Source organism: Ricinus communis, chromosome 2 (genome assembly GCF_019578655.1).
Source record: "Ricinus communis isolate WT05 ecotype wild-type chromosome 2, ASM1957865v1, whole genome shotgun sequence".
Classification (NCBI taxonomy): domain Eukaryota; kingdom Viridiplantae; phylum Streptophyta; class Magnoliopsida; order Malpighiales; family Euphorbiaceae; genus Ricinus; species Ricinus communis.
The window spans coordinates 8,379,061-8,486,592 of NC_063257.1; the positions used below are offsets into that span (position 1 = coordinate 8,379,061).

General features: G+C 30.7%; 10 protein-coding genes and 2 long non-coding RNA genes across 23 annotated transcripts; 7 read left to right on the top strand and 5 right to left on the bottom strand.

The window, feature by feature from the left end:
* Nucleotides 1–3,344: 3,344 nt before the first annotated feature.
* LOC107262352 (G-type lectin S-receptor-like serine/threonine-protein kinase LECRK1) lies at nt 3,345–6,229 on the top strand. The gene has a single exon (XM_015727714.3). The coding sequence runs from the start codon at nt 3,682–3,684 to the stop codon at nt 6,100–6,102; it is 2,421 nt and encodes an 806-aa protein (XP_015583200.2). The 5' UTR covers nt 3,345–3,681; the 3' UTR covers nt 6,103–6,229.
* Nucleotides 6,230–6,818: 589 nt separating this feature from the next.
* LOC8276618 (RNA-binding protein 2) lies at nt 6,819–9,601 on the top strand. Of its 6 annotated transcripts, none has more exons than XR_007214879.1 (7): nt 6,823–7,138; nt 7,831–7,967; nt 8,070–8,361; nt 8,503–8,564; nt 8,657–8,738; nt 8,991–9,153; nt 9,270–9,601. XR_007214879.1 is itself a non-coding variant. In XM_048371224.1 (6 exons), the coding sequence occupies exons 1-6, from the start codon at nt 7,048–7,050 to the stop codon at nt 9,095–9,097; spliced, it is 771 nt and encodes a 256-aa protein (XP_048227181.1). In that variant the 5' UTR covers nt 6,820–7,047; the 3' UTR covers nt 9,098–9,601. The 6 variants fall into 6 exon arrangements, 4 of the variants coding, with proteins under 4 accessions (XP_015583204.1, XP_048227181.1, XP_015583206.1 ...); XR_001536239.3 differs by having other exon boundaries at nt 6,826–7,138; nt 9,019–9,153; XM_048371224.1 differs by having other exon boundaries at nt 6,820–7,138; nt 8,991–9,601.
* A 5,850-nt stretch (nt 9,602–15,451) lies between these two features.
* On the top strand, nt 15,452–16,776 carry LOC107262355 (extensin). The gene is made up of 2 exons (XM_015727721.3): nt 15,452–16,401; nt 16,516–16,776. The coding sequence occupies exon 1, from the start codon at nt 15,485–15,487 to the stop codon at nt 16,376–16,378; it is 894 nt and encodes a 297-aa protein (XP_015583207.1). The 5' UTR covers nt 15,452–15,484; the 3' UTR covers nt 16,379–16,401; nt 16,516–16,776.
* Nucleotides 16,777–30,128: 13,352 nt separating this feature from the next.
* On the bottom strand, nt 30,129–44,826 carry LOC8258099 (serine/threonine-protein kinase STY8). Of its 6 annotated transcripts, none has more exons than XM_048370735.1 (17): nt 44,167–44,819; nt 43,688–43,802; nt 41,602–41,711; nt 41,281–41,400; nt 40,398–40,470; nt 39,470–39,538; nt 39,111–39,224; nt 38,462–38,512; nt 37,194–37,333; nt 36,990–37,097; nt 36,030–36,103; nt 33,630–33,805; nt 32,821–32,916; nt 32,071–32,151; nt 31,908–31,958; nt 30,572–30,712; nt 30,129–30,480 (listed from the first exon to the last, which is right to left on the bottom strand). In XM_048370735.1, the coding sequence occupies exons 1-17, from the start codon at nt 44,352–44,354 to the stop codon at nt 30,451–30,453; spliced, it is 1,737 nt and encodes a 578-aa protein (XP_048226692.1). In that variant the 5' UTR covers nt 44,355–44,819; the 3' UTR covers nt 30,129–30,450. The 6 variants fall into 6 exon arrangements, 5 of the variants coding, with proteins under 5 accessions (XP_048226692.1, XP_048226690.1, XP_048226691.1 ...); XR_007214717.1 differs by lacking the exon at nt 30,129–30,480 and adding an exon at nt 32,631–32,691 and having other exon boundaries at nt 30,595–30,712; nt 44,167–44,826; XM_048370733.1 differs by having other exon boundaries at nt 30,129–30,712; nt 44,167–44,821.
* A 5,282-nt stretch (nt 44,827–50,108) lies between these two features.
* Nucleotides 50,109–53,032, bottom strand: LOC8266718 (SKP1-interacting partner 15). The gene is made up of 2 exons (XM_048371108.1): nt 51,732–53,032; nt 50,109–50,592 (listed from the first exon to the last, which is right to left on the bottom strand). The coding sequence occupies exon 1, from the start codon at nt 52,872–52,874 to the stop codon at nt 51,735–51,737; it is 1,140 nt and encodes a 379-aa protein (XP_048227065.1). The 5' UTR covers nt 52,875–53,032; the 3' UTR covers nt 50,109–50,592; nt 51,732–51,734.
* Nucleotides 53,033–62,513: 9,481 nt separating this feature from the next.
* LOC8266719 (serine decarboxylase) lies at nt 62,514–65,610 on the top strand. Its single transcript, XM_002532971.4, has 6 exons — nt 62,514–62,670; nt 62,781–63,086; nt 63,721–63,952; nt 64,035–64,228; nt 64,316–64,452; nt 64,944–65,610. Exons 2-6 carry the CDS (start codon nt 62,801–62,803, stop codon nt 65,508–65,510), a joined length of 1,416 nt encoding a protein of 471 aa, XP_002533017.2. The 5' UTR covers nt 62,514–62,670; nt 62,781–62,800; the 3' UTR covers nt 65,511–65,610.
* Nucleotides 65,611–66,744: 1,134 nt separating this feature from the next.
* On the bottom strand, nt 66,745–69,194 carry LOC8266721 (abscisic acid 8'-hydroxylase 3). The gene is made up of 9 exons (XM_002532973.4): nt 68,986–69,194; nt 68,557–68,875; nt 68,311–68,463; nt 67,952–68,218; nt 67,782–67,868; nt 67,615–67,693; nt 67,421–67,527; nt 67,214–67,332; nt 66,745–66,980 (listed from the first exon to the last, which is right to left on the bottom strand). Exons 1-9 carry the CDS (start codon nt 69,192–69,194, stop codon nt 66,890–66,892), a joined length of 1,431 nt encoding a protein of 476 aa, XP_002533019.2. The 3' UTR covers nt 66,745–66,889.
* Nucleotides 66,895–69,500, top strand: LOC125369148. Its single transcript, XR_007214725.1, has 3 exons — nt 66,895–67,036; nt 67,231–68,075; nt 69,010–69,500. It is a non-coding gene; the product is annotated as an uncharacterized LOC125369148 (long non-coding RNA).
* Nucleotides 69,501–70,780: 1,280 nt separating this feature from the next.
* On the bottom strand, nt 70,781–75,065 carry LOC8266722 (transcription factor VIP1). The gene is made up of 4 exons (XM_048370758.1): nt 74,401–75,065; nt 74,086–74,218; nt 71,727–71,811; nt 70,781–71,340 (listed from the first exon to the last, which is right to left on the bottom strand). The coding sequence occupies exons 1-4, from the start codon at nt 74,985–74,987 to the stop codon at nt 71,072–71,074; spliced, it is 1,074 nt and encodes a 357-aa protein (XP_048226715.1). The 5' UTR covers nt 74,988–75,065; the 3' UTR covers nt 70,781–71,071.
* An 11,940-nt stretch (nt 75,066–87,005) lies between these two features.
* Nucleotides 87,006–87,620, bottom strand: LOC125369229. The gene is made up of 2 exons (XR_007214876.1): nt 87,370–87,620; nt 87,006–87,254 (listed from the first exon to the last, which is right to left on the bottom strand). It is a non-coding gene; the product is annotated as an uncharacterized LOC125369229 (long non-coding RNA).
* Nucleotides 87,621–87,968: 348 nt separating this feature from the next.
* On the top strand, nt 87,969–89,866 carry LOC8287992 (vacuolar iron transporter homolog 1). Its single transcript, XM_015728578.3, has one exon. It carries the CDS (start codon nt 88,742–88,744, stop codon nt 89,411–89,413), a length of 672 nt encoding a protein of 223 aa, XP_015584064.1. The 5' UTR covers nt 87,969–88,741; the 3' UTR covers nt 89,414–89,866.
* Nucleotides 89,867–98,621: 8,755 nt separating this feature from the next.
* LOC8262323 (cytochrome b-c1 complex subunit 6-1, mitochondrial) lies at nt 98,622–101,885 on the top strand. Of its 2 annotated transcripts, none has more exons than XM_015727397.3 (5): nt 98,622–98,771; nt 99,151–99,197; nt 100,475–100,559; nt 101,528–101,617; nt 101,704–101,885. In XM_015727397.3, coding segments are annotated over exons 2-5 (210 nt in total). In that variant the 5' UTR covers nt 98,622–98,771; nt 99,151–99,195; the 3' UTR covers nt 101,737–101,885. The 2 variants fall into 2 exon arrangements, with proteins under 2 accessions (XP_015582883.1, XP_015582882.2); XM_015727396.3 differs by lacking the exon at nt 98,622–98,771 and adding an exon at nt 98,789–98,898.
* Nucleotides 101,886–107,532: the final 5,647 nt, after the last annotated feature.

Below are 107,532 nucleotides of genomic sequence, written 5' to 3' on the forward strand. Positions count from 1 at the left end.
GATTCAAAGAAATGACGGCAATTCAAAGTCAGATATCTCTAATATGAGTTGGCGATCAAAACGTATATGGATAGAACTTATAGCGGAGTCTCGCAAAACAAGTAATTTCTATTGGGCCTTTACTTCTGGTTCAGGTGAACGAATAATCATTGAGTCCTCTTTTCTGACAACGCATATAAAAAGACCCGCCAACAATCGAGTCAAGCAATTAGTGAACCTATGAGAGATACTTATAATTAGTTTCTTTCTCTTCTATCTCCCATTTATCTTATCTAGTTTCTTTAGTTATTCATTAGAACAATTATAATATGGAAGTCGATCCAGGGCAAGTGTTCGGATCTATTATGATAGTGGATAGAATCACTATACTATCATGGTCAATTATATTGAATCCTTTATCCTATTTAAAAAATTACCTTACCTTGGGCTTGGCCAGATAGCGGGAATCGAACCCGCATCTTCTCCTTGGCAAAGAGAAATTTTACCATTCGACTATATCCGCATCCGCATTTTTTTTTTCGTTCTTGATACACAATATCTAGATCATATTTGCAAACAGTTATGCTCGATATTTCATGACGATTATTATTATAATTATTTATATTAATTTATATTATTTCTTATACTATATATATTATATATTAATTTATTATACTATAATTTATTAATATATATTAATTTCATTTAATATTTAATATTATGCATTAATCTTTTTATTAATTTATTCTTTTTACAATTTGTAAAAGAAATTCAATTTTATTTACAAATTGTAAAACTTTATTTTAAATTTTATTATTTTAATTTTATTATAATATTTAATTGAATAGAATATTATAATATTGAATTATATTAAAATAAAATAATAAATAAATAAAAATATTCAATTATATTATAATTATATATATAATTATATATTATAATTATAAAATAAAATATTCAATTATATAATTATTTTTTTAGAATTATTTAATATAGAATATAATTCTAATTTTAATTATTTAATATAATTTTTAATTTAATATTTAATAAATAATAAAAGTTAAATAAAATATTTATTGTTTATATATATTTATTATACATATATATATTTATTATATGTATATTTATTATTTAAATTATTTAAATAAATTGAATGGCGGCCATAATTATAACGGTCCTAAAATAGCAAAATTCCTTGTCGGTAAAGTGAAGGCTTGCAAAAAGAAGAAGAAGGATAAAAGGCATACAACAATTTCAAATGCTATATCCAAGGGCACTTGCTATTTTTAGCATCTAGTATATATAATAGGCTTCTATTTTTATTTTATTTTTATTTTAGATTTTATATTTTTAAAGTATAAATCACGACATGGGTATATACCAATATAATTATTTTTTAAAAATTTGAATTGTGATAGAAGTATTATATTGATTGTTGAGTTTATATTAAATAGAAATTTAGGACAAATTTTTTCTTTTTTTTAATTATTTTAATTAGACAATTCTAAAAAATAGGAGAGAGGCAGTGATAATATATTTAACATTGATGTTGGTATAATTAAAAACAGAATAACAAATAGTTAATTGACTTTTCCTAATAGTTCAAAGAATTTATTTATTTATTTATATTTTTGACAAAAGGATATTATGAACTATTATAAATGGGCGACATAAATATAAAATATGATTTAAACGACGCCGAGATGCATAATTTATAGTAATACCAAATCTTTTTAGGAAGTAGGATGAGTACAATTATAGTTGCTAATAATTGCTAACCAATTTAATCATTGGTGATTATTTCATTAACAACTTATTTTTGTCTCCTTTTTTTTTTTTTAATGTCCAGTGGTATCAGTATTCTTCTTTCCCATCCACTAAGTTGCATAAAAGATCTATTGGCAAAAAAAGAAAAAGTTGCACAAAAGATTTTAGAAAAATAATATTTTATATCAAATAAGTCTGAGACACTAAAATTTTTTATATTTCTTTATGAAAATATTGTGTAAACTTCAAATATTATAGTATATTAATTCTTAATTTATGGCGGAAACTTTGATAGCCTTTTAAATATTTTAACAGTCAAATTTAAAATTGATATTAGGAAAAACAATTGAAAGAAAATTAAAATATAAAAACTAGTAAGTAATATGGAAAGTGCACTCTCTTTTTTTTTTTTATATGTTTAGGTTTTTTACTTTTACAAAGACTTTCAATTTCAAAAAATTTTGTGCAAACGACGAGTGAACTAAATATTTAAGTAAAGATATCGCATATATAACTATTCATGATATTAGTATCCACTCGGCTCGCAAAAATATTTTCGAGCTTGAATATATAATCTTTATTTTAAAGCTGCTCGAGCTTAAATTTAAAAAAAAATTAATATTTTTATTGATAAATTTGAAAATATTATTTCTTTAAGACTAATTTAAAAAAATTCATATATAAAATTTTAAATAGTATTAAAGACAAATCCGATTAAGCCCGGCCCAACTCTACCAGCCCACCTTTTGAACAGGTCTACTATCACAAGAGAGGTTAAGATAAGTTTCCAACTAATAGTACGCCGGAAGTGGTACAAGAAAATCCATAAAACAAGCAAGAAAAATAAGAGATGGACTATTTTAGGACCGAAATGCTTGAAAAATAAACCTTCGTACACGACTCTGGAAAATTATGTTCTCTGTGGCACATGCTTAGTTGAATTAAATCAAATTTATCATATGATTATTTCTTATCTTATTCTGATTTTTTAGTAATATTTGTGTGAATATATTTATAATTTTTTTTGGGTCATTCAATACTAGAATCTTGAATCGATGAAAATAAAAGGTTCAACAAAGTTTGTCTACATAAGGAGAAGAAAATCCATTGATGCAACACTCTAAAGAAAAATATTAAAATTTCTACCTTTATTTGTTCCAATTTTTATTCATATAATGTGATATATAATATTTTCACTAAAAAATCCCTTAATATTATCTTACTAAAGGCTGAATATTCGGGCCTGTTTTCCATGTTTTATAATATTATTGGCCAGCAAAACAAAGTAGAATAATTATTTATCTTTTTTTAATTGGCACTTTGGCACAGACCTTTTTGAATGGACTAGAATAAGCCTAATTATTATTTTTTTCACCAATTTTTGTAAAAATAATCACCTGAAATGGTAATTGCCTTAATTTGAAAGAAAAAAAAAAAAAATGCCCCACAAACGTTCTCTTCGTATTTTTCCTTCAACCACTTTGAGACTGCAAAACTGCAGAAAGCAAAACTTCGCAGAGAATTATGCTTTTCCTGCATAATGAATTCAAACTAAATCACCTGTAAGAAAAAGAATTGGAAATAATGATATAACAAAGAGGGTATATTACTTGTGTCCAACATATTTTAGAGTGAACATGGGAAGTATACAATAGCCATGACACAAATATCATATTCAATTGTGAAGTTAGCATCCTTCAAATATGAAAATAGAGTTTACCTTTGGCCACTATAACACATGCTATTCGATTTTGACAATCGTGATTCATGGCCTTTGCAAGACTTTCTTTCTAGTTCTACCCTTGTACTCAACTCAGCCAACTTTTGTTGACTTCTTCCTGTCCAACACTCGAGTTTCTGAAAATTTGATTCAAGTGGACATCAACCATATATTTTCTTTTTCATTTTTATTTCAATATCTTGAGAAATTGAAATATGAGGATGCCTTCTCTTTTGAGAAGGCAAGGATCAAGATTAACAGTTATTACCTGCCAAAATTTTGCAGCAATGTTTCTTTTTCTTCTTTTTCTAAGTTCCATTTTTTCTGGTGCAACAGCACAACAAAGAGTTTCCAATATCAGCCTTGGTTCTGCACTCACCCCCACTAGCACTTCATATTGGTCCTCAAATTCTGGCCATTTTGCTTTTGGTTTTTACCCAGAAGGGAATGGCTTCGCTGTTGGCATTTGGTTTGCGAACATCCAGCAGAGAACAGTCATATGGACGGCAAATCGCGATGACACTCCACTTCCAAGTGATGTGACCTTGACCTTGAGTACTGATGGCAGGCTCATCTTACAGTTTAATCAAGGCCAGGAGATACCCATTTCAGATGCTACTCTGTATGCTTCCTCCGCCTCCATGCTTGATTCCGGTAACTTTGTACTCTATGATTCAGAATCAAGGATCATTTGGCAGACTTTTGATGCTCCAACAGACGCTATAATATCAGGACAACGCCTTCTGGCAGGGAAACAACTGGTGGCTAGCATCTCCAACACAAATCATTCAAGTGGAAGATTTGAACTCATCATGCAAACAGATGGCAACCTGGTGTTGTATCCTGCACAAAATCCAAAAGCACCAAATTCTGCTTACTGGCATACAGAAACATTTACTGCTGGAAATAATGTGAGTTTGAACCTCAAAAGCAATGGGCAGTTATACCTGCTAAATTCTACTGGCTTTATTATAAAGACTCTAAAAGATGCGGGAACTATATCTGGTAACCCAATCTATCGTGCAACAATTGATGTAGATGGAATATTCAGGCTGTATTCACATAATCTGGATCAAAACAGTAATTGGTCGATTGAGTGGTCATCATCTGACAACTTGTGCAATCCAATTGGCTTGTGTGGCTTGAATTCATATTGTACTCTTGCAGGTGGGAGTCCTACATGTGTTTGTACTCCTGGTTTTGATTTTATTGATCACAGCCAGAAGAATTTGGGCTGCAAGAAGAATTCCTCTTCAGTTGATTGCACGAGCTTGGCAGAGAGTAATTTTACCATGCATGAACTGAGGGATATAACATGGGAAGACAACCCATATTCTATTCTCTCATCCAGCACAAGAGCTGCATGCAGAGAGGAATGTTTAGGAGACTGCAACTGTGAAGCTGCAATATATAATCAGAATCAAGAGTGCAGAAAACAAAAGCTTCCTCTGAGATTTGGGAGAACCCAAAAAGGTCAAATCTCAACTTTTATTAAAATAAGCATTGGAAATTCAAGGACAACAGGGGGGAGCATTGAAAGAAAAAATGGACAAGGAAAGGATGTCCTAATAATAGGCATTGTATTTTTAACTCTTTCAATTATTATGCTAGCAATTTTTGGCATTCTATTCTTCAGATATCGCATTTGGAATTACAAAAAGATTTCAAGTCATCCAAATGATGAACTGCTAGAAGATGTCACATTGCGATCATTCACATTTGATGAGCTCAAGAAAGCAACAAACAATTTCAAGAATGAAATTGGTAGAGGGGCTTCCGGGACAGTTTTTAAAGGGGTCTTATCAAATAGCAGTAGAGCAGTGGCCATCAAGAGGTTGGAGAAAATGGTGGCAGAAGGTGAGAGGGGATTTCAGAATGAGATGAAAATAATAGGGAGAACCCATCACAAAAACCTTGTTCGACTGTTTGGTTACTGCCAAGATGGGACTAATAAGCTTCTGGTGTATGAGTACATGAGCAGCGGCTCACTTGCAGATTTTCTCTTCAAAGGTGAAGAAAAGCCGGCTTGGGAGGAAAGAATACAAATCGCACTGAACGTAGCCCGAGGCATTTTCTATTTGCATGAGGAGTGTTCGACACCGATAATCCACTGCGACATCAAACCTGAAAACATATTGATGGATGAGAAAGAAGGAGCAAAAATTGCAGATTTTGGTTTGTCTAAGCTTCTAATGCCCAACCAATCAAAGACATATACAGGAGTCAGAGGAACAAGAGGATATGTTGCACCTGAATGGCACACGAACTTACCAATAACTGTCAAAGCAGATGTCTACAGCTACGGAATCATGTTGCTAGAGATTATATGCTGTCGAGAGAATGTGGACATGAGTGTTCCAGACGATGAGATAGTTCTTGCAAACTGGGTCTATGACTGCTTTGAGGCTAAGGAGCTAGATAAGCTAATGCAGGATGAAGTGGTTGAGGAGGGTAAATTTGAGAGGATGGTTAAGGTGGGACTCTGGTGCATCCAGGATGAGCCATCATTGCGGCCGTCAATGAAGAAGGTGCTCCTGATGTTGGAAGGGACAATAGACATACCAACCCCTCCTAGTCCTCCTGCCTTTTCCAGTAGCTATGACAAGAGGGCAACAACATCTTTGACAGTTGTATGATTGTGCAGTTACATGGTCATATTTCTTGTAGCATCTGCTTTCTGTATTTAAAAAGATGAATTTTATTGTTCTATCTAGAAACTGCTTGTGAAGCTTGATCCAGCACGAACAAGAACTTTACCACTTCTCTCTTAAACACTATCATCTCTCATAATTAAGTACTTGTCTTCTTTATTATTTCCTCAAATACTATCAGACGTAAAAATGCAGAAAACTCATAATGTGACTCAATCTAAGCATATCATATATTAAAAAAATGGAGCACAAAAACTGAACTTAGTGAAGAAAACCAATCTAAGTACCAGTAGTTACTCAAATGACCATAATTGATCAAACAATTGGCAAACTGTAATGCCCTTACTACCAAAGATCATGCCCTAATTACCATTGAAACTGCGCTTAATTATATATTCAGTTTCAAGCATTTAACCTTTTCTACGAGTTTCTCGGCAGCCAAACAAAGAGTAATGTATCGCAAAATTTAACATAGTAGACAATTGTAAATAAATAGATTAATGTTTTGATTGATTACCTCATTGATCATCGATCCTGTTTAGAGAAGCAAATTCCTTTGCAGTTAAAATGTCAAAATTCCAGTTCTCAGCCGTTGGATATAGTAAAACAGTAGAAGCGCGTTTTTCTTTGGGCGCCACAATTATTCTCACGTGACGTGGCCTGATTCTATTGGCTACACAGGAAGAAAAATACGAACCCGCCCACAGCGAATCATCGGATTATCCTCTGACAAAAACGTACCCGTACAAGGCTAAGGATTTTTGGTAAATGTGAGTCAGTTATCCAACAGAAATTCAAAGCTAAAGTTCTTTCTCGGATCGAAATCAGAGAGTTTGTTTTTTTTTTTTAATTTTAATTTACCACTAAAATCTGTAATTCTCTCATAAATTCCAATTATTTCCGAAATCAATTTGTTAGAGACGCCGTAGCATGACGGACGGCTACTGGAATCATCGCCACCAGCAGCAGCATCCTCTTCTTCAGTCTGGGGAAAGTCTAAAACGACATCGTCCGGAATACGGTACCGTTTCTTTTTCCTGCTTTTTTTTTTTTTCAAATTGTGGATCCTTCCTGTAAATTAATGAAAAAAGATGTTTTTCCTTTAGTTTACATAGTTAGTAAGATAAATTTCCACTCAAATTACTTAGAAAAGTTATTAGAATTGTAATTAAGCATTTTAGACGGGTTATTTATTGAGTTAATTAGAAGACTTGCTTTACATGGGTTTCCTTCACTATTTGTTTTTTGTTAATGCAAATCGTATTATCATTCACTTTCAGTCTGCTCCTTCTCCATTAGTGATACAAAATCCTAATCTTAATGCCAATGCTCTTATTGAAACCAGTCTTAAACCATTTCTTTAATTTCAAATTGTGCTTGCAATTTGTCATTTTTATACTGCAAATTTTCTAATTAGCCGAAACACGAAAACTTTGTTGCGGCATCTAGAATGTGTTTTTATTTTGTATGGGAAGACATGTTGCAGTAGTTAGATATTTAATTCACTTTTGCGTAAGCCTAAGCTGTGGGTTTCTTGAATTGAATGCCTTTAGATATTTAATTTTAGAAATAAAGATTTATGCTGTTTTCTTGATATGATCTTCCTTTGCTAATTCAATATACAGCTGTTTTATACATTTTTTAAGAATGAGAGTTAGCTTTTGCTGTTAAGGGTGAAATTTATACTTATGATTAACGTTTTCAAACGTTCAGATATCGCATCTTCAGGGCTGCCTTCAAGCCATGAGATTCATAACTATTATCCAAGAGATGATGATCGGGAACGCTATCAGGCTGTGAAGGACTCTAAGACAATTGGATCAGCATATGATCGGTATCTGCAAAATGCGGTAGCCCATTAAAACCTTGTGCTTTCTCCTGTTTTTATTATTTCTTTTTTCATACATCACGTCCATTGCTTGCTGAAATAATCATTTTAATTGCTTTTGAAGCAAATTGCTCCTCTCTCTTCTGGAGAAGCTAGCGGATTAAGTGTTGGGTTTGGGAGGGCCAGTGGTGGTGGGATGACTGGACTTCCAATACTTGATTCTGGTATGGCGCGTCGAGCTCGGCCCAGTGGTCAAGATCTTGCATCAAATGGTAGAGACATTGGTTTTGTTAGTCAGCCCCCAGCGAATAAAATAGCTAGGCCTGTTCGTGAAACTGTACCTCTGCCTCAAGATGCTTCAAGCACTCTGTATGTTGAGGGCCTCCCTCCTGGCAGCAAAAGGAGGGAAGTAGCTCGTATCCTCTTGATGATGTATTAATGTATTAAAGTTATATCATTTTTTGACCAAAACGTAATCTCTAACCCCACTCCTCTTATTTTTTCCTTTTTTCCTTTTCTTTTACATTTCTTTTGTTATTCCTTTACTGGATGTATAGATATTTTTCGCCCTTTTGTAGGATACAAGGAAGTGAGACTTGTGAGCAAAGAATCCAAGAATGTAAGTGTTTACGGAAAAATTATATTTTACCAGTGCATGGTTTCTTATATGTTGGCTTGTTGGAAGTGATTCTCTTTTTATGGACTTTGCAGCGTACCAGAGATCCTATCATCCTTTGTTTTGTTGATTTTGATGATGCAGCCTGTGCAGCTACTGCTATGAGCGCCTTGCAAGGTCATTTAATCCTCTTTTTGTCAATGTCTAAAGAAAAAGGAATGCACCAAAGACACATTGCAGCAATGTCAGCTTGTATTTCAATATACACTCATATATGTATTTGCATGTGCATGTGTAAAATGCATCATTTTGATATTTTGTTTGGTCATGTGCCAATTCGTAGCAATGATCCTTTTATTGTCTATTTTTTTCTAAACTTCCTGCATAACTGCCTTACTGCATCTTTATGATGATATTGACAATATGAAGGCAGTAGCTTGTTATTTTTCTCGTACAGAAGGTTATTTCTTAAATCATCTTATAGTAATGAAACTAAGAAAGCCACCTATATTTATCTACCACTATGGAGGAAGTAAATAAGAGATTTTGTGCTGCAAACTGCAAACTGAGACTGAAAATACAGAGCCGAAAGGTATATTTCTTGGTGAAACCCTTGAAAATTTATGAGCAGAATTCTTTGCATGTTCTTCCCAGCGTTATGCTTTTCTGAAATGCGTGTTGATGCTAACTTATGGATTGATCCTGCAGGTTATAAAATGGACGAACATGATTGTGAATCTAGTTGCTTGAGGCTACAGTTTTCTCGGTACCCTGGTCCAAGATCTGGTGGTTCTGGAAGTCGTGGAAAGAGGTGAACTAGTGTCTAGGACTCTTATCATAAATGCATATCTTCTACTTATTTACCCTGCCTTTGCAAGTTTGCAATATACAACAATATATTTGAGCAAAATTGTAATTTAGATTGCTCGGTCCTGCTTACACTAATTGTTAGTACTTTAGATGAAATGTAGTGAAAGGATAAGGTGTTGTATAACTTCTGAAGATTAATTATATAAACTAACAAAAGAAATGTTTGATTACTTGACACAATCCTGTAGTTCCCAATTTTCATGGAAGAAAAGTGTGTCGTATGATCATTATAAGATGACTAGCTCTTCCTGATTTTCTAGCATTTGCAATCTGATAGTTCGGATGTGCGAAATATCACCTTTTGCTTTCCAACTATGCATTATGTTCTACTCAAATGCAAATCCATTTAAGATCTTTTTCTTCTTTCATGTTCTTTACTGGCTTGTTCTAAAGATGAAACATGCAATGAAAGATTATCCGAGTGTTCATTCAGGACACATTGTTAAATTTCTCTTTATTCTGATAAACGAAAGCATAGATTTTCATACAAAGGTGCAGATTAAGGAAGGATTTTGTCTTCAGAGAAACCGGTATGCTTGTATATCACTCATTTGTATTTGTTTCCTTTTTATGGTTTCTTTCAATTTCTACTGAACGGGAAACAAAAGTTACCGTGAGACAGGCTTCGTTTCCTTTTTTTTTTATTTTTTTTTTAATCATCTTTTTTAGTTATAACTTGAGCAATTTGATGAATTTTGTTGGTTAAGTGCTTGTAACCTTGAAAACGAATTTTTGAAACTTCAAGGCTAACCAGAAACCATTAATTATATTTTAATTCCTCTAAAAGAGATAATAATATAAATAATCATTAAACTTTACTTTTAGTTTTATTCTAGTCATAAAATTTTAATTTATTTTGTTTTGGTCGTTCAATTTCAATTTTAGTTCAGATAAGTTTCTTCGCAGATAAAAGATCGACGCATAGTAAAAAGAATTAATTAAAAAATATAATTAAAAAAAAAATTTATTGAAAAAGTAATTAAATTGTAATCAAAATTATAATAAATAATTAAAAATAAAATAAAATAAATTTCTATAACTAAAATAAAACTAAATTCAAAATACTCTAAAATATCGGGTCCACATTATCAACTAAATAGCTTATATTTCACTTGATGAAACTAGTCCATATAATGAACAATATACTTCGTGTTTCAGTTGATGAACCTAGTCTACCACATAACTAGATACAATTAAATGATTGATTGGTTACTTAATTGGTTCGGAGGATAATAAGACTTAATTTTTTATTATATTTATACTTGTATTAAATTCTGGTGTCATTTTTAAAATAATCTTATTTTACCACTAAATTAAAAACACCATTAAACATTTTCATATAGAAATTACTTAAAGAGTACATAGCTCTCCCAGTAAAGATTAAAACTATAATATGCTAAACAAAAATATACATCTAACTCCTAACTGCACCTCCTAAAATAATAATATCATTTTGAACTGGTCAAGATCGCTGGTTCATTCATGTACTCTTTGGAAATGACCACACCTTCATTTTCAGGCTTCAACTACGCCTACCAGACTTTAATTCCTTGAAGCCCCCAGTACGGGCCTGCTGCTTCACTTCAAATAAAAATAAATAAATAAATATAATATAATATATGTTTGACTATAAATAATATATAATTTATAAATCGGCCTAATTTCTGTCCGATCTTAAAAAATTTAAGATGCATAGGATAAAAATTGAACCATGAATAGATTAAAACGATTAAAAATAACTAGTAACTATTGTATTAACATTTCGATCTTCTATTTTCACAGTACATATTAACATTATATAAATTTTTTTTAAAAAAGGGCATCTTTTAGACTTTGCATGGCATTTTCTAAAAGCATATACCTAACAAATTGAAATGCATTTAATGGGATTGATTGATCTAATTAACAAATAAAAATCGATTAATTAAGCAAATCAATTATCTTATGTTACATCAATAGATAGATTAATGAGGAAAAACTGAGAAGGAATGATATGGTTGCTGTCATGATACAGTGTTCTTTGAATGATAATGGAACATGTGAAATCAGTGTCTTTCCATCCCCCCAAATGGTAGACATATGTCACCTTTAGTAAATTAAATAAAGACAGCCCACTTACTAATTTTCTTTATTTGTCTTTTGGAGAATTGGATCTAAATCACACAAATTGTTTAAATTAAACATAAAAGTAATGAATGATTAGTTCAGTTTTTTTTTTCTTTCTAATTAGGTGTTAAAGATAGTTTGGGAATATTATAAATTTATTAGAATATCTCTCACTCTTATAAAATGATCAATTTCGAAATTTAATTAAAACGTTAAAAAATGAAGAATTCTGAAAAGTGAGAAGTTATTTAAAATTCGTGAATTTTTTTATTTATTAAATAATAAATTTAAGTTAAATTTATGAAATTTTTAAAAATTTCTCATTTAAAATCTCAAAATTGAAACAAGATCTAAATTCCATTGCAATTTCTCGAGGAGGATGAAAGAGACTGTATGTCATACATTAATGGATTCACTCAGACAATATGTTTGTACATAGTTGAAAGTGAATTATAATATAACAAAAAATAAGATTTTTTAAAAAATGTGAACATCTTGTAAATATTTAAATTTTATCTTAGCAATTCAAACTAACTAGAGACTTTTAGATACAATTAATTAAGTTTTTAATTGTATCTTTGATTACTATACTTTTTTTCTTCTTTCATCAAAAGTCATTTAATGTTTGGTTACTTAATTGACTATATGGGTTTGGCAGATAAAAAGAGTATACTTTAAACTTGAATTAATCAATTACAGCTGCAAATCTTAGTCATTAGTGAAAACAATTAAAAAATTTAATCAGAATTAGTTGCAGCAAGGAATTATGTATACTGTGGATGTCTGAGATTATTTTTCTGTTTTCACCTAAGAAGTTTTGAATGGAAATACAGATATATATTTTAATGATTAAATAAATTGGTTAACATCTAAGTGACGAGTCAATTTATCGCGAGACTTATTTATGCCATTATCCTTATTAGAAATCTAAATTCATTCTCAAAACTCAAAAATGGAAATAAGAGAAACCTATTATTGGATTGCAAATTAGAAAATGATATAAAAATAAAAATTTACAATAAATGTATTAAAAGTAGTACTTCAAACTTGCCGGGAGGAGCTACACTCGAGAGATTTAGTTAGGTATATCTCAACTTAATCAAGTCCAGTCCTCTTTTTTGTTTGTAAATTAAGAAAAAGAAAAGAGTTAAATCCTTATAGTATAAGTAAAGAAAAGCACGACCTAGTTTTACTGTTTTATAATTTAAAATATGTGACTTTTTAAAAAAAAATAAATAAAAGGAGAAATATGGTTGTAAATCATAACAGAAAAATGTGTTTCACCGTTAAAAAATATCGACTTGTAATGATTCAACCACCTACCTTCACTTCAATTAACCATTATTATCAATTTGCTCGTATTTGATAACATGAATTTAAAGCTTAATAACTCTTAATTCTATTATTTAACCGTTAAATAAAAGTTTAAAAAATTATTGACTTAATGAGATTGAATTAACGATAAATTTATATAATTTATTATTTAACAATATATATATAATAATTACCGTACAACTTGTGAGTAAATGATAGTGTTAAATAATAAATCATATAAATTCACACAAGGGAGGCTGCATTGGAGATAACAAACTTCATTTTCAGTAGAAATAATGAAGACATGATGATGAGAAGACGAATTCCTCAAGAAATTTGATTGGTTCGAAAATAACGAATTTTCGTGATTTGGGTAATTTGTATTGATTTGTTGTTCTTTTTTCTTAAGCATGAGATGAGGATGATGCGGAAAATTCCTTTTCCAAAGGAGATTGTCCGGTTCATGATTTAAAAGTCTCTATTTTAATTTGATTGTATTAATTGTTATAGTATTGTTTTTCAAAAATTGACAAATTACATGGACTAACATATCATTTTTTTCAAACAGAAAGAGATAATCTAATCACCAATTCATGGCTCCACCACAAACTCAATTGTTAAAAATGTCTTCCATTGATTACAGTGAGCCAACCACCCTGCCAAATATTTTTGGATTTTTGAATTTTCCACTATTGTTTCTTCTCCCCTTTCTTAATTTTTTAACAATAACCCTTTTATTCTATTTAATAATACATTGAAAAAAAATATTATATATTGAATTGATCGATAAATAAATAGTTACATCCGCCTTCATTATTTGATTAGGTCTTTTTTTGTTCTATTTCGAGTTCATTAATTAATGAATAAACTATTCCATAGCAACAAATATGAATATAACCCACGTAAAAAGGAATTACATAAATCACATAACACTAATAAACTTAATCGGATAGTAAGTACATATTATAATTTATCTAAGATTTTGAATTATTTTTTCATTCATAAAAAACTAAATAAATAAAATTAATAATATTATATATATATATATATAGATCTTACCTAATGCAAATCGAGGTAGATTGATGATGCTCATATGTGAGAATCCAGTCCTTTAGTAGGCTGTGGTCATAAGCAAAAGTTAAAAGAAACAGTCAAACACACAGCTTTTATGGTACATTTAAAGACTGCATATAATACAATATATATCTTAATATTATTGGTAATTATTGAGTCTTCACCAACTCCTGACTCCTTCATGTATTCATTACCAGCATTAGTCTGTGATTAGTTATCAACTTTGCTCTTGGATCGGTATTTTATGAGTCGGTGACTAAATTAATCCCACAATTATAACAGAAAAACGTGACTGATTGCTCCTCCTTTTAAAATGTATTAATTTTATGTCTATAATTTCATGCATCTTTGCTGTATTTTCTTTTCTTTTTTCTTTCTTTTTTTTGTCCTGTGCTAGTTTTGCATGATGTTGTTTTAACAGACCAATCCGAGTCAAGATAATGGAGCTAATTTAATGCGACAAAATGAAATTGAGTTCCTCCTATAAGCTAAGTTGAAACTTTGGTACAAGTGAAAATGAAATGATAATAACAAGTGAAAATGAAATGATAATAAACTGCTAAAACCCTTTTCTTTTTCTTAATAAGAAAATTATTGAATCCTATTCTCTTAATTAATTAATCAATGCTTCTATTTAACATCATATAAGTAATTAAATATTTCATGAGTCTAAAAAGTCTACTCTTTTATCATATATTATTGAATGAGTATCATACTATTGAATAATAAAAGATTTATATATATATATATATATATATATATATATATATATATTCTTTATTGGAAATTGGAGCTGTAACACATATTATCAATTAAAACATAAAATTTAAATGGATTCCAGATAGTAACATAAAAATAATATAATAATTAATATCCTAATATCTTAGCTAAACTACATTTGCATTCTAATTTCACTATTGTTGCCCACAGATTATCAAAAAGAAAGCCATGGAAAATATGAATATAGTAATTAAAGTACTTCCAGAAACAGTTCTTAAGGAGAAAAGAGAAAAAAAAGTAATGCCCAAAATGAGAGAGAAAACATAAGTCACAGCCGCCTGGTCCCGGATCTTGAAGAATCATTGGAAAGTTAGGCAATGTCATGTACACGTTTTCAAAGCCATACGTCAAGAAAATAAAAATATTAATGAATATGGGAGACTTTAGTTTTGAATTATTGCTTTACCTTGCCCTAAATTTGTCTACTGTTTAACTTAATTTAATTTAATTAATTTTTTACTTTATTAATTCTCTGCTTAGCTGGCATGCACCCTTAATCAAATCAAGCCAAAAATCTAACAGTACTATAATCATGACTGGTTCCAAGTAGATAAAAAAAAGAAAGTAAAAGAGACAGAATTCATGATGATAACTACCCGTTCAGACATTACCCCAATTAGTACATTCCAGGTTAATCACTACTTTTAGGTTCATTTACTATGATTGTTTTCTTTTTTCTTTTTTTTTTACTTATTAGGGTTAATTAGTCATTAGAGGGTAAAGACATTATCTATATAAAGGGTTGAGAGTGTTGCTTGAGAAGCATCACAAAAACAAACATGGGGTCTCCAATGGCCACCACTCTCATTGCCACTCTTTTAGTGGTTACACTCTCTCTAAGCTTCCCTTCTGAAACCTCAGCTGACTATCCTTACTACTCTCCTCCTCCTCCCAAGAAATCCCCACCACCTCCTCCACCACCATACAAATACAAATCACCACCTCCTCCTCCTCCAGTGTACTCTCCACCTCCACCACCTTATAAGTATAAGTCTCCACCGCCACCACCTCCAGTTTACAAGTACAAATCCCCTCCACCTCCTCCACCAGTTTATTCTCCACCACCTCACAAGAAGCCTTACAAGTACCAGTCTCCACCACCTCCTCCACCAGTTTATAAATACAAGTCTCCTCCACCCCCTCCACCAGTGTATTCTCCACCACCACCTAAGAAACCCTACAAGTACAAGTCTCCACCACCTCCTACTCCAGTTTACAAGTATAAGTCACCCCCACCTCCTCCTCCAGTGTATTCCCCACCACCACCTAAGAAGCCTTACAAGTACAAGTCTCCACCACCTCCTACTCCAGTTTACAAGTATAAGTCTCCTCCACCACCCAAGAAACCCTACAAGTACAAGTCCCCACCACCTCCTCCACCAGTTTACAAGTACAAATCTCCCCCACCACCAGTCTATTCTCCTCCACCACCCCCATACAAATACAAGTCTCCTCCACCACCCCCTCCAGTATACAAATATAAGTCTCCACCTCCACCACCACCAGTGCACAAGTATCCACCTCCATCACCACCAAAGAAGCCATATAAGTACAAGTCTCCACCACCACCTCCTCCAGTTTACAAGTACAAGTCTCCACCACCACCCCCGGTTCACAAGCCGCCACCACCCCACTACATCTATGCATCTCCTCCTCCCCCCCACCACTACTAGACTATGGATTCCATAGTTTGAAGGTATAATTCGTCACACTACATGATATCCATGCAATTTTTATTTCTACATATAATGACCCTCTTATATAAAATGGGCCGATCACCAAATGACGGAAATCCAATGTATGATTGCAGGAAAAGGAATGTCAGAATAAAGAAAGGGATAGTATAGCAGGAACCCTACAGTTGTAGATCGGAACGAAAGAGAGTTTCCGCGTTTGGTCATGTAGTAGTGTTGTCTTATTTATCTTTTTGTTGAGAGGACAAAATAAAGACGTGCATGTAGGATAAAGTGTTTAATCATTTTCATGTATTTGAAAGTTGTAATAATCATTGGTCCACCATGTTTGCTCATGTCAATAATAATAATTTTATATACATTTCAAATTTCTGCAATTCCATTGCTCGGTTCTTTATATCTTTACCGTAATTTTTATAGTTTTCTTAAACTATAAAACCCAATAGGGTATATATATATATATCATCGTGGGTTACACAAATAATCGAACCATAAAAATGATTAACTCATATGTTTAATAAGAAATAAAAGTATCTAAGTTGGAAATTTTCCCATACTATACCTAATTGCCATTCCTCTTTACTTTTAATAATTCAATCTAATTAATGAGATCTGAATCTAAGGTATAGGGTATTGCTGCATAAAAGCATATGGAAAATGTCTTTGCACTTAAGTAAAGATTAATATCTTTTAGTATAGGTTGCACAGAACCCTCGTTTTAGATACCGAGACTTTACAATGAGACTTTTCCTTTTTAGAAAACGTTTTAAGAATTTCTGAAGAGAGTTTTTTAATGATTTAATTTATTTATTTATTTTTTAAAACTCTTAAGAAACCTTTTAAAAACCAAATTCTTGAAAGATAAAATAAATAACTAAGAATATGAAAGCAAGGCTTGATTATAAATTTGAAAGTGCAACCCTATATCTTTTAACATACAACAGAAAGGGAATGTATATTTTTACGAGAATACCTATGCAGACGGAGATGGGTGCAAGCCACTTTTATTGAAGAGAATATATCTTTATGGATCTGTTTAAATTGTTAAAATGAAGTTTATGATGGTGCCCTTCCACAGGGACAAATATATATATATATATATATATATATATATATATATATATATACAGGCAAGAGTAATAAATTCGTTAATGATATATATCTAACTAGTGTTGACCCTATCCTTCACATCGCTTTCCTTGCTAATTACCATCTGCTTGCAAAGTTTTGGTCTGGCTACTTGCCATTTTAAAATTAATTTTTGCCAGAGAAATACCATTACTATAAACTAAATTTGTTACCTAACTTGCTGGAATTTGGCATATTACTACTAAATTTAATTAACTTATGGTTTTGCCTTTGAATGTATTATTTATTTTTTCTAGTACTTTTAAACTTTTGCGATTGATTTAAATAAATTATCACTTTTGTAACGGATGTAAAACGATCATAATTCTTTATTTTATAACCTACAATCTATTGGACTTTATATGAATTTAAAAAAGAAAATGAGAAAGAAAATATGGTGTTCTCTCTAATCACTTGTATTATATTTAGAATGATATATAAATGCATGAGATTAAGAAAAATGTTATGTAAAAAATAAATAATGCTACATGAAGGAAGTAATTAAAGGTCAGACGTCTTCAAATGGAGATCGTGTCAACAGTACCTTCCTGCAAAAGATCAAAAAGTGTTACCTATGCCTCAACTAACTAATGGTGGAAAAGTCGATGAATTTGATCTCTGAAATTTCTTGCCAAAAACATTTCTAGCATAACCAAGTTAATTAATTATATATCAATTTTTACTAAAATTGATTATTAAGTAATTCAGGGATTAGATTTTGAGGACTGCATACTATAAATTAATTAATATTTTTAAAATTCCTTAATTTGGATTATATAAAAAAATCTTTCATGATAAGTTAATGAAAGAAAAAAGAAATTTTCTCCTTGTATTAATTAATAACTTTCTTTACGATTATATATCTCATAATTTTCTTTTTCTTAGTGCCTTTTCTGGGAGCTAAATTTCTTATTAGGAAAAATATAAAAATTCATTGTGTAGTAATTAATTTTTCAATACAAGAGGTTTTATAGTCTTTTTCTATGACACTTTAGTACTATGCAAATTATATTGCTAGTGATTGAGGTTTAAATTTATTAAAATCGTTAATATTTTAGAAATCGAATTTCAAACAAAGTCCGATTACTGTAAAATCAGTTTTGTTGGATAGATAATAAAGTATAGAATCAAAAAAAAATTAAAAAAATTGTGAGACTGTTTTTCTCCCTCCAAATTTTATAAAATTTGACATTGGTAATTTTAAATGAATCTAAGTTGGTAAGAAATATAATAGTGGTGAAGTCGTAACTAATTAACACTAAATGTATAAACTACAACTATTGAATTAAGGATGTTAGTGAATTTAGATATAAATTGTTAACGTTTTAATTCTCAGGGTACTAAAGGGTGATAAAAAAACCACATGACCCTTGTATGTCAAAAAGTTAAACCATAGATACAGATTTTATACGCTTTCCTCCTTATTGTATTATTTTATTTTTGTATATATATTTAGAGTTAATCTAAGCTTATCGCGTAGAATCTTTTCAGGTGGCAAAAAACTAATTCAAGAGTTTTAACTCAACTGTATATTTAAGGTTCGAATTTAAAATTTTTATTAAGTTAATAAAAAAATTATTACCATCTAATATATAGGTTTTTAAATTATATTATTTTTACAAGTAAAAAAATGCGTCATTAACAGATCTAACACAATTGCATAATCAAAATTTAAATTTAAAATATTAATTAATAAAAAAAAAAACTATTAACTATTAGTACTTTGACCATAATAAACGCCAAAATTGGTTAAGGGCAAGTTGGCTATAATGTAGTGGTAGCAGAGGAATAGGGCAGAGGGTCAAAGGAAAAGGATGATGATAAGAGAGAAAGGGTACGTGAAGTTGGTGAGCATTTATTATTACTCAATCATTTGAAGACAATACCTCCTATTGAGATATATGTTCCCACTAAACTGAGAAATATTAGTATTTAAATAATTAAATATGTATTATTTATTTAATATTATAATATAAAAATATTCAAATATAAATAAAAATCCTAGTTATTATAATATTTAAGATACGTTGAATCTTGATTTATGGTTGTAAGTATGAACGTATGTATTATTTCATTGTAAAAGTGGCAACAATGTTAAGGTTTTGAAAAGTCTCCATCAAGAAAATTTCAGGCATTTCTCCCCTCACCTACTCTTCGAATATATATACATATATATAAAGAACGTCCAGCCTTTTTTTCTTTTTTTTTCTTTTCTGGGCATAATCTTATGCAATTTGCTAGCTGGAGACAAAAGGAAAAAAGAAAAATATTGGGGATAAAAGGAGGATAAAGTTATACTTTTATAAAGAATAAATATAAAACTATATTGTTCAAAAGTGAAGAAAAGAGAAAGAAAGCTAAGGACCTGTTTAATTGTGGCAAATTGAAGTTATTTTTCAGAAAATTCTTCTAAGAAAATAAAATAGTAGAGTTTCATATTTAGTTAATTTAGAAAACATTTTCTAAATCTCTATATTTATATTTGAATGTAGAAAACATTTAAAATATTTCTTATTTGGAAAATACAGAGTCACTTTTTGTTATATTTATCTAGACCGATATATATAAGTAGCTTTTATTTTAAATCTTAATATTTTTAAAATTTTTCAAATAAAAAATAAAAAATATAAAATATAAAAAAAACTTAAAAATATAAAAAAAAATTTAAAATTTAAAATGAAAAATATTCTTTAGAACTAAACAACTCCTAAATATCTTTTTTTCCCCATACAATACATAAAATATCTAATCAGATGCATAAGATATTATGGTTTCACCCTTTGATTTAATATATATATATATAAATAAAGATAACTATCCTGGTTATATAACTCATAACTCATTCCGCTCAATAACTTAAAAAAAATTGCATATTAATTAAATAAAAGTATAATTAATCAGAAACCCATGTGAAATGTGAATAATAGTATAGTTGACTTTAAGACATACAAATATCTTTTCATGCGGTCCGATTCGTATAATTGTCTTCAAATGTGGAGTGTCGGATGTTCTTGCTTGCATTAAACTCACTTTTTATTATCAAATCTTTTAAGAAAAAGATTAATTGAATTAAAAATCAAATTACATGAGCATCATTTGCCTCTAGGATCCAACCCCACATGTCTAATTTTTCATATAACAGTCCATTTCCATTTTAATTTTTGATGGCATTCTTTATTTCTTTTCGTAAAAAATAATTTATTTTTGCAGCAAAGAGAAAATATTTTTTGCTAAAATAAATTATTTTCTTTTATTGCATTACATTATAAAAATCACTTAAATTATTTTTCTTTTTAAATTTGGAGTTTACTGGAGAAGATCAACTCTCTTTATTATTAATAGAGTATTTAAACCTGGTTAGATTAGAAAAGAAAATGACTAAATGGTCAATGAAAATTATATAATATTTATTTATTTTTTTCTATTGCACTAATATGATAACTTATCTATTAGCAGTTTGGAGTGTGAAGTAGGAAGATAGCTCCAGAATTTAATCTTGATGTTCCAAATCTAGGTCAATGTGGTTAATTAATCTCATTCTATATTCATAGAGAGAGCATGGCACGTGCACTCTTATTATTATAAACGAGATATAAGAAATTTGAACACTATATTTTATTTAAATTAAAATGTATGTTTATGATCAGATTAAATTTTTTTAATTCACTGACAATGTATTATATATTTGTTTGTGAGTTATTTTTTGCATGTAATTATTGACGCATTAATCCACTAAAAAAGAGTTTGAGACATTAATTATTAAATATTATCACTATGACATTTAACAATATAATATATATTTTTCTATTTTTCATGTTGTTTTTTTCTTTCATGAATATTTGTATATAAAGAAAAGTGAATAAAGACAGATCAGTGGGTAGGATACATCTGATCTGATCAAATAATCTAACGTCAAATTAAGCTAAATTTTTGTAAGAAATGAGCTAATCTTTAATTTAATTCTCAAATAAATTGATGAGATTTGGTAAAACCATATGATTGGTGGACGCTACTCCATTTCTAAAGCTAATTATATCGGAAGCTGGTTAGAGTCTCTACCTTTTGCTATTTTTATTTTTAATTTTATTTATATGTTCTTACTTCATGGTCCCTTCATGTTATCTCTGAACTGGCTTCCATAACGACATGTTTGTATGTTTTCATTTTCTTTCATCTTATATAGCTCATGTAATTGGAAAAATTAACGCCCCATTGGTATTTTATTATTATTATTATTATTATTATTATCAAGAAAGGTAAACTATCAATAAAGTCTTTAAATTGAGCTTTGATGTACCTAAAATAATGGTTAAAAAGCATTAGACAAAATTGTCCGGCAACGCACTTCGATGGCTAAATCAGTAATGGTTTTAAATTGTAAAGTGTGTGATACTTATAGAATAATGAATGTATCTGACATTCTGTAAAAATAGCAGTGCATATGAAGAAGAAAAGCTGAATGAAATGATTTTCTATATATCTATTATAATAACATTACAACATGTATATATATCAGAGTACAGGTCTATATAGGGAATAAATTAGAGCTAATTTCTAGCATTATTCTCCTATGTGAAAGGAATTATAATTATAGCATATACTAACTAAGGTAAGTCAACTAATATACTCCTCCTCAAGTTGGAGAGTGAATATCATGAAGTCCCAACTTGCCGTACAATGTTACAAAGTGCTCTTTTCCCAAGGCTTTTGTGAAGATATCTGCTAGCTGGAAACGTGAGGGAACATAGGAAGGACTGATTGTCTTGGCTTGTAATTTCTCTCGAACTATATAGCAATCTATTTCAATATGCAATGTGTAGGAGATGTTTGTGTAACTTTTAAATCTTGCAATATAAAGCGTAACCAAGTTAGTTCCAAACATGTATTAGCCATAGCTCGATATTCGGCCTCTGCTGATGATCTAGAAACGTTTGTTTTTTCTTAGATTTCCATGAAATGAGAGAGCTGCCAAGAAAGATGCAATAACCTATAACTGACCTTCGTGTAGCATGACAACCTCCCCAATCTAATCACAAAAAGCTTTTAAGGTAAGATTATTATTAAAGGGTAGTAACAAGCCTTGACCCAGTGCACCCTTTGATGTATTTGAGTATTTGGAGAGCAGCATCCTAATGGGGTTTGCGAGGTTCATGCATGTATTGGCTCAAAGTTCGAACAGAGTAAACAATATTTGGTCTTGTAAAGGTGAGATATATCAATCGTCCAATCAATCTTCTGTATTTGGTAGGATCATTTAACAATTCTCCATCTGTAGAAGTGAGTTTCAAATTCTGCTCCATTGGAAATTTGTCTGGACGAGCACCTGTAAGGCCTGAATCTTGCAAAATATCCAGCGCATATTTCCTTTGTGAATACCCGATAAAGTAGATAATTCATTGGCTAAATTCTCATCCACATTGGTAGACATATAAGACTTAGCATAATTTCCCCATTGGCTTGAAACTTTGCAAAACTGATCCAGACATCCTATAATCACTTTCGTTTTATCAGTGTCAGCTTTGACAAACAAAACCATATCATTTACAAACATCAAATGTGAAATCAGAGGACCATTTCTAGAAAGGCAAATAGGCCTCCACTTGCTAAACCTTGCAACTCTGTAAATCAGTTGAGAAAGCCTTTTGATACATAATACAAATAAATAAGGGGATATGGCATCACCTTGTCAAGTACCCCTAGAAGGTTTAAAAGCATATAGCTTGTTTCCATTCCATTGAATACATAAACAGGAGGATTCGACACAAGACATAATATTTCGCACCCACTCCAAGCCTAGACCAATATCCTCGAGAGTATTTTTAAGGATAGGCTAAGAAATTCTATCATAGGCCTTTTCCAAGTCAATCCACACAACCATAAAACCAATCCCCAATTTGTTTTACGCATTGAATGAATAATCTCTTGATAAATCACTATATAATCCATAATTTGCCTTCTTGGGACGAAACTGCTTTAATTGGAAACACTTATATCTGAAAGCAATTTCTTTAGATGATTACATAAGAGTTTCCTTTTCTTGATCGTGAAAATTCAATCCCCATAAAGTATTTCAAGTCTCCAAGATCTTTAATGCGAAAATGTTTAAGGAGGAATCCTTTCAGACTTTCCATTTCCTGCAAATCATTTCCTGTCAAGAGAATATCGTCAATATAAATGAGGATGGCAGTGAATGAATTTCCTTTAGCCTTTGTAAAAAGAGAATAATCAGCCTTTGACTGTTGATAACCAGCCTTTTGAATGGCATTTGAAAAAGTGAAAAACCAATTTCTTGATGCTCGTTTGAGGCCATAGAGAGATTTGTTGAGTCGACATGCAGTATTCTCCCCCTATCGAGGAAGGCCTGGTGGGATATCCATGTATACAACTTCATGCAAATTGCCATGAAGGAAAGCATTTTGAACATCCAATTGATGGGTATACCACTGTCGAGCAGCAGCGACGGTAAAAAGGCAACGAAGTGTAGTGAGTTTGGCTGTAGGTGAAAACGTTTCTTGATAATCAACACCCTCAACTTAAGTGTAACCTTTTGCAATAAGACGAGCCTTGTAACGCTTAATTGTCCTATTATATTTGTACTTAATTTTGTACCCTTATTTATAACCAATGGATTTTTGTCCAACTGGCAAAGGAACGATACTCCGTGTGTTATTTTTTTGCAATGCTTCTAATTCCACATTCATGGCTTGTTGCCAGTTTGGGTCAAGAATGGCTTCATCATAGGAGTTGGGTTCGGAGTGTCCTGTAATGTTAGCTAGAAAAGTACGATGGGGAGGAGAAATACGAGAAAATGAAAGAAAATTAGAGATAGGATATCGAGTACCTTTTATAGGACTGGAGACCGAAGTGGATTGATGGGCTTGAGCAGACATTACATAGTCTTGATGCCACACAGGACGTTGTCTGAAACGGGTGGACTGTCGGATAGGATCTGATGTGTTTGAAGGAAGTGTATCAGGTTCGGGTTGAGGAGTTATAGTTGGTTGGTCAAGAGGATTATGTGTTGGTGGAGCAATATGTAATGGCTCAAGTTTTTGTGTGAGAGGAGATGGGTTAGTTGTAGCAGATGGTTCAATAGGAGTCGAGTCAGGTGTAATATCAAGAAAGTGATCAGGGGTGATATTAGTCGGGGTGGAAGAGAAAGGAAAAGTAGTTTCACAAAATTGAACATCTCGACTAACAAGGAATTTTTTTTATCCATATCATAAAGCTTATAGCCCTTTTGACCAGTAGGATAGCCAACAAAGACACTACACTTAGCACGAGAATCAAATTTAGCGATGGGGTGAACAATAGTTGCATAACAGAGGTAGCCAAATACTCTTAGGTGATTAAAAGAAGGTGGATGTTTATATAACAATTCAAAAGGAGATTTATTGGATAACAATGGTGATGGAATTCGGTTAATGAGGTAAACATCAGTTGAGATACACTCACCCTAAAAATCAAGTGGTAAATGAGATTGAAATAATAATGCACGAGCAACAGTAAGTATGTGGTGATGCTTTTGCTCAACAACTCTGTTTTGTTGGGGAGTATACACGCAAGTGCGTTGATATTCAATGCCATGTGAATGAAAAAAAAATTCAGGGATAGAAATTCTGAACCATTGTCCACTCTAATGGCCTTAACATGGGTATGAAATTGGATATGAACAAAATTAATGAAAGATGTTAAAAAGTGTTATGTTTCAGATTTATGTTGCATAAGAAATATCCAGCTGCATCTCGTAAAATCATTCACAATGATAAGAAAAAAATGTGCACCTGAATGTGTAGGAACTTTATATGGCCCCCAAATATCACAATGTATCAATTCAAAGGCATCATGGGTTGATATAGAGCTTAATGGAAATGGAAGTCTTGTTTGTTTAGCTAAGGGACAGACAGTACAATCATTATTATAAGAGAGATTTTGTAAAGGTAATAATGAAGAAACTAGTTTGAGACGGGATGGTGACGGATGTCCAAGCCACATGTGCCATAGACTTGAAGGGTGAGAAACTTGGTGAGATGCAGAAGTCTTTTGCAATGGAGACATGTAGTATAGACCATTGTGTTGTTTACCCAAGCCAATCATCCCCATCGTCTGCAAGTCCTGTAAAACGCAAAAGGAAGGGAACAAAATGGCACAACAGTTGAGAGCATTAGTAATTTTGCTAGCAGACATCAAGTTTAAGTTAAAAGATGGAACACACAGGATATTTTCTAATGTTATGTCTGAATTGAATGGGACAATTCCGATGGAAGTGATTGGAGCAAATGAACCAGTAGGAAAATTAACAACAGGTATGGAGAAAGATTTTGTTTGTGTGAGAAGTATAGGGTCATAAATGATATGATCAGTGGCTCCACTATCCAAAATCCAAGGTTTTGTAAATGCAGAATTAATTAAAGCACTAGAGAAAGGAGACAGACCTACAACATTTGCATAAGCGTTATTACCAGAACTTTGATTTGAAGAAATTATAGAAATGGCATATGCAAGTTGTTGGAGTTGTTCGGTGGAGAGGCCATAGAGGGATTTAGAAGAATCTTGCTTATTATCTGATTGAGATAACATTGTGGCATTCGCAGCAAAAGTGAAATTGTTGCACTGTCCACGCTGTTGTTGTTGTGATTGATTTTGTCGACTGTTTTGAGGCTTTGTGTTATTGAGGATCCAAGTTCCATTTTTATATTTGCAACGGTCCTCTGTATGGCCTTTTCTATCGCAAAATTTGTAATGTAATTTCAGGGTCCTGCAATTTTCAATTGTATGACCTTTTCTGTTACAGTGTTCACAGTATCTGGCTTTAGAGTTGTTCGAGAAGCTATTATATCGATTTTGAATAGCAGCAGCAATAGAGAAAGGTCCAGTTGGTTCTGAGGTCATTTGTCGTTGTGCTTCGTCTTGGACAACAAGAGAATAAGCTTGACACACATTAGGCAATGGGGACATCTTCTGAATATTTGAGCGAACGTTGTTATAAACGTCGTTCAAACCCATCAAGAATTGCATTAATCGGTCTTATTCTCTTTGATCATCATGTGCCTTTAGCTAATTGCAAGTAGGGAGTGCTTGATGAGTCTCTAGTTCATCCCAAAGGCCTTTGATTTTTGTGTAGTATGTCGAAACTGCCATAGTACCTTGTGAGAGAGAGGCCAAAGATTTTTTGATCTGATATATTATCGGTGCATTCTTCTGTGAAAATTGATCTTTAAAATCTTTCCAAACTTGTTGGGCTAACTTTGCGTGAATAACTCCTCTAGCTGGATTAGGTTCTACAGCGTGATTTAGCCATGATAAAATCAGACTATTGCATTGTTTCCAGATGGCATATTCTGCTGGTTTGTCAACTGCTAAGGTGATTGAATGGTTCCGTCAATAAAACCAATTTTGTTTTTGGCTGTTAGTGCATGGATTATTGATTTACTCCATGATGAGTAATTTGAACCATTTAATTTTTTTTGGGACAAGTATATGTCCAGGATGATCTGATGGGTGGACATAATATGGGTTTGATGGGTCTATGGTAGAAATCATGTTCTTGGTGTTTGGATTGGTTGGTGTTGCTCGAAAGTTGTTTGATGAAATGCCAATAAGAGATTGTGGATCATGGAATGCGATGATTTATGGGTATTGCCAGAATGAGAATGTTATAGAGGTATTGGATATTGTGGATGAGATGAGAAAGGATGGAGTAGCTGTGGATGCTTTTGCTGCTGCTAGTATTCTTCTTGTTTGTGCAAAATTGAATGATGTTTTAAGTGGGAAGTTGATCCAGAATTACTGCTCTGATACCATGTAAAAATAGCAGTGTATATGAAGAAGAAAAGCTGAATGAAATGGTTTTCTATATATCTATTATAACAATATTACAGCATGTATATATATATCAGAGTACATGTTTATATAGGGAATAAATTAGAGCTAATTTCTAGCATTATTCTCTTATGTTAAAGAAATTATAATTATAGCATATACTAACTAAGGTAAGTCAACTAATATTACAACAATATTCCTTAATACATTTTGTATCGCAATCCTTTATATAAAGACTAAAGGTTTCCTTATCCTATAAGGAGTACGACTTTGTGAATGTAAAGTCTCCCAATTCTAATAAAATTAGTCTTCTTGATCATACAACAGAATCCTAGATCCGGCTAAATTTCTAATTAGAGTCTAATTAAAACTTGGTCTTCAAGATTTTTTATTGTACTTGAATTTAGACTTAGTCAATCCTGTTTTATTGGTTATGACAACTCGATATGCAATATTTAGTCTATTATTGTTTGTTCGGTCTATTTTTTCATGCCCGGCCTATTCTTCATAGTCGGTCTACTCTTTTATGCTCGACCTACTCTTATCTGTTCGGTCTATTTTTTCATGTTCGGCCTACTCTTTCATATTCAGCCTACACTTATCTATCTGGTCGATTTATTATTTCATGTTCAACCTATACTCTAACAATGAACTTATCCCCTCTTAATCGACATATTCTCTAATAATCAGTCCATTCTCTCATCATGATCTTGGACTTTGACAGCATAAGTATAATTAAGAGGAGCCCATGCAGCAATCATTTTTCCAACACTCCGCGTCACTTGGTAATAAAGAATAATTGTTTATTTTTAACAAAATAAAGAATAATTGTTACTTATTAATTTTTAAATTAAATTGATAATCTAATGTTTTATCCTGTCGTCGAGTGGAAGTTTCATTATAATTAAATAAAAGTCAATTAATCAACTGCTGTGTCTTATCTTCTTTTATTTTATTTTATTTCTTTGAGAATTTTGTGAGGGAGAAAACACCATAAAGAGGACAATTAAGTAGTAAAATCCTTTACTTTTCTCTCTCATATTTGGATAAAAGAAAAAAATCAAGAAAAATAACTCATTTTCTTCGTTTACAATTATAACCTTAAACATTTACAATTCTACCCTTTATTTATTACAAGAGAATAATATTTTCCTTTCACTTCGCAATTGGAGAGAAAATAGAGAAAAGAAAAATTGTCATTATTTTCTATTTTTCTTTTATTTTCCTCTGATTTCTAAAAAAGAAAAGAAAAATCCAAACTTTCATTTCCTCTCTTATTTTTCTTCTCCCTTATTTACGTTCGTTCATGGTTAATGTTTTATTCAATGAAGATTTATGCAGTGTTTTTATGCATATGAGGGCCACAAAGAATCTTCCCTCACTAGGTTTTCTAGTAACCGTAGATGGGAAGGATTTGTTAGATCAAATTAACTATTATACAAGTCAATGCATTCATAATAATACCTAATCATTTTCTTTTTCTTCGTGTTGCTATAGAAGTAATCATTGTCGAAGCCAGTAAAGATAAAAGAAAAAAAAAAGTATTATATTAACAATATAATTAATTAAATGTTTCGTACAATCAATTAGCATAATCTGGTTACAAGATCTTATCTTCTTCTTTTATTACAATTCTAACTCTTGAAATTTCTTTATTTGATTTCCCATTTATTAATTTAAATAGTGTTGCCGACTCTAAAAATAATAATACATGTACTTGTTTATTTATAGAATCATTAAAGAAAAAAGGAAATCACAAATGAAAGATCAGTATAACCACAAGAATGAGCAAATTGTCAATGTTTGGTACTATAAAACGAATGTGGTTCAAAGAGGAGAAATGAGAATCGAAGAACTCTTATTGTATGGATGACTTACCAGATTCTGAAGATAATGAATTATTAACGCATTAGCTGACAAATTAGCATGATGCAACTTCAATTACTTCTGCAAGAAGAATGGCAAGATGTTAATATCATGATCAATGTCCCATGTCAATAAAAACTCCTCTCAATGTTTTTTACAGCTAGACTTGGAGCGTTTTTTTTTTTTTTTTAATCCAGAAATCTCTAAGAAATTATATCATGGATACACGTACATGTAAAAATTTATGAATTCAAGAATAAAAAATATAAAAGAAAAAGATATATCACGCGAGGTCTCTATGATAAACTCGGTCCCTAGTTTCCAAAAGTTTAATTCCAAAATAGATGGAGAAGAATCAAATTCGAGACCACTCTTCTCCAACTCGAGACCTTTGGCAATCCAACTTTCAATGTTAACAAACAAAGAAGATAGAATTTGTTGTTGAATATTCTTTATATCATGTAGTAAATGCAAATTTTTAGTTTTTTCTTTTGGAAAAAGAGAAAAGATTCTGTAACTTACCATACAAACAAAGAAGTTAGTTAGAATTTGTAGTTCAATATTATTTATATCATGTAGTAATGCAAATATCTTTTTTCTTATTTTGTTATGCCGCCTTCATTTGTTCAACAGGCCCGCGAATGAAGCTGCTGACTCCATTGCCATATCTGTCAGGAACTGGTCTTGCCCCCCTTGTACCCCTTTCTATGCGTTTCGATTACAATTGTTCCAAAAGGAAAATGCAGAAGCCGCCAAAGCATAATAGCCTAATTTCAATTATCTGATTTGATCGATATTAAAGTAGCAATATCCCCAACAAAGATAAGAGACTGAAATTATCAGGAAAGATAAGGAACCCTTCAAGGTGACAATAGACCATGCAAAAGACCAAAATCACACCAGAAGGACCAGATAAGAAATAGGCAAAACCCTAATTTTGAAGGCCTAAGTGCACAAAAACATGCGTCACAATTTAAAAGCTTTACAACTGCGTGGAATAAATCTGAATCCTCTATAAGAAGCCGATATTTGTGGAAGAATTTAAAAAAAAAAAAATTACAAAATCACGGACATTGTTCCTTTAGTATTGTAGTGTGTCATCCTTCGTAAAATCTTTTCCCTCGGTTGTACATAGAACTCTGTTAACTATTTTGATGAAACAACCAAAAAAAAAAAAAGAGAGAATCATCAAAATGTAACTGTTAGAATATTGCGTATATGCATACAGCATTGTTTCAGCTGCCATTTGATGCATCCTTAGTTTCCTGACAAATGAACGCCCGATTAGATGTATAGGAAGTATAGCTATTTCGAATTTTGCGGTGGAGGGTGGTTGAAGTGTTGAAAGAACTTTACCTGAACTTCCTGTAAAAGCATTTCAAGTTCAACTGTTATCTCAGAGAAGGATGGCCGGTCAGTAGGAGTGGTTTCCCAACATCTCTGCATCAAGTGTAATACCTTCGGGTGTGCATACTGAGGAAGATCTGGCCGCAGCCCCTGCAAAATAGATTAGAAAACATCGATTATGGACGCAACACATACGGAACAAACAAGTTGTTGACCCAAAACAGAACACTGTTTTCTTATTAAGCTTATCTTCATGAAAATATTTAAAGTTGCCTGTTTTAAATTCTAGATATATACCACTCAAAAGCAGGAGCATTACAGAGTTTCTCTAATTGTTAGCTTTGTTGGATTCCACAATGTTGTCTAGTTGGAGATAAAAGGATTTGGTGGTATTTCTTTTAATCAATTTTCTTGTTCATCCATCTTTATTTGTCTCCCTCTTAACTACTTTCACTCAGACCAATAAACTTAAGAAACTATTACTCGTCACCTGGCCCATAAAATTTGGAAAGCTAAAATACCACTCAAATTTCAAGGTAAGGTAAGGTTTTATAAAGTATTTGAAGATAGACTTTAAGAAGGTCGAGTTCTTGATTCTACTTTTGTCCAGAAATGATGGACGGTAAATAACGGTTTTAGGAGTTAAGATATATATCTCTTTGACTTAAAGTACTGGAAAAGGAGGGTTTAGTATTAAAGTTAAAAATTAATCCTGCCAAAAACTCTACTTCCCAAACCCACAATTTGATGGAATTTAAGATTTAAAGGGTTTTTATAAACTTTTAGACTTCTAGTTGCTACTTCCTTCCCAAACAAGGGTAGGGTTACCAAACCTTATAAAAACCTGAAAAACCTCGGAAAACACCATCCAAACAAAGTGTTGCTGGTAGGCAACCATCCTAACATGAAAGCTTTACCTCCTGATTGATGCATCTAGATGCAAGTGTAATTAGTCTCGATAGTTTTTACATAGTGAGGTGGCTTCTGCAATTTAGAACTTCCTTTTTGGTCCTTTTTAGGAGAATTGAGTATGTCCAGAACATAAAGACTTTTGTCAGTTAAAAAGTGCTTGGTGCTCAAATTATAATTTAAAAATTCAATTCAGAAAGCATAACTGACAAATTAATAACACGGACAATCATAGAAATATTCTGTGAAACTTTAATAACTAACAAAACTTATTATCCCACAAACATTTGCAATTGTCGCTAAAAAAGCATGTGCAAACATAATATATCTGACACAGATGGGAAAGCAATATTGTCATGCACTTCTACAAAAGAACATGCAATTCAAATTTCCCTATCAGGTTGAATACATTATGACATATAAACGAAGCGCAAACCTGTCTTACTCCCAGGGCAGCTTGTAGTGGAGTCATAGTATCATACGGTACCTGCAACACCAGTAAAAGTGCCAAGTGAAAATTTCTGTTCAAAACAGTAAGACCTATTCTAAACTTGAATCTTTTTTAAAGGCACAAAGATTGGCATCACTTTAGGTCATACCTTGGCTGTTACAAGTTCCCACAGTACAATAGCAAAACTGAATATATCTGCTTTTTGATCATATGGTTGATGGTTTATAACCTTAAAAGAGACAAATTGCATGTAAGAGACTTAAATCTGAAGTGAAAAAAGAAAGGTGCACCAAATAGCACATGAAGATTCAACATAATAGGGATAAACTTCCATAGCAGAACTCATATAACAGTTTTATATAAGATTTGGAAAATTGGGATTTTAAGATGACTAAAAAACAAAGCAGGCTATATTAACTAAGGAGCAGGCTAAGATTAACAAGCTAATATATTTGATATCCAATAAAATATATACAAGACGAACTTACTTCAAAAATAAAGACTAAACACTCTGAAAAATTTTGAATCATCCGACTATCCTAGTGATACTGGAAATAAGCAAAAGTTGGACAACTGTTCTATAAGTACAATACTCTGATTCACTTCTTAATAGACAAGTGGCAGTCAAGACTATGATTAATGAATGATGATTCAAAAATGTAGAGGTTTAATATTATCTTGTTTCTTGATATTGTTGGAAAGACTTACAGTTTAAGAAAGCACTCCATAAAATTAAATGCACAGAGCAATTGCGAGCAAGCAGCAAATACTGATGATTAAAATGGACAAAAAGATCCCAATTCCTCAGAGCTCAGAACACAATTAAGGTTATATTTCTCTTTAAAGTTAAGAAGCTAGAAAAGGCAAAATCACAAAAGCAAACATAAAAGATTCAAACCTCAGGTGCCATCCATCTGTATGTCCCAGTCTCTGCTGTCATTACACCCTCTTGATTCTGGAACCGAGCAACTCCAAAATCTGCCACCTTGACAACCTTCAGACAAAAACATATTCTTTGATTTAGTTGACAAGTATAAATAAACAAATGTAATAAACCTACACACATATGCAAACATATCTGTACACCAACTCTAATAAATTATAAGAAAACATGACAAGCAGATCAAAACATAATACTAGAGGGCCACATACAGACATCAACTACATTGTTTATGAGAACTCCAAAGAATTCTATTTGTGCAACATGAGCTTGATGTGGTGTTCATAACATCAATAGTGAGGAATATTTGAAATTTATTAAATTACTTATCCATATAACTAGTTAACAAAGAAATCGTATCAAGGACAATCTAAACCAGGAGATTAGCATATGGTGAACCGAAAGGAGTCGTATCCTTGAGCAATTTGCACAAATTAGGAATGGGAGCATATCTTTCTCCAATTCTAACTGAAACGTCACGAGGATCAACATACCATTTCTGCTCCTGCAGAGCAGGTAATGATTCAATTCCCATCATTGAGCTAAACCAATAGACACCCATTAAAGTTAACAAATTGTTCAAAGTAATGAACTTGATTCTTTTCCTATATTAAATATTCAAGACATAGCCCCATCTCACTCTATCCGCAACCTAACTTAGAGCCCAAGAGCTAAAGAAAGATTGATCTAGAAATACTTCATACTGATGTATTTAGGGCCCAACAAATATGCGATCTGGATTCAATCAATCAAAACGAGAATCTTACATTGTGAGTGTCCATTAACAAATTTGCTGTCTTCAGATCCCTATGAATTATATTGTTCTGATGCAAATACTCCATTCCTCTGCAAACATCTATTCCAAATTTCAACAACTGAGGAAGCTTCAATACATTATGGTTTTTATGCAAGTAGTCATAGAGACTTCCACCAGGCATATACTCTGCAAGCAAGAATACATAGGGAGACAGTATTAAATAGAAATAACTTATTTATATGAAAATCTGTTTGAAATAGAAAAAATCCAAATTTCAATTCAAAAGCCTATCCTGCTTCTCTGGAAGAGGAATTAGTCTTGAAACTGTATTTACTTCAGTATTAAAGTGAGACTACATACAGAAATTTTATGTTAATTTGGTAGCATTTGAATAAAGATGAATATTAGTTAATTAAAAGTACTGCAATGTAATCTGTGATACACAGGGTTCATCTACTTAGTCAGACTCATGAATGCATTTTAAGTCTTCGTCAAATAAAGAAAAGCAAAAGTACATTCCTTTGTAGTAACACCCTTCTAAAAATGGAGAACTAGCCTCCATTATCGTAATATAACCAAATAAAATCAAGTCCTCATAAAATCGAACGACAGTGTGAAATGTTCATGGTTTGTCTTATCCCCTATCCACAAATGCCAAAAAACAAAATGGAAAAGCACTATCCAAATTCCACTTAAATGCAGCCAATGACTAGTGCAGAGACACATATAGATCTAATGAGCACTCGCAGAAAAAAAAAATATTAAGAATAATGAAGGAAAAAAATATGAAAGTATACAAAGGTTTTTAATCCACTTCTAGGTTGTTAGAAGTTGTATTTATCCCACATTGCCTAGTTACTAGGCTGTTATGTTATATATATATGTGGATTGGGCACCCTCTTCCTTTGAGCTAGCTTTTGGAAATGAATTCTCCCCAAGTCCATTTGTCATGGTAGCAGAGCCAGTCTTTTATCTGCGATGAAAAGAAGTGGAAATGGATCCGTTGCTAAACAAAAAAATGATTCTCAATAACTGAGAAATCATCACCCTTTTCCAAGCCACTTGTTTGGTCAACCCTGCTTTATCTCTCCAATAAGCCAAAGGCAAGAAGGAAAACCTACATCTATCAAAGAAAGCAAAATCTCCAAGCAAAAACCTACTTCCACCAAAGAAAGAAAAGTTTGCAACGAAAAACCTATACACCAAAGAAAGCAAAAACCAATCAAATACCATTAACCTCTTGTGATTTTCAGTTGTCATTATACTTGTTTACAAAAAGACGCCATCGTGTTAGGGGGGTTCAGAGTGCCGCTTAGCTACATGAAAGTATACACTCTACAAACCTGGAAAGAAAGTGGAAACTTAAATAACCAAGAGCAAAGCAAGCAAAGATCCCGATAAGAGTTAGTACCAAAGACACCTCTAAACATACGCACCAAGCACAACAGGAACCTTCCAAACTTCTGAAGTTGCAGCATTTACTGTACCCAATTGCCAAAAAACTTTAAAGTTTAAAGTAAAAAATAGAAATGATTTTGAATATTATCCAAAAAATGCTCTATGATATGATTTCTCAAACGATAGGTTTTCCCCACTTCCCATTCAATTTTATTTATTTTGACAAGAACAAGCTGCATTCCATGGAGACACTTTCACCTTCATATCTTGCGAAAGATGTCCAAAGACACAGTTTATGAAGTTCATCCACAAGACTTATTTGCACATGCACTTAGAAATAACTAATAAACAATTTGGCATTTGCTTGTGTAGATAAGTAACTTTTAAGCTAAATGTATTCATGGAAACAGACCATGGACAAGACCACTTGACCAATGAGGCTTCTCATATTTTAGTCATAGTAGAGACATACTTTGCAAGAAAAGAAGAATATTTACCAAAAGCATCTTTTTCTTCTACTTCTACAAGATTATCTAAATCACCATTCCCTTTTTCACTTTACGATGCATACATGACTTCACAATACCATTTTTCTTTTGGAAGCAACGAGAGAGAAAAAGGGTTCACATGGCTACATTCCTAGGTCATGACAATCTATTTCATTCATAATGTTGGCACCAGCAGAAACAACTGCCTCTAGTCTATAGCATGGTCTCATGATCCATAGACAACATGTCATAGTTATGTAAATGTGCTTATTCAACCAATATAATCTCAAATGCCGACTTAAGTTCTGATTATCCATTACAAGTTGAGGAAAATAAAGAAATGATAGAAATAATGAAGTCTCTAAAAGAAACTCAATTACTGGATTTATCTGCATATGTTCTATCTATTTTTATTCTCCAAAACATGTGCATGTTTCAATGGCCATTGATCAAATAAAAAGAAAAGGGAGGTGCAGAAGAAAGAAACCAAAATCAAAGTTTTTCTTATGCAAGGAATTATCTACCTGTTACTATGCATAAATGTGGAGACTTCGTACATGCACCAATAAAACGAACAATATTTCTATGTTCGACCTGCCTGCATCAAGAAAACATAAAACCAAAGAAAAAGATAATCAAATGTGACAAGATCCAGGGCAAATAAGGCTGTTCCATAACTTGAACAGTGTGCCTCCAAGCACAAAGGGCAACCATATCATTATAAAAAGGCTCACCTCGTCTAGTTGCAAATATAAACACACAGATTGCCAAGTAGATTGAGAAATATTAGATAAAACTGACTACAGTTATAATAAGGGAAGAGGTATAGATGCACAAATATTCATGAAGTTCAAGATTAGGATTTTTATGCAGCCAAAGAATTCTAATGAAGAATTTAGCTCAAATAGTAAAGCATATCCAAATGATAATGTTCATTCTATTATGGATAACATGGTCAGTGAAATAACATGCCTAGGGGCATAATATGGGAATACACATCATATAGGAGTTTAGCAAGTACAGAAAAAAAGTATAATTAATTAGAGTTCATTGGTCTGCCCGTGGGCCCATGCATTGTCCAGAGGACAGAATACCGTCGAAACTGAAAAACTAGCTGACAGATTAGCATTGGGATGTACCAACCTCACTAAATAAAATTGTAAATGACATCAGTATTTCCAGTTTCATGGATAATTTTTATTCAATAATCCTAGCATATGTCAAGGGAAGTATGAGATATATGAGTTGAAGTTTGTGTTCAAGAACTGAATCCTTCGAGTAACAATTCATTTTAGTACAATTTAGTCATTTTCCTTCATATTTGAAGTAACCTTGAGTTGAAGAATTTAAAACTCTGGAACCAAGGGTATGCAACAAAATGATATTATCAAAATAGGAAAAGGAATGAACATTTTTAGTCAGCGTGCTCGGCAAAAACCAATTTCAAACTATAAATTGTTAAAACAGTTTAGAAAACTATTCACCTTAGGATTGCAACTTCTTGAGCAAACTCCTCTTCTTGAGTATCATTTAATTGCTCAGATCTAAGAACTTTAACAGCCACATCTTGACCAAAGTAAACTCCATGATACCTTCACACAAACAGAAGCTAACAATGAGACAACGAAAATAATATTAAAGAAGAAAAGATTAATGGAAAGTAGCAAGTCAGAAAAGGTCAAACTCACAAATCTCCACAAGAACCAGATGCAATTCTTTCTCCTATCTTTATTAATCGTCTATCTATTTCCCAATCTCCAGATCTCGCTGCTGCTGCTAAAGCTTTATTCATAGCTGAATGAGAATGTGAAGAACCAGACCATGACCCCTACACTTTCAGAGAGGATAGTCATAAAAGTTTTGCAGTTATAGCTTTTATTAATTTTTTTTTTTTTTCTTAAAGAAAAGGAGCCTAAACTATAGCCACTGAATCATTTTTGCCCATAAATCAGTTTTCAGTCAATTGACATTTAAAGCTAGCAAATTTGGTTAATCAAGTCGAGTAGTCAGCTCCCTTTTGATGGCTGATTACATGACAGTAGTCCTTCAGAGAAGAAGCATGCTTTTCAAATATCTGCATTTACTTTCCAATGCTGACTCAACACTATTTCTACCTGGTTGAACCATTGATGGATGGGAAAAAAAGATATAAAAAGACAAGTTCATACTTGCAGCTATAATTACTTATGACTTTAAAATAGTTCAAGCACATTTCATAAAGTTCCAACTTTGTAGGACACACCTGGAGGAAGGAATGCAACTCATACTGAAAGTTGCAACAAACAAATAACAATAATTTATTAAAATTTTCAAAAAGTAGGGGAAAAGAATATCATTTTCCAATTCTTTTTCCTTTCATTTTAGAATCATCTCTTTTTGTCTCTCATTTATCAAAAGACAGAAATACACACCAAGGTCCCCTCCATAACCTGCTATGGCTGGGCAAAACCCAAAACTGGGAAGAATTTGCATAACACCTATCAAAGATCCATACCCAATTCAGAAGAAAACACCACAACCAGCCAGAACCTAATGACAATGGGTTACAGATCCTTCCAGCAGATGAATTTCCCAATTAGCTTAACTTTTCTCTTTACAATGTGTCACACACTCATATTCAGTCATACTAGCTACCTGAATCCCTCTTTCCCTCAACCTTAGGTGTAAGGAAATTCTATCCCATGTTACATGCCAACTAAAAAGCAACTAGCACCAACAGGAACATGCCCATTCATTACCAAAGACTAACTAGAATTTCTCCCACAACATGTGCAGTTCTTCCAGATAATTACATTAACAATTGGAAAATGTAATTTTGAAACCAGTTCCTGAACATAAAGAAACAATCTCCCCCAACTCTGTTATAGAGCAAATCAAGTTCTTAAAAAGATAACATGATTTAAGCAAAGTAAAAATTTACATTCAAACAATTGCATTACAGTGGAACAGACTTTACCTCACTTCTAGCAATTGCTTTCCCCATAGCCTCAAGCAAACCATCTGTATCCTGGCCATAACATTGCAAAGTCAGCAACATTTGGACTCAGCACAGATCCCTGTCATAAGGAAATATAATCACAATGCTCCTTAATATAATGTAAGGCCTTTGTTAAGGAAATATAATCACAATGCTCCTTAATATAATGTAAGGCCTTTGTTAAGGAAATATAATCACAATGCTCCTTAATGTAATGTAAGGCCTTTCTCCTAGGAAAAAGCATAATTCTTTAAAATAAACCAATTTGATTAATAGAAACAACAAAAGAGAAAAGTGAATATTCACCAAATGGCAATAACTGAATGTATAACCCAAATTTATGTGATTGTTTCACTGAATATCAAGGACGAGATAAAACACAGGTACTGCATGTACTTTCAAACAATCAGAAAATCATCACCAAATTGTTAAATCATACAGGAAGCCTCATAGAACCACAGGAAAGAAAAGGGAAAATAGAACAGGCGATGAGAATAAACTAGTAAAACTGAATTATGATATGTGAGATAAAAATCTAGGAGAACGACTCCATAGACAATGCTGACATATAAAACTCAGTATTACAAACAGCTAGCCGAAATACAATTACTTTATAACAAGTAACAACTACCTGTATAGGCCATCCATCCACCACAAATACATCCAGAGAGTAGCCGTCAGTTGTTGAGAAAACATGTGCTTCACGGATGTTAAGTCCAATATCTGAAAGCAGAGCAGAAAGCTACAAGAAAACATCTTATTAGAAGAGATTCACAATTCTTGATCAAACTGTCAAACGATATCAATCCCAACTGCTCAAATTCATCAACATTGGCTAGTATATTTTATTTCATTACATCAAAACGTTTTACCAGATATGAGACAAATTTTGAAATTAGTGTCAAATAGTTGACATGTTTCCTTAAAACCATTTTCTACATTGTTTCACATCCTCCATTTATTTTTAAAAATGTAACTATATCTTACAAATATTGCAAGTTGCTTCAGATAATTTGCAGAGGGCTTAAGGTTGCACACTCCTTCCCTACTTTGTACCTAATAGCCACCAACCATGCATAGCCTCTAACACTTTAGCTAGTTTGAAGGTTAAAAAAAAAAATACATTAGAAACAAGGAACTTTTCAGAAATACCCTAAAATCAACAAAAAAAATCATTTTACTGTGCAAATTATTTTTTTTCAAAAATACTGTTTTTTTTTTGTTGCTTTTTGGTTGTTCTTTACTTGTTTTTTTTGTTGTTTTACCAAAACAAAACCTAAATCGTAATTTTAAAAAAAAAAATCAAAAAACCGTATTTTTCATATTTTAAGACAGTAAAAATTAAAAAAAAATTAACACCATAAATTTGGTAAATAATAAAAAAACATAGGTGTTTTTGTTATTTTTCCTAAAAACAACTTCAGTGCAATTAAAGATATCTACAAACTGCATCTAGCAGAGAAATTCCAAACAGAGAACAAGTGCGTCCTAATACAGGCAGTAAAGCCACTCAGAAAATAAAATAAAACAAAATTTAGAAACCTATAACATCCCATCACGTTCTCAGTAACCTGATGTGTAATCATACAAAAGAACTAGGGAAGGCATTGCTCTAAATTTTATTTCTTTTGGAAAACCAGAAATATCAGCACAATAGTTACTGACATAATTTGTTCTTGATTTGCAGAACAGAAGAAAGAAACACCTTCATAAGGAAAATAGATCCAATCTTAATTTTATTTTGTTGTTCATATTTTCGTAAGTGGAAATCAATCACGAAATCTCAAAAAAGTACAGAAATTAGTCACTGAAAAGTGCTTCAGTTCATGGAGCCTAACCATTGTAATAAAAATGCCTACATAAGAGAAAGAACAATTCAAAAATAGAGTACTGGAGCATAATTCTTCCCAAATACCTGACTGAGAAGCTTTGGTTTGTCAACTGTGGAAAATATAACTTCATGAATTGGAACAGGTACAAATTCTTGTCTGCATTAAATTTCCAAAACAACTTACTTTACATGCATAAATGACAAACAAAAGATCTAGAAGTGATAGAAGAGATCTTATTCATTTTAATATATGCAATTTCATAAAAATCTCAAACCAATCTATAAGCATTTTAAAAAATAGATGTCGTGTTCTACTTACAAATTCATGTATATTTTATATTACATCATTTAAAAACATCTCGCATAGAATGAGATCCTTTTGATAAACACCTATACTTCATGAGTCTCAAAAGAGTTTTCTAATTTCTTATTAACAAAATCTTTTAAAAAAAAATAAATTAGTCGGATAAGATAACATAGTTGGTTACTTTTTCCAAAAATTTCCAAGATTTTAAGAGAAAATCTTTTCAAAGGGATAGAAAGATGTTAATACAAGAATAAAAATAAGACAGTACTTCTGAACCATATAGTAAGGAACAAAAACAAAACATTCTGAACATTTTTACTTCAATGTCACTCCAATTAGAGATCATCTACCTCTTACTAGCACTTTCCTCTAATTATGAAAACAGAAAAGTAGCAAAGCATAGCTTATTGACAAGAACCTCCCAATGCCAACCTGGAGAAGGAACAAACTGAGGATTGCAATTTGCACCAGCCAAAAACATTCCCAACCATGCATGAACACATCATGAACTAACTACAAGGAAGCTAACCATATTCCCAAACAAAATTATAAAATTCTTCCACATGCATGGCTTACATATAAAAGATTAGATGATCTTTTTGTTCTTTCAGAATTTACAGAGTACCACAAGAAAATACTGATAAAGCTCTGTTAAGATACCTTCTGGAAACATTTTCCATATGATATGTTTCCTCCACCCCCTTGGAAGTCTTTCTAACATCCAAATTTAGATCCTCGAGCTTAGAGCAGGGCTCAAAGTCAATTGCGGAATCCCTGATTCTACTTACAAGCCATAAAAATATAAATAAATAAAGAGGAGAAGATGCACTAAAAAATCAACAATTTATAGAATACTAAAATGAAAGCATCAAGAGTGTGGTGCGGTGTTGCCAAAAATTTTCATCACTATGTCGTGCAAATGCACTCACTTAAAATAATAGATAGAACACAGAGAAGTAAGATCCTTGTTGAATAGAATACCTCTTATTTGATGGCACAGCTCCATTATCTGCATCAAAATCTGGCCTTCCAGGAGAAATAACGTTCAAAACTTGTTGGTCATCACCATCATCGGATCTAGCGCCGAGGTTCTACTCAGCAAGCAAAAAGGAAAAAGAAGTAAAAAGAGAAGGAAAGTATGAATGTTAGCTACATTGCTGAAACAGAATAGCAGGAAAAGATCACAAAAAATATTACTCCAGCTGGAAAGTCAGTTTATAGGAATCTTCAAATCTCAATACTAACAAAGGTTTTCAACTTTATAGCTGAGCAATAGAAATCCTTAGAGCAAATAGCACTACATCAAAAAGATCCTAAAGCCAAAACATAACAAAGTGATTTATACAGCCAAATCAAACACTTATACTCACCATCTAGAGCACCCATGGAGCTAGGGAAGAAAACTTAAAATAAACAAGATTGAAAAGTTCAAAAAGAAGCCAATAGAAAACAAGTTTAGTTTTCCAACTAGCCAAAAAAGATGAAGTTTGAATTCACAAATGCAGTGAGAGAAAATTAACTACAAGGTTGAAAAGTTGGGAATAGGAAATATACTTTTGGTGCACATAATAGCCCACATTAAGATCTCAGGTAACTTCTAAATAAGTTTCTGAATTGTGATTGAGAGATCAGGTGCTAGTTTTTAGTAAGCTTTCAAATTTAAATAACCTAGAGCTAAAAATGAAAAGGAGACCATCATTGTTAAATCATCTCTCTACACCTGAACCTAAGAGATTTAATAATCATCCCTAAAATCATTTTACATATCACTGATATGGATGTTCAGGTCATCTTAAGCGTGAAATTTGAAAACATAATAGTAGACATTATCAAGTTCATTAACATTCATAAATACTCCTGCAATATCATGCATCAATAATTATCCTTTTGATAGCGTTACCATACATAATTTGGTGATACTATCCTCCATCATAGCTGCCTGACAGTTCTAGTACAGATTAGCTCATCCATAATACAAAGAGTCTAACATGTTATTTCACACTGCATCTATGTTGCTATCACTTTAATCTGTAAGAAAATTAGTAAGCATTGGCTCACAATCCAGGGCCATCATGTTTAGGCTTAATTCACATAATCAATACTTTTAAGACCTGCTATGTTGCCAAAATCTGGCACTTCAAAAGTTATAGAGCACAAATAAGATACAAAATGGCTCTTTTTGCAATCACCATTGTTAAGGATGCTCTCCATCCATTTATATCTGTATATACAGGGCATATGCTACTTCAACTTGCTACTTATTCATCATTTTTTCAGAAGAGATATCATATAATGTCATAAACATATGCAAAAAGATTGTCATTCTCATGGCAAAGGATAAGCATAGTTGGCATATCCGCAAAGTTTTGCTGACTGAACCAAAATTTCAAGGAGAAATCTAACCATTCTCAAGAACAGTGTTCTGTCTAGAGAGCTCTCTTTCTCTTACCACCCCCCCTTCCCCCCCAGACAAAAGAAAGAAAAATAGAATTAAAGGAAGAAAATTTATGAATGTCTTGCATACATGAGTAATGCATATAACCCTCCAAGTCAAAGGAAATTCCAATATAAAGTAAGCTAATTCACACAACAGCCAAATACAAAATCATCTTAATAAAAAATTTGTAAACAGACACAGACGCCTCTTTTGGAGGGTAACATCCATCAACCATGATAAGCAACCATTTCCACAAAATCACTAAATCTTGAATGACTTCCATCATGCTACACAGCTCTCTAATTATGATCCAATGTCAGAAGATATAAATGTGAAATAAAGTTGTATTGCTACCCCAGAATCTGCCAAGTACCATCGATATCTACAGATAATTCATGTTCATGATGAGAATTTAAATCTTACTCTAAAATCCAAAAGAAAAAATAAATAAATCTAAGTCGTTCTTCACCTCAGAAAATAATAGTTGGTAATTGAGGGTTTAAATTACAGAAAAGCAACACCAATACACTATGGATCCAATTATTATTCATGCACAAACACTCAAAAGAAAAGGTGTTGACCTTTATTTAAGACCAGCTTTAGTCGTGAAAGAAATAGGTGGTACAGTACCTCTAGAAAACGAATATGATAAACGGGACGTTTCTCCGGGTCCTTAGCCAATGCAAGAAGTTTTTGGTGTAACAGAACATCCTCTACTCTATCCATGTTCACATCAAACCCATAACTGATATCAAACAAGTAAGCAGAAAACAATAAGTCCATCGGTCCACGCAAAATTAGATGCACAAAGCACAAAAACATGTATGAGCACAAACTTTAACCAAAAGTTTACCAAAAATTACCTAATATACCAAAAGTTTCTAAAAAAATACACAAGTTCAAGAAAGAAAAGAAAAAAAGAAAAACACCATGCACACTCTAGTTAATTTACATCTGTAGCCGTAACCGATTCAAACAGTATTCACTCACGAACTACAATATTTTCAATCGCACTGAACGTTCTCATAATATAAGCACAAATATCACCCAAAAACATGGACATATACATTTAGGTATAAATTAAAAAGAAATAAAATAAATAGAAAAACCTAGGAGGCAAGCGATTGAAATGAGAATCAAGCAGTTCACGAAACAAGTCAGGATTAGAAACAGCATCCTGGTGACCACTCTCTATCAACCGATTAAACACATCGTTTTTCACATCGTAGTTACTGAAACTCCCAAAGCAACTCCTCGGTGGAGACGAGCTCTCTCCTACTCCTTCTGTTAAATCCATTTCTTTGTTTCTTTCTTTATTTCTATCTTCTTCTTTCTTTCTTTTTCTTTTCCTTTCAAAAACTCACGCTGTTTCCATGAACAAAGAAATCGCAAGGAAATTTTGTACGGACAGAGAGAAAAATGATTTTAGTCAGTTGCAAGTAGAGAGAGAGGATCTTTGACTAGAGATATAGAATCTCTATCCACGGGTGAGTTTGGGAATTTTGAAGGTACGTGAAGGGCAATTTCGTCCTATCAAAGATTCTGTATCAGAGTACGGAGAGACTGTCTATGCAAATTCTAGAGAAAGAAATAGAAAGAGTTCTGAACAGAGAGACTAGCGCAGGTGTGTTTTCGTCCTTTCCTCTTTTTTTTCTGTTTCTAAATGGATAGGGTTGTTAAGTCCAGTGTGTCAGAACTAAATGACTGGACTACCCTTGGGAGCTTTACGAATTTACGGATATTAAAGAAAGGGAAAGTTCATAGAAAAGCTATTTCGTACCGAAAAGGGAAAAACGAGCTATAATTAGGTTGCTCACGCTATACGCGTTTCAAGAATTCAGATGTAGGAATGTGCTAAGCTGACAGGACTGGTATGATTACAGACTGACAGATTGGTGTTTGAGTCCACGTGGAAGAATTAAGCGATCTGTTGAGGATCGCGCGAGACAGAGTGGCAGCTCGTTCGGCGATTTTAGAATCTAATTATGAAAAAAGGGTAAATTAGGAAAGAGATAGTGCGTAAATAATGTTTATTTTATCCTTTTCGTTAGAATTGTAAGTTTTTTGGACAATTATAATTATCAGTTAAAAGGGTAAATGCCTTGAAATTGGTTTTGCAATCAAATAAATAAATCATCTTAAACTTGGATTTGGAAAACATAATTGATGATAAATTTTAGTGGATTCAGTCATAATTTATAAATTTATTAAATAAGAGTCATATATCATATCACTCATCCTAATTGATTTTAAATATTCTTTTTATAAAATAAAAGAATAAATCATATATAAAGATATTTAGACATTAACATTAAATAATTGACAAAAATAAATATGTATTAATTAATTAAAAATCTATTTCTATAAATCACATAATAAATTGAATTTATCAAAAAAAAATTCAAATTATTAAGTCATGCAATTGGTCATTTTAGTCGTTTCTTAAATTGTCATTTATGACAAAAGGTGCTTTTTTGGGGCATTATATCTATCACTATAAATTGAAGATGGTTTCTTTTCTTTCTTTCTTTTTTTTTGGGTTTTTATTCCAAAAAAGAAGGAACAAAGTAGAAGTAGCAATACGTCCTTTTGATTTTCGAAATAAATATAAAGCCTCCACATTCATTATTTTTTCTTTTTTTTTTCTAAGAAAAATAACTAAATCATAAAGCTATTTTAGCATTAAAAATTAATAGGTGATGTGATTCCATGGAACCCTGACCCTCTTTATATATTATATAAAATCAACAAATTATTACATTTATGGAAATTACCATATACCTAGTCTTCAATCCAATAAGTGACTACCAAGAAAAAAGAAACTCTAGTAAAATTTTGATATTCTTTTTGCAGCAACAATGATTCATTTGCTCTTCTATTTAGTTTTTTTTTTAATTATTTTTTTAAAATAATTAAAAAATTATCTTTATTGGTAGGTATTTTATCACCCTGGCATAATTTGGTAAAATGAAATCACACTTAAAAACGTGATTAATATTGGTGGAAGTGCAAGTGATATGCTTAAAAAACGTGATTAATATTTTATTCTTATAAATGGCTTTACTTTCACAATGGCCATTCCAATCAATTTATGTCTTTTTAAGAATTACCAGTGGAACATTATCTTTCTTTCAATGTTTACTTCTCCTTTAAGTGAGGAATTTTAAGCTTTCGGCTACTTGCTATTGGTGAAAATATCATATTTTTAAAAATCATTTAGCTTAATCACCACTGCTGATGGCTCTATTTGTCCACATAATTAATTAGAGTAAGGGAGTTGGGTAAAAAAGCAAAAATAAAAATAAAAAGTTGAAACTCAAGTCATTGTATTCTCCTTCTAAAGAGGGAAGAAAATAAAACATATTTTCTATTAGACAATATTAGTAAAAAAGTTTATTTTATTAATTAATTTAGAACGTGTAAAGTAAGATTTTATAGTGATAAAGTAATATAATTGACTTTTTATATTTAATATTTAATTAAATAATAATTTTTAGAAAATAATTTTATTTTTTCATAAGAGGGTCGACTGTACTTTAAATATTTTAGTGCAATTGTATAAGCAAAACTTCAATTCGAGACTTTAGTTAAGTTAAAAGAAATTTTTATCATCTTATATAAAAAAGTAATTTTTTTCAATTTTTTATATATAAATAAATAAATAATCTATGAGAATGAGAATATGAAATCAAATTAATTTAAAGAAAGAAATTATTATCTCCCATAAATCTAATTTTTTTCAAATGTTTCTAAACTTAGGCTGATTCTTGCCACCATAATCTCAAAAGTGGTTGTTTACTTTTAAGTGAGAAAATGTTAATGATGATTAAGAAATTTTGCTTATCTGGGTAATTATAATAATGACTCATTAACCACTACTTCAAAATATTGTATTCCACAAATCAATTAGGTGTGGCACATTAATGTAAAAGTATGATAGTTGAGAACAACAAGGACCTCTTGCCTCTCCTTTTAACTGGATAAACACTCTTAACTCTCTAACAGTCAAATGCCCTTTTTTCTTTCTTTAAAAAATAAAAGCAAAAAATATAACATTTTTGTGTGTGCTTTGAAATTGAAAAAATATTTATAGTTTATGGTACCAAGAAAGACTTATAAGAAATGTTACTTCAACTTAACTCTGCCATCATATATTAAGTACTTCAATTTCAAATATGTGTGTGGTCTTTCTATTTCATTCTAATTATATACCACTTTCATATATGACTTTTTATACATTCTTTTAGAAAAAATTGTAGATATTTTTTTAGTGGAATTTTAATAAATAGATTTTAATATAAAAATAATATAAATATAAAATATTAAAAAATACAATCACTAATTATATTGACAAAGCGGAAAATTGCAATTCTTCTTAAATATATATAAAAGAAAAATTATTTAATAGAGTGTTTGGTTCAGAGATTTGATGCAGCTGATACTGAACAACTATATTAAAGCATTTGGTAAATATTTAAAAAACAGCAACTGATAGTTGATTTAATCTCAATCAACTGTTGATTGTATTAGCTCTATTTTAGAATTTTTTCTTATCAGTCGATAACTGATTTGATTTTTTATCTATTTGAATATTATTATTTTTATTAAAATTTATTAATAATAATTCATTATAAATTGATCTCATATAATTATTTTTATAATAAATAATTATTATTTTATTTTTAATAGTTAAATAATTATAATATTTATAATTATAAATTTTTATTAGTAGAATTTTTAAATTTTTATTTTTAAAATAATTTTTATAAAACTTTTAATAATAAATACAATTGAGTTAAAAAAATTAACTATAATGTTTTTAATTATTATAAGTTATTTTAATTAATTTGTATCATCGAATATAATTATAAAATATATTTAACGATAAATTATACTTTCAATAGTCATTTAACAATATTCTACCAAACGGTTTAATTTATCAACCATCGGTTAACAGCTATCAGCACCAAATTTTAATGTAGCACTTCTTTTTTTTTTTTGGAAATTTGGAAATTCTTAAAATAGCACTTTATATTTCTATTCAAAGAGTGAATGGATTCATAATGTTTTGAATGTGATTCCACCTGTATTTTAGCTATCATATCACTTTTATTTTTTTAGTCAATGGCTTTTAATTCTATGAAATCAAGCCCTTCTGATGGTTACAATGATAAAACAAAAAATAAAATCAGATACCAAATTAAATTAAATAATTTAGCCAATTCAAGTACCAAAAAAAGAAAGGCAGAAACATATATGCAGAAAACCTAAATAGAAGAATTGTGTGATAAAATAGGCAAAGTGCGTTCATATCAAGCAGCACCACAATTAAAATTCGAGGTCACCCTACTTATAAAAGTAAACTGCTAATGTTTTTGTTTTAGGAATGAGTACGTAGGGACTGTTTATGCTGGGGGCACATTTCAATGGAAAGTAGGGATTGGATGCAAGAATAGAAAAAAAGAAGATTGGGTGTGTTTGGTGACAAAGTGGGTCCTATTATGATATTCGAAATCTGATGAAAGGAGACAGTGGTTTTTGTTAAGTTGTTTTCTGAATGAGACAGGAAGATAATATACAAAGGTGAAAAGGGGCATTGTAAACTGATGAAAAAAGCAAAAGAAAAGAAAAAGGAAAGAAGAAGTTGAAACTGGAAGCATAGAAGAGAAGAAAAAAGAAAGGGATCAATTATCAAGAGCCAGAAGGCTGGACCATTTTTATTAAAGGAAATTGCAGATAAGGTGGGCTCTGGTTTTCTAGATAGGGTGAAAAAAGGGGGCCATCAATAATTTAGACTTGGTTCAATCCAGTGTGAGATTTTTCACTCACTAAATGTTGATGAATAACTTGCCATTTTAATGTTGGAACATTTCTCATTAGCTTAGTGCATTACATCCTGCTGCAAGTAAAATTATACATGAAAGAGACGAGAAAGAAAATTACACAAAGGATGGACCATGATCTTTTTGAGGATTACTTCTCTTCAATCCGCTAAATATCTTCAATTCGTAATCAACAAAAGAAGGTTTACAACAAGATACAAAAATATGAAGCACACCAGAGAAAGATTTTAAAGAAATTAAATAAATATGTAAATATAGTGAAATTAAATAAATAAAAAATGCTATGGGTTGTGCCAATCTAGCTGGAATATCCTTGTGATTTAATCTCAATACTACAAGAAAAGAGAAAAATGCATTAAAGAAACAGAGAAATGATCGACTCTCTGACTCCTGCTGTATTTACATGTGCTAAAAGGTTAAGATTTAAGAATCTTGAACTCCCAGCCATGTTTAAGTTCACAAATAACATATATATATATATATATATATATATATATCATTGATTCATTAAAATAAACGAGCGATGTACATATTAACATGCATGTAATAGAATTAAACTCTTCATCTTCATCCAAATCGAAAGAGATAATAATAATTATGTCCAATTGGTAGTGAATGATAATTTTCTGCTAGTTAGATTGTGTTATTGGTCGTATTTGGGTTTCTTCTCAACCTTTCTTTGGTTTTGGTTTGTATTGCGGCAACCGTGACTTTGTACTTGTTTTTTCATTTTCCTTCTTTTGTAAAGTATTTCAGACAACTAGGTTCTTATTTAAGTCTGGATACAATAAGCTGCAGTATAATGGTGCACAAAAGCTTACAGCCGGCAGGAACAGAATTAGCAAACATGCATTTTGTTTCCTTGAAAGAGCCCTGACTATGCTTCAGATGCAAAACCTCCTTTTTTTTTCTTTGGAATATGCGGGTTACTAACCTTTTCTCATAAATGAAACTAATTTCATCAATCCATCTCTTATGGCAAAATATATTTGATTTTGACAGCTGATAATTTGTTTCCGGATTGAACTAGGTGCAGCGACTTTTTCACCACCGTATGGAGGCTCAAGGAAAATACCTTACAGAGAGCCCAGTGGAAAGCAGCGTTTGCGTACCATGGGACCTGAAGCTGCCAAAGTTTGACTGAGAACTAGTTCCCGAAGTGTCCACTCAATGCATGATTCCACATCTCAGACTCAAAGAACCCAAGCAAACACTAACAGCTCTATCCACAGATTGTTCGAGTCTGACATACTGCGAAGGATCTATAAAGGAATAAGAAATGCACAATACTAGGATGGATTTGAGACCCTATAATGGTAATGCTCTCTTGGAATCAAAAGACATTACAGAAGAACCCGCACTACATCAAACTGAACTCAAAGTGGGGTGAAGACCTAAAGATTAAAAAAATGTTTCTTTCCCCATTAGGAAACAATGCAGAAATTCTTATTTTATGCAGAAAGAAGCTCCACCGATTTTACGCTAGTAGCAGCTTAGTTTACAATCAAAGCTGGATTTGAACTAACTTGAACGGTTTCAGCTGGAACTGTGATCATTTGCTGGAAGGTAAAAGTTAATGAAACAAATTCAGAAGATGAGGCATCTAATTCTGAATCAGAGCACAAGAAAGGTCCACATGAGTGACAACCCACAGCTCACTTGTCCAGGCCAAGCAGCCAGGAAGCAGATAGCCTGCATTTAGAACCATGTAGTGTAAATAGATCCAGCATATGTACTTTTTCTATCATATATCCCATTAGGAGTCCATGGATTATGGGTCCAGAAAGAAAAAATAAATTCCAGTTAACTGCTGTAATCCTTATTCATATTCAAATTATTCTGTTCAATCTAAGTACATCCTCCTAGTTCATGGTTCATACTACATAAATGTTCAGCACAAAGGTCATCAAATTTTGTTCTTTCACATTACCATCTGGAAAAGCTGATAAACACCAATTCAAATATATTGAACATGGAGAACCATAATAATATCTTTATGGAAAAAAACTTCAAAACCAGGTCTCAAGGAATGTGAATACGAGAATAAAAACAGCCAAAACATAAAATGGGGGAAAGGAAAAGCTTCTTCTGACTAATGAAAACACCAGTTAGGTAGCAAGAAGAAGATATAATGCAAGAAGAAACTGACTAAATATATCCCAATCTCCAACACTCTAGAGCATTTCCCTCAGTTTAATGCTCAGGGTACCACTATTGTATTTACAGAAGTACCAAATGATCCTTGAACTAATCAAAAGCATATGAAAGAGGACCCAATATAAAACTCAGACTTCTCTAATAATCCCCAAATGGCCAAATAGTGTACTTGCAGCCACTTCAGAATCAATACGCATCACAATGCAGTTAGCCGTATAGCATCTTTAAACCAAAAAATAATTTTGTAGGAAATAAGAAAATAGAATTTTTGATGTACCAGCCACTTTCATATGCTATCAGCTTATAACAATTATGATTTACTTCAATTAATGGAAATATTACCCAAGTAGAAAATGCTCTTTTCCATTACTTCATTCTTGGTTGTCTCTTCAGCCATCACATCTTGTGCCACAAGAATTTCAATCTTATTCTCCAATTTATATGAAAAACTTGTATAATTATTTAGAATATCCAAATTCTGACAGACAAAACAAAGTGAAAGGCAAGGGAACTAAAGAATGCTACATGCAACTAAGTCGTAACACTGTCAAATACAACATTTTGCCTATCATTTCACTGATGACCCAAGTACAAGTATTGCACAAGACATAATAACTTGCTCAAATAAAAAACATTTTATACTGGAGTGACTCAAAATTGGATACAAAACGTACCAATCAGGGCAATGCAGTAAGTGTAGCCTCAAACACAAACCCTCTCCAGAGCCCATCACCACCACTACCAACACCGCAAGGCGCCCCATCAATCCACCTCCAACAACTCGTATCTCCACCACAATCAACCCAAAGCGCTAATTTCCCGAGTCTCTTGGCCGAAAAACAAACCCTATCACCACCGCCAAACACCTTCAACTTGCTCGATTCCTGAAAACACCTATACATTTCCACCGGCATTCTACCCGCCTCTTCCCATTCTAACCTCTCCAAATCCAACCTCAATATCAATATGGTCGAACACGATGGATTCAAGGAAAACGTCGATTTCAATCCTCCTATCATCAGCAACTTCCTCCCATTTCCACCAACTAAACGCGGCCGTTTTATTATATCAAATAAATCAGCCCATTCATGCTTCTCTAAACACATCCAATGATTATGATAGTTATTATTATTATTAAGACTCGACAGTTTACATGTAAATAGCTTCCATTGCGATCTCCATGGAGATCCAACGTCACATAATGCGAAAACCGAGTTCCAAACCAAAACCGGACTTCTAGGTTTTGATGGTAAATTCGATGAAAACGTGAGCCAAGATTTAGGGTTTCTATTTGACAAGTATAAAAATGCAAGCTCCGTAAGTACCATTACTCGACTCGCTGAGTCAACGAGTACAGCTCCGTGTTTCGACCAAGCAGAACCGAGCTGAGGTAGCACTTTGAATTCACTAGTCAACGGGTTACATACCACGAGAGACTTACCTGACTCGGACGAGTTAGATGAATCACGATCACGATCACGATCACACCAAAAATACACAAGCCCACCAACTGAAGCCACAGGATGTGGAGACCTGAAGGGTAAAAAAGTCAGACTAAATTTAAGCCATTGGTTTTGATCAGGATCGTACACGTGGAGGGATTTGTGATTATGATTGTGGTTGTGATGAGGTGGACGGAGAGCGAGGAAACGTAGAGGAGGTTTGACGGAGATTAGGTTAACAAAGGAGGGTGAAGTTAACATGTGATTGAAGAATTTGCAAACGGATTTGCAGATCATGATATCACGGAGCGGAAGTGATGAGAAGATCTGATGGAGCGTGTCCTGTGGTAATCTGCTGATTGGTGATGCGTCCATTTCTTCAATCGGTAGGCCGGCGATGGATGGACCAGATCAACTCAAGGAAGAGAAATGAGGAAAAAAGAAAAAAGAGGAGAGAGTTTTTCTAAGCTCAAGTTCATAGAGTTAGCGCGGGTTACTTAAGTTATGTCTTGTTTGTTTGGTTTAACCATTATAAGCTGTGACTGTACTACTGTTTGCTTGCTTTAACTTCAACCACTGTCAGTTGTGAATACACAGCTGTTAGCCGGTCTCAGTTTCGTCTTATTTTTTGACGTTATTATCAATGATAGAGCTTATTATTAATTATTATTATTATTATTTTAGTTGTAAATAATAATATAAATTAAATTATTTATAGACTAATAGGATTTTTGATATTTTATTACTTTTTAAAGTAAAATAATAATAGACTAAAATGTTATAATAACAATAATATTATTATTATTATTATTTATTAAATTAAATATTTTATATATTTTCTAAATATTTAATATGTTAAATTTTAATTAATAATTAATAATATAAAATTATATAAATTTGTTTACGCTACGAGATATTCTTTGAGCCAGAATTCAAATCTCTTATCATAGCTAGGACCTCAGAGCCTGGGAAAAGAGCCGATCAAAATGAGGTTTTGAAATATTTAAAAAATATATATTTCTAAAAAATCGTCGATTTAAAATCCAAATTGAGAATGTAGAGTCCATCGATAAAAGCCATTACCACCGGATTATTACTGTTAATAGTCACATATGAACTAAGTTATATGGGTTGATTGAAACGATAGAAATGGACGGACTTAAAATCTATAAAATCCAAGCCGAATGAAAATTTTAGTAATAAAAATATTTATATTTTTAATTTTTTATGAAAAATATTGTATAGAATTTTTTTCATTTTTATTGTGTAAATATATCAAAAATATGGTATTTTGATTTTTTTAATTATTTTTTCATAAAACAATCAAAAAATAGTCAAAGAAAAATTAAAAGACAAGCAAAATACAACTGAAAGTGACCACACTATATTTAAAAAAAATTAAAAAGATAATATGTTTTTAAAAAGAAATTATACGTTAAAAGTAATATTTTCAAAACGTTTTGATTAGATTAGATACCTATTAATTCTTTTTGTCATTTACATATATTAAAATATTCATTTTCTATATGTACAGTATCCATTAGATATAATATTTTATAATAATTAATTCTTTTGTATTGAAATATTCATTATCTATGACTTTAATATTTATTACGGTTAATGTTTATGTTCATTTCGTTTAATATATTGTTCATTAGTATTAATATTAATATTTATTTTATGTATATATAATATTTATCAATATTTTTAAATAAAAATATTGACTATTTATGAAAGTTTTTATTATTCTTGTAATGTATATTGAGAATATTTTATGATTGATATCATCATTTATATGTGTAATATTTACTAATTTTTCAACGGATATTCGCCATCGATGAAAATTATATTCACTAATTCAATTAAATAAACATATATAATATAGATATAACATAAATCATTTTTACACAATTGGTAAATAAAGAAATAAATCAGACTAAAGTTATACTACAAATATTTATATTGTGGTATATATATATATATTCAATAAAATTAAGTTAATAAATAATGAACATTTAACATTTTTAAAAAAATTAAATTAACAAATAATGAATATAAATTATTTTTTAAAAAAATTTGCATCAATATCTGACATGCATCAGTGCCTGACACACATGTAAAACTTAAAATATAAACTTTTATACAAGGAAAACAATGCTGGATGGGCCCATAGGTTCATAAAACTAAATAGACAAGAGTCCACCCTACAATTTGCTGAAGTTCCAATTATTATAACATGAATCAGAGTCCATAACACACATGTGGTGCATCTTCTTTTTAAGATATATAGTGTATTCTATTTTTAAAAATGCATAGACTTTTACTTTCGCTTCTTCATTATTTTTTAAATTATGTAGATTATATAATAAAATAAATTTATAAAATTAAGAGTATATTAAAAATTATGTATAAACTTAAATTTTACGTGTCAATAATAAGTACACGTGTTAAAATTAAAAATAATATGTATCAGAGTATAATAACACGTGTCAAAAAAAAATTATTAGACTATATACATATTAATCTTTATTTGTTCATCTACATATACTAAAATATTTATTTTCTATGTGCATAATATCCATTAGTTGTAATGTTCTATAATAATTAATATTTTATTGAAATATTCATTATCAGTAAATTTAATATTTATTATGGTTAATGTTAATGTTCATTTCGTTTGATTTATTATTCATCAATGTTATTTGTCTGAATATACAATGTTCATCAATATAAAAATATTTTTGATTATTTATGAAAGTTTTTATTTTTTTTATGGCGCATATTATAATTTTTTTATGATTGATATAAACATTCATCATTTATAGGTATAATATTAATTATTTTGTCAATAGATATTTATCATTAATAAAAATCATACCACTAATTCATTCAAATGAACATATATAATATTAATATAACATAAATCGTACTTACACATTTGGTAAACAAACAAAAAAAAAACATCAAGCTCAAGTTATACTACAAATATTTATATCATAGTACATATATTTTCAACAAAATTAAATTAACAAATAATGAACATTCAACACATGTTTAATGAAAATTAATAAACATAAGTTAATGAATATTTAATATAAAATCAATGAATATAAATTATTAAAAAAACTGCATCAGTGTCTAATGCGCGTTAGTGTCTGTTGCACGTGTCATGTAAATTATTTTTATAAATAAAACGGTACTAGATAAATTATTAGGTCCATAAAACTATATGGACCAGGGTCCATTTTACAATTTGCGTATTTTTTCATGTCGGCCTTATTAAGTGGGCCGGATCGCATTAAATACCGAACGGTTCAGATGCGGGGACGGGTAAGCAAATGGAAAACGAAACCCACCTTGTAGTTCAACTTCAGGTCCGGATTTATTTATGGCCCATTTTCTATCTATCCCCTTTGTTTTTCTTTCTTTTCAATTTTAATTTCGTAATATTCTATATTTTTTTATATTTTTATTTGTCTTTTATGGATTTGATGGGAGTTCGTCCCTTTATATACCTTATGTGGATCCATTTGCATTTTGGGCTCTTCTTTTCTCATTTATAAAGTCAATTTGAAATTGTTGTTTTGTAATTTTTTTTTTTCAACTTTACCATATCGATATTTTAAATTTTTTTTGTAAATTATTTTTATCAAAAAAATGCTTTAAAAACAAATGTCTATTTTACCTATTTGTCTCTAATATATGATTATGAACTTGGGCTGTGAGTTCTCCCTGTATTACTTAATTGCATCAATAAAAATAAAAAGGAATCATCAAGTTTGTGAATTTTTTTATTTTTTCTTTCAATTGAGTCCATGAAAAAGTCGTAGTAAACACTGTGGAGGAGACTTTTCTCCCCGTCCAATCTCTAGGTTGCTAGAGCCACCTCACTGCACCCACATAAGAACGGAAATGTGAGATTATCTTAACAGAGGATGTTAAAACTTAGACCTCAATACCTCATGAATGAGATTTCTCAAATCAGAAAGACTAACACTTGTAATAGGTACTTCACTTCAATGATAGATTTTATTTAATTATGTACAGTGAATTTAAATTTACTATTAGAAATAATACTTCTTTTTTCAAAAAAATAAATATTGAATACCTATGAAAATTTATATTTTAATTTAAATATAAATATAAAAAAAAATTATCATCAAATAGCAAAATAATAATTTCAATGACTATTTTGCGACTCGTTCTAAATATCAATTATTAATAACGACTCAGAATATTTATATCTAGTTTGATATATATTTAATTTGTTATTATATAATATTTTTATTTTTATAAGTGTATACAAATTATAAAGGATGACTTTTATTTTTAAAACGGAGAATTAAATATTCGAAAAATGATTTAATTGTTAATTAAATAAATAATTATTTTGTTAATTATTCTTTTTAGATGCATAAAAAAATTCCAAACAAAACGGAGCTTAATAATTCACTATAAAAACGTGGAAGACGGTGAGCATTGAAGGCAAAGGCATATTTACAAGAAGAAATTATTGGATGGGGCGACCGGTACTATAAAGGATAGTATTTAGTCATGCAAACGACAAATCACTCTAAATATTATTACGGCAGCCACGTGATCGCGTACCATCCACCAATAGTGCAAAATATCTCATTCTGCGTGGGACCTTTATCGAATCTCTCCAAATCTTTCTGACGTGGCGGTGGGCTCAAATTAGAATCTAAAGAATCCATAAAAAAATAAAAAGTAATTACGATTATCTGGCCAGGCCTATAAAACCCGAACCACGTTGTATAGCTTTGTTGCTAACAAAGGACGAAGTCGTTTTCAAAACTGCTTTCCCGTGTTTACTTTAATGGATTTTAATTTAATAAAATATATTATTATAATTTTATAACTTTTGAATACTTTTTGATATATGATTGTATTGAACATATCAATAAATATTATGTAAATATTTATATTATATTAAATAGTGTTCGAATGTTTATTGGATTGAAATTATATTAAAATATTTATAGATTATTAAATTAAAATTTAAATATTTATTTAATTAATTAAGAATTTATATATTAAAGTGATCAAATGAATAAAATTTAAGTGTTTAAATTATATTATGTCTGAAAAAATTAATATTACAACCGATGTATTAAAAAGTAGATAAAAAAATAGATTAATTATTATTTTGGTCAATTTAATATCTAAAATAAAAAATTAAGTCAAATTATAAATGACATGATACGAACCAAACTAATACAACGAATCATACTCCAATAAAGAGTTTTGATGATGCAAATCCTACTAGGTTAAGGAATCTTAATCCAATAAGGAGGCCTGACTCAACTAGAAACACTAATCATGCAATGATTCCTAATGATATTAGAAGTTCAAGCGACAAAAGAAATCATAATTTAGCTATAAATCATAATTTAACTAGAAGTCCTAGTTCGATTCAAACTACAAGGCAATTAGCTTATTCAAGATATTTGGGCTAAGAACATATCAAGGCTTGAAGACTTATACTTAAGTTAAAGGCTCATTAATCTAATTCAGTTTATTGAGCTTAAATGAATATATTTGGGCTTAAAAAGACCAAAGAAGTTGAATTAGAGTATATGAAGACTTTGAGCCTAACTTGACTTATGTTATGAGGCCCATCTATATGACTTATGTAAATTAGAATTTTATGGCTTATTATGAGTAGCCCCATATATATTTTAACCTAATTAGAACTTTGTTTAATTTATCTTTTTTAGTTATGAAGGTTATCTTTATCCTATATGAGATGCAAATTCTTATTAGTTAAGATTTAGGGTTTCCTAAGGCCTATAAGACTAGTACGAATTTTTTGATGTAAAATTAAATTGAAGCTGAAGTTTAATGATAATTGGTATTTTTACGTTAAAGCTTGTTTGTGTTGTCTTTGTATTCTTATTTGAATGCAAATCTTACTTATCAAGGAATTAACATATTTTCGTGGCGTACTTGGAATTGGGATTTAAGAGATTTAATTTTTCTTAGGTTATAATTCTTAATCATCTTTCTTAGTAATATGTTTTTTTTTAACCTTTCTTAGGGATTGAACCGAATTAGTTATTTGGTGTTCATGTTAATGTGTGGGATTCGCAATTCAAAAAAGGTTCTCAAGCTTATTCATGGAGATTCCATATCATGACCAGTTAGATCAATTCGATGAGTGAAATAAATTAATAATTTTATTATAGTTTAAAGATTAATATTAAATTGATAATCAAATTAACTAGACCTTCAATAGTACGATCATTCAATTTTTAAAATATGGGTCTTAACAAGTAATTACCTACATGACCATATGATAAGATTAATATTAATATTTGTAAATGAATTGATTCTTTTTTAGAGACAAAAAGGAGAAGGAAATTTTTTAAAAAATCAACAAAATATTTTATAATATTATGTATTTTTCTCTAGAATATTTTTTATTATTAAAATTTATGATGTAATTTTTTAAAATTATTTTTAGTTTTTTTATTCAAAAATAACTGAAATACATACATACATATATATATATATATCCAAAAATTTGATAAAAAAATAGATATCTCTTGTATTTTCTAAAAAATAATAGGATAAGTATTTATGGGCATGGCCATGTAAAATTCTCAATAAAATTAATGTTAATTTTTATAGAGTTCATATATCTTAGACTCAGGTATATCTAGCATTATGTATATGAGACCATTTACACATGTGGTCCACACGTTTTAAAAAAATTTGAGCTTAATTGAAAATTTTATCCACAATTAAAACAGAAAAATACACAATTTTTTACTTCAACCAAAATATACAATTGTCTTCTCCTACTAAAAAATTATTTTTTTATATTTTTATCTTACACACGCTTTCCTATTTTTAAAATTACAATCTTTATAGTTTTTTTGACTTTCGATTTTAATCTTTCAAGGTTTTAAATTTTCTGCAGATTTCATTATTTTGTAAACATATTCATATTCATTTGAAATGATATTTAAATATAATAACATAAATTGTTTGCAAAAATAATGGTAAAAATATTAAAGAACCTTCAATTTAAACCTTATGAAACTAAAGTTTATAACTGAAGCACTAATGTTTTATATAGATTTTGCTATTGGTGGATATATTATTTATTTTGTATAAAAAAATATTTCTTTAAAACATCTTATATATGTATCATAAATTTCTTAATTATAATGTATGATTAATAAATTTTTATTATATGTTGATAAACATATTGCTAGTAGATGATGAACCTGTGGACTATAACCTATGAATAACGAATCTATCAACTATAAAACTATGTTATATATTTGATGAACCTCAAGTGATACTTTTATGAACCTGTTGTTTGTAAATAATGAATCTATTTCTTATAACCCATGAATACTAATTTATTTTTATGTACGTGTGATATTTAAAAATTTTATATTCATATGTTAATGATATAAAATTCATTGAGCTACAAAATGAACCTATTCCATTCTAAAAATAAATTTGTTATTAAAGTTAAGAACAACATTATGAATTTGTAGTTCATATATAATGAACCTCAACGTGCTATAAAATGAACCTATTCTATTTCAAAAATAAAACTATTACCAAAATTATGAGTAAAATTATGAATCTATTGTTAATATATAATGAATCTCAATATGCTATAAAACAAACCTATTCAATTTTAAAAATAAAACTGTTATCAAATTTATGAATAAAATAATAAGCCTCTGATTCGTACATAATGAATCTCAATATTCTACACAATGTACCTATTATTTTCTAGCAATGAAACTGTTATCATAATTTTGGATGAACATAACGATGATCTTGGTTAGAAGATATGAAGAATGGAGAAAAAATAAATAATTTCAGCTCGTTAAAAATAAGTTTTTAAAATCTACAAATATACATAATTTATATACGAGAATAAAAAAATAACAACAATATTGGGCAGTAAAAAATAAATAAAAAAGAACGAAGAACAATAACTTGTAAAATTTGATTTAAAATTATAAATAATAAAAAATCGAGAATAGAAAAGATAAATCGAGTCAAACAATTGAAAATAACTCACTATTATATGTTAAATCCACGATAACAGGTATGATGCTATATTTGAACTAAAATTTTCTTATATGTGTGTTTTAAAAATTCAGCTCCTTATTTAAATAAAACGACTACATTTTGGACGCTAAATACATAATGCATGGTGTATTCGAATTTAAAATTAAATTTATTTATTTTATGGATAAACTAATTTTATTTTCTTAAAAAAAGATAAATTTCTAATGTGAATAAGCCATGTGAGATTCTCGAAGATATTAATATTAATTACTTATGAATAAACTATAGTTTCATTTTTAGAAGAGAAAAGATAAATATCTATGCGCATGGCCCATATAAGATTCTCACGAGGATTAATATTAATATTATGGATAAACTATATTTTGGCGACTCTTCACAAAATTTAAAAGAATAAAAAAAAACTAGGACCACAATTTACATAGACAAACTTTGATCTTATGCTTACGAGAATCTACTCTATTTATTTGATGAATCTATCATTAAAATAGAAAAAGAAAGGTTATGCTTTTGAAAATAGAAAGTTATCAGGAAATAGAAAAATATTAATAAAGAAATTTGGGATTGGGCGAACATTCTGATAAAAGAATTAACTTTTTCAAAATATATATATATATTTTTATGTCTATTTTATTTATTTCATTTTTATCACCAAATGCTAATTATAGATAAAATAATTATAAGATACAATATATTTTATGAATTAGAGAGTTACCTAATGTTGACTGTTTTTATTAGATGAGATATTTTTTGAGAAATGTTAGTTGACATTACCGCAATCTATCAATTAATATTTTAATCATTTAAAAATTCACAAAAATGATTTTCCTAAAGAAAATAAAATGCTTAATATATAGCTTAGTTGTAAAACTTTCAAACTTAGTGCACATTCCATTTGAATAATGGGGAGCTGGCGAATAAGTTCATAAACTCTCTATATTTATAAATTTAATAATAATATTAAAGTCATTCATGTAAAACTAATTTGTAAAAGTTGATGCACATGGGTCCAAACAAGCATAAAAAATAGCTAGTCCTAAAACGCCTAATTCTTTTTCTAATTTGTAGTGAGTAAAAGTGTCAATAACTAAGTAAGAAATAAAGACTTTCTTTTTAATTTTAAATCAGTTCTTGTTAGTTAAAATCTTTTGTCCAATGAATATAAATTATTTACAAGCTTATTAATGATACTATTGAATGGATGAATACAAAATTATGTATGAGGTTATACTTACTTTTGCATAGTAACATCTCTCAAAACAAGTGGATTTTATTATTGCCAAATAATCTAAATATTCACTGACAAGAATTGATTTACAAATTAACTGATCATACCAGTTTTATGGTAATGAGTTTGAACGAGCATACAAAACACGTGAAGCAAAAATATTTAGTACATATAAATAAGTGGACAATAACATTGGAGTTCCTTGAAAGCAGAAAAAAAACACATTGGAGTCCGAATTATGAAAATATTTCTTCCATGTAAAATAAACTTATACGCAACTTCCTTTTATGATTCTTCAACAATTATTCTTCCTTGAAAAAATAAATAAAAAACACTTGTTCAAACTTATTTTAATAATAATATCTATTTATAGTTGGACATGTACGTTTAAATCAATTACAAAGAGGTTCATATGTAGTTTTTATTAATTTTTAAAATTAATTATTTTTTATTTCATATAAATTAAAAATATATATTATTTTTATATTTTTTGATAGTTATGATTTTTTAAATTGATATAATAAATTTATGTTAATTTACGAAAATAATTCTTTTTGTAATATTTATTTAATTAATAATCTGAGAAGAAATTATAATTTCGGACAGTATTTTAATACAGGGAGTAATAGTTTATTAAAATAAAAATCTGGACAGAAAAAATAATTATAATATTTTCATTGTCGGTAATCATTATTAATCCTATTTTTGAAAGTGGACCAGGAAAAGCCTGATTCCGTCTATCATTCAGCGAAGGAGCAAAAATGAGCCAACTATAAATAGAAAACAGACACCAAAGTCCGTCCCCGCTTTTCTCGTCTCTCGATTCGTGCAATAGCCACCACCATCTTCACCTTCGTCGTTAAGGTACGTTTTCTCTCTCTCTCTCATATGATAATTCCAGATCTGAAGTTATATTGTTAAATTCCAGATTTACATTGCACTAATAATTTTAACTCATAATAATTGTTTTATAGTTTTCTTTGGAGTACATCAAATGGAAGCTCAAGCAGTACCTGTGCACGTTAACGGAAAAAAGACGGAGGAGATCTTAAGAGAGGATATTGATCTTGATCTGACGGCTATTGTTGCAGCTGAGCCTTTGCCGGAGGTTGTTGAAAATGAGAGAGAGATTGTGCTAGGTAAAAATGTGCATACGTCGTGTTTGGAAGTAACAGAGCCAGATGCTGATGATGAGTTAACCGGTGATAAGGATGCTTACATGGCTAGCGTTTTAGCTAGGTATAGAAAGACCTTGATCGAACGAACTAAATATCATTTAGGTAATTAATTTCTTTATTGGTATGTTTTATTTCGTTTTTTCAGTAAATTTATCATTATTGTTATTATTGTTACTTTTGTTTAGGTTAAATCAGTGTAATGTTTTGGATTTGAATATGTATACAATTATTAATTTGAAAAGGGCTGCACTTTTTTTCTAATATGGTTAACATTGTTTTGTTTTGCACTGAAGTGTAGTATAGAAGTACAGAAAAACGAACCAAAAAGGAGCAAGGGCAAAAATGTTGCATTTAGATTCGTTATACTAATCACAGAAATTGAAGAGAATCAATCTGGGGGCTTATTGGCCTTTTTCTTTTGGATTAAACGAATTCGATTTAGTTCCTGCAAAATCATGCCATTTTTATTATGCTTCGTTTCTTTTAAAATGTCTTTTCCTTTTTAGTTGAAAGAATTAAACTTTAAGCTGGCAAACCGGAATATTTACTGCATAGGATTTAAATGAATTGAATTCATGCGGTTTTATAATTTCCAAACACTCTCATCGAGCTTCTAAGAGGTTGTTAAAGTATACATTGTTATATTCTTGGCTTGATCTTCTAGCAAGATCCTATATGTTTTTCTGATGGTTAACTGTATAGCTATTGAGTTCTGATGTTCAAATGGTTTTAACAGGTTATCCATATAATTTGGATTTCGACTATGGTGCTTTGGGACAGCTGCAGCATTTTTCTATTAACAATCTTGGCGATCCATTTATTGAGAGTAACTATGGTGTCCATTCAAGACAATTTGAAGTTGGTGTTTTAGATTGGTTTGCCCGTCTATGGGAGATAGAGAGAAATGAGTACTGGGGTTATATTACCAACTGCGGTACAGAAGGAAATCTTCATGGGATTCTAGTAGGGTTAGTGATCTTCAGCATGTTGAGCTTTTCTTTCCTTTGTGTTTTTGATGACTTATTAAGTGCGAGAAATTGTAACATGCAGGAGGGAAGTGTTTCCGGATGGAGTTCTATATGCATCACGAGAATCACATTATTCTGTCTTCAAAGCCGCTCGTATGTATCGAATGGAATCTGTGAAGATTGACTGTCTGGTTTCTGGTGAAATTGATTGTGCTGATTTTAAAGTTAAACTCCTTGCTAACAAGGACAAACCAGCCATCATCAATGTTAATATAGGTATCTGTGTCATTTTTGTGCCCCGACGTACTCACTCTTTGTGTCTGCACATTGCTCATTTATTTTGATGTAATGTTCTTATTGCAGGCACAACTGTCAAAGGAGCCGTTGACGACCTTGATCTTGTAATACAAACCCTCGAAGAATGTGGATTTACACAAAATCGTTTCTACATTCACTGCGATGGAGCTTTGTTTGGACTTATGATGCCTTTTGTCAAGCGTGTAAGTGGTTTCATTTTAAAATATGTTATTAGAAAGATTAAAATATGTCAAGTGTCCCCTGTGTTGGTTGCTCTCAACATATTATAGCAGTTGTAGTTGTCATACTAAACTAGAGAAAGGAACCAGCACATAAATGTTCCTGCTGCACCATTAGATAAGCATTTTCACCAGGAAAATCTCAATTTCTCGTATTATGCTTGTTCTATTTTGCTTTTCCTGCTTTTCTGGCATTAATTTTACCTTCTTTTAGATTAAGTAGTGGAATATTAAGGTGGGTCTTGGAGCTAAGCTTTCTTATTTCTGGAAACATAAAATTGATGAGCATGTAATTGTAATGATATAGGATGCTAATAAATAATTTCATTTATGAGCGACATGTCATGGCCGGTGCGAAGGTTAAGCATGTTTTTTGCAGAGTCTCCTTTTTTATTTTCCCCCAGTCTATTAGTTTTTGTTAGTCTATTTGGCTCATTATTGTTGGTGATGAACAGGCACCAAAAGTTTCTTTCAAAAAGCCTATTGGAAGTGTGAGTGTATCTGGCCACAAGTTTGTTGGTTGTCCAATGCCATGTGGTGTTCAGATAACAAGGATGGAACACATTAATGTTCTATCTAAGAATGTCGAGTACCTTGCTTCAAGGGATGCCACAATCATGGGGAGCCGCAATGGCCATGCTCCTATCTTTCTTTGGTACACCCTCAACAGAAAGGGTTACAAGGGATTCCAGAAAGACGTACAGAAATGTCTTAGAAATGCTCATTACTTGAAGGGTAGATTACGTGATGCTGGGATTAGTGCTATGTTGAATGAGCTCAGCAGCACAGTTGTGTTTGAGCGGCCAAAAGATGAGGAGTTTGTTCGCAGGTGGCAACTAGCTTGCCAAGGGAATATTGCACATGTAGTGGTCATGCCCAGTGTCACCATAGAGAAGCTGGATAATTTCTTGGATGAATTAGTTAAGAAGCGATCAACTTGGTATCAGGATGGACAAGTTCAGTCACCTTGTATTGCAGCAGATGTAGGAAGTGAGAATTGTGCTTGTGCTTTGCATAATTGATGAATTGTCATTAGTGAGAAACATTCCACTCTGTTGTAGCTGTTGCTTTTGTTTTGTAACAGAGGACTTTGATTATTTTATAATCTAGATTTTTTTGTAAGGCCTTCTTCAATCTTTAGTAATGCCCATGTTTCTGTAATTTATCTTGTTGACTTGCGCTGCTATTTATCCTCGTGTTGGCAAAATTGTCATATGCCAAGGTGGGAAGTTCTCCTTGTTAGGTTCATGATTGTTAGATTCAGTTTACTCTCCCTCTTCCACTCGGCAGGATTCGGATCTGTGACCCTTTCATTGGAGAATCACAGCCGAATTTCTCATAAAGTTCTTCTTGCTTTGTTTTGGCAGTGAAGGCTGCAGTCTTACTACTGACTTCGACACCTAACTGTTAACAAATAAATCAACAAACGACATGGGATAAGCTTGAGATTCTTTAACCTGCTTTAGGTTGCCTGTGCTGCTGCAATATCTTAGGGCCCAACACTCTGACAGCAACCTGAGTTCCCATATGGACATTTTTTTCATTTCTTATTTGCCATGTCATTTATCGGAGGGAATATTTATCCTGTTGCTGTGGTTGAATACCACTATTTTTGCTTCCTTTGAATTATAACTTCTTAAATTATGCAGTTCCTTCCTCTGAAAGTGTGACTAAAACTGGAAATGAGTAAGTCTATTAACTTCTTATTCTAAACCTTCTGGATGAGGTTCTTAATTATCTCAATGTAGCCAGTAGTTGGGATCACCCACCCTGTGAGTTTACTGCATCTTGGGCCTTTCTTGGTCTTCTGTTTCATGATGGATATGTCAAGTAGTTGAAAAACCCCTACAGAGTACACTTCTGGGAGTAATTATAGGACAGACAGCTGGGGTGGTTATGCTTTCTATGGCATCTTCCTTCAGTAAAATAATGGGCACAGCTTAGCAATTTATTGAAAGACTGGTTTGTTTGAGTTCACATATGAAGCTTCTATTTTGGATGATTGCAATGCAGACCATAGCAAGAAGGCTTGCTGGTGCAGGAACTTGCACTCGCACAAAGAAATGAATAATGCTGGTAAGCAATAGAATAATCTCAATTTGATTTCAACATCTCTGCCTTAGTATCTTTCCAGTTTGGCTTAGTTATTATGATTGATTTTGGTAACAGCAATTTTCATCAGGTATCATATGTCTGTTTTGATATATGTCATTCTTTTTGGCTTGTTTTTGCAGCTCAAATTTCAACTGCCATATCTTAGCACACACGACTGATTGTAATATTACACCATAGATCCATACTTGGTTTGAAAATACAACTTTTGATGTGTGGTATTCAATTTCCTCGTCTGCTTTGAAATTATTTCTTCCTCTATCTGTGGTTGCTGGTAGCTGTGGGAGTTCTACAGTGGTTCAACTACAACTGGATACTTGTTCTTTGGCATCCGCACAAGTGTTGGCTGGACAGAGTCATCTTTCTCCAGAGGTCTCCACCTGTTATATAAGAACCAGAATGGCAGTGTCAGAGATTTATCTTCAAAAGGGGAAAGGTGGGTTTGTTGGACAGACTATCAAGCTGTCCTTGCATAAGTATTTTTTGTCTAAAGATAGTAAATATGTACATATTGATTCTTCCTTATAGTAAGTAATGAACTCATGATTAACATAATAAATGCTTCTTTTTCCCCTAATTTTTTAATCCATTCAATGTTATTCTTTCATCGTACTTGTATCTGGTGACCAGATGATGGATAAAGACACAGATTTCCAGTTTGGCCAGGTTGATCCCGGGGCACATACGAGGTCCACTGCCAAATCCAAGAAAGCTGAAAGGCCTTAGGGGTGCCTGAAATTGATTTGAAAATTTATTTACTCATTCTGCATGCGGAAGGAAGCCAAATGCACTGATGATAATAAATATGAGAGATTCTTACACCGAATCTGGTGGGATCAAACTTTTGGGGATCAGGAAAAACTTCTGGATCATGGTGAATTGAGACAACATCCAAGTTGATGGACCAGCCTTTCTTGATTTTATATCCTGCAATATTGAGATAGAATCAGTATCACTGTTTGCATCTGCTGTTAGAAATGTCAGCTCTTACTATGTAATTTGTGGACTTCATACCATCAATTTCAAAGTCCTGAGCAGCTTTTCTTGAAAACCAAGGTAAAATAGTGGCTCTTCGAAGAGTTTCACTGATTACCTGCACTTTCATGATAAGACCCAATAATTCAGATCTGGAAAAATGTCAGTAGGTGGCATACTTTGACTCTATGTCAATTTGTTCTTACTTTGTTTGTGTAAGGCATGGTATTAACTTCAGACCATGTAAGGGTTGCTCCATCTGTTCTCTTTGCTTGGATTTGTATATGCTCCTCCTGCAAGTTCAGGATTAGATTGCAGTTAGGTGATCAGCACAAACTATAATTTGTTTCCACCATAGCTCTGAAGCTAACATTACTCGAAGTTGTTCCAGAACTCGAGGATTTTCATCAAGGAATTTGATGAGCCATGTGAGAGCAGCCGTTGTGGTATCATGACCTGCAACTAGCAGAGTTAATATGTTATCCTTCAATTGTTTGTCAGTAAGTTTATCTTCATCATCTTCTCCTTCCCCTCCTTTGCTGTGCTTAATTATCAGTGATTCTAAAAAATCTTGTTGGACGCTTTTGCCACTTCTCCTGCTTGCAATGATTGAATCTAACAATGCGTACATCCTATCCCTGGCCTGAAGTGGTGAAACATTTTATCGGAGACAAATTTCTTAATTCAAACTCATGCTATCAGTTAGAAATGTTTGAATGTGTTGTGAAGTGATACCTTAATACCATTGTGAAAAGCTGTTCCAGGGATCTTGAATGGCAGGGATGCAAATGAGGAAGAAATTATTTTGAAATTTGCCCGAAATTTTTCCTGCTCTTCTCCAGTGGGTTCTAGGCTCATTATCATGTTGCCAATTACTTTGAGAGTGAACTGCAAAAGTCCAGAGATGTTATTATATTACATCTCCAAAAACAGCACCAAAATGCGAAATGTACTAGGTTGGTTTATCACTAAAGACTTAACTGTAGAAGCTTCCTCGAGAACCAGAATTTTCCTTCCAGACCATTGATCTAATGTTTCAATGGCCAAGGTGTTGATGAATTGAAAATATTTTTTTAGCCCATCAACTGACAGGGGCTCTGCAATTAGTCGCCGTATCCTTTTGTGTGCTTCTCCAGTTGTTTGAAGCAAACTGGTAGGACCCAGCACCTGTTGCCCGGTATAAAATAAGTTCAAGCTCACTAACCCATCTTTTCCTGTTAACAAGATTTTGCTTGCTTCTCTTCCAGTCATGAAGATAGTGAATCTACCCAGCACAAAAGATTTGAAAACTTTTCCATACCTGAGATAATTCCATTAATACATGAAAAGATAAAATCATCAGATATTTTTGCTAGCAGTGTATTGACAGCAATCCTTAGTCTTTATAAGATTTGAATAATGATTATTTACCTTTGCTGCCTGTTTTTCATGAAGCTGTATATGCCAGATGGACTAGAAAACTCAGACAAGAATGAGAAGCTTTCACCTACAATAGGCCACCCCAAGCTTCCTGGGAGATCCTCCATTTCTTTTGGTGAAATCCATAAATGCAGCAAGAGGAAAGTCGAGAGCAGAAGAATGCTTAAGAGGGCAAAGATCAGTAATATCCCAAGCTCCATTGCTGGTGTTCCTGATTGCTAGACAGCACTGAATGTGGAGGCAACAATAATGGCATGTCAAATATATACTGACATGAAGAAATCAGCTTGTAAATTCTCTGTTGCTTGCCAATGCCATCTTTGTCGTCACTATTATTCGCGGCTGCACCTGATATTTTGGAGTTCATGGCAAAATCCAAGAATTTGTGTTAGTTTCTCCAACTCCAAGTGCGGCTGGCCTGCGTTATCATGTAGTTATTAACGTCAGGTTTGCTATGTATCTCATTTAAATTTGTTTTCCAATAAAAGTTAAATCATTGTGTATTATATCAAGGGGGTTTCTTGTTCTCTTTGTTATCCATTAGCATAAGAAGAATAAAAAAAAAAATTGTTGTTTTGATTGGATGGAAGCTATAGGGCTTCAAAAAGGGTTGCCAATCTTTGATTGTTCGCTTGCCGTCCAAGGATAATATTTCCTATATTTAGAAAACAAATCCACTATATAGTTTTTATTATCAAGAAATAATACACTTCTGTTGGCTTTTGCTTTACGAAGTTACTGATAAAATAGCTAACTAGCTAGCTGTAGTTTTCCAGAGCTGGCGTTGTTCTTATTGATCAATGTCTTATTTGAATTTGCGTGCACTTGGATTCTGTAGTATATTTAAACTCCTTTTTAGTTGGTCATATATTTCTTATATGATATATTAAACTCTAGCATCAAATCTTAGGCCAATATGCTTGAGTCATAGCTCAAATGGCAATAGCACATTAAATGAAATTTCGTCTTTGCAGCGAGTGTAAGGAATAAAAAAAAATGTTAGACTACTTCTATAATAATTATAGAATGCATTTTTCTTTCTACATTTTTATTGTTAAAGAGATTCCTTCAGTTTCACTTAGTTGATGTGGAGTTCACTATTTTGGAGGTAAACCTTTGACTTAATATATATTCTAAATAGTTTTTTTTTTTTTCATTTTTTAATATATAGCTTTTATTCTAATAAACTCTTAACTGAAAAATAAATTCAAATATTTTTATTTAAATCCAATAAAAATTCGAACAGTTTTGTATTGTAATTTAAAATTTATAGAAATTACCTCAAAACCTGTGCAAATTACAATATTCATTATGAAAAAAAGAAGGAGAAAAGGATAGAAAATAGCCCTTTAGTGTAATGGAGTCAGTTCAGCTATGCTTAGATAAAGTAATGTCTAGTCAATATCAAATATTTGAAGCCTTATCACGATATAATAATAATTATTATTATCTGATTGAAAGTTGAATCTATAATTAAGTAGAGGAAATTAAGCAGGCAGATATTTTCAACAATTACAGCACTTTTCCAGTATCATTAAGCAAATGATGCATTTCTTGAAAACAGGTCTCTGCTTCAAGGAATTTTATTTTTTTTTAATAATAACAGTGGTAAACACTGTTCGTGTGTTTTTCTCAATTATTAGGTAGAGCACTGGCTCTCGCATCTTTGCATTTGAGAGGGTATTTTACTCAGGTTGGCCTCAAAATATTAGAGTTGATATCAAGGCAGAGAGCTTCATGAAGACCACACATAATTCTGGCTCACTGTTTCTTTCCCTGGAAAATATATGGCAATTTACTGCTATCAACTTCAAAAGCTAACTTTTCTACACAAGAATAGATTACAGTAGTCGACTACCCGTCAATTATTTCAGACCTAATTTCATTCCAGCATGCATCATCAATCTATCCTAACGATAAAATAGTTTCATGTGACAAGAGGAAGCTCTGAGCAACACTCGCAACCTTTAACCTGCAACACATATACAATGCTTACATATACAAGACACTAGCCAGTTCAATTAATCTCTAACTTTGCTGTATTAGATCCCCACCAGCTTAACTTTCCTCAGAGATGCTAAACCCTCTGACTGAAGTTTGCAAAGCCCAGAAGGGGCTGTCCATTCGGAGTCTGATTGTTCGTGGATGGCTGAGGCATGTGAACCTGCTGCTGCTGCTGCTGTTGCTGTTGTTGGGCTGATGAACTGCCAAAGTGGTTTAATGGTGCCTGATGGGAGGAGAATTGTGGAGTTAAACCTCGACCGAAAAGGTTCCCATTGACGGCTGGAATTTGACCAGTTGCTATCTTAAGCCGCTGCACCTCTTCCCTCAAAGCTTCATTCAGAGCTGCAGATCACAGAAAAGCACATGAAGACCAATTGCCATATATTGTGGATTCAATTCCTAAAAGCCATTAGAAGAGAGGGAAAAAAGAAAAGGAACTCATGTTCAAGAGGAATATTCACAGCAGTATTTCAAAACCGCGTGAAGACAAGTTCTTTGGTGTCTGATAGTTTAAGATTTCTATTTTATGCACATGCACACTAGGAGGGATGCAAATCGAGACTATCCATGCCAAATCAAAATGAAAAAGAGACGCTCAGATATTAATAGAGTGTTCAAATCCTAGTACTTCTAAGTGTTGTATGATCAGAAAAATACAATTACTTAAGCAGAATAGCTGCCAGACGACCCTATAAAAATGGCAACACTATTTGTTTAAACATGCATACCATCTCTAAGATGTGCTTGTTGCTCCATAGCCTGTAATCGCAGTTTCAGTTCCTTGTTCTCAGCAGTTAACCCAGTAGTGTCTCTCTGCATCAATAAAAGAATATACATGAGCGATAATTTTCCTCCTGTTGTTTTAAATGTTGTTAGGTTCTCTCTAAATAGAAAGACTTGCTTCTGTTTTATTTTTTAATATAATTATCATTTCAACAAGAATAATCATATCAAATCTTGTGGAAACACACATGTAAAAGCATGTGCTTACCAGGCACAGACATCCATCATGTATCAAAATATAATATATATGTATAATAAAAAGGCAGAATGCATGTATACGAATTATTCGAAATAGAAATGAAAGCAACAGTTACATTATAAACCAAGATCTTGTTACATTCTGCTGGTTAACAGCAGGTACGAACAACAAATTTTCTAGTCTCTATATTGAATAGATGGTACTATTAATATAAATCTTATATACACACTTAAATTTGTAGTGATACCCAGCTTGCACTTTATATTATATTATATAACATATATATATATATATATATGTTATATAATATAATATAAAGTAAGCTGGTATCACTACAAATTTAATATATATATATATATATGAAGATATTGCAGAGGCAAGCAGGCTAGCACGAGTGGCCAAAGGGGCAGGGAACCTTATAACATGAGGCTGAAAAGCTTCGTGGTTGGTATGATATTCTCTTTCTATTATCTTATGATTTTATAAATTATTAAAAAGATCATAATCTAAAAAATTACTTGAATGATTATGCAAGGATGGAGCAAAATTTTCAAGGGGTGGCTTAAACCCATCTCTGCTCCGCTACAACGGTGTCCCCTCCAGATTCAAGGAGAGACAGCTTTTCTCCACTAGGTCAATACTAAATTCCCATCTTTACAAGCCAGAGGGTGTTACTATAGACTGATCTCTTATATTTCTTATTCAAGTCTTTTCAACCCTAACAATCTCCACTGGCCACGAGCCTACCTAGTCATGGCTCGTGAGAAATGCTGGATGTATTCCAAACTCCCATAGAATTCCTAATAGTTCACCAGCTAGCCTAAATTGAATCTTCATTATTTGGTTCTGAGCTCTCACTCATGGATTACAGGTAGCCACAATCGCAGTCAGCCTCATTCCCAAGTTTTTTCAGTTCTATTGAGTTCCAGGATCTAACATGGTAGAAGGTGCCAGGTACCCTGCTGGTGGAACTTCTGGATGCTTGTGTCAAGGCTAAGGCTTAATACCAATCACTGATAGTGGGCTAACAACTACTACAGTAGTTTGTGGGCTAAGGTGTTGTAGTAACTAGCATCTGACAGCCAGTGAAACATAATAAAATTGGCACAATTGAAATGATACTCAAGATTTGCTGTAGATAAGGACATCAGTCATTGACGTATTAATCGGTAATCTTTTCTTTTAACAAAGAAAAAGGGTTCAGGACTGCCATGTTCAGAAATCCACAGATTGCATCAATTCGCTTTGAATAGATAATAGTTCAAGGAGGTAATGAGATATTCTTAGACCCAGTTCATACTTGCTCCATAATCTGAAGATCTAGTAATACAATAGTGCATAAGCAGCCACTGAGATTTGGATGAACTCAAACTGAAAGGACTAAGCAACTTTTTTCCAGCACAGCGACCAATGATCAAAGGAGTTAGTTGCTTGATGGGCATACATAGCCATATAGAAGGTACCATGCCAGTGCAGAAAGCCTTATTAGGTGCAAATAGACACTAAAGTACTCTGCCTCCAGAGTTGATAGGAAGGCACAATTGGCCTAAAAGAATCACGTAATCTAATTAATGAGCCATGTTTATCACCTTTAAAATTAACACTTTATAGATTGATAACTAAAGTGACGAGTATACATGTTTTCAAATATTAAAGTGGCTGATATCCACATCTCATCATAGACCTGACAGATGTGTTCAGAATTGAGGCATCATATATGAAGCAAATGCCTCAAGCAACAGGCACATGCCAACGTGCTATAGCTTGAAGTGGCAAAATTGATAAAGAAAGCAATTGTTATTACAAAATAAAACATTAAAAAAACTCCAGAGATCAGCAGAGATTATGCATCCATTTATCAAAAAAGAGTACTCTAGGACAATGATTAAATGCACAACCAGTTCAAGACTTTTATTTCAACTTTTTCATGTAATGCATAGAACAGTAGAGCTGAGCATAGCTCCAGAAGAATTAGTTAAAACTGCTGGGCATATCTACTGGATTATTTGCACTCAACATGCCAAATTAGCATCACAAGAAACCAAATCTGAAATCACATTCGTTTGATATCCAGATAAAGTAAACGAAATTCCATGCAAACGTACCTGTAGCATCGTGACCTGTGCAGAAAGGGTGGTAGCTTCAGTCTGAAGTGTCTGCACCTTCCTCTCCAACTCACTAGTGTATCTTATTTTCCTCTCCTTTGACCGCGCCGCAGACTGCCTATTAGCAAGAATCCTGCAAAAAACAGAAGCAATTTATAAGAATATAAAATCCGCCTGATACTATAATTTTAATTTTTTAAGAAAAATATCTGAACTTGAAAGAATGACCACCTAATAATTTCATGCAATTACTCAACTTTTCCATCTAAACCAACAAATAAAATAAAATTTTGAATAGACATAAAAAGGTCTCACCTTTTAGCTCTTTTAGGATCAATCAGAGCAAGTTCAGCAAGTCTATCAGGAGGCATAGCTTTTTTAACACCATCAATCATAACAGAATCGACCTCAAACGACGATGTACTCGACCCATCCATCGAAAGACTATGCCTATGATGATGCACCCTCTTCTCTCCCGCTCCCGCCGCCGCTCCCGCCGCTTTCCCGCCAAACTTCTCATCACCTCCAAGACCTAACCCATCAAAAAAATCCGAATCCACAGACAAGCTCCGAAGATGATTAATAGGTTTAGGCTTTAAATTTGGCCCCCCACTGTTTTGACTATGAGATGCTGCCGAGTCATCAGAAACAGACCCAGAATCCACGGCCATGGGAGCTCCTCCACCTCCGCCCCCGCTGCCGCTTCCGCCGCCGCGAGGAGGTGTTGGAGTGGGGAGGTCAAGAGCAGAAAGGTCGAGGTCGGAAGGGTCGAAGAGGAGAAGGTCATCGAAACGGAAAGATGTGTCGGAATGGGCCCTCCGATGGTGGGACCCGCGCTGCGGAGTATCTGGCATCTGCTCTATGTCCATCATCTTCCCGATAAACTTTGTTGTTGCCTCCATTTTCCCCCGCCACTGGTGTGGTTGTTGGTTTGGTTTGGCTTGGCTTAGCTTCGTACTTAATGATTGTGGGAGGACGTGTTTTAAAGTTTTTGTACTAAACCCTCTAGTTTTGCTATTAAGGATATAGGGGTATGATTGTAACAATTCTCCAACTGTAGCCGTTCAACTATAAATATACAAACTTCCCTAAAAAAGAAACTACAAATATACAAATTTCAATTCACCAAATTTCTTGAATATTTTGGTTTTACATGACTTAGTCCTAGGATGGCGGTATTAAAATTTATTTAAATTAAATGATTATTAATATTTAAATGGGCAGTAGATATCTATCCGTTAAAATATGTTTACATCGATATTCGGATAATTAAATGGATATCTCTTTACCAAATCCGTTTATAAAAGTTTAAATTAATATAATAAATATAAATTATAAAATATAAATTAATCAAGTATTCAACATCAAATGTTCGATATATTAATACAAATCAAGTATAAATTCAATAAAATTTAAAATAATATTGTAAATAATAAAGACTAAATAAAATACAATATTTATTACAATTTGTACATCTTCCAACTCCATATTCAAAATGCAATTGGATACTAAGTGTAATTGGAGCATTTTTATTACTTCCGGAAGCTTAAAAATGTGTACAATTATCTACACATACAAAAATATAATTTGTATTTGACATGCTACAACCTAAAAAAAATTACAATCAACAAATTAGAGTTAAATATATCCCATATATTTAGCAAACATCAATACACTTAACTATTCAATTTTAATAAAGATTATATGTCAATATATATATATGTGTATGTGTGTCTGTATATGTACTTATGTATGTATATGTATTTATTTGTATATATATATATATATATATATATATATATATATATATATATATATATATATATATATTGCGTGTGTATATATGTATATGTCTTTTTTACAAAAAAAAAAAATTAAATGGCTTAATGGTAGAATGATTTTATTTTTTATAAAAGGTTTAAGGTTCAATATACGTGGAGAATAAAATAATAAAGAAATTCTTAACAAGTCTAATAGGGTAGGGTATCGGGCGGATACCCTATAAGATACCCGTTTAAATAAATGGGTAGCGGGTTCGAGTACTCTATGCTCGTATCCGTGTACATAAACAGGTTCGAGTAGCAAGTATCGCGTAGTCAAACTTGAAAGTAAATTTAAATTCTAAACCTATTTATCACTACTCAAATATGTCCTAATAGAGTTTGGTCGGGTTGGGTACCCAGAAATACCCGCTCGACTACAATTCCTATTTATTCCTATTTCTGTAATCGTAGGATTAGTAATATATAAAAACTTAAAAATTAGTTTTATGAGATTTATTATCTTTAGTTGTATTATAATCTTTTATAGTAAATAAGAAGAGAAAAACTCAAAATTTAAAATTTATTCAAACTAAGAAATGCATCTATTGTCATATTAAATGAATGAGTTAGTTTATAATTATTTCCAATATAAAATTTTAGATTTTCTTTCAATTCTTTAGTTAATTCGTTATATATTACTTACAAGTCTCAAAACAATTTATTAGGAATTTTATAATCAACATAAATTATAAAAGTTTTGAGACTAAAATAACTTGTTAATGAATTAAAAGAAACTTATTTTGCCATTTTTATTGATCCTTCTAATACTAAATGTTCATTTCTTATTTTTTTATCAAACAATATACTTGTTATGCAAGTTAATCATAATCATGCTTTTTGGTCTTAAACGAAATATTAGCAAACACATGCGTATTAAGTTTGTATCTTTAAGGGGCGCAAATGAAAGAAGTATGGTCAAACAGGGTGTGACTAACATTAATAAAAAAGAAAAGAAAAAAGGTTTTAGGTGCCGTACGCGTTGCCGGTGACAGATGCGTCGCGCCCATCTTAGGAAAACGACCAGCTACCATTCGGCGTTTGGTTATGAGCATAAAAACAATTAGACCGTGTTGACCACGAATGTTAGGAGAGCGTGTGTTTTGGTTTTCCTTTTTTTTCTTTCTTTGTTTTCTTTTTCTTTTTTCTTTTTCACCTCTTGACAAAAAAATCACCGACAACAGTCGAATTCTATAATTCTAGTGCTACTAAAGAAAGATGCAACCTAAATCACTTTCCGTAAATATTATTAATAAATAAGAAAATTAAATTTCAATAGAAGAAAGCATAATAATTTATGCACAACTATGTCTCTTAAATATTAAATTAAACTTTTTTTGTTAATGTAGATAAAAGTTGATTATTTGTGTTTTAAATATAAATTGAAATTTTTTAGATTTCAAACAATAAAACTTTTCTTTACATAATTTAATGAAAGTTTTGGGCAATAAATAATATTATTAAAAAGTGTGGGGGGCAAACAAAATATTTTCTCCACTGCTATAAAAGATTTGGTGGGGACAATAGAGGCATGTTAGAATATATGGGGGCAATAAGTAAATTTTTATAAATATTTTGTAGCAATAAGAAAATATTCCCATACATCTTTGCCCCCACTTTGCATCCTTCCTTGACTATGATTCTCCTTCCTCTTGTCTCTTCTTTACCCTCCCTCTCCTTCCTTCCTTCCTTTCTTCTAAACTGATAGACAGGGAATGCAAAAGTGACAGGCTGGTACATATAATATTAAAAAAAAACATATATCAGTCAAGGCATCTTCACAGATGGCAAGCACATGTGACTTTGTATACTTTTATGTAATAAAAAATACACTTTAGAAAGTGGTATAGGTGGCAAATGCAACAAAAGAAAAAACTATAAAAAGAAAGGTAGTTACAACTCACAAATAGGGTACTATCTATTATAGAAAGATTGAGTTAATATAATAATCACCATTCTTAATTATTGATGATCCACATGATTAAAAAGACTAGAATTAATATCAATATTATAGTCATATAGCTTCCCTAGAATTAATATCAATATTAAGTTTTATTCTTTTTAAATTGGCTTAATCCATCTATAGCTCCCTCAACTCTTTCTGATTAGTAATTTGACTTTTTACATCACAATGATGATTTATTTATATTTTTTTAACCACTTAGATCCTTTTTATTCACGTATACAATGCCTGTGAATTCACACAAGTTGAAGCAAATAGAAGGAAAATTAGAGGTTGATGTATTAAAAATGTGGAGGACAATAGTTATTTACTATAAGTCAAAATCAACTTGTGAAGAATAAAGTCTTAACTCTAAACTATTCTAATCTTCTAACATTGTTTCTCAAATTCCTACATTTTTCTACTTGAATCACAAATAAAAGAGTAGAAAAGATTAATTTTTGTCAAGTGAAACAGAAAATCTGTCTCTTTAATTTGTAAAAATACAGAAAAGATAGGAATTTGAGATCTTAACTTAATGAAGGATAATAAAATTAGATGTTGGGGGCTGTGGATGTGAAATGATAGAGTTGTTAGTATATATAATTTTAATGGGTTCTTGAAGAAGAAAAGTGAATTTCTACAATGAAAATCAAGAACTTACAAGAGAAGCGATATTTTTAAGAAATTTGGTTGTAATTATAAATTTGAGTTGCGATGATGGATGAATGAATGATAGATAAGTGGCATATTTTTTTTAATATATTTTTTAATTTCTATTTATAATGAATGAAAATTCACAATTTTAGTTATATTTGTTCTATTAAATGGTGCTTTTCGAATATATTATTTTCTTTTAGGGTTAAATATTTTAACATCCACGAGTTTTATCATATTTCAATAGTGAGTTCTTTTATTTTTAATAATTATTTTAATATTTTTCTCATTTAATTAAATTAACTATTACATTATTTTATTAGATTTTTTCATTAGTTAATCGTTATTTTTATCTAAAATACCAGCTCTATCCTTATAAATCGATATATTTTATCATTCTTAAATTTTATCAAACTAGCATTTATGCATGCGTATTAGGCGATTAGATTTTATTTTAAAAAAGTATATCGAATTAAAATTATTTTTTATATTTAGGAAATTTATTATTTAGACAATAAATTTCTTAAAACTATATTAATGTATTAATAATATTATTAGAAAAGGTACATATAAATAATAATTCAATGATATAGGTTTTAAGAAATAATTCAATATTTTATATGATTCATATTCTTAAATTTATAATCTATTAGGTGTTATAAAGTTTTTGGTGATTGTTGGGGTGGATAAGATAAAAATATATATATATATATATATATATATGTATGTTTTAAGAACTTTGATCGCATGAAGCTTGAAAGTTGATCTTAGTTTTATCGTAAGATCATGTGATGGTGGTACTTTTAATAAAATATAATTAATATAAGATTAGATATATAATGACAATTGGCATTCATTAGTTAAACAGAAAATAATACGTGGCAATTTATTGTTAGTTTATTTTTCTATTTTAACTTTAATAATTAATTTTAATATTTTTCTTATTTAATAAAATCAATCATTATATAAATTTATTAAATTTTTTATTATCAACTGTTATTTTTATTTAAAATACCGATTTTACTCTTATAAATAGATATATTTTAACGTTTTTAAATTTTATTAAATTATACTTATACAGTCTTAATTTTATCAAATTGAATTTTATAAATAAATATCATATATTTAACATTCATTTTTAATTTTAAGACGTAATATTTTAACAAAGTAAAAAAATATAAATATTAAAATAATTACTAAAAATATAAATATCTATTATTATAATATAACATAAATTATTGAATTTGTTGTGGCAATTCAATCTCTACTAATTTTGAGATTTATTATTCAAGTTTTCTGCTCTCCCATAATTAAAGAAAAGTACAATTACAAGTCATTCAAAATCATTTTAAATAAAAATGATTATGTCTCATCTCTTTTATTCTACAGTGACAGGGCATTTACTCTGTGGGTTATTTCAAGAAGGAAATTATGTGATGGAGACTGCACATATTATTAATATTAATATTAATAAGATAATAATAATATATGTTTTCTTTGACTCTAACATATTAATAGATTTATAAAAAATTTAAGGTGAAATCTAATACTAATTTGAAAACTAAAATGAAAAACATCTAATCAAGATGTGAGGTGGCTAAATATCTCCAAAACCATCAATAAGACTCCAACTTATCTCAGTGAAAGTGAGACTTATCAATATTCAACACAACTCTTTCTTTCAACAGTCATGTTATAAAATGTTATTGGTGTCAATACAAAAGATAAAATATAAAGTGAGCAAAAGTCAGAATCCATAATTTGATGATAATATTTCTAAATTAAAAATAAACTAAAAACATAAACCAATAATTTAGTTGAACTAGTAATAATGCTTGTGCTTTACATGAATAATATTTTATGATTAAATATTGAATTTTTCAATTTGTAAATTAAATTAATTATATAAAATAATTAATAATATATTTGATATATTTTTTTAATTAAATGAGTATTTTAATTAGAAAATTGATTGCATATTTTATTATTTAATATAGATAAAGAGTTTTAGATAAAAATTACTATTTTTATAGAATTTGAGATTAATTATATTATTGACATTAATTTTATTACAATTATTCATATCTTTATGAACTTAAAATTTTAGTATTGTAAAAAAATTAGAATCCATTTATTTATCTAAAATTATAAGGGGCAACTCTTTTCTAGAATTGACTATTTTATGATATAATATAGATAAACATTTTTAAATAAATATTACTATTTCTATTATTTTTATTATAATTATGCATTTTTTGTAGTAATTAATAATAATTTAAAATCTATTTATTTATTTAAATTTTAGAGTGAGTAATTTTTTCTTAAATGGTAAGCTATTTGATATTTTTTATTCTTTTTGTTATATATATATATATATATATATGGATGTGGATAGATTTCGAACCCAAATGACCATCTCTATACCTGAAAACATGTTTCCATTCCTTTTGCTGGCTTGGAATTGCTTTTGGATTATATTATCTCAATCAAATGAAGGATGATAATAAACTAAATAAAAAAAATATTAAAATGAATAAACAATCCATAGGATATCAACATTATGTACATTAATTTATGTTTGGTCAACCTGCCAGTTCAAGGGATTGAATATTTTATTTATCTCAAACAGAAAACGGTATCTTACTAAAAATATCTGCAAAGAATGAATAAATTGAATATTGAATCAAATAGTACATTTATGCATGTAATTGATAATATATTGAATATTGTAATTTGATTATATATATATATATATATATATATATAATTTTAATGTTTATCTTGATATTTAATTTATTTATAATAATTAGTGTAAAAATAAAATAATAAAGTAATCTAATTGAAAAAAATTATTAAAGTTATTAATTTCTTAAAACTTTTATAATATTTGAAATATGAGTTTAGTTATAGTCACTAGCATTAGGTCGGAATTCAGTGATAGGTTGTTTGGAATCCATTCAATCGCTACCGAATGATGATAGTAAATGATTGATGAAGGATAATCAGTTATATCAAATATTTATTGCTATCATACATCAAATATTTTTATGTTACCGTATCAAATTATAAAACGCATAAAGAAATACATTACGTCTTATTACACATAATATTACTGCTAATTTTGTTATATCTCCAAGTTTAGAGATACACTGGAACCCAAATCAGAGCAAAATAGATTATATAAAGAAAAATAATGGGGCATTTATATGCACAATTAATTAAATATTTGTATTTAGTATATAATAAATAATAATTAATGTCGTATATTGCTAAGCAATTAATTTTATTTAGATATTATGATTGTATATTTTTTTTTGTTTGAGAATATGATTGTAACTAAAATTTATCAAAAATGAGTTGATGCTTTTGAATATATGGTACGCAATAGAACAACATTATTCAATACATTTTAGGATATTTAGATCCAATTTCGATATCCATTAGAGCCATTTGCGGACCTGGGCCAGTCCAACTAAACGTCTAACCTAACACAACATGGACCATATAATCTTATCTTAACACAAATGTATGAGTACAATAGTTCCTTAGCCCATTAATAAGGTCTAACCTTATTAACATAAGGCCCCATTAGCCACATTAATCAAACACAACGGCCAAGAAATGTACGAGGAACGCACTTTTATACTCTATGGAACATCAAAAACGTTTTATTTATTTTATTTCATGCCGTAATTAAGGTTTTGTTGATGGAACACCAAAACGTTTTAAAAATAACATGAGAACTTCTTAGAAGTAAATCTAATGTAATCATAAATAAAGTAATTTTATTTATTTATATGTTTTACATAAATTTTATTTTACCCATAATTACATTTCAAACAAAGAAAAGAAAGAGTATTGAGGTTATTTTATCATAATTCCAGTGTCTGCCATAGGATAATTAAATGAAAAACAGGAAGAGTATTTATCCTGTTTTAGTTGCACCAAATGCAAAATAGTATAAATTTTTGTCAATATTTTATTCTGGAGTCATTCTAATGTACTATAAGTGTACAATATTACAAAATTCTAAATATATTGATATTATTTTAATTTTAATAATTTATTAATATAATTAAATACTAGTTTACTTAATTATATATAGTACTTAGTTATTAATAATTAAATATATTATTTTTATTATTAAATTTTTTATATATTTTTAGAAAATATAATTATTTATTTATTTATTAATATAACAACCTAATAGTCTATAACTAAAAATCGGTACTCTAGCAAAACCCCTTATCTTATTCTATAATCTTGATCCAACACAATTCAAAAGTTTTAAAAAGCAATTAATTTTTAAATATTTTTTATTCCAAATAAATTATACCTAATAGTTAAAAGAGTTACAACCATAAAATAGTTATAAAATTTATAGTGTCAAATGGTTGCATGATCATATATATATATATATATATAAAGCAACAAAAGTGAGGCAATAAAAGCACTTGTCTCCGTTGTCTACAGATTTTAATGCTCCGTCTTCCATTATATACTTTCGGACGTACGTGTGTTTAGAAATTATCTGCACTGACAAATGTTTTCGGATCCGTTTTTGAGAACAACTGAGATATAATTGGAGATAGAAAGAAGGGAAGTAAAAAAGAAAAAGGAAATGAAAAACCCTTGAGCATATATATATTCAGAACTCACTTGAATGGCAATGGAAGACAAGAAAAGACCTGTTTCTGTGCTTAATGAATTACATGTAAAAAGGAAATAATGATTGCCATGACATGTAGTCAACCCCGGCCACCTCAAATGTTTGGGCATGCAAGCAATTCATCACTATAAATTAGGGTTTCCTAGCTGTTCCACATCGACCCACTACTAATAGGGTTTGCCAGAAATGGTCCACAAAATAGAATTTCTTGCTCTGCACATGTTACTCAGCAACACAATCTTCATCACCCTCTAGCTTAACTTTCGAAAAAATTTATATAAAGAGGGACAGGAACACGAACATGTTACCCAGTAACACAAATCTTTATCACCCCTTATCTTAACTTTCCAAATTTTTATATAAAAGAGGAACACAAAGTTTTGACTGTTATTTTGGCACTTCCTATACCCTATTACAAAATAAAGATTGAAAATGACTTAAAGGTTGATTTCTTTTCTGAAAAGAACTAAAGCTTGATTGAACTACGTGAAGATTGTAAAATGCAATGTACAATATTATACCATGCAGAAAAAAAGAAAAACACATATATTTGTATAAAGCTTTCATCAAATTTGCATTCTGGATATAACCTTAAATGACTGTAAGCACAATCATTTAATTGGTAAATTATAAATGATTAACTATATCAGCATGGACATAGTTTTAACTCATTGATTCTTTTCTTTTTTTATTTTTTATTTTTATCCCGAACTAAAGTATCATATTATCTACAATTTTCTTTTGGTTAATGACTTTTGTTGATGAAATAATAATCATAATGAATTTTGATTAAGTTTGGCCAATGGTATTTGTAATCCATTTGCTATAATGCAACTACCCATTTCCAGAAATATAACTGCTTTCCTACTTTTTAGTCAAAAAACATTTTAATTTTCATTGAATCGTTACTTTACATGGGAAGGTTGACGTAAAATGCCTCATTTATTATAACTTCTCTTTTACATGGGAAGGTTGAAGAGTATATATTAAACTTGTTTCTATTTTCTTATACATTTTATAAAACTTTTTCTTTAGAAAAATAAATATCAAACGTCAAATCATAATTATATATAATATGCCGATAATGAGCACTTTTTTTGTCTAAAGTAAAAGGAAAAAGAATAAGCAATGCTTTTAAAATCCTTCCTATTTAAGTCGCTATAGATATGTTTTCTTTAGTGATTTTTCTTTTTCATTTTCCCCCCTCTTATCTCTCTTATCAGTTATCACTATCTTCTTGCTTTATCCTCATTCTTCCTCTTTATTTTCTCATCTTTTCTTATTGTCATATTTGATCCAAAGAAACCATCCCTATTCTCGTTAGTTCCTTGTCTCATCATTATTCTTGAAAATTGTTATCACCTTTACAATTTTCAATAAAAATGCTGAATTCTACTAGTTTAAGGGTACTTCAAGTGGCTATTGTAATGATATTTGATGGGTTATTGTATACTTTAATATTCTTATAGTACCTAAACCATGCAAAAGATTAGAGACCTCATATTTGCAAGTGTTGCAAATCTGTAATCCTTTGTGAGAGTTGAATAAGAATTGATTGATAGTATTTTAATTCAGGCTAGATTGTCAAATAAATCATGTATCTTATACTTATTTTCAATTTTAACATTTAATTGTTATTCTTTTAATATTAGCAATATATATCAATTTTAACATTTGATAAAATTGTCAATCAAAATTTACTAAAGTGCCTATAGTTTCGATGATAGAAAAAAAAAATAAAAAATTGAATCAATCTTAAAGTTACAAACTTATACTCAAATTTTAATTTCGTTTATAATTTAGTCATATTATCAATAAAAATTTGACATTTCATATTTTTCTTTCTTAATAGCTCTTTTTTCATTAACTATTTTTATCATGTGTTAGTTCTTTGTTTACAAAGTGACTAGATTAGAATACAATTAAAATTAAATGATTGAAATGAAACAAATTAAAGTTTTATGATAAAAAAAAAATTAAATGTAAAGCTTAGTGACCATTTCTACCATTATCCAACTCTTATTGATCTTCAATATGAATATGCAATAATAGTCGAACTTCAATTCATCCTGCCGTTGCACTGTTCAAAGCAAGTTTTACATTGCATCTCTAAGAAAAAAGAAAATCAAAGAAACGATTAACATAAAGTAGTAAATAGTTTAAAGGTTTTTAAAATGGAAAAGCCAAAATACAATACCGCACATAATCTTAAATAAAGATTTTATATTATTAGTATCTTTTTCTATTGAAAACTTAATAGGTCATTGGCTGTATAGCCATCTCAGTATAGAATTCTAATCACAAACTAATAAATTACCACCAATATTAGTAGACGATTTTCAATTCTCATAAATAAAATATTATTAAGTAATTGCTTGATGTTAATGTTTTTATATTGAAAGTTAAATGTTGCACATGATATCATGATTATGTCTATATAAGTTTATTAAGTTATGCTTTGTACCTCTTACCTATAATTATATATAAAATCAAACAAAAATTGTCATTAATTTTAATAAAATTCATTTTAGAATAAAGTATTTTTCGAAAAAATAAAAAATAATGCTAAACATTCTACCAATTTTTTTTTATTTCATCTCTTGCCCATCTAATATGCATCTACTATTTCTATAAAATTATTTGTTAATTTAAAAATATTTAAAGATAATTTTATAAAAATAATAAATATCACATCATATAAATAAAAAATGAGACAAAAAAAGTAAATTATATAAAATTAATAAAAAATAAATAAAGATAGACCTATTATTAAATATAGAAATCTATTTAAAAAATGAGAAATTCTTACATAAGCTCAGTGTATACATTACAATTAATAGGAGAATGATACGTATGTTTGAGTGATTTACACTTTGGTATTAGATGATTAACACATACCCATTATTTAATACTAATAAATATATATTAATAATCTATTAATTTAATGCATAAGTGGAGATATAGTACAATTTTTCCTTAAAAGATTTGGCCTAATATCCTATGAATAATTATGATGAGTGACACCTATACAATTTTCTTAAAAGATTTGTGCTTTCTTCTTATTTATTTATTTATGGAGGAGAGTGGTAGTATTCTTGTGTAGATCAAATTCTGAGGAAAATAAACTGGATGAGATGGGATAATTATCCTAAAGAAAGTCAAGAATCTAGACCCAGAATATTCTTGCAAAGAAACTTGTATTAAAATGAATATTTAATAGAAGATTAATCCTAGCTATTACTTACCACCCAAAAGAAAAATCAACCAACTGCTAAATAATTTAAGCAAATAAAGTGTCTTAGTGTTGGGAGATTCCGCAAATGCGGTCTTGTTCCACCCCACATAAAGAAAGCCAATACTTTCGCTCAAATATACCCACATGAAGCGAGCCAAAAGCTAAATAAAATTATACATGAAAAACAAGGAATTGGGACTCCATTAAAGAAAATAATGGAAAGCAATATCAGTGCCCCTGTTTTGAGTGGGATGTTGAAAATGAAATGAGAAACTTTCCAATATAGGCTGCTTTGGTTTGATTAAAAAGAATAATGGGAGATGGTGGCATTCGTGTGGAAAGCACACTCCTTCTCATTTACTAATATTATCTCCTTACCACAATTCTTCCTCTCAACAAACTAGTGCTCTCCAGTTCAGCAATCCATTTTCAGAAATTTCTTTGCGTTTATTCTACTGGGTCTATCTAATTATGATGAATCATTAACTTGATCTTTTTTTAGGTATGCATACACAACCCCATATAAAACTGAGGCTATATAGTTCTCGTCTTTAAAATTAATTAGTCAACATTCTGATGGAAATGTACTTAGGTAGGTTAGGCATGCATGCGCAAATTCAGCTTGTTTATATCAAACAGATTTTCGTTTCTACAAGCTTTTATTTACCTTCTGTATAATGATCTTTAGCTATGGCTTAAGCTTATACATGAATTATCAGAAAACCAACATATAATTATAGAGTTCGGAAACGGAACTGATTATCGGTAGCCGGGTATTGTTGCTACGTACTTTTGAATGGCGTTTTTCAAATGCTGCTTGATGTTGGTGGCAAGACAGAAATCATTCTGCAGTCGGAATTTCTTTATTGGATTTTTTAAAATTTAAAATAAATAGAACTAAAGACGAGCAATGCGAGACTCTAAAAATAAACATAGAATAAAAGATGGAAGAAGAAAGTACCTCTTACTGCTCATTAAACCCCCATGAACCGATTGAATTAATGGCTAATTAATTAAGAGAAAATTTAGATAGGACTTTTGCACCCTGGCCGTTGATCCGGTCATACAAAAATTGCATCATAACTGAAGAAACTTGCATGTCTTGGACTGATACTTGAGACCCTTGTAATTGTTTTATCTAATAAGCTAATGAGTCTGCCATAAAACTAATTAATTAATTAAATATTAATGCTCAAGAAAGACATAACTGAAGAAACGGAAGGCTTGAGAAAAGCATGAAATTTTCCTTTATTCCATATATATCTACAATTGATAAGAGTTGTTTTATCCTTTTGTCTTGTTCAATTAATAAAGTCATGCTTTAGTCATGACTGATGAGCTTCTAGTCAGGTACAACTGCCTTAAAGCAAATCTTCTCTTTCGGTAAGATAGATAGAATGATTGTTCTTTTTTCATGTTCTTCTTTTAGCAAATTTCAGACACTTTAAAACTTAATTACCAGATCCATAATCTTTCTGTTTTTGTGTATCATTAGTTACTTCAGTCTCTTTTCACATCTTTTGTTTACATTCATCGGTGAGATCTTATTTACCAAGGAACTAATTAATTTCCTCTCGCCATCAACCATGAGGAAATTATGAGAATAGAAGGAAGGGTATGTATGAGTTCAGCACAATGCTATTTCATTAAGCAAAATGACTTCATATGTAATGTGTTATGTTTTCTTCCCAATAACAAAGTGTCTAATCTTCTTTGTCCAAATTACCTCTTCCTGTTATTTCTTTTAAAAATTTCACTGTTTGATGTTATTGGTTTTTTTCTTTGATTAATTAGCTCGGACCGATTTCAAGTTAGATACGATACTAATAGGGCTACACACAATTGATACTTTTGGTTCTTTTTTAATAAATGATTTTGTAGTCAATTTTCTTAATGAAGAAAGAAATATACACAAGATAATGAAATTTTATTTTCTTCTTCTTCTTCTTTTGAACATAATTTTTTTTTAATTTTGTTTCTTGCACACCGCATGAATAAACCTTCTCGGTAATGTACGTATATATGGCATTTCCAATTCTTTCTACATAAAATCAAGAATTGTAATGACCCTATTTACTTTCATGATCAACTATATACTAAGACAACCATATAGTTTTGTTGAGTCATTAACTTTATATCAAATAAATTAATTGACACTACTCTTCTTCCATTAGTGGCCGTACCCCACTTTTGCCTCCACCAACCAAAGGTCTCCCTCTATAAGTACCCTTGTCCAGGCGTGTGTCATCCACACTTCTCTACAATCTCCTCCTAAACATTCACTTAACATTCTCATATTATTACATCTTCGTATCATTTACCAGTTTTCTTCAATGTCGAGCAATCAAGCAAAATCTGTCAACAATACCAAGTTCCCTCTTGCTATTAACAATGATATTGAGCAACAATCAACAGCCCTAGAGCTTGAATCCAAGGATGATTTTGACTACTCAAAAAGAGCACAATGGCTTCGAGCAGCTGTTCTTGGTGCCAATGATGGTTTAGTATCAACTGCATCATTGATGATGGGTGTTGGTGCTGTTAAACAAGACGTTAAAGCAATGATACTAACTGGGTTTGCTGGTTTAGTAGCTGGTGCTTGTAGTATGGCAATAGGCGAGTTCGTGTCAGTGTATTCCCAGTTAGACATAGAGTTGGCTCAAATGAAGAGAGAAAAAGAAAGAGGAGTAAAAGAAGAAAATGAAAATGAAGGAGAGAAGGAGAGTTTACCAAACCCACTACAAGCAGCTGCAGCATCAGCTCTTGCTTTTTCAATGGGTGCAATGGTGCCATTATTAGCTGCTTCTTTCATAAGAGATTACAAAGTGAGGCTTGGAGTAATAGTTGCAGCAGTAAGCTTAGCTTTGGTAATATTTGGATGGTTAGGAGCTGTTCTGGGGAAGGCACCAGTGGTTAGGTCTTCAGCTAGGGTTTTCATTGGAGGGTTAATGGCCATGGCTATAACCTTTGGTCTAACCAAGTTGATTGGTACAAATGCACTGTGACTAACTTTTACCATCTTAGATCTTACCTTTTTTTATCTTTTTTCGGTTTAAAAAATGAAGTTGTGCTGTGTTTGTCCTGTAACTACGTGACTGGGCTGTCTTTATTATTTTGTTTGCGTATGGGGAGTGACGTGCATGGAAAGATTGTTGGGTTTTAGTGTAAGATTGAAGGTGGAAGTAGAGGCCAAGCAATGAGCAGACCGGAAGTGATAGCTAATTCTGTTAGCGTCTTGCGTCTTATGATATCATATCATGTGTCTTCGTAGAAATAAAATGCCCCAAAGGTTACAGGGAAAGAAAAGAAAAATGAAAAAAGAAAGTCTTTTCTTTTCTTCTTATAACTAGATATATCTCTTTTTACAAACATGGATATGTAAAGATTACAAAATCCTGTCTGTGATATATGTTCTATAATATAAGAATTATATGTTTGCCGTGTTCTCATTTATTTAATGAACAAGTGTTTTCTTTTCTTCCCTTTTTAATACAAGATAGTTAGCATTTTTAATGGTGACTAACCAACTTTATTTTATAAAAATTGAAAAGAAAATGACAAATCATAAATAATTTTAAGAGAAAACGATGTCAAATACTCTGACCTTTAACCATTTTTGCGAATCTACATTCACTTTTAAAACTTATCAATTTGGTCCACTATGTTTGCGTATTATATCATGTCTACCTAGCCGCATTTTGGCGTGTGCCACTAATGACATGGCGTCTACACGTGGCTCTACATGTTTGTCCACATGGCTCAAGACATTGAAGGACCTCAAAACTCACTGTTTCTTCCCAAAATTTTTCCAATTTCTTCCTCAAATTTTTCCCAATTTTTTTCCAATTCTAATTTCTAGGGTTTACAATTTCAACACAACTAATAATTACTCTGTAACTTCCAAACATAATAACTACCGTCTCATTTCGCTCTATTTTGCTATCTTTGTCCCTTCTGTGGTCCATTATTCTCGAAGCTTGTGGTTGTGGTCCCCCGCAAGATGGCTCCTTCAAGAAAACGACAACGAATGTATGCATTTGTTAATACAGTGAATGGGTAAAGCAATGCAAGTGGAGAATCTTGTTCTCGTGGGTATAACATTATAGGGAATATGCATTTGGTAAAAGAAATTAGTTATTAACAAAAGATTTAGGGATTTGTGTTAACAGTAAGACATGCATAACCATTTCGTATATGCATTTGGTATAACAGTAACACAAGCATTTGCATTTGTTATTACTACAAAGTGGCTGTAATTTATTATTTTATTGCCGCATTACTAATTTAATTATTGTGTGTATATTTATGCAGTATTCCTATTGAATTTCATCATGGTGGGGCATTACTTAGTAATCCTATAGTGAAGTATGTTGGTGGGTGTAGTGTAAATCTTAGTGGCATTTCTAGTTTCAATATGGATGATATTGAGGAGATAGTGAAAACATTTGGGATATACACATTTCTTGAGTGTTGCCTATGAACACCCTAGGAGATGGAACCCTATAGGGAAGGATCTAGGCTTAGTTTTTTTTGAGACTGAGGAAGAGTGCAAAAAGATGTTTGCAGAAGGTTTAGATTATGACTTTTTAAAAGTTTATGCTGAAGCTGTAACAATGACTCCAAACTGTGGCAAACTATAACTGAAAATGAGAATCAACATAATAATGACAATGCAGATGAACCATTATCTGTAGTTGCATTTGAAAATGCAAATCAAAATGAAACTGAACTTGAAAATGTTGTAAATAAAGGGAAAAATGAAGTAGAGCCTGAATGTGTGAATAATGTTTTTCAGAATGAAGGATCTAGTGAGGATGATGATGATAGCCTATCTTTTCATGTTTCTGACTCAGATGTGGATGAGGAATATGTCATTGCAAAACAGAATCTGAAGGACTTTAGCAAGACTGTAGTTGACAATGGATTTGGTTTAGGATTGGATAGGGACCAAGGGAAAGATGATAGTGGGTTTGTAGGGCTAGTAGCAATGCTAGAGTGGATGGCAATGTGAGTGATAGTAGTGAGTACCATTATGAGTACCCTGACAGTGATGCAAAGGTTGATACTCCTGTTTCAAATGATGAGGATGACTATGGTTTTAGGAAAAAAAAGAGGGAGAAAAAAAATAATTTACAATCCTAAATGTAATCATCAAGAGTCAAAGTTTGTAGCAGGAATGAAATTCACAAATACAGAACAATTTAGAGGAGCAGTACAAAATTATGCTATTGCAAATGGGTATGATGTATGGTGGAAAAGGACTGAAGAAGATAGGATGGAAGCACAATGTAAAGAAAACTGCAGTTGGAGAGTCTATGCTTCAAAGGTTCTAACTGAGAGAACATTCATGGTTAGGACTGTTAGACTTAACCATAATTGCGCTAGGGTGCAAAGAAATAATATGACAACTACAAAGTGGCTGGCTGATGAGTTTTTGAATGAATTTAGAAAGAAATCAAATTATTCTGTAGCTGAAATGGAATCTGACTTGATAACAAAATATGCACTGAAAGTCTCAAAATGCTCATGTTATAGGGCAAAAAAGCTGGTTTAGTGAAGCTTAGAGGATCAATAGAGGCTCATTATGCCAAGTTGAGATCCTATGTGCATGAATTGATGAGAGTTGATAGAGAAGGATGTTCTGATCTAGAATGCAATATGGAAGGGGATAATTCTATTTTTCAAGGATTATACATATGTTTTAGTGGATTAAGGAAAGGTTTTATGCAAGGATGTAGACCTGTCATATTCCTAGATGGTGCATTTATGAAGAATATACTTAGAGGTGCAATTTTAAGTGCAATTGGTTGTGATGGTAACAACCAAGTGTACCCCATTGCTTGAGCAGTGGTGTTGGCTGAGAACGAAAACACTTGGAGATGGTTCCTAACCATATTTTTGAATGACTTGTTTATTGACACATGCATAATATGGACCTTCATAAGTGACCAATAAAAGGTTTGTTTATTGCCTATTTTTCCTTATACTTGAATCAGTTAATAGTTATATTACTTACATGCAATTTGTTTTGTTGATGCTTATAGGGCCTTATTAAAGTATTACAAGAGTTTGTCCCATATGCTGAAATAAGAAATTATTCAAGACACATTTATGCAAATTGGAAGAAATTGCATAATGGAATTAAAATGAAACAGCTATTTTGGAAAATTGTATACAGTACATATGAAGCATAATTTGTAGCTAATATGAAGGAACTTAGAGAAGTTGATCCTGAGGCAAAAGATGGATTTGTTTCCAGGGATCCAAGACTCTTTTGTAAAGCATACATATTCACTCTCCCTAAGTGTGACAATGTTGACAACAACATTGCTGAGACTTTTAATGAATGGATATGCAAAGCAAGGTTGCTGCATATTATTGACATGTTGGAAGAGATTAGGGGTGCTTTGATGGAAATGATCAAAATGAAGTCTGACATGATGAAAAACAGTGTGGATGAATCGTGCCCAAGGATTAGAAATAAGATTGAGAAGTTAAAATGGGAAACCAGATTCTATATACCAAAGTCAACTTTGAATGACAAATTTCAAGTTAAAGTGTTTGATGATCAGTTTGTGGTGTTTCTGCCAGACAAGAGTTGCACATGTAAAGCTTGGCAATTGACTGAAATTCCTTGTATTCATGCTATTTTCAGTATTCATTGGTTGAGGCAGAATGTGGATGACTATGTTGATGAATGCTACAAGAAGGACATGTACTTACAAGCCTATCAGTATACCCTTGAATCATTAAATGGCCAGAAGATGTGGCATGAGAGCACTAAGGCACCAGTGCATCCACCACCATTCAAAAGGATGCCAGGAATACCTAAGGTGAACTGAAAGAAAGCTGCTGATGAAAAAGAAAGGGATCCAAACAAATTAAGCAGAAATGGAATAATGATGCAGTGTAGAATTTGCTATGCATATGGACACAATAAAAGCGGGTGGTGCCCAAGAAAGGATAATCCATCTCCATCTAAATATATTTTGGAAAATCAGGTAAAATTTTATTGTTAGAGCTGTTATATCTCAAAACTTGAGTATGCTCATTCATGAATTTTTTACTTATAACAGAGAAGTAGAAGGAGAAGTAGATGCCCATCAGCTCCTAAAAGTAATGCTACCAATGTTGATGTACCAAATTAAACTACAGTTTGGAAATGTAGAAGCTGCTCCTTCACAATCCAAACCACCATATGATAAGAGAACAATTGCCAAAAAAAGAATTCAAGTATTGTTCATAAGTTAGTTGTATGTGTACTTAAGACTTGGATGTATGAATTATACTTAGTAATCCTATGAGTTATGTGTTGTTGTATTACTGCAGGCTAGAAAAGGATATGGCCTGCACATATCCACAGAGACTGGTAATATGTATTTAAGAGTACGTACTCAACATGTCAGATGTGAATCTCCAATTTTGTGTGTTTTCATATGTTATATGTTCCAAATATAAAATGTCATATTGCAGATGCTAGGAGAAAGGAATGTGAGGACTGTTAGTGGTTATAGAGAAGCAGCAACAGCAGCAAGGCAATTCAGAAAGAGGTCTGACACCCAAAGATCAACTACAACTACAAAGGAACAAAGATCAACTACAGCTAGTCATGAACAAAGTGTGAAAGTTTGTAGCCAGACTTCAACAGCTACAAAGGCAAAAGAGAATGTGACTGTGTTTGATAGGTTGTCTCAAAAAAGTGCAGCAATTAATATATCAGTTAGTTCGAAAGGCAAAGAGAATGTGGTAGCTACAAAGACAAAGACTAGTAAGAATGCAGATTTGGTGATTCAAGAAGGGCAACATATTTTGCCAAAGCCAATGCAGAAGTTTAAGAAGTTGCCTTAAAGAAGTTGCAGTACTGTGTTTTTGTAATTTTGGAGTTGCATGGAACAAAACTGTCATTTTGACCTTATCAATTAGTTTGCCTTAGTATTAGTTGTTTTATGTGTTTGTCTTTTGCAAGACATATTTTTGTAAGGATTCTATATTATAGTAATGTTAAAAGGCTGTTTAATGCCTATTTTATCTGTCCAAATGTGAAACCACCAAATATATGACTCCACATGTCTGTCATAATAACTATAGGTTCACTTTACTTCATCAAAGCCATAAGCAATACATGCAAAATATCTTAACAGAAAAATAAGAGCTTCATTGCATAATCAATTATAAAAGTTGGTAATTCAATTCAACATTGATTACAAGATTCAACCCAACTATCTACTACAAAACCAAATCCTACACCTTGCTACATCAACCATAAAGTCTGTCTGGCAGTGCAACTCCTGTCTAGCAGAAACAGGCACAAATTGATCATCAAACATCAAACTTTCCTTCATCAAACTTCCCTTTATATTTTCCAGCTTTACAATCATTCATTACAATGTTCAACCATACCACAAAAACCGAACTTGAAAAGCATAAAATGTTCCTTCATATTTTGTACAATCATTAGTGTAAGAGCACAACTCCGCCCCAATTGTCAAAATTCTTCTCATTCACCCAATCGTCATGACACTAAACAAAACACAACTCCGCCCCTACATGACCAAGTTGAAATGAAATCATCATACATTGTTCAATCTTCCAAAGTAAAACAACTAAACCCTAACATTGCTAACAAAGCTTACCTCACTGTAAGAGTAACCTCGTAACAGACACCCTGGATTTTTTTTTCTTCTTTATATCATCAGCTTTGCTGGTCTCTCAAATTCATAAAATGCTACTTCAGTCCCACATAAATACTATCAATTGTTGATAACAGAAGATCTTGATGATGCCCCTTCTATTTAGACTTGCCATGAGAGGAACAAGAAAACCCTAGGTTTTAATTCCTATTTAGGAATTAGAATTGGGAAAAAATTGAGAAAACTTTTGGAAAGAAAAGGTGAGTTTTGAGGTCCTTCAATGTCTTGAGCCATGTGGACAAATATGTGGAGCCACGTGTGGGCACCATGTCATTAGTGGCACACGCCAAAATACGGCTAGGTAGACATGATACAATAGGCAAACATGGTGGACCAAATTGATAAGTTTTAAAGGTGATGGTAGATTCGTGAAAACGGTTAAAAGTCGGAGTATCTAGGATCGTTTTCTCTAATTTTAATTACAGATAATTATTGGTTATCAAATAAAAATGAAAAATGCTAAAAGAACTCAAATAGTATTGAAAATCTATATAATATTTGTTAAATGTATGGGAAAAAGATATTTTAATTTGTAAACAAGTATCAAAAAGATTTAATATTTTTAGTTAACTTAATAATTATCTTAAATTTGTTGACTTACACTAAATGACAATATTCTATAAAATCATTTTAGTTTATAAAATAATAGTTACAAAAAAGATTTAATATTTTTTCATGATTATGGAAAATTATATTCTTTTTAGTTAACTTAACAACTGTTTCTGTATAGTTGTCTATTATAAAGTTGATCCATATTTTTTGTAAGATATAAATTTCATAATTAAGGATATTTGTTTTATGAAATATTATTATTTTCGTGAAGTAGATGTTTTGCAAAAAAACCAAGTCTAATGTCTAACAAAACTGAAATTGACGATTATTTTCTTCTCTAAAATAATAATTCTTTCATTTAATATTCTTTCTAAATTTTTATTGAAATAGGTTTTTCCTTTTACAATATTAAAATAGGTTCAGTAGATAGTCCGTAAAAGAAAAATATAAATTTAAATGGTACAACTTTTATAACGGATGATATCCTTACACCAAGTATCAAGAAATGTAGAAGCATCTAATTATAGAATATATTTTTATATTACAACAAAAATTATATCATAAATAATATATGATATAATGTAATAAATTAATATTTTTGATTTGTTTTTTTAGACGTAATTTTATTGAAAAGATAATTAGTTTGAATACTATAATGTTGTTGAGCTTTATTATTACATAACTTATCATTACAGAAATATTTAATAAATACCATACTTTTCCTATCATAAATCATTGGTTTTTAGGTTATATACCCAAATAAAAGTGCCTATCTATCCATACATATACATGTGAGCTAGATCAAACCACTCAGTTAAATAAGGCCAGGACAACCCTTTTGATTGCAGCTGCTGATTCTAGAATTTTTTGAGAAAACCTTTTTCTTTTTCAATATATACATTTATCATTATTACAATATTGTGAGATTTCGTATAAGTTTTACATCTTTTTATAAGTTATAATTATGGGTTTAGGTCATAGAGTCATGGGTGTTTGAATTTAAATTTTTTTTCTTTTCAACTATGGTATCTTGATAGTATTAAATGGAAATTAATATGATTTTAAAATAATTAGTTAATTTATAAAAAATCGCAAACCAGATAATTATAATTTAATTTTAAATTTCTCCAATTCTATATATTCTCTCATTTTTGCCTGCCATTATGACATATATATATATTAAAAAATTAACCATTCTTAAAGTGATGCTAATACTGTGCTTGCTGGTATTTTATTAATTTCTTTTGGTATGTAAAATACTTTTGAAAGAGAATTTGACTTAAAAACTGAACATGGCTCATGCGTTAGCAGTTTAATACTCCAAGCTATATTTTACTAATTTACTTTCATAGAATTCAAAGAATAAATATCTTTTTTTCTATATTGAAGGTTTATTTCATAGATTGATGGAGTTTCGAAGATGTTTTTGAAAGCAATTCTTGTCCGCTGTTTCTTTTTTTTTTTTTTAATAAATATGAAGAGTTTTTAATTAACAAAAATTTAAAAATAGATATTTTTCACTTTATTTTTGTTGAGATCCATTAATCGATTTTTATTTACAAATGAATTCTTATATTTAATGAACTAACTAACAACTTTAAAATTTATTTCAAATCAATTTGAAATAATTTATATCAGTGAGTGATTTATATTTCACTATATTATATATATTTGCTTACTCGATTTCGATTGAATCATTATTATTTTTGGATGTATCCTTCCTATTAAGCACCGGGGGATTATGATTTGTATTCAGAATAAAGCATCTACGATTTTCAATTCGTTTAGTAAACATGTTTTTTTTTTTAAAGAATTTGGTTTGTGCATTGAGAGCCTATACTATGAGCTTCGGACTTGGATAATGATATTTTTTTTATTCTATTCTTAGTTACTAAAACTAGAGGCGTACTTAAGCATAATATGCCTCGAAATGTGTGGAGTCCGCATTGATTGTGGCAGAGCAGGCGCATCTTTTATAACGATTCATATATAATGATATCAATGTAATAAATTAATAGTTTTTTCATTTATTTTTTACTTATGTACTTTTATTGAAACAATAATCAATTTAAATATTATAATATTGTTAAGAAAATATCAACTTTATTATTATTAAAAAAATTATCATTAGAGAAATATTTAATAAACTCTATACCTTTCCTACTATCCGTCGTTAATATAATACTCAAATATATATATATATATATATATTAGTGTTACTTTTCACACATGTTATGCTTATAAATTATTATTATAAAATTTAATAATTTAAAATTTTAATAAATTAGTATATAATATAAATATTAAATAGTAAATATTTATATATTGATAAAGTATTATAATAATAAAAATATATAGATTAATATGTCAATAAAATAAAATTGAAAGTATTATCATTTTTTAAAGACTTTTTGTCTCTAATTTTTATAAAAGATTGTATTGAATTATTTGAATTCTATCATAAGTATATATATAGTGGGATATATAGTAATTCATAAAATTCTTATAACTAATTAATTATATTAGGATCCGTATATTAAATTAATTATATATAAAATCAAAATAAGATTAGTAAAGATATTTTAGTGAGTTTGAATTTTTTTATAAAATTAGGAATGTATATAAAATTACTATAAAATTGGGATTGAATTAGATTAATTTTATTAGAATTAGAAGATTAATAACTAATTAATTTTATTAGGATTAGGATATTAAATTTTAATTATATATAAATTAAAACAAAATTAGTAAATATATTTTAGTCATTATAAGATTAAGAATGTTTATAAAATTATTATGAGATGAAGATCTAATTAGATTATAATTAGAAGATTAATAACTAATTAGTTCTATTAGAATCATATGATATTAAATTAATTATATATAAAATTAGAATAAGATTAGTAGTAGTATATATATATATATATATAGATATATATATATGGGTCAAATCCAGTTAGATTTTGTAGCCCAACGATAAAAAGTCCAGGACAGTACAGCCCAACATAAGGTCGAGACCTGGAGTCAAAACGGTGAAAAAGCAGTAGCTCAGCATCTAACATTGTATTGCATTTGCATCCATTTTAGCCGCCGATCGCTGCTTGCTTCTCCAGACAATTAGGTATCTCCTCTCCTAGTTATTTACTTTTGCTCGCTCTAATTTTTTTTTTTTTCTTTTTTTGTTTTCGTGTTGCTCAATTTTCTCCTTCGGGTTTGTGGAATCCCTATCTCAATACCTTTACGCATTTGTAGGTTTCCCTATTCTTTTTCTCCTTATTTTGATCAATGGAAAAACAACTGACTAACGATGCGTTTTTGAGCTGTGATTAAATCTGAAATGAACTAGATTTGCTTCGGAAATTTTTCTTTTTTAAAAAAGAATTACTGTTGTTTTGATCTAGGGACTGGTACTCGTCTATTGCAATATAGGGGGAATAGATTTGTGTAGTGGATGTTCATGTACTTAAATGATACATCTTTTTTCTTTCTTTTATATGCAGGAAAGAATCCCTTTTTGGACATCAACTGAATTCTTTCCAGGATCAATGTGAGTAATTCTTGTTCGTTTTTAAGTATGGGAATGTTATATATAGTTCTAATTAGTTAACGATGATGTCCTTCTGTTTGTTTTAAAAATTTGCATATTTTGAGTCTATGCTTTGGGACCCTTTTTGTCATACAAAAGTTCAATGTATGTTGTTAGAGTCTCAACGAGCTTTTAGATTGCCGTGTAGTTTAGTGTTACTATCCTGGGTTAGATAATAATCTAATTGAAATCTAGGACAATGGATTTTGATGTTTAAATGGAGTTTAGCCTGATGGATTAGAAACTAGATGTTTACGATTTTGATGTTGTATATATGGATGATTATAGCTAAAAGAGTACTTAGTGAAACTGATGCAACTATCATGAATTGGGTTTTTCATTCTATATATCATGAAGGGAAACGGCCTTGTAACTTCTCGTAAGTTTTCATAAAGATTATAGTATGAAGTATTATCATTGCTATTGAGGAGCTAGTATCATTTCAAGGTGTTAAAGGAAGGAGTAACGTCTGGACTGGAGGCTGAGAAGGAAAACACCAAATGAGATGTTTAAGCTATATATTTTCTAAAAGAAAGTGAGAAATTTATGGCACAAGGGTCTGGCAGAATCTTTCTCATATCTATTTTGTATTTCTGAATATGGTCAGATGCATCTTAGAGTTTATGCTGTTGATGTTAGGTTTTCTTGTAAGATCTTCTTTTCAAAACGTGCTTAGTGCAGTTGTCAATGATGTGTCTGATAATCTAGAGAAGATGGAGATTCAACTTGGGTGCATATGCACTAATGAATTTTCTCTATGGTTTTATTTGGGTTTTCTGGTGGGAAGGCAAAAGATTAAATATCTTCTTCTTCTTGTTTCCTCTTTTTTAGATTAGAGAAAAATGGTGACATGTATCTCTAGCATTTTCATTTTGTAGTGTAAGAACATTTTGCAAAATGTCATGCATGTAATTAGAAGTTCTTTTAATTCCTTTTCTTCATTTAATAGTTATGAAGTCAAGGTTACGTCATTGCTCTTTCTTTGCAAGCAGAAGCTTTTGGTTATAGTGGTAGTCTGTGGAGTTATGTGCATGGATATAACTTTCTGTTTGCAACTAAGGAATGCTGTTGCTGTAAAAGAATTTCCATCCTAGATTTTTTAAAATTTCCTTTTCTTGCACACAAATGCACACACAGGCCTGCACATTTAAAATGCTTAGTGAAGATTATTAATATTTACTTGCCTACTAGTGTGTTTCTCATGTTGATGCACATAACTTCTCTTTTATTATATTAAGGGCGGACGAGGAACCTGTTGACCAAAAGAAGTACCTTGAGGAATCTTGCAAACCCAAATGTGTGAAGCCTCTCCTTGAATATGAGGTAAAAGTATCTCTATTAACACATGTCTGCTAGTGCATAAGTCAACATTTTGACTGTCTGATTTTCTTTTTTTCCCTGTATTGTTGATATCCTATAATTATTGTGCTTGAATTCCATCAATGCCTTCTCGCCAATGAGACAATAATCAATTGGTTTCAAAACTCTCACATGCTTCTTCGTACAACCTTAGTGCAATTGTGTTGCATTCTAAAAGTAATAGGAAAAATGCATGAGTTAATGGCTAAAACCTTTTTTTTTTTGTGTGGTAAAATATTATTTATTGGTCATGAAAGTACCCATCTAACTCTCCTGTCTTCTTAGAACTTTATGCTTAAAAATTAGAGCGGGATTCATATCCTGGTAAATTAATAGATTTGATGAACATACTAGCTTCATGGAATTGTATAGCACAATGTGGTTGTTGCATGTTGAAGCAAAAGCTAAAATATTGATTTATTGTATGGAAAATAAATAGGATTGCTGCATGTTTTTAAGCGAAAGCTAAATATTGATTAAGGGCAATGGATTTGAACAAATTACCAGTGGCAAGTAATACAAGAATGATGGACTCTTATTGCCATCATAGTTGGTCTCTCATTTTCTTTCCTTTTTCATTGGTATACTCCACATAGCTATACCATGTATTCAAGTCATATCTCTGCACTTCTCCAATGAATGAGAAAGAGGTAGACAGAGTACTAAGCATGTTCAACCAATTCCTCCTAGGTTAAAGATCATGTTTGTTGATTTGATTTATTAGGGGCTTAGACACACTATTACCTGCGGGTACCGGTCTATGGGCATTTGTGGCTATGCTGAATTTATTTTGAACTGATCTGGCTTTGCTGGATACTCATGCCTGGATATATTTCTTATTGGTTATCTAGAGCATTCAGTGAGTGGGAAATGTTTTTGCTTTGGCGGTAAGAGTTCGAGTCACTGATAGTCTATGCCACTGTTTATGACAGGCATGTGTTAAGAGGATTAGAGGTGATGAAACTGGGCACAAGCACTGCACAGGACAGTACTTCGACTACTGGTCTTGTGTTGATAAATGTGTGAGTAAATATTTTATGGCTTTCAGGTACATATGCATACATCATTGGTTTGTTCTATTAGCTGAATTTGGCATTTGTGAATGCAGGTTGCGCCAAAGCTTTTCTCAAAACTGAAGTAATTTTCTGGCTGTCTCACGGCAGCTTTCATTCTATTTTGTACTCTTTTGCAACATCAGCTGAATTTTGTCAAATGTTTAGATGGGTTGCTTGAAGATGCCCTTTGGTGAAACTTCTTCACCTGAAATAAAGGAAGATTCTTTTCAGTTTACTTGATCAAGAATAGATTGCTTTCAGTTTAACGATTATTATAATATATGTCTGTGTATGCGCGCGCATGTGAAAGCTAGCCATAAAACCAAAACCGATGAACAAAAGGCTAACTTAGTATATAAACAGAACAAAACGGGCGGCTATCTAGGGCTCTGTACTTGGTGCCTTGATATGGATTTAACATTGCTAGATATTTACAATTTAGTGGTCACTGCACAGACTAGGGGTATAAATAAGTTAGTTTGGAAGAATTCGAGTGCAAGTCAAATTAGCGAGTTCAAGTTTGAGCCTGATTGACTTTTTAACATTTAACTATTTAATTATTAGATTTAAATTTATTAAATAGTTTTATAATTCTTAATATAGAGATGATGTATTTTTTGGATATCTATTAAAATGTATATTAAGAAAATAATTAATTATAGATTATAAAAAAATATTTTTTTTAGTTATATTTATAAGCTTATGTTAAAATCAAAAAGTTTTATTATATATTATATTATAATGGGATTAAATTAACATATTTTTATATCTAGTGGATGACAATGTTTTTATATATTTTAGTTAGATTTTTAATTTAAGTTTTATTCTCCATATAATAATAATAGTATCTTTTGAAGTGTAAGTTCGATTAGGGCTAATTCGAGCTCGGCCCTTCAAACTATTCGAGCTCGACTCGGTTAACAAGTTGAGTCAATTTCAAATTGAGTCAATTCCAATTACCCCACCAACCCGGACCGTGTTCATGCTTAGATTCAACCCAGAGGTACAGTTCAACTCCTATCTCCTCTCCATTTCTTTTACTAATTCAATGCACTGAACCACCTGGTAATTGATCTCACCTCCTATCCAAATTCTAACCCTCATTGCATCAAAATCCAAATGTAATCCCTTTTCCTTTGCACTCACCCAATGCAACTTCAATATTTCACCATGCAGCAATGTGAAGCCAACCTTACTCAATTATCCACAACCAAAACAAACTCTAATACCCAGTGAACAATATCTGAACCCACCTCTTCTACCTAAGCCAGAAAACACCAAGAATGCCGTGATTCTATGTATGCTGAAGTGAGGGCACCATTGTACAACAGTTTTATGGACCAAACGATAAGAACATTATTGAAAATAAATGGGTAGACAAAATTTAGCGCAATGGAGATGGTTCTGTATTGGTTATGCAATTGATAATGGAATCCAGTAAAAGAATTTTCAATATGCAACTATGACATAGCATTCACACTGAATAGCCTATGCGCATTAATTCACGCATGAAGCTCATTGGGTGGTTGGTTATGCAATTGATAAGGATACCTGTTCTTTGCCTGGGATTCAGTAATCTTTTAGTACAGTTTAATCCTAGTTTCTAACCAAAAGAAATAAAATTATTTTTTTAATTAATAATATTTAGTTTGCATTAATAATTTAAATTTAGATTTTATAGCAATTTAATAATGTTGCTTTAAAATATCAAAATTTTACTAGGATTAAGTTGTGAAAAAAAAAATTAGAGCAATTAAAAATATTTAATTAATTAATTTTTTCTACTGAACACTAAAATTAATATTTAATAATAAATTTAAGAATTAAATTACAATTTTGTATTAATTTAATCTTTTAACTAGGAGAAGGTAGTAAATAATTACTAATTTAAAGATTTTATGTAACAAAAGAACTTGATTTGACTAGTATAATAAAACTAATTTTAAGAGGGTAAATCATAATTAACCCACCTTATTTAAAAAAATAATAATATTGATGTCCTTATATGTACAAGTTAAGGATGATTTGGTATTGGAAATCAAAACCATCAAAAGTCTAAAAACAAACATTTACCGTGCCACCTTGACCTCCAAACACAAAGCTATATCCAATATTTGACTTGTATGATTGATCCCCTTCAAGGATAATGAATAAAAATAAAAATATGTATATATAGAGAATTTTAAATGTAAAATAATTAAGAATTAAGAATATTAATATATATATATATATATATAAAGAGAAAATGCTAAGCACCTTTTCTTTATTGCATGTAGCCTATGATTTAAATTTATTATAAATATAATTGAAAAAAATAATTTCAATAGCATTGTTATTAAATTATTCAATTTTCAGAATAATTTTATTTTAATATCTCCCATTCTATTTTGTCTTTTTCTAATTTTAATATTTAACTTTTCTATTTTAACTCTTTCTTTTAAATGAATAACACATACATATTTTTCTGTTTATAAACAAAATTTGAGGATGGATTAAATAGAACATATCTAGTCTTTTGCTTTTTAATTTTTATTTAAATATTAGCTTAATTAAATATAATAAGAATAAATTTAAATAACATTATATAATCCAGTCTACTTTATTTTGACTACAATTATATAAATATTCAGTATAAATTTTATAAGTCATAAATAGATTTATTTATCAATAAATTTACTATGATAATTTTTTTTACCATTATATTAACACTAGAAATATTTATAATATCTACGTACATCTCATGTGAGTAAAAATACTAGTGGTATTAAATATATAATCATCTTAAATAATTTATTTAAATTTTCTTATATAACTAAAATTGTTAAAATTTAAATAATTCATACAAACCATTATCTTAAACCTGATTTAACTACACTGCAAGGAATTCTAAAAGAGAAAAACAAGCACAAATAAATTTAATTTAGTAATAAATGCATATCTTAATTTAATAATTATATAATACCAAAAATAAATTATCATCTTTAATAATTATATATTTATACATCCTTTTTCTAAGAAGAATTAGAGTTGGAATAAGATTTAGGAACATACCTTGCTGCCTCTCTTCCTTAGAGTTGTTTTTCTACTTTAATGGCAATTGTACCATATTCTCTAACTCCACATAAGATTGTAAATCCACTCGGTCAGCTATCTTCTTGTTCAAACCAGCCAAGAAATGTGCTATGACAGCCTCCATGTCCTCATATATGTTGGTTCTCATCTTTATCATCTCCATCTCCTTGTACTAGTCTTCAAAGAAAAAAATAAAATAAAATGTAAATTGAGAACCTCACAAGCACTCCCTTACATGTTTCCACTCAATTGATGGGGTTAGTCACTTGTGTGTACTGAAAACCAATGTTCTCTCGATTTTCGTCACAACACTCCGGCTAATTCTTTTATGGTCTTAAGTGAATCACACTTTAAAATAATTCAAATAGCTTGTTATATGCAAGTTCTGTAACTAAAATTGTATAAAAAAGTTTGAAGCAAAACAGACAGAAATAAGAAAATATAATAAACAAGAAGCAATGAAAAGAGAACTTCAAAAAAATGCAAAAGATGTATAAAAGAAATAATATTGAAAGAAAAGAAATAAAAATAGCCAAAATTTCAAAATAGGAATTGTCCAAACATGCAAAAGAAGCACATTCCTAAAAATTAGGATCTTAGTTAATGACCCTCTAGTAGCCGAATTCCCTATCTCAATAGAACTAGGATTTGTATTTCAGTAATTTCAATCCAATTAGGTATGTTAGACCACATCTAATGTGAGATATATTAAAATTCCTCTTTAAAAAAGATCTCCAAATCCAACTATGATTAGGATTTTCCAATACTAACTGAATTCCTTCTTTGTAGTAGCTTTTTTAGAAAAAATATGTAAGCTAATCAAGAATCCTCCCTTGCTTTGTAGCGACCTTTGGAGGCTTCTTGGGCCTCTGAACCTTTGTGCGATAAGGGAAAATCTGTAGGCTGTGACATTCTCCCCCACTCATTCTGGCGACGCCCTCGTTGCGTTCTCATTGTATGCCTCGATTAAGTCCTTGAAGTTCCTTGGCAAATCTTCGGCTTTGACGATGAAGGAGCTTTACCATCACTAAGTCTCCCTCCTCAAACTTTGAGTGACTCTTCTTTCCATCTGCATACTTCTTCATTCTCTTGGCGGCCTTGGTTAGATGAGCACATACCCTGTCGGCTTTCTCATGCCATCCTTTAATTTCAGTTTATTTAAATAACATTATATAATCCAGTCTACTTTATTTTGACTACAATTATATAAATGATTTCGAAAAATAAAATAAAAAATCACAAACTCATATATAATATAAAAATAATTATTGTATTGTTAATAATATTAAATATCAATTGCTAAAATTACATTCTAAATAGACGATACATGAACAAGTTCACTTTACAAGTTCCAAATTAAATTTTATTGGTGGTGGATCAAGAATACCTCACGCCACATGTTAGCAAATTGGCAAAGTTAGCTATTTTTAGTAATCATTCAAATTTTAGAAATTTAATCAACTTTTATAACAGTATAAATAATAGAGCTACACTACAACAATAAATGCATTTAAATTAAAAAAATAAAAATTCTAATAAAAAATAAAGACAAACCTAAAATTAGATTGAAAATGATATTTAAACAAAACTTAAAGCATGGAAGAACAACAATAAATTCGAATGGAAATAAAAAAGTCACATAAAAGACAGAAAGAAAAAAATATAAACATCTAAGTGACAAAATATGTTTAAAAATAGTAAAATAGAATTATTCTAAGAGTTGAATAAAATAACAACAACACCATTGTAGTTTTTTCTTTATTATATTTATAATATCTTTAAATCATACAATGTGTTTTAATAATATAGAAAAAATAAAGAGAATATAATAAAAAGAAGGTCCTTAACACTCACCTAATAAAAAGTTATTAAATAGGAAAAGTTAAGAATCATCTATAAATAGAAAGAAAAATAAAATAAAATTTAAAATCTTTCTCAAAGTAGGAAACTCCAATTAAATAAACAATTTTTTTAAAATTTTTTTTAGAATTTTTAAAAATAAATAAAAATATAAAAAATAATAGGAAATGATATATCTGAAATTTCTTAAAAATGTGTCTGAAGAGTTTCCAAAGAATTTCGGTGTCCGAAACATATTCGACATAAAAACATAATTCATTTTAAAATTTCCGTCCAACCCTATCATAAAATCATAATTTGCAATTTTGAAAACAAGAGTAGACCGTGTCAGTCTCTCCCTTTATAACTTACTATGCCTTTTAGTGCATTTATAAATCTTTCCATATCTCTTTTTTCTTTGAAGCTTACTTTGCTAAGTGCCTTGTTAAATTTAAATTTGATTTCATTAATCCTTTATCTGGTTTGAAAAAATAAGTTTTAAGTTGCTTTTGTAAAATTTGCGCTGTCATATTTTATTTAGATTATGTTGGTTTTTTATTTATTTTTTTTTTATTTCATTTGATTTGATGAGGTTTCGAAAGTGAATGCTTCAGTGTTATTTTGCTCCACGAGTCCTAGTCTTAGCATTGAAGGTCGGATATAGGATTTTTAATTGGTACTTTCAGTAGCCATTTATAGATATTTGATTTTAAAGGTGCTTTAGGAGCTCAAATCTTGTGTTGCTGACTTTCAAATTATGTGAATGGAATAACTTGATGAGCAAAAGTGAGCTTTTTTCTTTTTATAAAGAAAATGGGAATGATGGTGAATAGATAGACCGAGATAAATAAATTTTTGTGAACGTTAATGTTAGAAATGGGTCAGATTGAGTGGCCTTTGATTTCTTTCTTGTTTTGATCTCAAAATATGTTTCAGGATGAAATTAGCTACAAAAGAAACGATGATTTAAA

What these genes read in the sequence shown, in the direction of transcription:
- LOC8266718 (XM_048371108.1), bottom strand. Translation starts at nt 52,874, where the DNA reads ATGGACGCATCACCAATCAGCAGATTACCACAGGACACGCTCCATCAG.
- LOC8266719 (XM_002532971.4), top strand. Translation starts at nt 62,801, where the DNA reads ATGGAAGCTCAAGCAGTACCTGTGCACGTTAACGGAAAAAAGACGGAG. An exon ending in ACGAACTAAATATCATTTAG is followed by an intron (nt 63,087 to 63,720) that starts GTAATTAATTTC and finishes TGGTTTTAACAG; the next exon opens with GTTATCCATATAATTTGGAT. An exon ending in TGATGCCTTTTGTCAAGCGT is followed by an intron (nt 64,453 to 64,943) that starts GTAAGTGGTTTC and finishes GGTGATGAACAG; the next exon opens with GCACCAAAAGTTTCTTTCAA.
- LOC8266722 (XM_048370758.1), bottom strand. Translation starts at nt 74,987, where the DNA reads ATGGAGGCAACAACAAAGTTTATCGGGAAGATGATGGACATAGAGCAG. An exon ending in CACAGGTCACGATGCTACAG is followed by an intron (nt 71,812 to 74,085) that starts GTACGTTTGCAT and finishes TTATTGATGCAG; the next exon opens with AGAGACACTACTGGGTTAAC. An exon ending in ACAAGCACATCTTAGAGATG is followed by an intron (nt 71,341 to 71,726) that starts GTATGCATGTTT and finishes TGTGATCTGCAG; the next exon opens with CTCTGAATGAAGCTTTGAGG.
- LOC8266721 (XM_002532973.4), bottom strand. Translation starts at nt 69,194, where the DNA reads ATGGAGCTTGGGATATTACTGATCTTTGCCCTCTTAAGCATTCTTCTG. An exon ending in TTCTCGAGGAAGCTTCTACA is followed by an intron (nt 68,464 to 68,556) that starts GTTAAGTCTTTA and finishes GGACTTTTGCAG; the next exon opens with TTCACTCTCAAAGTAATTGG. An exon ending in TCAGGACTTTGAAATTGATG is followed by an intron (nt 67,528 to 67,614) that starts GTATGAAGTCCA and finishes TCAATATTGCAG; the next exon opens with GATATAAAATCAAGAAAGGC.
- LOC107262352 (XM_015727714.3), top strand. Translation starts at nt 3,682, where the DNA reads ATGAGGATGCCTTCTCTTTTGAGAAGGCAAGGATCAAGATTAACAGTT.
- LOC8287992 (XM_015728578.3), top strand. Translation starts at nt 88,742, where the DNA reads ATGTCGAGCAATCAAGCAAAATCTGTCAACAATACCAAGTTCCCTCTT.
- LOC107262355 (XM_015727721.3), top strand. Translation starts at nt 15,485, where the DNA reads ATGGGGTCTCCAATGGCCACCACTCTCATTGCCACTCTTTTAGTGGTT.
- LOC8276618 (XM_015727718.3), top strand. Translation starts at nt 7,048, where the DNA reads ATGACGGACGGCTACTGGAATCATCGCCACCAGCAGCAGCATCCTCTT. An exon ending in ACGACATCGTCCGGAATACG is followed by an intron (nt 7,139 to 7,830) that starts GTACCGTTTCTT and finishes TCAAACGTTCAG; the next exon opens with ATATCGCATCTTCAGGGCTG. An exon ending in TGAGCAAAGAATCCAAGAAT is followed by an intron (nt 8,565 to 8,656) that starts GTAAGTGTTTAC and finishes TGGACTTTGCAG; the next exon opens with CGTACCAGAGATCCTATCAT.
- LOC8262323 (XM_015727397.3), top strand. An exon ending in AGCCTCTCCTTGAATATGAG is followed by an intron (nt 100,560 to 101,527) that starts GTAAAAGTATCT and finishes TGTTTATGACAG; the next exon opens with GCATGTGTTAAGAGGATTAG. An exon ending in GGTCTTGTGTTGATAAATGT is followed by an intron (nt 101,618 to 101,703) that starts GTGAGTAAATAT and finishes TTGTGAATGCAG; the next exon opens with GTTGCGCCAAAGCTTTTCTC.
- LOC8258099 (XM_048370733.1), bottom strand. Translation starts at nt 44,354, where the DNA reads ATGGATTTAACAGAAGGAGTAGGAGAGAGCTCGTCTCCACCGAGGAGT. An exon ending in ATGGAAAATGTTTCCAGAAG is followed by an intron (nt 40,471 to 41,280) that starts GTATCTTAACAG and finishes AATTTAATGCAG; the next exon opens with ACAAGAATTTGTACCTGTTC. An exon ending in ATGGATGGCCTATACAGGTA is followed by an intron (nt 38,513 to 39,110) that starts GTTGTTACTTGT and finishes TGTTATGGCCAG; the next exon opens with GATACAGATGGTTTGCTTGA.